The sequence below is a fragment of the Orussus abietinus genome, unplaced genomic scaffold (assembly GCF_000612105.2).
Source record: "Orussus abietinus isolate OABI.00-Male unplaced genomic scaffold, Oabi_2.0 scaffold47, whole genome shotgun sequence".
Classification (NCBI taxonomy): Eukaryota; Metazoa; Arthropoda; class Insecta; order Hymenoptera; family Orussidae; genus Orussus; species Orussus abietinus.
In genome coordinates, this window is record NW_019396019.1 from 416,394 (window position 1) to 528,549 (window position 112,156).

The 112,156-nt window shown below is 46.8% G+C and overlaps 11 protein-coding genes across 30 annotated transcripts; 6 read left to right on the plus strand and 5 right to left on the minus strand.

Moving 5' to 3' along the window:
* The first annotated feature begins 3,289 nt into the window (after positions 1–3,289).
* LOC105695304 (hepatocyte nuclear factor 4-gamma) lies at positions 3,290–39,070 on the plus strand. Of its 11 annotated transcripts, XM_012416756.2 has the most exons (9): positions 3,290–3,593; positions 3,719–4,376; positions 4,539–6,583; positions 32,502–32,703; positions 33,040–33,134; positions 33,220–33,356; positions 33,859–34,129; positions 35,619–35,771; positions 35,881–39,070. In XM_012416756.2, exons 3-9 carry the CDS (start codon positions 6,505–6,507, stop codon positions 36,387–36,389), a joined length of 1,446 nt encoding a protein of 481 aa, XP_012272179.1. In that variant the 5' UTR covers positions 3,290–3,593; positions 3,719–4,376; positions 4,539–6,504; the 3' UTR covers positions 36,390–39,070. The 11 variants fall into 11 exon arrangements, with proteins under 11 accessions (XP_012272179.1, XP_012272178.1, XP_012272180.1 ...); XM_012416755.2 differs by having other exon boundaries at positions 3,290–4,376; XM_012416757.2 differs by having other exon boundaries at positions 3,290–4,376; positions 6,009–6,583.
* Positions 39,071–39,146: 76 nt separating this feature from the next.
* LOC105695306 (DNA replication complex GINS protein PSF3) lies at positions 39,147–40,524 on the minus strand. Its single transcript, XM_012416766.2, has 5 exons — positions 40,442–40,524; positions 40,174–40,355; positions 39,906–40,050; positions 39,642–39,771; positions 39,147–39,558 (listed from the first exon to the last, which is right to left on the minus strand). The coding sequence occupies exons 2-5, from the start codon at positions 40,277–40,279 to the stop codon at positions 39,322–39,324; spliced, it is 618 nt and encodes a 205-aa protein (XP_012272189.1). The 5' UTR covers positions 40,280–40,355; positions 40,442–40,524; the 3' UTR covers positions 39,147–39,321.
* A 78-nt stretch (positions 40,525–40,602) lies between these two features.
* LOC105695407 (zinc finger protein 665) lies at positions 40,603–44,406 on the plus strand. 3 transcript variants are annotated; one of them, XM_012416944.1, is made up of 6 exons: positions 40,603–41,183; positions 41,280–41,746; positions 41,829–42,003; positions 42,148–42,883; positions 42,971–43,829; positions 43,897–44,406. In XM_012416944.1, the coding sequence occupies exons 1-6, from the start codon at positions 41,003–41,005 to the stop codon at positions 44,329–44,331; spliced, it is 2,853 nt and encodes a 950-aa protein (XP_012272367.1). In that variant the 5' UTR covers positions 40,603–41,002; the 3' UTR covers positions 44,332–44,406. The 3 variants fall into 3 exon arrangements, with proteins under 3 accessions (XP_012272367.1, XP_012272366.1, XP_012272365.1); XM_012416943.1 differs by having other exon boundaries at positions 40,603–40,841; positions 41,022–41,183; positions 41,829–42,883; XM_012416942.1 differs by having other exon boundaries at positions 41,829–42,883.
* Positions 44,407–44,564: 158 nt separating this feature from the next.
* Positions 44,565–47,088, plus strand: LOC105695355 (intraflagellar transport protein 74 homolog). Its single transcript, XM_012416863.1, has 2 exons — positions 44,565–45,472; positions 45,552–47,088. Exons 1-2 carry the CDS (start codon positions 45,030–45,032, stop codon positions 47,071–47,073), a joined length of 1,965 nt encoding a protein of 654 aa, XP_012272286.1. The 5' UTR covers positions 44,565–45,029; the 3' UTR covers positions 47,074–47,088.
* Positions 47,050–50,829, minus strand: LOC105695354 (leucine-rich PPR motif-containing protein, mitochondrial). 2 transcript variants are annotated; one of them, XM_012416862.2, is made up of 4 exons: positions 50,744–50,825; positions 47,742–50,483; positions 47,512–47,665; positions 47,050–47,343 (listed from the first exon to the last, which is right to left on the minus strand). In XM_012416862.2, exons 2-4 carry the CDS (start codon positions 50,457–50,459, stop codon positions 47,147–47,149), a joined length of 3,069 nt encoding a protein of 1,022 aa, XP_012272285.1. In that variant the 5' UTR covers positions 50,460–50,483; positions 50,744–50,825; the 3' UTR covers positions 47,050–47,146. The 2 variants fall into 2 exon arrangements, with proteins under 2 accessions (XP_012272285.1, XP_012272284.1); XM_012416861.2 differs by having other exon boundaries at positions 47,742–50,829.
* A 500-nt stretch (positions 50,830–51,329) lies between these two features.
* On the plus strand, positions 51,330–70,538 carry LOC105695345 (serine/threonine-protein phosphatase 2A 56 kDa regulatory subunit epsilon isoform). The gene is made up of 10 exons (XM_012416844.2): positions 51,330–51,970; positions 52,088–52,559; positions 65,885–66,081; positions 66,765–66,959; positions 67,066–67,196; positions 67,693–67,810; positions 67,894–68,169; positions 68,466–68,695; positions 68,825–68,970; positions 70,466–70,538. The coding sequence occupies exons 2-9, from the start codon at positions 52,421–52,423 to the stop codon at positions 68,964–68,966; spliced, it is 1,428 nt and encodes a 475-aa protein (XP_012272267.1). The 5' UTR covers positions 51,330–51,970; positions 52,088–52,420; the 3' UTR covers positions 68,967–68,970; positions 70,466–70,538.
* A 626-nt stretch (positions 70,539–71,164) lies between these two features.
* On the minus strand, positions 71,165–74,305 carry LOC105695201 (solute carrier family 25 member 45). The gene is made up of 3 exons (XM_012416554.1): positions 74,186–74,305; positions 73,851–74,103; positions 71,165–73,461 (listed from the first exon to the last, which is right to left on the minus strand). The coding sequence occupies exons 1-3, from the start codon at positions 74,303–74,305 to the stop codon at positions 73,088–73,090; spliced, it is 747 nt and encodes a 248-aa protein (XP_012271977.1). The 3' UTR covers positions 71,165–73,087.
* A 511-nt stretch (positions 74,306–74,816) lies between these two features.
* LOC105695316 (tubulin polyglutamylase TTLL5) lies at positions 74,817–103,135 on the minus strand. 4 transcript variants are annotated; one of them, XM_012416785.1, is made up of 15 exons: positions 103,004–103,135; positions 93,159–93,332; positions 92,842–92,925; positions 92,564–92,687; positions 81,346–81,452; positions 80,996–81,209; positions 80,500–80,756; positions 80,216–80,415; positions 79,915–80,144; positions 79,630–79,825; positions 79,383–79,548; positions 79,131–79,271; positions 78,757–78,907; positions 78,503–78,669; positions 74,817–78,424 (listed from the first exon to the last, which is right to left on the minus strand). In XM_012416785.1, the coding sequence occupies exons 1-15, from the start codon at positions 103,120–103,122 to the stop codon at positions 78,205–78,207; spliced, it is 2,550 nt and encodes an 849-aa protein (XP_012272208.1). In that variant the 5' UTR covers positions 103,123–103,135; the 3' UTR covers positions 74,817–78,204. The 4 variants fall into 4 exon arrangements, with proteins under 4 accessions (XP_012272208.1, XP_012272209.1, XP_012272212.1 ...); XM_012416786.1 differs by having other exon boundaries at positions 78,205–78,424; positions 102,629–103,132; XM_012416789.1 differs by lacking the exon at positions 103,004–103,135 and adding an exon at positions 94,782–94,855 and having other exon boundaries at positions 78,205–78,424.
* Positions 87,426–92,250, plus strand: LOC105695317. Of its 2 annotated transcripts, none has more exons than XM_012416790.2 (2): positions 87,426–87,531; positions 89,658–92,250. In XM_012416790.2, exon 2 carries the CDS (start codon positions 89,675–89,677, stop codon positions 91,403–91,405), a length of 1,731 nt encoding a protein of 576 aa, XP_012272213.1. In that variant the 5' UTR covers positions 87,426–87,531; positions 89,658–89,674; the 3' UTR covers positions 91,406–92,250. The 2 variants fall into 2 exon arrangements, with proteins under 2 accessions (XP_012272213.1, XP_012272214.1); XM_012416791.1 differs by lacking the exon at positions 87,426–87,531 and adding an exon at positions 88,877–89,081.
* LOC105695318 lies at positions 93,341–94,671 on the plus strand. 2 transcript variants are annotated; one of them, XM_012416794.1, is made up of 3 exons: positions 93,341–94,060; positions 94,204–94,369; positions 94,551–94,671. In XM_012416794.1, the coding sequence occupies exons 1-3, from the start codon at positions 93,719–93,721 to the stop codon at positions 94,580–94,582; spliced, it is 540 nt and encodes a 179-aa protein (XP_012272217.1). In that variant the 5' UTR covers positions 93,341–93,718; the 3' UTR covers positions 94,583–94,671. The 2 variants fall into 2 exon arrangements, with proteins under 2 accessions (XP_012272217.1, XP_012272216.1); XM_012416793.1 differs by having other exon boundaries at positions 94,204–94,577.
* An 850-nt stretch (positions 103,136–103,985) lies between the features above and the next one.
* On the minus strand, positions 103,986–106,645 carry LOC105695385 (molybdopterin synthase catalytic subunit). 2 transcript variants are annotated; one of them, XM_023434790.1, is made up of 8 exons: positions 106,518–106,645; positions 106,251–106,397; positions 105,888–106,191; positions 105,324–105,555; positions 105,164–105,249; positions 104,842–105,089; positions 104,709–104,768; positions 103,986–104,277 (listed from the first exon to the last, which is right to left on the minus strand). In XM_023434790.1, exons 2-8 carry the CDS (start codon positions 106,389–106,391, stop codon positions 104,209–104,211), a joined length of 1,140 nt encoding a protein of 379 aa, XP_023290558.1. In that variant the 5' UTR covers positions 106,392–106,397; positions 106,518–106,645; the 3' UTR covers positions 103,986–104,208. The 2 variants fall into 2 exon arrangements, with proteins under 2 accessions (XP_023290558.1, XP_012272327.1); XM_012416904.1 differs by having other exon boundaries at positions 106,251–106,402; positions 106,518–106,624.
* Between the last annotated feature and the right edge of the window lie 5,511 nt (positions 106,646–112,156).

Below are 112,156 nucleotides of genomic sequence, written 5' to 3' on the forward strand. Positions count from 1 at the left end.
ACGCGATTTCGCGCCCGAACAATAGGCCGGCGTCCCCTAATGCCGAAAAAGTCCGACGGAGACTTTATCGGCATCCGGCCTTATAGGAGCCGTCGACTAAGGGCATCACGATTCGTATCTGAGATTTCTCTTAAGAATCGCGAGGGAGAGAGAGCCGGCGCTCGCGATAAAACCTCCTCGGGCCCGACGGCGCGCCGGACCCCGTTGGGCCCCGCGAGGTTTTCAAAGAACGTCCCGGGGGAGAGGGAGCGCGGCTGCTCTGAAAAAAAAAGGGGGGGCCCATTCGTAAAGTCCAGTCAACTCATAAATCCGTACAGATTCTATCTGCGTGCCGTGGGAGTGCGGGGAGGGTAAGGCTCGCCGAGACTCGCCAGGGCCGGCGACTCGGTGGACGCGCAGGTTGCGTGTGGGTGGTCCCCTAAGGCATAGGTAGATCGCGGCGACGTCACGCGCTTTACCCCGATCTCCTTCCCTGCCTCTCTTTCCGTCTCGGTTTCTCGGTCTGAGCGCGCATGCGCCACCGCGACCGATTATCCCTCGCACGATGTCCCGGCCGATGAAATCGGGCCGCGATTCCTTCCCCGGATGCGGATTTTTTCGACCCTTCTAGCGATCGGTTCGCTGGGGGGTAGCTGGGTGGTATCGGCTCGGCGGGGCGTTTTTAAGGACCGCGGATAGGGCGCCGGACTCGCAGCCGATATTAAATATAGCTCCGACGACGTTGGCATGGTCTTGTTTCGTCATTTGCTCCGGAGTTTGCGGTAAAACCTGCTTTCGGCCGTTTCTTGCGATCGTCTCGATTCGATTTCGACGGCCCCTTCCATGGCATAATCGCGATGAATCACGTCGTATTTTTGCACCGCTCGCGTCGTGCTCCATTTTTCCAGCCGATGCCAATCGGACTTTTGTAATGCAAACGGCGACGAAGGGACCGGAGATCAATTCGGAATGCGTCGAAGCTAATAACCCATTACCCGCCACTCGTAGGAATAATTGATAAATAAAACGTTCGTTCGTTATTTCCCCCTTGCGCTGATTAATGGAGCACGCCCTTCGAGTGGCGGCGGAAAGGGTCGCAAAGGACGGCAAAGATTACAAAGGGCCATAAATTCCCGTCGTTTGATAAAACGTCAATCCGGACTGATGAATCGCGGGCCCGATAATGCCGAAGAATGGGCAATATCTAAAATTCGTTAGAAACTTTCAAAACGTCCCTTGTAAAACTTCCCACTGGGGGAAGAGACGCGACGTTATCTCGTTACGCGACCCTCGTTTGCGACCGTATCCGATTTTACAAACTGCCGCGGAATCGATTCCAATGAAACTTGCCGTATAAATCAAACTTCTCGTCCCGAAACGGCATCGCGCATCTACGCAACTCTTAGATAAAGTTCAAGAGGAGAGTCGTGACTTTTTGACGGCAGGACCGTGACGGAATTTAATGCGCGGTCATTCGATAAGTAAAATCTCCTGGTTGGCGATCCAAGAATATTAGCTTTAATAACCCATATTCCTATTAATATGCAGGTACGAACCCTCAGAAATGAGAAAAATGGTGCAATAATTTCATACCCTCGACGACACCGTTTGGAACCAATCGGAACCTCTCGTTCGCTCCGTCGCACCAATTTAAATTCACATTTCTCTGAAGAAAATCATTGAAGAAATTACCGACAAGTACCTAGGAATTTCTCATCGTTCCTGACGTCACTAACCGCGTTTAGAACTCTAGCGATAGCGACGGAGTAATTCGCCTGGTTGGACTACCTTCACTACCGCCATCTAGCCTTCGGAGTGGAAACCTTCCTCGTCGATATACCAACCGAAGCGAGTTCCTCGAGGCTCCACATCGATAATCGATAATACCTACGTAGGATGACAAAACCCTCACGAGTCTTCGAGAAAATCGCACATGGAAACGAATGGAGCCACCGTGACGGAGGTCCTCGGTGGCCTCGATGTTATAATTTCATATTTATCCCATTATATCCGTAAGTACTTCGTTATACAACGCAACGGTTTCGAGTCGGTTTTCCAGTTCGGTTACTTTTGCGTGGCAGTGAACCGTAATTAAATAAACGACCGCGCAGTATATCACTACGTTCGTTCAATTAGGCGACAGCTAATCCACGATTTCACATGCAAAACGCTAAAGAGGTTGCGTATACGAGTTGTTACCTTCCTTAACGAGTCGCGGGGAAGCGTAAAAATGGTTATTTATTAATTCAAGGCAGTCTTCTTGGAGTTTTTGCTATACTTGAACCGCGGGGTCCACACCAAGATGACGGATGTGCGAGTGCCGAGGCGTGTGCGCGCGCACAAGGTTGTGTGGCAGCGAGCTGAAATTACGTTCGGCATGCAACCACCGAATGGTCGTACATGATTTACAGCTTAGATCGATATCGATCGGTTCGAGCTCGTTCAACCGAAGTTCCTAGATATGATTCAAAGTATTGTAGTTGAACGATAAACGGTAAAAACCAATCCCCGAGGTTCCCATGCGCCTGCGCGCGAGGAACGTACCACTATCGGCAGCTTGGTCATCGGCCTGGTATTCTTCATCGGTTTCGAGAGCCAATAATCTCATTGAATTACGTCTAACGGGTTGGATGTCCCTCTTCAATTGACTCGTCGGAACTACATTGATCGAAGCGAGATGCGCGATTCGCAGACACAACAATTCTGGACGAGTCAATCGAAGCGCGCTTTACTCGCTTCGAGTCGTTCGACGTTGCGCGAACCCGTCGGCCGGAATTGTGCCGAGGGGATTTTCCACCCCCGATAGGAGTTTAAAGCTCCTCGTTCCCCGTTTTTACAGCAAGCGAAGTACTTGAGAGAGAACTCGGAGTCCCCGAATACGCTCCTCGCGACTTCCGGTTCGAGATCCACCGCGATTCGCGATATCTCGACGCTGGCGAATCTGTCCAAAACGTGGCGCAATCAGGCGGCGACGAGCGCGAGTCGGCTCGAGGGCGTGCGGCGAGCGTCGGGCGTCCCCACGCTCGGGGCGTCGCGCCGCTCGTATCTGCCGCGCGCCAAGTTGAAACAAGGAACTATCGGCCCACCAGTAGAGCGGACGCTTTCCTCCGGCGCGGACTTTGAGCGCGACGGGCGCGCGTCGAGCCTGCGAGGAAATCCGGAGGATCCGGAGCGTCTGGTCGCGTCTTCCGGCAGGGAATTACTCACCCTGACTTGGCTGGGGGCGGTGCACGTCGCGCGGCCTCCGCGGTCGACCCAGGAAAAGTGCGCTATTAGAGTGGCGCGCGGTCGCGGTTCGGGGCGCCGCAAGTGGCGCCATCGGGCGGCGGGCGCGCGAACCCGATAGCCGCCTAGACCCGCGGAACTCGCGAGGACGTTGATCCTAATCGCGCCTCCTCGCAAGCAGGGTTGAGTAAGTGAAATACCCTAGCTAATTTACGTAGCTTCTTACAGTAAATTACTAGGTGTTTTACTTAACGCATTTAACCCTTTACGTAAATTACACGAACCTGGGACTTTGTTTCCACGGCTCCCGTTCCCGATACGCTTGAAGTTCAAAACTTCCCGTGGAACGTCTGGAAAGCCGGGACGTCGAGGCCTAGGTCATTTCAATGGTTCGCTCCTACTTACGCTTATTCTTTATTCTTCTTCTCTGACTAAAATGTTTATTCACAAGTGATGTATACTGTGATCGCTTTGAAAAAGTGAGGTTACGGTCCCGCCATCTTTGTCCCGGAAGTTTTAGGTGTTTTACTTCGGTTTTACGTAAAAGAAAAAGCTTACTTAAGAGAAGGATTTTCGGGGAAAAAAAACTCGAGTCTCGCGTCACTGCCCAACCCTGCTCGCAAGCTCGCTCGGACGCGAATCGGAACCGGGCCAATTTCGGAACGGCTTGCCGCAAGATTAGACCGCTCGGCGGGGATGTCAGTACTCGTCGGAGCCGTCGAGTGCCTCGTCGCATCTCGCCGTGCGCGGCCGTCGGAGTAATGCGCCTCCTCGCGCGGACTTTTCCGCCTTTTTGGCCGCCGACTCGCGCGACTCGCGCGACTCGCGCGCGCCCCGATAAACCAGCGCCGAAGTCAATTGCGCGTAAGAGTAGCTCCGCCGAGATAAGGTTATAGCGCGTCTATGTCGACTCGGTGTGGACGTTTTTTCCACCGCGAATCTCCGGCGCTCGCCGCGCCGGGCCCCAGTGCAAGCCGGGTTTATTTAAGACTCTTACGTCGCGGTTATGCCCGCCACTGTTCGCCGTCGATATCGCAAAGTCATCCTAACTCGTGTGCCGACGCAAGGACGACGCGCGAAAGCGCGATATTCGGGCGAATCGCGCTTCCGGACTCGAACGGGATTTTGGGCCTCCAAAATGACCGGTTGGAGCAACCTGCTACTCGTTTAAGGTAATACGAAAGGGTCATTCTATATATACTTATATAACGTAAGAAATATTTATAAAACTTTCTTAAACAATTGTTCATTAATTTAAAAAACGGTTTCACATGATTCGGTGCACCGTGTTTGGAGAAAGGTTTTATAAATATTTTGACGTTTTGTATATATAGAATATCCCTTTCGTATCACCTTAAGGGCGGCTCTTGAGTTAACGAAAACTACGTATACCCTGTACACTAAAACCAGGTTCCAAAAAATGATCTTCGCAAACGTCAACCGTAAGTTTGAAGCAGGGTGAAAAGCGCGGTTCTTGTCGCGAGAAAAATTTCCCGACATTCCCCGGGTCGTGAATAACGTTGACGGGTTTCCGTCTACCCCAGAAGGCGAATTCCGAATCGACCGCCAATCTCGAAGAAAAGTTATAATTGAGAATTCGAACTGCTGACCGAAACCGAGATTAACGCATTCTGGATATGAAAATTTGCAATCCGGTGGCAAAGTCCACGCCATGCGAGACGGCGATGCCGTCACCCAAATCCGAATCGTTTCCCGATTTCAGGATTTGGTACCGTTGAGGGTACTCCATGCGATCGATAGCTCTCATAATTTTCCATTGGGATTCGCGAGAGGTTTCCAAAATGCCGAAGGGTACCCGGGACATTAATTTGAGGATTTTGCAATTTGAAACACCTTCGGAGCTGGCCGAAATCGGTGGCTTCGGTCATTACGCACCCGTTACCGGGCAGAACTGCCCGAGGGTCCTAATCTCCCGATTACCTAATATTTAACGAATACACGGATAAAAAAATGGCCATAACTCTTTCCGGATTAAACGCGCCGGGAGAAATGATTAATCGGGACAAATGATGTTCTCGGGAATACGTAACTAGGGACCTCGTCGTTTTGACCGAGGAGCAAGGAGTTCGGCAATGAACCTACCTATGAATAAATGAGTCCAGGTTTGGCTCGAATTGGCAGATCCAAGGCGAGTCGGGGAAGAATTGAGTTTCTCTTCGCGAGTTCAATTAATGCGCGATAAATATCCGGCTGCGATTATCGATATTTTCTGGGAGGGGGAGTAAAATACCGATCCCAGGTCTGCGAGAAGCTGCGCGCTATCTCGATACGGTCAAGGCTGAGAGTTTTCGAAATGTCTGAAACGACTGCCCACTCGGGGGTCATGAGGATTAGAATATAAATATTTTGCCGAGCCGACATCGGGTTAGATTGGTTTCTTCCTTTCCTTTTGCTTGCGAAACCACTCTTCCGTCGTAATTGACCGATATGCGACCGCCATTTCACTACCAATAGTGCACAACACCGTTACGCGTTGCACCTAGTGATTCGAAAAAAAAAAACACCGGAAATAAAGGAAATATAATTATCTCCACGTTGATCCGAGTCGTGGCGCCACATCCCGATCCTTCTCCGATTTACCGTCTCTTTTTATTTTCCTTTCCCTCGTACGTAAACTAGCCGTACGTTTCCAAGTACGAACGGGAACGATACGAACTTCTGGCAGGAGGACTCGTTTCGTAACTTTTTGCCCAAAACCGCAGGGGGACTATTTTTTTTCTCAGACTTTCCGATGCGATACCCGATAAAACGGCCGATACGGGTAATCGAACATCAATCTCCAGATAAAATCCTCGTTGATCACTTTCCCCGTGAACCGTGAAGTGTTCCCGTCGAACGAAGAGTCGAGGAGAGGACCTCGTAAACCACGCTGCATTCCCAAATGAGACATAAAAAGCAAAGTGATGGCCTCCTAATTCCCCTCCATCGGCTCTCTCTCCCCACCCCCCGTGTCGTCCATTTATAGATATCGCCGTCGGGCTTTCTAATCTTTTTGAAAAGATTGTGTGTGACAGCTACTGATAGCGGAAAATGGCCGCCTCAGTATCGGCAACACCTTGGAACGGGGCTTTGCTCGTAATAAATCGTCTATCATCTCGTTGAAAAGGGCACTTTTCGAGAGCGGAAGTTATCGCGAGCCGCGTGTCACGCACCTGTACGTAGATGCCGCCTATCGGCTCGTATCGCCACCTAGAGACCAGAAAAATTTTGTGTCTCTTGCCTGTGTGTGCCCTCGGGGCTCCCAGCTGATAGTGCACGGGAGGAATCTCCGACCTTGGCATGGAGAACCGGAACATCCAGGATTTGGTGGCTGGGAAGGACGTCATCGTCAGGGGGGTCCACTCCGCCTCGACCGAGGGTGAGTTCCCAGTTACTCGACAATTTTTATCACCCTTAAAATTAATTGAACTCGTAAAGTAACGGTGATACAAATCAATAAACTTTGTTTCTTAAATACCGGAGGCATTTACACCTGCAGAGTAGCTTCCTAGAGTCCGTTCCGAGGAGAGAATTATTTTTCGTTAACGCCAAATTCTGCAATCACTGGACCGTTTCTTGATATGGAGGAAAATTAAAGTGGTTTACCGTCGAGATTATATAATTAAAATCGATGCGCGTTTTTCCTTAATATCCCGACCAAAAATCGGCGCTGATAAAATATCCAACGATAACCCGGAGTCTTGGAGGGAGGATCCAAGATGGCGGCGCCACATGTACCGGTGTTACCTTAAGCAAGGTGTTACCGGCACTGGAAAATAATTGTTACGCACGTGGAGTCTGACTAGGACGGGATGGCAGCTTCATCCAAGGATGAGACACCTCAGATGGAATCGATCCCTTCCCGTTATCTCGTTTGAAAAATGCATTTAGGGTGAATCAGCGGATCCGTAAATATGGCAACCAAAATAATAAGGGAAGATTCAGGAGGAGAGGAAAAAATCTGGAAGAGATTACGACACGTAATAGACCTATGGCTAGAAGGGTCTAATCGTTTGTCATAACAGTAGGGTTAAACGCGATATGAGTACAAGCATAAAAACACGAAAGTGCGAGATTTTACAACTCCGGTTTCGTAGATTACACGAAGAGTCACCCAATGCTCCTAATCGTCCTTTCTTATTGTATTTCGGTATTTCCTTTCCGATAACGAAATCGTCCCTATCCATGGGTTCGGAACTAATTATCTTCCTGGATATCTTCTGAACAGGAGGGATTTTTGGCCACGTCACTAGTCAATATTTCTCTCGAGATATACTCGAAACAATGTCAATTTCATCTCTGAGGCAACCAGAAAATCAACATTCGGGGAACCTCGTAATATACTGTTATCGCATCTATAATCACTGGTTTCATTTTAAACTCAAGCTTGTTAAAAAAAAAAATTTTTGGAAAATTCGTCCGTGAAATAATTGATAACTTACGGATATATTTTCTGTCATGAACGCTCTTTTGGTTGTCTTTGACCGAAGGCATTGGAATGCAAAGCTCGGGAGCCTTTCTTTGGAAAACCGATCGCTCCCGCTCGTTTCTCATGCAAATGGGCCTTATTATATTTTCTGGAAACAGAAACGAGACTCAACGAGCAATGTCGCGCGTAATCAATTTCCCTCCATTCATGCCTGCACCTCTCTTTTTGTGCGGCTGCCATTATCGTACAGGTGAGAATTGGAGCCGAGTGTGTCTTTTCACAAACGCGGCGAACAGCATCGGCTTGTTTGGCGAGGGGAAACGCTACACTGTGTCATTAAATGGCTTTCAGAATAAAAAAAAAAGTACGTGCGTCCCGCTTTGGACCGTAGATCGTTCTGTCACTGCCGTTTGCAGGACAAATGTTTGTCGGCCAATTAACTGCTTTATGCAAAGAAAAATTACTAAACGCCCAGCCTTAACTATTGAGTGGACGCGAATTGCGCCACCGTTGATAACGGAAGAGAATTCCCATAATTAATAATCGGCATGCGAGCCGTTGGTAAATAATTTCCGATAATTTCCGGAACCACTGCCGCGTTTCTTTTATCCTGGTTCACCTAGAAAATGGCGGAACTCTGGACACTCCGGAGTTATTCCAATCACGGAACATGTCGGAAGGACGGGCAACGTTAATGAATATTTTACTATCTTACGCATCCGAATACCGTGCGTGTGCCAGTGCGCATTTCTGAGTGTAAGGTGAATAATGCGAACGTCTTTCGTATCATAAAGTTCCGAATGAATGAGCAATTGTTAGGTCCATTACCACCTTGCAACGTACTCGTCGTTAGATTCGAGTGTAACGGCGTGCAATGATGCCCTTGAAACGGTACTAAAAAACATTATTCGAAAGTATTATACGATGTAGAAAAATCAGCACTTCCGCGGAGATTGAAACGCGCAATTCCGATAACGATACGAGAACGTTTAAGATGAAATTTAGTCGCGTTTGATTGACTGCCGATAAGAGGGCAATTACGGGATTTACTTGATGGGTACCGTAGGGACTTTATCACTGGGTTCGCACACGCCTTGTGGTCGTCGCGACGCCGGGCGTTCCTCCAAAGCCGTCTTCTTTGGATTTCGCAGAATGCGCCTTTCTCGTTTGAATAGCGCTAGAGGTCCTGTCTTTTGCATACTCACGGGCGTGATTTATTGCGCCGACATAAAATGAAACTTCCCGCGATAAGTCGCGAGCCGATCCGCGATTCATCGTTCATCCTTCTGATGAACGTGCTTCATTGAAATCGATCGATGATTGACGATCGGTAAATGACTGCACGGGGTCGCCCGGTACCGCAAGTGAAGAGCTTTACAACGCGATTTCCACATCCCTTCGGGAGAGAAAAGTCCACGATGACAGGACATCACCCCGCAATTTACACTCCGTCAAACGTTCGAGACGAGACGGTGATAACGCGTGATAACGCGCTACCCGACTTCCCGCGCAATAATGTACAACGATTGCACCCTCGGAAATTCGACATTGTTTAAACTTAATTAAATTAATAATTAGTACAAGCATATCTGTTTCCGATACTCCGCGCCAGGTGCTCGGAACTTATTTTGGCAGAACGATTGTCTGGTTTTTTAATCGATTAGTGATAATCGGTAGATAACCGCGCGAGGCCACCTGACCGCGCAAATAAAAATGTCTGCGGCTCGATTTTCAAGCCGCTTGCAAGTGGGAGATTAGAAGGCTTTAGAAGACTCTTTTTTTTATTGAAGATAACATATTTTCGCCACGTAAAAAAAATGAAGAATCGGTGGAGAAAGGGAATTGCCGTGAACCGATCCGGATGGCTGATTCCGGTCGACCCCGCGACTTCTTTCGGGTAATGGACGTGTAATTATTTAAAATGGACACTAAGTAGACGTTCCGCGGTCGCATAGATTTCTCATTGGCCTGCTCTCATCTCGTCGTTGGATTTCTTTTTGAGGTCAGTTGACAAGACCGAGTAAAAGCGACGCTTACTATTACAGCACCGCTTGCTTACAGGGCACGCATGAAAGTAGGAGGAAGTGCATCGACGGAGAGGCTTCGGGAGCAAAGTAACGAGACATGATTCATGTTGATTATACCGCTAACGAGGCGACTAAAGTTTCAACACATTGTATAATCTGAAAAGCGAATGGCACCCTAGAATATAATTTTTTTTTTTATCAACTCCACGAACGTTTGAAAATATCGGTTTCCCCGTTCTCGAGGGGAAGCGTGAATTAAAAGTTCCCCCTTTCCATTAAATTACATTAGACGCGGAATTTTACTCGCACGTACGCTAATTGAAGTATAAATATTGCATCTGCATATAATGGTAATTAAATTGTATGGCCAATTTCCAATACCCATACGAGTCTCGTTAAGAGGACGAACCGGCTGCGTTAAACCCTCGCGGGATGCTAATATTATATGCGTATAATACATAATGGGGAATATTTCATATTTTTTCCCCGTTAACAGTTAATTCTTCTCCGAGAGGATCAGCTGTAAATCAAGGAAATCTCGATGTTACAAGCGCTCCTAGCCAGAGGCCGCGCATTACCGCATGATATACCGCGGAAAAACGAAAAGGTCCTCCGCGTAAAGCGACATACCGTTATATGCGTAATTTGCTCCGCAAGTGATGCATTACGCGAGCGAGAGACTCGCTCGTGGATCGCTCGCGAATCGCTCTCTTTCGGCGCTTTCGGTAATTCCGCCGAACACGTTTCGAGCGCATGACAAATCGAAGGTTGCACCGTGTGCATGTAGGATATGCCGTGAGTTATAATAAACTTGTAAGTCCCGAAGAGGTCACCCGATAACCCTTTCGGAGCACTCGACATCCCGGATAGGCGGCCGTTCACCAGTATTCGTTGGTCAGCGATTAACAATTACGAAGAGGTGCCGAGTTGAGCGGGTGTCAACTCCACTTTTTAATAAAAACTAAGCCCAGTCGGAATCCGTAATTTCTAGTTATTAATTCGTTGGTCAGCGATTAAAAATTACGGAGAGATGCCGAGTTAAGCGGGTCAACTCCACTTTTTAATAAAAACTAAGCGAGCTCATTGGGAATCTGTAATTTCTAATTATTAATTCGCTGGTCAGCGATTAAAAATTACGGAGAGATGCCGAGTTAAGCGGGTGTCAACTCCACTTTTTAATAAAAACCGAGCGAGCCCACTCGGAATCCGAAATTTCTAATTGATAATCCGCGAGAACGCGTCCGGCCGCGGATGAAAAATTGATGGAAACGGTGTTTCGCGAAATTGGGCTGACGTAACTTGATTCGCTCGATCATCATCTGAGGCGATGGCAACGTATATATGCATTCCTTGTATCTGCCTCTGTATGTACAATGCGTACTTCGATGTTACGTGTACAGAGAAAGAGCCCGACATCCGTCGCGCGGGCGCAAATCGTGCGAAAAATGTGAATTATGCATCGGGAATTCCTACGCAGCCGACGTATCCATATCGTTCTCCCATGATTAAGGATAATGATGTCGCCGTAAGTAGCGCCGGGTTCACGGAGGCTGGCAAAAAATGCGACATCGATCCGAAAATAATCTCAAGGCGATTAATGAGGACGCTCGGTTTGCTGCGCACTCGATTGCCGATAGCTGACCACTATTGCACTTTTGCGTTAATTTTATAGATTTCATTTTAGCTACGGTTTTCTTGCACCGAATCGTGGAAACTTACCGAGAGTGAACGTGTCTCGTTGCTTGTCTTTAACTCGCTCTACGTGCCCATAATTTTCATAGATATCGGCCATTTCGTTGCAGGAATCTCGCCTGCTTAGGCACTCCGGTAATCGATTAAAAACATAGAAATCGTTTATGTATATTCGTACAACATTTCGGGGCCATTCCACGTCGAGTGAGTAAGTCTTTTGATACCGAGAAACGGGTTTTGATTAAACGTTTAGTGGGAATTTATTAGGAATCGGGCGAATGGATTAAATGTCGATCTTAAGTGCAGATTATTAACGATACCGGAAGATTATGTAGATTGCAGAAACATTCTGGATAAGCAACTGTTGTACTTATCGTTTGTCAAAACGTTTATCATTTGGCGGGTTAGATAAAAGTGCGCTTATGTTAGTGAAAATTTAATTAATGGCAGATATCTTACAAGGATAATTGCGAAACTTTTCCAGAAAAACCCGGACAGAGGAGGCAATTAATTTATGCAATTATTGTATTTTCTTTGCCAAACCTGTAGAATATTTCTACATTTCCCAAGACGATCCCCATCCATACAGCGGTAGTTAAGATTAAGATTGTTTGCACCTAGGAAAATAAACAATATAAATTCAAGCAAAGTAATCGGCCGGTGTATCGGAAATCCTTATCGGTGTGTACCCAAGGTTTTGGGGGGTAACGGTGATAAATGAATTTTCGAATCCGTCGGGTCCCGAAAGCTGACTAATGCGTAAGTTCTCGTATCTAAACTCTATTTACCGATCGTACGTTCACTGCCGTGCTTAAGTACCGTAATATATAAATGCAAGTATCGCACCGAGACCGAAGAGAAGCGTCATGGGGAAATGTCAAATAAACGCGATAATGATAGGCATTTAGCCCAAGTCATCCGGGACTTTCGCAATTCCCAGCATTTAGAGGAGCTTAAATCAAATGTTCAACTGACCTATCACAACGGTTTTTATTCCTGCCTAGAAGCATAAAAATCGGCGACTAATTGTCGGCTACTGTTTCCATGCACCTCGACACGCATCCACCGCGACCTGTACTTAGAGGAGACGGAAAGAAGCTCGTTTCCCCGAATTGTCTCACGGAAAATGGCAAAACACCACTTTGACGACAAGAAACGGAGACGCCTTATATAATTCTGCCGAGAGACTAACGACTTTATTTATTCCACGAGGTAGAAATCCCGCGTCTACTCAGGTCTCTCAAATATCGACTCATTTTCACAAGAGTTTCGTTAAAAAAAGTGTCTACAAAAAAAATTGCATCGGACCAATATTTACAATAAAAGATGACGAGAAAATATTAAGCTATTCTGCCGAGTCGACGGCATCGAGTGACGCAACGACCTGGTATTATTATTTGGCTAGGAAGAACACCTTCCCAAGGCGTTATTCACCGTGTGTGCACCAAGGCAATCTACTTAACCTCAAACATTCGTTACCTGACGGAATATTCACGTTTCATTTGCAACTTTATGAAAAAGCGTCGTTAAAAGCGGTCGGCCCGAGGAGCGCGCCCGCTTATTACGTTATTTTTCTCCGCGTATCGCGCCGGTAATCGCCCCGCTGATTCTTCGTTGATAATTTATGCCAATAAACTTTTTCCCAATCGCCGGATCTGGAGGGGCCTATCTCATTCTCGGATTCTATCAGCGATTATGCCATTACCCGAAATAAGAACCACATCGAGTATCTAGATCCGATAGAGGCGTTGAAATCCTTCGCTTTACATAATTTTGCCATTTATAATGCAGGCACACTAATCTGTATTTTCAGCGGTAAAACGGCTAAAAATACTATATCTATCCGATATAGACCTAGTGGGTGCGAAATTGAATTATTTAGCCGCGGTTATGGACGTAATCGCTGACTGATAATTTTTAACGCACCTTTTACTCATTCCGGAGGTGGGGATTAATAGTTGGTGGAAAAACAAAGTACCTCTTACATAGTGTATACGTGCATGTTTAAAGATGAGACCTCTCCTAGGAAATAGCCGATCGTAAAGAGTCGATAGCACCTTAGTATATTATACCGGAGTATTTCTAACGTCCTCGGCCATTGTTCTTTGTATTCAAATTTTGTTGATTCGGGCTCTTCGTATCCTCGAATCGAGGCGGTATCGAATTGCGCTAAACGCCTCGTGAAATCTCACCTACGGATGAATTAATGGCATAATGAATTTTCCAAGCTAGGCAAATAATTTAACGGATAATGTGAAAAAGAAGTTATTCTCGTTCTGGGTCTCAATAAGTCGCAGCAATTTATTGCTTGATTAAATCATTTGAAAATGATATTAGTTACGAGTATGTCTAGAGATATAAAATTAAATTACCCCGCAATTGATTTAGATATTCGTCGATCGGACTCGTTCGTTATCACTGGTTCCGAAAAAATCCTACGAGATGCTTACATCTCATTACGAGGCCTGATCTCTCCGTAATCGAATAAACGCGAGTGGTCGCTCTTCGCCTTGCACCAACCCTGTTTCATAAGGCGCGTGTAAGCATTTTATAAATGCGAATTGAATCATTTAGCTCGTTTATTTCTAACGAGCACATTCCAGGGTCATCCCAGTCCCAGTGATAACACGGGTTTTCTTGCTCTAATAAATGCACGTGACTTGAAATGTCGCCGTTGTCTCGTCCAGCTCCTACCGGGTCCTCGCTCAACGACCCAAACCAACTTCTCCTCCCTTCGAACGTTCAAAAAATCTATTAAAAAAATCATTAAAAAATATTCCAAGTATCATAAATCTGCCTGACACGAAACCCTGAAATTTCCCGTGATCTCCTTAACTTCCTAAATCTTCAATCCTGGAATATAAAGAAAAAAAGTTTAATAAAAAAATCCAACCTCATTGCGATTAGTCCAGTACGAACCCTACCGAGTCATCCTAACCGTAATCTTCGAGCTTTCCCTTTTATAAATCGTTGAGGTAGCCAGGGTTTACGAGGCAGCAGCCCCTTCTCCAGATTTTCGTTTTCCCTAGCCAAGTCCTGATAGGGGCGGTCTCGAGTACAGTAGAAGGAGACTAGATTATCGGTTTAGTTTCCCCCCTCTTCCTCTGTATCCTCCTCCTCTGGAGCGCCTCCCCCTTTTCGGTCTTTCAAAACTGAAACTTCCCAAGGCGCCTGGCTTAGTGTCCACCGTGTCGAGTGTAGTGTCCACGGAGTTAACGCGCACCGAGCGTCGTCCACAGAACTCCCCGCCGATTTCCCGATACGAGAACCTCCAGTCTTGATCGGTTTACCGTCGAAGAGCTCGGTTCTACTCGCTTCCACTCGCTTCCACTCGCTCCTACTCGCTCCTACTCGCTCCTACTCGCTTCTACTAGCTTCTACTCGATTTTGAGGCGCAAATGACCAAGCTGTGACACCGACGCTTTTTCGCGGACACCCGCCGCCTGATAACCCCCTTTTACTCGTTATCATTTGTCACCATGCGATTCGACGAGCAGTTCTTCACGGTTCTTGGTGAGTCCGACATTTTTCTCACACATTTTTAAACCATCTCCTGGTTAGATCTTTTCGTTTCGTGGGACGGTCTCGTGGAAGGAAAATTTCAGGTCAGATAAGACCGATTTTTAGTTCGGGGGAGATAGGTCTCCGCTGCTCAAATCTGTTATCGATGGCCACCCGTGGGGTGTGTGAGAGTATGACAGACTAAAAAAAAAAGTGTACGATATTAGCCGGAGAAAATTGTTTTTTTTTAGGTGAAGAGGTCTGTCAGAGTAGCTTACCATTTTGGGAGCAAATTGTCAACCCTCGGCGAGCGATAGCGAGACAAGCGCGTTTATTGCTTCTTTATTCGCGCTTCGAAATGGCCGATCGCGTGCTATGAGATTCTGCCCCATTCGCGAGGGCGTACCGAGTAATGGACCCCATTTGTTCCCAATTATTGTCGACGATCATGCGCTCTTCGACGAGCGCAGCTTCGCGATTCCCAGCGAGTGGGGAGTACTCGAAGGTAATTGACGCCTTCCTAGATCTGTATTCTAAAGAAATACTTTAATTACATCGATTACCTGCAACCGATTCGACATCGGATCATTGATTAATTTTTTTAATTTGTCACTGGCATCGCGGAGCCGTTTACTTTGGCATGTCATTTCGATGCGTGTTGCAGATCTTGACGTTATTTAATGGATAATGGGTGGAATGAAACGTACTTCGATACACGGTGAATTTGTGACATTTTGCAATGCGTAGGAATGAAAAGTTTGATCAATCGGACTCCTTTATTGCGCCGGCCGATGGCGTTTAATTGAAATTATTGTTTTCCCCGCTGTATATGCATATGTGCCGTGTCGGGGGTCTAATGTCAAGAGGGCGCGAGGACAGCAGAAACGCGAAGGCCAGATCATCTGGTCTTACAGCATTAGAACTTCGAACTGTTTATTGTCGCTAAGAAAAAGCGTAAGTCGGAATTGATAATATTGATATTGCAAAGTTCTTTCCCGGGAGTACAACAAATTAACATCGTAAAATCCTGAACGCGACCCTCCTTCGGAAGGTCGTTGTCATAATAAAACGTGGAGAAGATTATCTTATCGAGCCAAAGACTTTCCTGCGCTGAACTGCAATTCTCTTTAAATACACGGGTAATTTTGCGGAAGATGTTATTGGAAAACTGTTCGCTATCCGATACGCATAACTCGAAATATTCCGCCTGCACGTGTCTTATGCACTGCATTTATTGAGAGAAAAAAAATATCGATTAAGCGGAACGCATTTGCCTCGGTGGAAAAATAGCTGCGAGTAGTAAACATCGCATTCCGCCGACGAATTATCTCCACGATTCGTTGAAATAATTATTAAAAGAAATAGTGATTTTTACCACGAAAAATCCGCGCCTGCCAGGTGAGCTCGTCGAAGTGCTGAAAATTTAGACCTGCAGTATGCACGGCTCCGATAGACCTGATAAATAATTCATGAAACCCGGTATTGCACTATCTTGGAAAATGGACACATTTAGAAAAAATGATACCTTCGTCAAAAGTGTCACGTGCACTCGAATCCGTGGGAGCCTTGGCACACATATGACGCGGGCCAATAGCTTCTCTGAAAATTCAAAAAAAAATATATTAAGCTGCTCTGGACTATTTACATATTTATTGGGACCTACTCCGACGAAACCGCCATTCTTCCTGGACAATGGTCAAACCATCGCGTCGAATCGCGTCGAGTCACCATAACTCAGCTGATTCACATCCTCGTAGAATTTGATTAATCGCACGCATAAGGTTATAAAGGTAATACCGCAATGTTGCATTCGGCTTCGCAGAAACATGACGGCTCACCGATGCCGGCACGCACCTGAAAAAAGGCGATATTTTCCATGGCTGCGATAGATTTGATTGACGCGTTTCAATTGGTCCCCGACTCATCCGGAATATTATCGCAAAGTATAAACAACGGGGATGCACATGTACCGAGAGTAACCTCAGACCCATTTAACGGGCCGAGATGCACGACGCGTCCATGCACATGTAACATGATCTCAATGGCACTGGATGTCCAGCAGATAGTGCCTCGGAAAAATTAGTCGAAATGCATTAATCAGGAATACAGGCCGACATGGATCTTGATGGATCGACGGATGAGATTAATAATCTACTGTTAACCCCTCCGTAATCGTCGTGTCAATTTCGATACGGCCGTTGAACAATTTTTGCTCCGATTTTTCGTATCCTATTTCTGTATTCAACTTATCGCCGATTATGCAACGAGCTTCTAGGCCGTGGAGAAATAACGAATGCGTTAATGTTATTAACGAGTTAGGTTGGCATGGTTAAGTAAAATGGGGGATAAAATCGAGGCGAGTCAGAAAACGGGCTGTCTGGGTAAATGTTATTAGAATGAATCAGTGCCCTGTACCGCATCGTGTACGATGATTAACTGAGAGGCGTATCGTCGAACGTGATATAGTTAAAAATAATTCACGTCCATCCAACCACGAGCCGACTCACTGATATTTGGCATCTTTTCCTGAAAGTCCCGTTTAATCGCGACTTCCTTGTCTGCGATGACGAGGAACTTCTTGAGACTGCGTGCCTTCCCGAACTCATGGGAAATTCGAACAAAATTTCTTCGATATAAAAAAAATTATTCACGTTAATTAAGTTGAATCGGCTGTTAAATCGATGCGGCAGTTTCTGCGATTGTCGGCGGCGAAAGGCGGCTGCCAATATCCTCGGTGAAATTTGCCGATTACGTCGGTACAGTTGTCTGGCGATTTAGCATAAATTGAACCGAAGGCCTCTGCATTTAGCCTTGACTCTAAAGCATAAAGGGATTAAAATCCAAATCCGATCAAACTGGACTCAGCTGGACAGCACTGACCTCGACAGCTCCTCGAGACGCTCCGAAATGGCGCTCTAAGATGTACTTTCTCGAGATAAAAGAAATTAACCGCCAGCCGATACACGCAATTTCTCGCAATTATCTGGTAAAACGTAATTATAATTACCCCCCAGAAGAAAAAATGATTCCCAGGGAAAAAGAAAGGCAGAGCACGTCCAAGTCAGCTCGTGGACACGTGAAGCTTAAATATCAGTGTAACTCTTCTAATCTAAGAACTTATCGAGACCGATAGACGATGAACGAGAATTCTTGAAAATTTTCGGCCGACCGGATGCGGTCGAAATAATCTCTACCAGAATTCTTGGATTTTTTCTTCCTCTTATTAGTATCCAATTAAACAATATTAATCCACCGGGCAGTCTCTTGATAATTCTTGGCAACATTTTTTCTGGTCACGTTAACGAGAAGACTCGTAACTTGATCCTCGATTTGGCTAGGTCTTATGCCATGACTCCGGCAGACATATGGAACTGATAAGGACTAACATTAATATCCAATTAAAATTAAATCCGGGACGGGGACCTGCCCGAAAGATGACTCTGTAGATGATTGACGGAGAACTTAACGCACATCCGTAATGGGGAAGAAATTCAGTCCGACCATGAGAGGAGATTACGAAGTGATATCGACTTCGCTTCCTCCTCTTATCAGCGCCCATTACCAAAAATGTTCCGTGCAATCGCGGTACCGAATCCGCGACTGTACGCGTGTATGCACACGGGTCATCTTCCGATGCGTGCAATTGATGTACCCGTCGTTCGAACGCGTGTTCATACGCTTCTTGCCGAACAATGTTGCAGTAAATCTCGGTGCATCAAGTCGCTGGAGACAATCACCTGCCTCTTCGAACCTTATTCGACTTTCTCCTTTCTCGTTACCGGAGGCATATTTCCCTGTAAGTCCATTTCACGAAATTCGCAAGTCTGAAGATTCTCCCAAATCACGAGGTCGTACTTCTTGTTTAATTTTAGTGATTTATTTCTTTTTTGGATAATAGAAGTGGGGAACGGCGGCCATGTTGCCTCTTACCTGGATTTGTTGGGGACTCTCCTTTACGGCCCGTGGCAACATTTCGGGCTAGATAACGATTATTGAAAACATCCCTTGACAACACGACCGAATGCATGAATCATTTGCGCTTGTCTCATTGTCTGTCAGCAGGAATAAGAGTATTCGTGCTCCGCTGTTTATCGCAAAACTGACTCATTGGCCAGCTACCGCTTTGTTATGCATCGTACTTCCACCACGCGTCAATACTCGTTGTTCGGACCAAACTCAGAATTGAGTCGAGCCTTTGTTAAGATCGCTCGTAATCACCGGTAATGAGGCTGTAATTAACGAGAGTCGCATGTCCACCGAGTACCTGGTAAGAAAAAAAAAAGGAAACGATACAATGGATCCGCGGCTTTCTTTACTCATGGCGAATTAATCCAAACTGTCACTAAACCGGTCATGAAAGTTCTAAAAAAATGTTTTATTTAAGAAATAATTTTTTCCCATCGATTGGGGATTATAGAAATACGTTCATCTAGAAATGTCTTCTTCGAATACTTCTGCAAGGCCACTCGATGGCCACTCATCATAGCCATAAGTATGAACAGACAATTCTAGTTGAACGTAAGAAGCACGCGCGGAGTCATCATTTATGTAGGCCTCCATTTTTATTACCTCTGCGGTAAGAAATGGAAAGTGTCGAGATGCGTTTTCCCATCCGAGCCTCTCGGGAACTCTCTTTGAACAACGAAAACAAAAGTCGAGCCTCGGTGTAGTAACTGCGTTATTAGTCGGAGAGTAAATAATTTGGGGACGAGATACGAGGATAGTCGACCTCCTCGGTCACGGTATCTCCGGCTAATGATGAAATTTCTGATGAAATTTCTCCGCTGTGACCAGTAAAAAGTCGAAAATCAACGTACCGCTCGGGGTGCAATTTATACAAAATTTATTTCACGAGTTATCGGCGTTACCCGTTAATAATCGGAAAATGCACTTCAAAGGTAGCAGGTGGCGTATCGTATGGTTCGCTATTTTTATCATTTAACAAGGAATAAATAAAAGTCCCTTTTAAGTGCATCGAAAAATCGCGTTGACATCGAAAATTGACGTCCACCGAGAAATTGCGACTCCCTCGATTAATTTCTCCCCGTGGACGGATACCTCCTCTTAAGGCAGCGCGACGGTCAAAAACCGGTCCTTTTGAGGCACTTTGAGAGCAAAAAGGAAGATCGCTTCCTGATTGGCTCAAAGCCAACATCACCGCGAGCAGTTTTCCCAGATGCGAAAATTACCGGAGTTAAACCTCGGAATTACAAAATTGCGATCCGAAGGTAACATTCCCCGTAAGGCGCAGGTCAGGTCTGGCCTCGACGAGTTTCTGGAGGATCGGCTCGCGGATATTATTCGGAGACCTTTCTTTTTTTTTTACATAACATTAACGTCGCCAGAATTTTCAACGAGTCAAAGAGGAGAGAAAAATTCGATACAATTACCGCGTGCGATTGAAACGCAACATTTCAGTTTACACGGAGGGTCTCGGCTCGGCTCGGGGAACAAGTTCCGCGACTCACTTTCCATTCATGGTTGCTTTCGATTTGCGGACTGCTTGGATCAAAATCAGATTAAATAAAAGGCGGAAAAGTATTCCGTATCGGAAGCGAAGCGGTGAGCATGCGCTCTCCGAGTGTACAGATACCGGCAATGCTGCGGCCTTTCGTATAAACGCATACGCGGTTGCCGTTCCTCTTGTCTCCGTTAAAAATCCGAAAATTATTAAAAATTGTGGGTACCCTTTGCACGTATAATTTAAAAAAAATATATAACGCGGGAAAGGATGGAAAATAGATAATGTAAAGAAATATTAAAAATATGTATGTAAGGGTCTCACACCTTGCAGCCATCGATTGGCGCGACGAGACGACCCTTTCTTGCCAAAACGGAAGAACGTAATCTAATGGAATGGCCAGCTTAGCTGCGCTTCTCCATTTTGGCAATTGACTTGCACGTTGTTTCAAAACGTCAATCAGCGGTTGCCAGTTCTTGGCCGAGCTAATTTCAGAGAAGCCGCCGCGAAATCGAAGGCTATAGCGATCGATCTGGCACTTCATCGATTCGATTGACATATCGCTTGACAAGTCGAAGAGGAAATCGCGAAATATAAAAACCGCGTCAAGGAGTATGGGAGAAAAAAAATGCAATTTATTATGATCGCGACTGCCGACTGGCGTAACGAAACACCTATCTGCTTTCTGCTGAAATAAACATCGGAGAACGACATACGTGGCTTCGCTATTTCATTCCGGTATTTGATATTACTCCGCCAAATTTTCAGTCGAAGAACTTTTTTTTTAGCGGAACAAATTTTTGCACTCAGCACTATTTCGCTCTTTTGAAATCCGGATTAAGAGCGCTCGACGAGTCGCACTCGTGCCAGACATAAAACTGCACGATGAAGTGGTACGGAAAACAGGTACTTGAATTATCGATCCATATCGCTAATCTCTGCCTTGAGGTTTGTGTATTTTCCCCGCAAATAGGTAGGTCTACTCGATGCGGTTTACGATACTCTGGGATTTATCTTACGACCCCTTAAATCCCGAAAATGTTCATATCATAGAGCGCTCTTTACATAGGCCCAATTATCGTTCTTTGCGCCATTTTAAACGTAAAAAAATATATATCTGTCTTAAAATCCGATTTTGAAGAGCGGTACATTTTTACGTCTGGGATAGTATTTTTTTTTCGGGCCATCTCTGACGTTTCTACAATTTCTAAATGGCCAAGAGAGGGAGAAAGGGACAGAGAGACGCGTCCACATGACGCGCGACAATAACTATTAATTGCCGCGCCTGTACCCGGCTGGTATCCTCTGAAACTCTAGATTGCCAGGTCCCCACTACTGACACGGGCTGAGTTTCATTCTGCCGCAAAATGTGTGTGCGTTTACAGCTGTTTCTCAGTCGTCACCGGACCGTCGTGTCGTCCGGTAAAGGTCAATTTGCATACGAAATGGCGGCTCGCCGAAAAAATTAGGGGAATTCGCGATTCGAGCTGGGCACGATGCGCGTCGAGTGGGCCTTTCGCGTGGTACCACGACCTCTCGAAAATTTCGCCAAATTCGAAAATACTGCCTAAGACCGGGAAGATCTCGCCTCGAAATTTCTCGACGTTGTCGAGACCGGACATCCGCGAATTCGCGACAAGTGCGTCCCGAGGTGCCGCGGTGAAGTGAGCGGAGTCTCCTGTGGGACTCGATTTTCATTTTTGACTTCCAGCCCTTGCGAAGGGGCGTCTTTTCAGCTGGCGGGGGAGCTTTTCACCGAGGAAAATTCGCCAGGAAAGATGGGTCTCGCAGGTACGATCGTCGTCGGAGTCCTCCGATCGCGAGTGCACGAAGCGACCCCACGAGTGCGCTAAATTTTATTTAATTTTTTATCAAACCTAGGTCAGAGCATTTCGGGCACTTTGGAAAAATCAACCTCATCCGAAATTGTGCCGAATTTTGAGGAAACGAAAAAAAAAAAAAACGCCGAACCGCGGATTCGATCCCGGGTCGGATTGTTTTATAGCGACTGCGCGGAGTGCAATGAAGTGCGCCCAAGTGCGGCTAATTGCTCGTCTCGAGGCATTCCAATGACAAGAGAGTCCACCCTCGTGACACGTTCCGCGTACTCTCGGTTTTATTTTAAAACCCGCGATACACCCGGGTCTCGGAAAATTTGGCAACCGGTCGCTGAGATTCCCGAGAGCGTCCTTGCTTTCGGGCATTCTTTTTAGACGCTGCCCTCGACGGAAGAGTGGTTTATCCTCGTGACGTCAGCAGATGACGAGCGGCTTATCAAAAAAGAAAGTCGCGAAGAAAAGATGGCACGGCGAGACCGGTAGACTAGATCGAGCTCCGGATCTCTCGGAAAGTGCACCGTAACGCGTCCGATTTCCTCAAAATTCGTTCGCAATCCTCGCCTCTTCGACGACGTGCATTTTCCGCGGTTTTGCACCTACCTTGCAATTTTTTATAAACCGCCGTTTACGTAATCGTCGTCAGATCGAGCGAAAAAACTGCCGTTCGATTTGAATACGCGCCTCGTCGCCTTAATCCGTCCGGTAAAATATTTACTCCGGGCATTCGCGACGTTTGCCTCGAAGACGCTAATGCGTTTCAGAAATGTCCATAACTTCGTTTAAAAATCCGTCTTCCGATGTTGCATTTTCTTCGATGTCCGACTGCGTTAGGATTTAACGATGTGCCATATGATGGTCCAGGCTTTCCACACCTGCGAGGTGTTAGCCCAAACCCAGAGGAGGCATTACCGAGAGCGACCGCCTCGAAAGTCTATTCCTCCGATGGGCACCGTAATTAGGCCCCGCGTCCTTGTCAGTGTCGTCACGCGAAAGTATTTGATTATGGTAATCCTCCGCTAACAGCCAAAGCAAATGGAATGCCACTCCGCGCTTAGGAGCTCGCCTGAAAAGCTTCAATGTCAGCCATCGAGTCCCACGCGAATACAGGAAGGGGCATAAATAATACATAATTCCCTCGCTCTCTTACGTACTCGTGGAAGCACCTGTAACTCGGTTACGCGCGACCACTCGAGATTTACGGGCGAGCTCCGCAAAATTTGGCACGACGCGTCGACTCGTTTGGCACTTGGTCCAAGCTGAAGAAAAAAAACCGTGACCAAATCCTGTCCCTTCGGATTAAATTTCCATCCCTGACTTAGCGCTTCAAAAAATGGCCTATCTTTCTCAGCCGTTTTTTCCGGGTATTTTTCTTTCGACGAAACGCTGGTATAAAATATGAAAATCTCGCGTCGGGGGCTCGGGTTGAGTCGGAATTTCATAAGTGCATGGAAATATCGATGTACCGCGTTTCGTAATGATTAAGTATGCCGTTTATTAATATGCAGTAGAGGAGTGGATTTGCAAGGAGACCTCCCGGGCCGCGCGTAGTCCTGCGATCGCAACGCCCATTTTGCAGGATTGGCTGTGAGCCTGTGATACCTTGGCGAACCCCACGCCCGTTCGTGCCTCTATGAAATGCTACCGATATCCCTCCACTTGTTTTATCCACCAATAAGTGGCTCTCACTTTGTTATTGACTGCCAATGAGTCTCCTAGACGTGGCAGCTGGACTCTCGTGCACGCGTCGTCGGGTGCCACCCCGTCTTACACAATATCCTTTCGAGGCCTGTCCACCGAGATATGCCGTGCCATTTTTCCTCCATGTATAATTCATAGTGCGTACTTTCTACTCTAAGGATCTCATTTGATGCAAAGTCGGCCAGGTCGTCCTTGCAATTATTGGGCTCGCGACTCGACTTCCTGCGAGGCTAGGACGCGCGACGTATCTAGAAAAAAAAAAACCTATGATGGATATTTCGCAAATATTTTTTACGTCTGGTACTGATTTTTTCCTCGGGTGAATTCCCAGTCGCCCTAGAGTCGCGATTCGTCTTTTATACGAAGGAGCCAGTTTCGCAAATCGGGTAACTAGTAAACGCGGATTCCCAGCTAATTGCGAAGTTGAAACGTTCCCTTCCAGCCGCAATCACGATTAGCCGCGAGTCGTGCTCGGAATCATGCACCATTATCCATTATCCAGCAATTCGACGCTCGGACGTCCCGGGGGCAAAAACGGCTTGATCTGATTAGGTTTGACTCGAATCGATCACTTTTTTCGAATCTTTTTTAATTCATGCGCGATAATTTATTTATTGCGTTGCACTCGCTCCCTGCTGCTCCCGATCGGTCGATTACTCGGGTCGGGCATTTTCCTTCGCGTGCCCGAGTTTTGCAACTCCTCAAGGATGGAAAACTACGCGACCTCTCGATCGAATCCGATTTCTGCGAGCCAGCCGTTTCCGGCGGTGGCCAATCGTAATCGCGTTAAAAACGCAGCCGCGACTTGTTTCGCAAAAACGCGTAATCGAGAAACCCGATGGCGGTGGCTCTTGTTTCCCTCGTTTCGCGATCCTTTACAGTGGAAAACACCTCGCGGTAAAACCGATACCGGCTCGTAGCCGATACTAGCACAAGAGATCGAGCCGAAGATCAATTTTCTCCCGATATCGATAACTTTTTAATAATACCCACCCGCGGTATTCCGCGTTACGTGGAAACCGAGAAACGGTTGCACGTCGGGTAAAAATAAATGAAAAATTAATTTTCATCCGATGTTTTTCTTCGGGCACTATTTTTACGATGCAAATGTAGTCAGTGTTAGCGATCGTCCACGAGACCGTGGAACTGTTTTTCCACGTCACACCGATCTCTGACGTCTCCTCGACTTCCCTTACACCGGTTTCCGTGCAAACGATTCCGCGGAATCCTCCGTTCCCGGTTATTCCGCAGAAATGTCCGCCTCCTCCGATTGGCCGATTGCTTTCGAGGCAGCAAAAAAGACAATACCGAAAAAAAAAAAAACCCGATTTGTCACGGGGAAGGAAAGAATCGCGTGATTTACGGGAAGCTGCCGCCTCCCGATCGCGCGAGGATTTTCGCGAAACGCTCCAATTTGCATGTTTCCAACTGTACAAAATGTCGATAATAAATTGAGCGTTAATAATAAATCTGCCGAATGGGCGAACCCTCGCGATTCGTCCACTCGCGACAAATCATAATTCCGCCGTAAAAAATCTGCGCTATTTGTCCCCTGCGGATAAATAATGTCTGCCGTGTGCTCAGTGCACTTTGCGTATCTATGAAAAATTCAGCCGGCATTTTTTTTCATTGGAAAATCTCGCAATTTTCCCGACCGCGGATCCTTCTCTCCCGAACTTTTCGAGACCGACTTGTAACGCGATAATACCTGTACATTAAGTTCATCTACGAGTGTCGTTTATACACCTTGTCCGAATGGAACTTTCAACACGTTACACGAATTTATTACGATTTTCTTTAACGATTGCGAGAACGAGGACACGCGCGGTTTCCTTTTTTTCCCCCTTCGCGGCTCGACGGAGCCGCAATTAAATATCGATGGTGCGCATGTAGACAAAAACGCAAAACGCGGAGTCTTGACCCCCTGACCCGGACGATGCGTCGAGGCGCAAAGAAACGGACACGAGAAGACGCGCGACAAGTCTGACTATAGTGAGACAATGTGACGTCGGCCTCGTTGCGAAAGAATTCTTCCCTTCGCCGAAACCTACGATTCTAATTCGCCGATAATTAGGCCAGATTCCGTGCGATCGGGTAATTAGTCGTTAAATCAGGCCCGAACGCGATACGAGCTATTTGCTCGGTACTCGTTGCTCATTGCTTTTTCGCGGCGAGCCTCGATAGGCGATAAACGGATGCGCTGTAAATCTCGAAAGGACATGGAAAAAGACGCGCAAGGCCAGCGGGTCGCATTAGGTCAATTTCGAAAAAATGTAATAAACCATCGGGAACGAGTTTAATATTTCCCGAGACGTATTCCCAATAATATCCCGCGTAATCCCGCGGCGGATAGTCCGCACATCGTTCGCGTCCTACTTCGAGCCGTGAAACGACGATTCCCACGATGCGTTTAACGGACACTTCCAGGTACGACGAAAAACGAAGTACACGAGATGTCGGTAATAATACTTATGTACCAATCGCAGGGAATAATTAGAGCGGCCTGAAAGTGGAGTACGTTAAATCGATCCGCGATTAATTACCGGGAAAGTCGGCGAGAGGTGAAAAAAAAACCTCTCTGCGAGAGGAGTCGTTTCTCGAGCTGCGGAGTTTGAGCAAGTTTGACCGAATTTGGTGAAAATGGACCTAAGAAACCCGAGGCACTTTGAGCGAGAGGGTATTCATTAAAAAAATCATGGAGTTTAGCGTTGGAAATCATGTGGAAGTCAGCTGGAAATCACCGAACACTGTCACAATCGATGAGCTATTCCCTCGAAAATCAATGATAACGATTTCCTTTTTAAAGGGCCGATTTCCATTAATTTCATATAATAGACAACAATGCGACTCGGTAACAAGTGACGTTCACATGATTTCGAGCGTTAAAATCAATGATTACCTGAGTTAATGCCCCATCGGTCACAATTTTAAGGCCGAACGTCCCTTCTTACCGAGTTGCATTGTTTATCGTATGAAATTAAAGGCAATCGGCTCTCAAAGAAGGAAATCGGTGAAAACGATTTCCAAGTGAACAGCCCCTCGGCTTCTGGAGCTCGGGCGCCACTTTCGAAGCCGTCTCGTCGGAGGACGAGCGCACGAGATAGGAAAGACGGCCTTGAGTCCGTATACAAGAGGAATAGGAACGGCCTTTAGAATTTCGGGCATGAGGGCAAAGAGGGACGCCCTGGGCTCCGAAAGGCCCCCAGCTAAATTCGGCATATACGACTATTAATATCGACCGCGGCAGCCGCGATTGGAAATCGCATTGAGTAACCCCCGCCGGCCGAGTCGGTTCTCGGCGGTTTTGTAACGCGCCGTTGTCACTCTTTAACGGCAAGAAAAATATGGCGGCTTGACTGGACCTTGACTCTGAGTAATATTATGTCTCCATACATTTGCACGCTCATTAAGCGATAATACAAGGTACTTAGAGGCGATACGTGGAAACGCGACGGATGGGCTCGTTCAAGGATTCCCTTCGGAGAGACATCGGGCCTGGAGGAAGGATCTTTCTCAAGAAATATTTATAAATCGCCTTCGCCAGAAACAAAAGAAAAATCTAATTCCAATTTTGATCGGCGAATCGACAACACGTGTCTCCGAAAGCGGCCAAAGATTTCGCTCATCTTATCGCTCGCCGGGTAAGGGTTATTCGATTAAACGAGTCGGAGGAAGGTGCCTTGTTGAGGAAAAAAATAATAATAAAACTAAAAGATTAGTCCCGAATATTCCCTTTTTTTTTTTAATCGTTGCATTGCGTAATTGTCATCGCGAATGTTGACGTGGGGTACATCTGGGTCAACAACTTGGCACGAAGTGTCGTTACTATTTCTGCGTCACGACGATCGTCCCTCGTAGCCCAAAATCATATTTCTTCCGATCGTCCCCGTCTACGATGTTTCCTCGTTTCGCGAAATATTAAAAATCTCGATTTTTTCCCGCGGACGTTATGGAATGTGGGAGATCGAAGGGACAAGGAGGAAGTAGGAAGATCTCGGGATCGGTGGACGACGCAGTTTCGGGACGCATCGAAACGCATTGAGGATATTTTCGTGTCCCTTGCGATTTCGATGGCTCGTTACGTCGCGGGATCTGCGTGAATCCACGGAGCGATTTTGCTGACGCGCTATGACACGCGAAACCGCACGTCGTGACGCAATCGTACAGGCGAATCCACAATCTTCCTCGGGGCACAATTTCGATTATTACCGGTACGTTCGAATTCGCCGGGACGTATATTTCGCCGAAGCCCCGTGCATACGAAGGTTTACGTAACCGCCTATGAATCCGGACTCCTTCGGGCTCTCTTACGTCTGGCCAAGCAGGACCGGACAGCCTTGTTCGTGTTCTTTTTCGGCCCGTCGTTTTAGACCGCGACGGAAAATTTTCGGCACGGGCCATCCTACGAATGCGTTAATATCCTCCGCGTCCGGCCAAGCCTCGAAGCTCGAGAGTGCCGAAGAGTTCCTTCTTTTTCCTTTTCCCTCTTTTTCTGCTCCTGAAAAAATTGCACATATATGCATATCCGCGTATAGGTCCCCGTCGACGTGTTCGATTTGTTTTTCGCGTCTGGCGAGCCAGGGAAGAGGGGTGAGGCTTGCACTTTGCGGATGCAACACCGATTACGAGAAATTCTGGTTGCGCAATCCGAGACCGATAGCGGACGGCACATCGGGGATTTTTTCTTTGCACCGGGGAAAATTGACCGAGGACGTATCTGGGACGGAGGGACGTATGAAAATAAATCCGTAATCGATGCAATGAATTTTTTTTTCGCTCGGAAGGCGTAGTCAAATAGGAAGGGAAGGCAACTTTCCGGAAGTGGACGCGGGTCTTTGACTTTGGGTTGCGGTAGGTCCTGCGGTATTTCGCGGCAGGGTCCAACAATGCGCGCAACGACGTTGCGGGCAAACGGGATGCAACATGGACGCGGTATCATTGTTGACGGGCAAAGTCCGAAAGCGATGCATCACCGAGACACCGTCCAGCCGTTCTACCGGGGCGATAGAACTTTGCCTCTCTTTCTCGCCGACTTTTTCCTCCCGTTCGCCGCCAAGATCGGCGAGCAACGGTTCGCTCGTATCGTTTATCGGAGGTTAGACCGGGTTTAGGAAACAATTTCTCCAGGGCGGCTGGAGATGGAAACGAGCCCCCTTATCGACCTCCCGGTCGGGCCTGAGACCCCTTGACATCTTTGCGCAATTTCCCATACGTAAGAGTGACACTTCCAACCGTAATTGGCACCTCGGGGCGCGGTGCCAATGGTAACGATTAAACGGCGATTTGATTTTTCCCTCGCATCCAGGCGACTTTTTAAATAAAATCGATCCCTGTCGCGAGGTTAATTGCCGAGTACCCGCGGTTATGGCAATTCGAATGCCGGGTTTTCGCTCGCAGGCTTACGTAAGACGCGGGCCCCTGTTAGGGATGATTGATCCATCTCCGAGATAACTATCGGACTGATAACCGCGCAGTCAGGCGAGGAGAACGGGCACATATCGGAATTATCCAATACACGCGTAACGTAGGTTACGTTCGACCACTATCTCCGGGTGAATTTACCGGGAGGTGACTCGATCGGATCTCTCAATAAGTCCGTAATTACCGAGAGGATTGCGCAAGAGATCCGACACCCTTCACGTCCGTCGAACGTGCATGCCGATTCGCTTCTTCGTCTGGGATACGAAACTTCGACACCCACAGGGATCCTAAAAACGTCGTCGACCGACGAATCGCGGGGAAGATGAAGTCCCTCGACAGTTTGGAGAGCCGTAAACTAAAAATAACGGACGATTTCGAACGTGGAACCGTCCACCGAGATGGGCTTACGCGGCGGCCATCTTGAAAAACCCGGCGATCCCGTTCTCCAAAACAAATTTCAATCTTCCTTATCGAGCTGCACGTTAATTTCTCTTTCTCTCCCTCTCTCTCGCTCCTTCGAGTACTGGACGTGAGATTATAAAAAAACGTGACAATTGCGAGCCGATGATAGTGGTTAAAAGAGAGGCTTTCGAGGTCGAGCCTATCGAAACCTCCTTGAGAGGCTCGAAGCCCTTGCGCGTGGTAATTCGAATCTAGAGACCCGTCGAACATTTAACGCGTCTCGTAAGGAAACGGAGAGAGGGGACTCTCGTCTGAAGTCGGAATCGACAGGCTGACTTTCGCGAAAAGCGCTATTTCCGAGCTATCGATCGAGGCCGGCCGGCTGCAAAAATTGGCGGGGTTGGACAATGGACCGAAGAAGCGCATCCATGGACGGATGCTCGAACGAGTGACCCAGTTTCCTCGTTAACGTCGGATTTGTAACCGATTCGCGAGACGGGAGATTCCCTCGGGTAGAATCTACGACGTTGCGGAGGAACGCACTCGGAAGTGCATCTGGTGCATCAGCCTCCGGGCATGCGCGACATTCCGGCATATCTCTTCTTCACCTGTAAATCGTTACAAACAGTCCGCCGACATGTCGCTCGAAAATGTACCTTTACCCCAACCGGGGTGAACGGTGCACCCCAAATTGCGGCGGAGCTTAAAAATGAGCGAAAAACGGGCGAAGGAAATAATTTCCGTCATTACCCGAGATCGTAACGCACCTTACGAGCGCGGCCTGTTATTCCCTTTTCCCGTCATTAAAAGCGACTTTCTTGAGAAACAGGTATGCGTGCTGCGTTTACGTCGAAACGAGACGGGCTCGTTAGTATGTCCAGTTTCCATGGCTCGTGGCTTACGATAGGCCTCGACTTATCGAACTCGACGTCGTCCTCGTTGTGTAATTCGGGGTCTGTCTACTCGCTCCTGGAAAAATCCCATTCCGGAGAGGAAACTATCGAGACTCGTTTGTGTATGGGTATCTCAATCGAGAACGTCCCTCCGTCCGTACGTGATCTTTGGGGAAGTGTGAGAGACCGTCTTCCGATAACGTTATCGCGACCCTCTGACTCTTACCGCGGCCGACGGGAGGAGATCTTTCGGAAAAGAAACCCACCCGAGAAATTAAACGACTCCTCTCTACGCCTATCGCGAATAAGGCCCCTTCTACAATCAGTCCTGAAACGACTCGTTGTTTGTCGCATTCGTTTACCGATGGATTAGCCCGTCGTTCCTGCCGCATCGAGGATGCACCGGAGTTTGAATGCACTTCTAGGAAATCCTACCCTGTTGTCCTGCAATAAATGTATAGTAATTCACTTTTAGGACATGAAATTTATAATTCTACTACAAGCTTATGTACCAAAAGTGCACGAATATTATGAATATTTTTAACAGTGTAGTCATCGGCTTCGGACAAACGATATCGATTTACGATACGTCGTCCATCCGGATGATGCCTGGAAGAAAAATTGAAAAATTTGTTCGATTTTCTCTCATTAAAAAATAATGGTCGATTTTAATTATCATTTTGATTATGCGATACCATTTAATGGCACAGGTAATTAGACGGGTCAAGAGACGCTGATATTATTTAAAATGACGATACTGGAGGATCCTTTTTAAATGCGAAAAAATAAGGAAGTTTTTCGGAATGGTATTTTTTTTTTTGCTATGCGGAATCGCAAAACACAGTTGTCCGCAACGTGGAACAATAATCTTTCTCGTGCGGAAAAAGTAGGAGTAAATCGCATCTAATTCTACGCGATTTGACGTAATGCACGAAATAATTGTACGATTTGCGACGGAAGGCGTGTTGAAAGTTAATAAGCGACTGCCACCCATTCGTTCTGCCTCCCCTCGCGCGGTTTATTAGTCGCGACTTCCTTAGCATTTTAGCCGATTGCGAATGAGAGATTGATATAATCTCCGCGGAATATGAGGCAGATTCAGGAAAAAAAAAATAATCATACAAAAAAGCCCGGCAACCTCCATCGATCCGTCCTAACCGTCCTTTTGTGCAAATGACAAGCCTAAGGAGCATCGACTCGACGTGCTAAATTATTAACATTTAACCCTTGCTTTAACCGCAGAAACGATCAAATTGCCCTCCTAGAGTCGCGTTTGCAATTGAGTTTTGAAAGGTTCAACGCGACGGAGTCATTTACCCATTGTATGCAAATTAATAGAAATCTTGGGGGCATTTTTACCTCGGTCGACTTTTAGAATACCAAGCCGTGCATAAAATAAATTCGAAGCGAGCTCATTTGTGTCTACCCGTCTATGCCCCGAAGATTATTTTTTACTCCACATTTTTTCCCTGACAAGATCATTAAGAAATAAAAAAACCACCCGGTTCGAGTTTGGGCACTAATTAGCGTTGGCTTTAAACTCAAGGGACGACAAAAACGGGCGAACGCAGCCTTTACCCATAGAAATCCTAATTTTCTCCATTAGACCGTAATGACAGCTTACGCGTCCCACGTCATACGATAGCCTTGCTCCTTAACAGTCTAGGGAGCAAGGTCGATGAATGGAAGTGGATTTTCATTTCCGGCTACTTTCAAATGCAGACTCGAGCACGGAGCTCCGTCTCGAGCCTCGGCGGGTCAGGGGTCACCGGCATCTTTTTGTTTTTTTGCTGCCCTAGAATCCGCGGTGTTTGCATATTGTAAAATCGACCGCGGCGTTTATTGCAGAGCCTAGAACGAGTTCGACTTTCTAAGGCCTCTCGGCACGTATCGACGGCCAGGGGAATATTTTTCATGGGTTTTCCTTGGTTGCAGATGCCGACCTGAGCATCGGGGCCGGCGGGGCGGGCGGGTCCGTCCTGGGCCTGCCTGGGTCAGGGGTCACCGGAGTCTTGTCGCAACATTGCGCGATCTGCGGCGACAGGGCTACCGGGAAGCATTACGGAGCTGCCTCCTGCGACGGATGCAAGGGGTTCTTCAGGCGGTCCGTCAGGAAAAATCACCTGTACACCTGCAGGTGAGTGCACCTATCGATCTCCCAAACGACGGTCCAATCTCGGACCGGCGCGACGCCTTTCGACGGGGCTCGTCGTCCAAAAAACCGCATCGGTTACCATAATGCATGTATCGAGCGGGAACGCGGTAATGGAGAGCACAGAAGGAACGGGAAGATCCCATTCCCATCGAGCGTTTCTTTTCTTTTCCGAGCGGTCGCCGCATACGTAACTGCAGGAAATGATTACCCCCCAAAGGAGGAACGGAAACGGAGAAGAAAGTTTCTCCTCGACCGGGCGCGAGTTGGAACATTATTCCTACGGAAAATAATTTTTTCATCTCGTTCGATCGACGACAGGTTCAGTCGAAACTGCGTGGTGGACAAGGACAAGAGGAACCAGTGTCGCTACTGCAGACTGAGGAAGTGCTTCAAGGCCGGCATGAAGAAGGAAGGTGAGCCGAGTCTCCATTTTTTAATCCGGAGGTCGCGAGATTTTCGGAGTCGTCTGAAAAGTCCTTTTTCGGCGTTTCTCCCCAGCCGTGCAGAACGAGAGGGATCGCATCAGCTGCAGGAGGCCCAGCTACGAGGAGCAGGCCAATAACGGCGGAGGTCTGTCGGTGGTTTCCCTGTTGCAGGCCGAAATGCTCAGCAGGCAGGTCGGGGCTGCCTTAGAGGTCAGTTTAATTTAGCCTTGGCGCTGAATATTTATTATTTGAGCCCTGGGCCCCGAGGAAACGTATAATTTAATCGGAATTACCGCCGCCGCCGACCGACTCCGCGTCGGCTCTTCGGGTATGGATTTCACGCTTAACGTTTGCTACAAAATTTAATGGTACTCGCGATCGGGAAACGTCGATTAAGGGAGGGTGATGGTGGCATCCGTAGAGTCCATCGTTCGTGAAACTTTTCTCCAAATTGGGTATACCGAATCGTTTCAGACTGTCCAACATGAATATAGAGACCACAAGGAAGGTCTTGACTGATGAAATTTCGAGTTTTATGAAAAATTAAAAAAATATCTATAAACGAATTGTTGAAAATTTTCAATGACGACGATTGATATCTCAGATGCCACTTTCGCATCCCCTTAACGAACGTATCGGGCTGCTGAGGAAGAGGTTCCTTTCTTCGTCGTTGGAGTCGATGGGTCGTTGGAGTAATGACGGTTTTTAACAGCTAGGAAGTCCGAACGGCGACACCGACCTCAGTACCAAGCAGATAGCCAACATCAACGACGTCTGCGACAGCATGAAGCAGCAACTGTTGATTCTGGTCGAGTGGGCCAAATATATTCCGGCTTTCAGCGAGCTGACGTTGGACGACCAGGTGGCCTTATTAAGGGCGCACGCCGGCGAGCACTTGCTGCTCGGCGTGGCAAGGCGCAGTATGCACATTAAGGACGTCCTTCTGCTGGGCAACAACTGCATCATCACGAAAAATTGTCCCGGTAGGTGAAGCTCGGAGGAAGCTCCCTTCTACGTGCTCTCTCGGATCTGGTCCCCTACGTGCTGAGCGCGGCATGCGACGCTCTCGGCCGGAATCGATGCACCCAAACGAGAAGCGGAGATTCGTGCAAAAGTGGGCATAAGGAGCCGTGCAAACATCGCGACTAAATCTTCCCGGTGGAAATTGAAGGCGAAAAGCCCCTTGCATCGCTTTTTTCAAGACTCGGTGCATCCGTGATACGCGTCGAGCCGCGACCGAGGTTCGGGTCGAGACTTTAAACGGCCAGCGGGGACCTTCCCTTTTCATTACTTTTTTATTTTTTTTTTTAACGAACAACAGGGGGAAACGTAGAGGCGCGACATGCTCACGTTTGTACACGATCGATGGTATGTCTTAAAGATTTTTGTTCACCTGGGAAACTGGGTTTTAGGTGGAAGGGAACTGGGACAGGTTGAGGGTGCGGCCTCGGCAATTTGGATGCCCTCCAAGTAACATTTTTGGGAAAGACGTACCCCCTTACCTTGTATGCAATTTGCTTCCATATTTTATTCTTAAATTTTCGGAGACCACCTCGTCTTCCGCCGTTCCAAATCCCGCGACTGATATCGCGCGGCCGAGAAACGTGAAACGCGAAGCAAGTTGCGTGCAAGGCTCGATTTTCCCTACCCGGCAGGTGCACGTCAGAAAATCGTGTTTACGGAAACGCGTTCGTAATTAATTGGCTCTGAACTGTACGCAAGCAGACGTCAGTCAGTGGGACTGTCAAACGCGTCGTCGGGCGCGACGAGGAACGCCCATTCGTTGTTGGGAATGCCGATGCGGTTGTCCGGAGCAAAGGTTTCGCACCTTTGCACCGAGCGTGTCTTTATTGCGTACTTTCATTACCCTTAGCTCGCGGAAGGTCCTTATTCCCCATCGATCGAAGGTAATTTCTGAACGATTCGAGCGTCGGATCGATCTAAAGTCCGCAATCTCCCTCCTAAGTATTTGCCCGACTCGGAAGTCGCGCGAAACGGCTCTACGCGAATGCATCGATACCACTTTTTCTCGTAAATAACAAATCGCAAGAAGCCCAGGGTCGTTTCGCGTCGCTCTTCGAGGCAGGAAAGTAGAAGCAAACCAGTGAAAATGCAATGAATACCCCGCTCCTAATAATTATTCAGATTCAAGCAGGCCTCTTTTTCGAGCGCTTGCAAGCTCGAATTGCAAATTCTCGACAAGTGAAGAATTAATTTGGCGGCGGTGCTTCGAATACGACGCTTTTACTTTTTATATTTTTTTTTTTTTCCGGGAAGAGACTTGAATCTGGACGATTGACATATTTGCACGATCCTGGGGTGTAGCTAGTTGACTGAGTCCGGGTTTTTATGTGTTTTGTGTCGGTCGTACTTGCATGCCTGGTGGTTTGGTTTTACGAAGATCATCTCGTAACTCCCAGCACCGGACTCAGTCGCGCTCGTAATCAGGGACGGTATAACCGTGTTTGTCAGTGATATCGTTGTCCGCAGAGGGCCGCAACCAGGACCTCGACATCAGCAGGGTGGGCGTCCGGGTGATGGACGAGCTAGTGAAGCCGCTGAACGAGGTGCAGATCGACGACACGGAGTTCGCGTGTCTCAAGGCCATCGTCTTCTTCGACCCGAGTAGGTGGAAAGTCCCCCGATAGGGAAAACTTCTCCCGGGTTAAATATTCCCTTCACCTTTCGCGGTTAAAGTTACGGATAAGAACGCCCTCCTCGACTTGGTTCGCAGACGCGAAAGGCCTGAGCGAGCCGTCGAGGATCAAGCACCTGCGCTACCAGATCCAGATCAACCTGGAGGACTACATCAGCGACCGCCAGTACGACAGCCGAGGTCGCTTCGGGGAGATCCTGCTGACCCTGCCGGCCCTGCAGTCCATCTCCTGGCAGATGATCGAGCAAATCCAGTTCGTCCGGCTCTTCGGGGTCGCCCACATAGACAACCTGCTCCAGGAGATGCTGCTGGGCGGCGCGACGACCGAGGTGAACGGCTCGGCCACCTCGATCCCGATCTCCAACGCGCCCGGAAGCTACGTCAGCAGCAACGAGAGCCCCAGCAGCCCGCTCACCCCCGCCAATGCGGGTCCCCTGAGCCCCCAGGACCACATGCTGGGCGCCGGGAGCCCCGTCATGATCCTGAGGGACCTCACGCCCATCACCGCCCAGGAGAGCTCGGTCTCCGTCACCGGGTTCAGGCTCTTCAAGCAGGAGCCCAGCCTGGAGACCGAGCCCACCTTCTGACTAGAAGACGAATTGCCTGTTCCCATGGCGGAACTCGACTGCTGATCGCCGAGTTCCGCCCGTCCGGAGGACCTACCTTCCAGGGAACAAGTAATTCGTCCTGCCTGCGCGTTTTCCCTCGATACGCGGCTCTTCCCCGCGGAAGGACAGAGAGGAATCTAAACGAACCGTAGAATTTCTCGAGTCTCCGTTGCGTAAAAGGAAAAAAAAAAAGAAACAGAGACGAACGAGAATTCATCTGTCCGTTTGATGTTAACCCATTAGCGTGATCGATGCCTCTGGCTTGCCCAAAATTAAAATCTTCCAAGGACGGGCGTTTAATATCGCGCCCGTAATAGCGATACGTCAATATGAAAAACGCGAGCTCGAGTCGTTGGGCAAGAGCCTGAAAAATGACGGAGACTCTTTCGTTTGCTCCGTTCGCGTAATCGACGGTTTGGAAAGGAATCTACCTCTCGGAAAGCCTAGATTTGATGTCGGGGCCACGACCGGTAGCCCCGAAGAAGGCCCCGGAAGGCAAGAGCGAGTTTTGGCAATCAAAGTCCAATTTGGGGAGTCCCGAATTGAACGAGCCCTGGGCCCACCGGAATCTAATCTCAACGCTAATGCGACGGTCGTTACCCGGCAATTATTTCATAATTTCCTGCCCCCTAATTAAGATGTCGCGTGACGATAAGATTGCGCAACTATTACGTTAACGGGTACGAATTTTCGTCGAGCAGGAATCGATCCTCGCTTCATTTCTGGAAAAAATCGTTCGACGTAGGCACGGAAAAGAACCTTTTCGCGAAAATTCGGACACACTGATAAAAATCTATGGAAATTTACATACATTTTTTACACCCTTCGTAACTTAAGTTTCACGTAGGAAAACGTTAAATGGAAGAATTACAAATTGGAAAATGGATAAATACCCCTCACATTGTATATTCATCGTATTGGTGCATTTTTACTCCAATTGAATGCAACATTATGTTATAATTTTCTATAATTTAACTCAAATACCGAATGTAATATTACAGAGACAATGTAATTTTACAGCAAATCAACGTGGCATCAAAATAACTAGTGATTGAGTATGTAAATTCTCATGGGCATTTTTATCAGTGCACGCGGAACGCTCGAACGTCGGCTCAACCGCGATGACAATAATTAGAAGTAACGTTAAGTAATGCGCCGTTAGCACGTAAGGAGCACTAAGTTTTTAATTGTACATACGAAACCGTGAATTCGCCATCAATTGAACAACAATAGCCGTTCACGAAGGTTCTCCTTTCCGTCGATGAAATTCACAGGCATGAGTCGTATCCAGATAACGTGTAGAATTATTTATTGATACGCGGAAGAAAATCACATTTTCGGGACTACCATACGGCGATGTTACGTGTTTTATTTCTTTCTTTATATATTCGTATGTGCATAGATAAACATATTTAAGGTACACCACATTCCGAGATGAGCGACGTCGAATGTACTGTATATATACATATACATATACATATACATATACATATTATTTGATAGCAAAAAGCGCACGCTTAAGATGGATGCGTTTTTTGATATCGTACGCCATTGCAATGCAATTTAATTACGTAGCACCGAGATAAGGGGTGCTTTGCACATCGGACGGGAAATGCTGTCCGTTGCCGTTAGTACGTAAATCTTAGCGAGATGACTTTAACGTAACTTTACGTGACCGGATACTAAGCAATAGTACGAGAGTAACGAGTCCTTTGTCAATTAAACAAACATGATATTAAGACGTGCAATTTCCCGGAGATGGTTGCGAGGTGCAGCGCTGCAGCAGGAACGAAGGAATATACCATGATTAAAATATACCGTTAAGGATAATTAAATTTTAAATATTCGACAAGAATTTGCGAGCTGTACGGTGGGCTTTGTGATCTCTCCGGGATGTAACTGATAGTTTTGCTCAATTCTTGAGAAAGGGATGTACACTGTCAAAAGGTACGAACCTTTACTTCCGAAAGTGCCTCGACGTATGTTTTTATGTCTAGCGCATTACTTTTTCCGATACCGGCGAGGATTTCTTCTAAAGTGAAGTACATTAAATTGTGCCAACTGTAGAAACAGTGAATATCGAGACACAAATACAAGAAAGGTGCCGAGAATCGAAATGCATCGCGCGAGAAAATGCGGACGTAAGCTACCATCGTAATAATCGTCCAATTAAGTATTGAATATTTTACCGCATAGACGCTATCCATAACCTTTCGACTTTCAGTAGGGTATATCGAGTAAGCATAAATTTTGTATTTTTTTATGAGAAGATTTTATAAACTTACGCCGTCGACGTAAGACTCAAAGGCTTGTACATAAAACAGCTTTACTTTTACGCGATATATTGCATCGGAGAGGGAAAGTTTTATCTGGACAGACGTCCTGAGCTCGTTTGGTAAATTAGTAATTTTTATTGCGTTTCAGTAATTTATCTTAACATTATTATTTAGTCGTGGGTTGTGAACTAGACGTTACCGTTGCCTGTTGTCTGACTTTCTTTTGTCTTCTTTTATTTTATTTTTTATTTTTTTTTTAATGAAAACGTTGTTGACAGTTCCAATATGACTGACTTTGTGAAAAAGTCGTAAAGCATTTTCAACTCGTTATTTAATAATTATTACTTACTCGTTTGTATGTTTAATAAAGGGATATGTGATTAAGTGGATGGATTGATTTTACGCTAAATGAATAAGGAGAGCACATTCTAAAATTGAAAACTAAATCCAAAACAAGATGATACTTATGTAGAAAAATTTATTTAATAACCATTTCTAAAACTGTAATCAATATTTGAATGTTAACTTCCTTCGGGTAATATTATATTAACGGGGAGTGGAATTTTATTTAGATCACCTTATTAATAGTTTACCAATTGAGTGAAAAAATATATGGAGAATCGCTTGAAATTAATTCAACTTTTGCTGTTAGAACTAATACCACCACGTTTACGTTTCTTATGTATTACTACCATTTCCGCCGTCTTTATATTACCCCCTCCCTTTTCCAACCATTCTATCAATTGCATCCTTGCTTTTCTTCCAGTGAGAAATAAATTCCGTTCGAGTATTGGCATCCGATTTCCAATAGTAAGATCTGTACCTGGATTTTGTGCCCAGTCCATAATATGCCGAAATCTTGCCTTGAATGTCTAAGCATATGAAACACATTTAACTTATAAAAAGCTAACTTGAAGAAAAAACTTCAAAGACAGAAATAAAGATCGGCTCATACATGAAGTAGTATATCCGCTATCTTCTCGCTTTCTGTGTGATTGCATTTAGCTAATTGAATGCCAACTTCATAATAATACAAATTCCATTTTGATAATTCAACCGCACATGCATCTGCTTTCAATATTTCTCTAAAATAAGTAATTCTATAAAATAAAGCTTGCCAATAAATACATACTTTATAAATCCCTAATATTTATTATGTTGAAATATCAATCATTAAGTATTTAATGAAAATAAAATGCAGCAAATGTACGATATAAACCTATGTGCTTCCTTATACATTTTTGGAATGTCTATAGTTACTGTGGGTGGTTGTTTAGCATTCAAAGAAAGTGCTAACCACAAAGGCAGTTCCAGTTTAGTTCCTGCCTTTAAATCTGTATGGTCGGACGATTCGTCCAAAAAACCTGCGAATTAAATCTAAGCTTGTAATCTCTTGCCTCGAAGTCAAGTGACAATTAAAATTAACGAAAGTTGGAACGTAATGTAAATTGTTTGGAGTAGAAGAGGTTAGAACGCCATAAACTTACCTAGACGCGGCAGGTCTTGTTCAATCTTACACGTTAAACGCTCTTGCGAAGCTAAAATATCAGTCAGTGAAAAATAGTCTGGATAGTAACTTGCAGTCATAGCCATTTTGCGGAAGAAATGAACAAACTACATAAATGACTGAAAACTATTTTCCTTCTACTTGACATGTATCTGTATGCACCTGTATATACCAAGCAGGGTCGGTCAGTAAAATACCCTAGGTAATTTCCTCAGTTTTTACGGTAAATTACCAATAAATAAAATTACCTATAAATTATTCAATCCCCTAGAAATAGCGCCGTTCCGTGAACTAGCTGAGAAGTCAAATCTAATTAAGATTAACTTTTTCCTTCCGATATTTATAAAAGTAAATGACGCTGTAATCATATTTTATGCGCCCGGCAGAAACAGATATGAGAATCATAAAGTCCAATTTTTAAGTAATTTACATCGCGTACAAAACTCGTAACGTAAAATATCTAGTATTTACTGTAAACAACTACCTAAATTATCTAGGGAATTTTACTTATTCTATTCTAGTCCTACCTTTCTCTTAAGAAGTGAACTTCTAGCAAAGAATCACGAAGAATTCAGATGTTTTTAATCACGTCTGAGTTCGCAGACTTTACATGATTTAATTAAATTATTGGATTGCTATAACAATAAGGTAAATAATTTAAAAAATGATACTAGAACAATGATCTATTCAACAAAGAATATATAAATTATAAACATCCCCGGATGTAAAATAAAAATTCACTGTTAGCAAAGGAACTAAATCTAAAAAATAATTAAATTATAAAATCGTTTAATTATAAAAATAACAAGATGAACATAATAATTGAAGATTCTCGAGGAAACTTGATATCCATCTCTGTTGAAGAGACAGACACATTCAGTGAACTTAACAGACGTATGCAAAAAGAATATGGATTAAAAATGGACTTTAGTAATTTACAAGGGGAAGACAATATCGATTTAGATGAAAACATTCTTACTTCTCTAATGAGTGAGTTTGCAATCTTTTTTAAATAATTGCTTATAAATGATTAACAGGAATCAAATCAGTAATTTCAATGGTTTATGTTTACAATAATAATTTCAGGAAGCCAAAGGTTTGTTGTTGTCGGCGACAATACTGGTATTGAAACCGAAGGGACTATTGCAGAAAATCAATGGGAGGAAAAATATAAACCCATAGTAAAAGAAGAGATAATTATTTATACAGAAGAATTAGAAGAAAAAAGTACCGGTATCTTTCACAAACCAAATCCATTATTGAAAGAATACCCATTATCATTAGACCAAGTACCAAAAATTGAAGAAAATGTAGAGGTTCATCAGCAAAATGAAGGCATTGAAACTCAGAAGGATCAAATTAAGTCGAGTAATAATTATCTATATAATGGAACTCAAAGTGCGGCGAAAGTAGTTCTAGAAATAAAGAACGATGTGGCTTCCCCACTTTGTAGACTCTGTTCACGTAGAAGCGACAAAATGGTATATATTTTTGGATCAACCGACCTGGAAAAGAATATAGCTGAGAAAATAGATATCTGCTTGCCTATTATGGTACGTATTATTCATTGTAGTAAACCTAGTATTCGTATAAAGTTAATTCCAACCCTTAATGTATCTAACATTACATATTTAGGTAAACAAAACGGATACATTGCCAAAGCAAGTTTGTTATTCCTGCTTGGAGAAGTTAGAGATGTGTCACGAATTTCACAAAACCGTTTTAGCATCCGAATTAAATTTTTTCAAAATGAGCTCGGATCCACAATACTCTAAAGCTGAACGGAAATTTTGTTTGCTATACAAGCAAAGTACGAAAAACGTTTCTTCCAAAGTTTTCAAAAGGCATCCAAATGAACAAGAAAATAATTCAACAGAAAATGAAAACGATTCTGAACAAGTATCGAATAAGTCTCTGAATAATCAGTCAATTAAAAAAAAATATCTATTTTCAGAAGTAAATAAGTCAACATTGACCGAGTCTTCAAATGCAGGCTCACTAAAACCAGAGAATACAGCTATAATTGTATCATCGTTCTTAACAGATCCATTAATTTCATCAGACAGTAAGAAAATTGAAGACTCTATATTACCAGGAATAGAACCTTGTAACGATTCAGAAACAAAATCGAAAACATCTCTTGAAAACAAATTTGAGCATACCCATGAACTTTCTCGTGAGATGTACTGTGGAAAAGAAGATGATAAATATGCACTTTATCCTTATGTAAATTTAGGTGAGCATGCATATAAAAAGTTAAGTCGATTTTCATTAGCAGACTGTAAGTTAAAGACTGTAACGTGTCGCGTTTGCGGCGCAAGTTTTCGCACTGTTAGAAAGTGCTATGAACATTCACAAGTTCATATAACCGAAGGTTATTATCCCTGCAGTATATGTGATAAAACATTTAACACGAAGGAAGAGTATAACGAGCACAGTGTTCAGCACACCGAAGGCAAAAAATATGAAAGGAGATTAGCCACCTATGTTTGCGGTGAATGTGGAAAAAAATTTGTCACCGAAGGAAGACTTCGGTTTCATACTACGTTTCATGAACCAAACGCTACCCCTCGCTATTGTGACAAATGCAACAAGTTTATGGTTTCAGAATCATCTCTTTACCATCATCTTCTTAGAGTACATTTACAGTACAAGGAGTTCTGTTGTGACATTTGCGGTCAACAGTTTAGGTATTTTTTAAAGTAGATAATAAAAATATTTCAATTTATTAATCCCCTATCATCATTTATTAAGTCACATAAATCTCTCTTTTATAGAGCTCAAACACAACTGGAATCTCATCAGAGAAAGCACAAAGATGAGCGACCCTTTGAGTGTATGGTATGCAAAAAGCGTTTTTATTCCAATGAAATTCTGCAGCGTCACAAGAAATTGCATCTGCCGGATAAGCCCTACCAATGTGATCAATGTGGAAAAAGATTTGACCGAATGAATACCCTAACAAAGCACTTATTAAGACATCAGGTGGAAGCAGGTCGATCAATGTTATGTAACGTTTGCACTGGTTGCCACGAAGTTTTAAGCGAAGAGTCACAGATAACAACGCATAGCTTAACTTGTGAAGCCATTAGAAACTCGAATAAACAAACTGTTGAGGAAAAAACTTTGAGGGCTATGTACAGATGCGAATTTTGTGAACGATCTTACACCGAAGTTAGGTTCATGAAGATACACCGATCTCACCACAGTGGACCATTGCCTTACATCTGTATAATATGTGATATTGCTTTCGCAACTTACAATCAAATTACTGCACACAAATCTGCCCATAAAAGATCACCAAAAGATATCAATGCCAAGGAAAACGTGATCGTACCAAAGTACTTCTCCTGTGAGCACTGTGACAAACATTTCCTACATTATACCAGCATGAATGTTCACAGAAAGGTTTGCGAAACAGGCAAGGTTTGGAGGTGTCGATACTGTGGATCTACCTTCAGGAATGCAAAAGAATTGACGAAGCACAAGTCCGGCCTGGACAATGGCGAAACCTGGAACTGTCAAGAATGTAATATTACTTTCAAATCTATTTGTGCTTACGAGATCCACATGGAGGTTCACGATGAAACAATTATTGGCCTCACTTGCCCATATTGTGGGAAAAAATTTATTCAGGTAAAAATCTGAGATATGAAATATTTAAAATATCTCCAATGTTCAATAGTTCTTATCTTATTTTTAGAGAACACATTTGACCATTCACTTAAGGAGTCATACAGGGGAGCGCCCATACGCTTGTGACTACTGTGAAAAAAAATATAAGATCAAAGCTGAAAGGGACAATCATCACAGGACTCACACTGGAGAGCGACCTTTCAAGTGTATTTTTTGCGAGAAAAGTTTTACCCATTCAGCCAGACTGAGAGAACACGTCAAATTTCACTCAGGTGTTCGACCCTACAAATGCACTCTCTGTGACCGAGCTTTCAAAAAAGCCAACGCAAGAACCGTGCACATGACCATTCACACTGGGGAGAAACCATATCGGTGTGATATTTGTGAAACGTTCTTTAGAAGAATCGGTGATATGCGAAAGCACAAGAGAACGCAGCATGGAATTGAAGAACGTTCAAACGCTATCAATACAACCAGTGACAATTTAAAACTAACAGCATGATGTAATTTTGTTACTTGACTTTTATAAATATTGTTAATAATTCTAAATATTATTAAATTAAATAAAATATTGTAACTAGACCATTATGAGACTCTGGATGTTCCTTTCAACCTTGCAAGCTTGAAAAATATTGAAGAAGAAAAATATTTCTATACATACAGTTATTTGATTTTTTTAGTTTATTTTTTTTAAACCTAATATTTCTTTAAATTGTACAAATATTCCCAGGACGACACAAATTGCTGGTATGGCCATATCCTTTTCCCTAAAAATCGATGCGAAACCGAATGTGTTAATATGCATTATTGATAACTACGATTGAAACAGTGGTTTTAAATTACAGATTCAAGATGCTGTAATTAATTCTCCAGACGAACAAGAGACAAATCGCAGTTCTTCTTTGAAGTCTCAGAAGACTTCAAGGTCTCGGAATGGGATTTTGTTCATTTCTTCCCGTTCTGTGTTGAGATTTAATATTAAAAATTACGTAGAATAATTCTGATCTGCAGTCGAGCAGCTCAAGCAAAATTAATGTCACTAGATTTCCCCTTCGACCACGTGACCATGTTACCTTTTCGATTACCATGGCAACAAGACGATACTACCTGTATGATTACGGTACGGTGTTATTTGTGCAAGAAACAGTAGAATTGCAATCATTTCCACGTTTCTAATAATAAAGTACGGGCATTTTCTTGATGGATTCGAATCGGCCTATGACCGGTAAATCCAACGAGAGACCGGTAACTCGATGGGGCAGGGATCAAGATGAGTCCGGAGGGCCCCAAAATCGAACTCGCAGACCTTCGACTGGCGTCGAAAGGCCACAAAGTAAGTTGGAGAGACCAACCTCACGTCGAGGAACCAAAAACGAGATTAACGAATACGGCGATGGCATGCACTCGGCAGCGCCGAGCCAAAATTCGGTACCAAGGCCACCGTCTGCATCGATTTTCTCCAGTAGATCTCTCACTGCAAATTCTCGAGCAAACCTCATGAGTTCTGGCACAGGATTAGGTAGACTTAACACAGGTTTATCTACTACCAGTCAAATGAATGTTAACATTTTGGATCGACCGATCACACAGCAAGGCATTGCTGGCATTCGACCCGGTACAAACAGAGGACTACCGATGAACAGGTAATGATCTATTGTCCTTACCCAGTGACGTGATTTTAAAAAAATCATTTTTTGTTCACAATTGACTAATACCTTGCAGGCAAGTTCAAGACAAGAGATACTACGAAGGTCTCGTGCAACTCAAAATTAGAGAGCTCACACAGGAGATAGCTAGCATTAGTCGAGAGATCGATAGCCAAAGTAGAGACAGATTGACGCTTATGCACTATGACAAAAGAGCCAAAGACCTGGCTGCTGAACTAAGCGACCTACAAGGACAGCTGGCAGATTACAACATCGTTGTGGATAAGATGTCAATGGACATCGACAAGGAAGTCGTCGAACGAGACACTAGAGAATTGAGACAACTGAATGATCGCACATCATCGGAGATCGAAAGAATGTTTGAGCATCGTCAACAAAAGGAGCAGGAATTACGTAACTTAGAAAAGAGCATCGAGTTGGAAAGAAGAAATACCGAGAGGATCGTCGAAAGTATGGAACAAGGTATCAGGGACAAATACGATGGTTTAATTAAAGAAAAGACTAGGCTACAGGGTGCAGTCGATAAGATACAACAGGAACTTGATGAATTATCTAAGCAGAAGTCCACAATGGAGGAGCAGATAGCTCTCTCTCAGGTGAAACAAGAGGCAGTGAAACTACACGTTAAGATTCTGGAGACTGAGGAAAAGGTCGAGAAATTAAGAGCAGAAGAGAGAAATAAACTGACGCCGGAGGAAGAGAGAGAACACTTGCTGTCAAAGGTGAAACAAGATAACACTGACATAGCCGCAGCCGAACGGCAGATAGCCGATGCAAAGAAACGCACCGTGGAGTTGGAACAGGAATTGGAACAGCTGGAAACGGAGTTGGAGGAAAGCCAATCGGAGAAACAAATTAAGTACAAAGAGCTGCGTAAAAGAGAGGAGGTTATGGAACAGTTCATGTCCACCTTTGAGCGCACGAAGAAAGAAGAATTGGAAAAATTGGAAAAATTGGAAGCAACTGTCGTTGAAAGACTTGAAGCAATCTCCAATAATATAGACGGTGAAGCCTACCTGACATTAGGAGAGGAGACGGCGCTTCTGAATCTTCAACCCACCCAGGAATATCAGGTCCTGAGTGCTGACCAAAACCTTGAGAGCCTTGGCAAAGAGCACGCCAGACTGCAACAGGTTCTAATTAAGATGGAATCCATGGAGAAGAGATTGAAAACCGAACTGATGAATCTTAACGAAAAAATCAAAAAACAGCAGAGCGAACTGGTTACTTTAGAAGATCTGGACGGGCTGAAAGCACGGTACGAAATGAAGCGAGAGAAGCTACTCGCTGAAAAGGAGGAACTGAGGGCCTCGGAACCATCATGCATAAAAAAACTCAAAGCTGTCGAAGAAGAACATATGGTGATCAAGGAACGTCTAAATAAGAACGAAACTTATCGCCAGATCAGTTCTTTAGAGGGGAAGCTGGAAAAATTAAAACAGGATAATAAATCTATGGAAGAATTCATCGGTGAGGAACGCAATCGAGCCAATTATGCTCCCTTGAAAGATCACACGTTCAATCTAGTTGCTCGATGCAATCACGTACTTATGGACATTATGAAGCCAGTGTATTAAAGCCCTGTAATCTAACATATAACAATATGACTTTACGCAGAGAAACTATAAAAACAATTTATTACAACAAAAATCATGTGTTTCTGTATTTTTGGGCAGTTAAGCTTATTCGCTCTATCATGTTGCTATTCACAAATGTCTCTGGTAATTCCATCTTATTCGATTGTAACAACTCAGCGAATTTTTGATAGAACGCCCTCGATGGCTTCAGGTTTTCTAAATACATCTGCTCCCAGAGATTAATAGCACTGGTAGTATCTGATTGCAAATCTGCAAAATAAATTGAGTCTTTAAACAAAATTGTCAGAATCATGATCGCGCATGTTACTATTGGACCCTGCACGTTATTACAGGGAAATTGGAGATCTAAGACATACATGTTTCAACTTAACAGTTTTGATAAATTATTCCATTCAGTTGATTAAATACATTACTCACTATATTCCGAGAGAAGTTCTTCGTACAGTATCATTCTGTTTGTTAGCGGGTAATCCTTGGTTATCGTTAAAAACGTATTCAAAACTTTTAACTTTTCGTCTCTTCGGAATAGTGTTATGTTATGTCTTAATTTTTCAAAGCGTACAGGACGAATCTACAGTGAAACAAGTTAGGTGAGTTACAATAGACCATAATTTACTTTTTCCTAAATTTAAAATAACTTTGAATACCTTTATTAAATCACGTAGCTCCTGGTGCTTATTCAGCAAAGCTAATCCTATCATTAATTTCAATTGAACTATTTCAAAATCGTAAACGGTTTTTATTAAATTTAACACTCTCGTCAATAAAATCTGAGCCTGCTCATGCTGTGACTGAAGCAATGTTATTATGAGTCTTTGAGCTAATGCCATATTGCGATGCTCCTTGACAGAATTTTCGAATAAATCCACAGCAGCTGACAAATTCTCTTCCAATATATATGCCTTTAATAATTGACTTTGTAATTTATTTTTATCATGATGATAGCCGTTTTCAATGAGAAGGTTTATCATTTTATCCACCTTTTTACTGTCGACATGCATACACATAGTCTTTAAGAGAGCCATCACAGCATGTTGCAACCCATCGTTTGAGTGTGACATGCAACGATTCTGCTCAACAATTTCAAAAGCTTCAGCGACTTTGTTACCTTTAATTAATTTAATTGCACAGTTTATGATCTTATAACCACTCAATTTAAATTCACTGCAATTCTGAAGTTCTTTTATCGAGCTAACTGCCTTCTCGATCATGTTGTTATTCAAACAAAAATTTATGTAAGCTGCCTTCATCCCTAAGGACCATGAATGTTTTTCAGCTTCCAATTCTTTCAAAAGATTCTCTACCTTTTCCACATTATCACGATTGCAATATTTCAGGAACAGCTTCCTTAACACTCCTCGCGTGTTCATATTTTTACTCTTTAGTTCTATTAGATGACATTCCAAATCCTCAATTGACATTGTCTCTTGAACATTTTTTGGTTCCTGTTGGTAATCAGTGTTTTCAAGAGCAAGATCAGGTTCCTGTATCGAATCTATTAATGAATCGAGGTTCAACTTTTGATTATTGACTAAGATTTCCATTTCCTTCATTTTTGTGCAAACATTATTAGACAGAAATATTGAGTGCTCTTTAAAAGATTTCAGAAATTTCTTCAGCACATTTTCAAGATCATCAAAAGGTATTTTAGTGATCAGTTTGAGTATGAACTCTTCTGCTACAACTTTATTATTTCTCATCATCTTTATTAACTGTACATAACGATCCACATCCTCTGTCATGATATATCCTTTAATCATATAAGGCAAGATATACGCATGTGCAATTTTTATGTTATAACGGGTACAAACCTGTATAGCGTCTGTCAATCTACCGTTTTCAAGTAAAACTGCAAGCAATGGCGGAACCGATACAGCTGGTAAGACATTCTTAAGTTTTAATGCTTCCAAAATTACAAATGGATCTCTCGATCTCATGAAGTTGTAGACGTACATGTGCAAAGTGAGATAATCGAACCTAACTTCATTTTTAACCATATGTGACACTAATTCAAGTAATTCGTGCTCGCCATGCAAGCGCCCAACTCTCAGTAGCAGTGGCCAATAATAGTGAACTCTCACCTCCATGTAATCTTTCATATTTTCCAGCATGCATAATGCTAGATCTTTGTTACCTTCTTGTAATGAATACTTTAACATGTCGGATACTATTACATTATTATTTTGAGAAGTAGCTAACGATTTCACATACTTAACAATATCCTCAGTAGAATGTTGAACTCTACTTAATTGTTTTAACAAATAATCAATGTACCAACTTGTATTCTTGGACATTTCCTGAGAGAGGAAAAAGTCAATAATTTTGCATGCATCTTGAAAGTGATTAGAACAAATTAATGAGATAATCGTATTATTAATCACAGAATTTGTAAAATTTATGGGAAACTGAATGTATTTTAATAGCACATCGATATGCTTTCCGTGGTTGAAATGGCTCAACCATCCGATAATTTCCATGAGGTTTTCATTGTTCAATGTCTTGGCTCGTAAAATCTCTTCTAGTTTATCGATATCGCCTAGCTTTGCATATCCATATGACAAATTGACAAAAGTTTCAGGCGTGGGTTCTATCTCCAATGACTCCATATTTTTTATCACAGTGAGTGCACCCGTCATGTTACCGTTAGTGGCTTGGGCACGAACCATCAAGTTAAACGTATTTATATTCACAGGAAAATTCCTGTCCTTCATCATCAATATTACCGAAGAAACTGCATCTAAATTACCGGTTTTAGCAGCTATATTTAATAGCCCATGAAAAATATCTTGATTTGGAGCAATCGTCATGCTGTTTACAAACTCATTTGGATCAACCGAGGTAAGATTCTGAGCATAAATGTTTAACAACAATTCATAAGAGTTCAACGTCAATGGATTATCTATGTTTTTGACGATATCCCACATTTGACTCGTCAACTCTCTCTTCTTTTCGATACTGACATCGACTAACACATTACCGCAACATTGAAGAAAAAGTAGAGCTATCTCTTTGCTAAAAGAATCAGCACTTTTATAGGCATTGAATAAGTTTATGAAATGTTCATAAAATAGTACTCCTTTGGAAGCATCGCTGCACAGTGAAAGCAACATGGTTTCGGTAGGATTTATGACTCGGTCTTCATTATTCGGTGCGACCTTTAAGTCAGTTGAGTAACGTATCTTCGACGAAGTATCCAAATTTGATCGTTTCGGAAAAGGGTTGTGATAACCTCTATCGTTTGTCCAGTCGAAAAGTGTAAGGTTTAAGACGGACGTTACAGTGGACATCTTGTGTACACTTCGCGAGATTGAATACGCATTAACGAAATCTCGTACGAGTTTGCCATATCTAGGCATAAGTGCCATTCTTCGTCGTATTACCGGTACTTACTACAATCAATTACAATTACAAACATTCAGAGAACCGATCCATCTTACGCCACACCAATGCAGAGATGAGTTGGGAGACTGCTCATGGACTGGGTCACGCGATCGCGTTTTGTCAAGCCCTCGGTGAAGAATACAGGCGGCTCGTGCACTCGCCACCTGTACCCCCTAGTGGCGATCCAGCTCAGGAATCCTCTTCATCTCTACTCCCAACTCATCTCTACGATAACAAATATCCTTTAACGTCTTTTGACATCTTTTACCAACAAATCCAGCAAGCTCTGCGGCGATGAACTACCCATGATGATTTTAAAAAGAACGGCTCACGGCGGCTTCTTCAGGGCAATTGCCGGACCGCGATCCCTGACCGCAACCCGGCTCCCGGATTGGACGAAGTCGTCTTTGTCGGCCCGAGCCCGCTTGTATGTAAACAAATCTAACGATCGATTCTCATCGCCTTTTTTTTCCTATAACCCACTACCTCTCAACAATTTTCGATTTGCAAAGTGTGTACCTTTATTTCAAATATTACTAGACCGGAAGTACTAGTGATCTCGTTTTTTTATAGAGCAATGTCTACAGTTATTACGAGTGCTGCATACCACATGCACAAAAGGTTAAGCCCATTGTCCCTAGCAGCGTTGGCTCTGGTTAGGCCAGAACTATATATATACATAAGTACACGCCCAGCATGAAACGTGGATCAAGTTTCGAGAGGTCCACCAGAGAACGGCACGGACGGAGACGCGCAGTTCGCGTTCGCGGTTCCTCAACTGGGTCGTGCGGTAGCTCGGTCGGTGGCGCGCCCTACCTTCGTCGGGCGTCTCCGAGGTCGCTCGGGCATCTCCGGCCGATGATTGCCGAGCGCACATTACTATTTTCAGGCACAAGAAGGCACCTCTTGACGGGTTTTCGATAAGCGAAGGGCAGCGGTGCTCGCGAGTTTTTTCTTTTTTAATTTTGGACCCTACGCGACGGCAGATGCCGAAATTCTAGTGGCAGCGAGTGTGCGCGCGCGCGGTTATCGCGGACAATGCTGGAGCGCGTCTCGGCAGGTCTTGCCTGACGGTTGTGCGGTGCGAAGATGAAAGAAGCTCGTCGGGCCGAGCAGCTGATGGCGGCCGAGTGCTGTTGGAGCCCCCGTGTCTCGCGAGTCTCCCGTTGCCGCGTCCGCGTCGAGTGAGCGCACCCGAGACGACCGTGCGTGCACCCCCAGCCGGCCGGTGCCTCAACGAGCGGCCATCCGAGCCACCCTCGAGCCACGTTCCGGCCGACCCAGGCGGCTGCCTAACGGTGCTCGACTCGAAAGCGAGCGCCGAGCCTCCGCCGGCCACCGATCGTCGGCGCGACCCGACGCGCTAGCTAGGCCCGACCCGAGCAAAACCCGGGACGCCCGCCACCGCCCCGAGTCGGCCCCGAGTCCGACCTAGGTGTGCTGCTCCAGAGACCGCGGCGGCCCGGCTGCGCCCTGGACCCCCGGGAGCGTCCTGGTAAGCTCGATTTCCGTCTCTAGGTGCACGGCCCGTGGCCGAGCCCACGACTCGGCCGTCTCCCGACCGTTCCACCCGGCCCTCGAGGCTGACGCCGACCTTGGTGTTTCCGGGCAGCCCAGGTCGCCGACGCGGAACTGTTCGGACTCGGCGGTTCCGCCTCCTAGACCGCCATCGTCCTCCTAGAGCCTTCGGGTCCTGCAACGGAACAGTAGGTTATCGACTGGACTACTCCCGGTGGTTCCGTCGGTGCAGTGCCTCGTCCTTGTGAGTGCAGTGAGCTCCTCGTCGTCGCAGCCTCCCTCGGCTTCGCGGAATGCTGCCTCGTTCGAGTGGGCGCAGTCTCCTCTAGCCACGCCGACCGCTGCTACGACGCAGCCCAGGAACGAACGCAGTCCCACGGCTCCTGCGGCTCCCTCCAGCTCCCGAGGTGTCTCTGCCAGCTCCAACATGTCATCCGCGACCTTTGTCGACCGAATAGATCCGTTCGCCAAGCGATCCCTCAAAAAGAAGTCCAAAAAGTCGCAAGGTTCGTCTCGCTATCGCAGCTCGCAAGATGTGGAGCTCCAGCAGTTGCCGCAGCTCAAAGGTAAGATTCGCAGTAACGCTAGTTCGACGTAAGTTCGAATACGTAACCTTAGATCGGCTGCGTATTTTATGGGGAAAGGGAAAGAAACCTAATGAATATACGTACGTATTAGGATATCGGTTACCATAATACTCAAAATACTCCTTCCGATAGTGGAATACTTATCGTGCAACGATACCGGTTTTGATAGAAGTAATTGTGGTCATTTTGATATTCTAGTTTGTTTACGCTGTTTCAGGTAATCCCTGTCTTACGGAACGTCATTCGGTTTCCTTTTTGCATGCGTTAAACAAACTCTGTCAAATCTTGTCCCTGTGGATACAGAAGCATATAGGAACCTCTTACATAATTTGGTATAACAGCTATTTATGAAAGGAGTAGATCCATGTAATTTCAACGTGTGAGACATATAGCTTCGCTGTCATCTGGAGGCAAGCTCGTCCTATTTTTGGACCTTACACTTTGTATGCGACTTCCATTAATCTAGGGTTGACATTGTTGCATATCCTTTGATAAAACGGGGCCATGAGTTTATAAAAGGCAATTATACCCACGTATATATCCAGATGAGGACTTTTCTAACATTCGAAATATACATCCTGAAAATGGATTTCAGTGTCGACAGAAAATGTCACAGGGCTGTCGACACTTAAATTTACAAGTAGCACGGGGGCCTTCCGCTCTATATAAATAAGCTATTCTCAAACGTGTTTCCACTCGTCTACCCGCTCCACGTGAACTCAATAAATTTAAGTTCCCCGAGCATAACAACAACAACAATTATGAAGCCTCCAAACGCGTAATTAGCAATGTCAGCGCGCCGATAAGAAATCCGTTTCACGTAGGAAGTCGATATCTCGATTAACGCCAAGTGTTGCACAATTCTGACAGCCCTAGAGGTCTTTTTTTATTTCTACCGGAAGCGAAGGCACGTCGATGCACAATTGGCAATGTGTCCAATGCTGCCGTAAGCAACGACGACGGCTATCACGGCCGAAAAGCCAACGAGAAGCTAATTAATCGAAGATCGTACATCTCGTCCCCCGGTGGAAAATGTTAACGCGGCTCGTTAAATCGATCTGCACTCGGCAACTTTTTTTTTTGCAATGCATTTTCCCATCAGGCTGCCGCCGTTGTGTCGCGACCGTTCGATTTAATTGCAAAGCTCGTTACGTATACCTCTGGCATTACTTCGAAAGCTTGGATTATTCTTGCCCTTTATCAGCACGCGGTACGAATTTATTTCCGGGATGCGGAGGAATGCCAAATGCGGCTCTCGTTAGCCGTTAAAATTTCCGACAGATACGAAAGCTATTCGAATGAATTAATCCGAGTAAAGGCCCAGTAACGGCGAATATTCTTTGGGATTTTCACCTCTAGCATTCCTATCTCCTCTTTGCGACTTTAATTGACATAAAATAACGCCGTCACCAAAACGCACGGCGTCGGGAGAGGACGAGGCACTTGGAGAGACACGGGCTAGAAAGGATTTGAATAACAGATACACTCGCGTTCTGACATTTTCTTTCTTCTCTTTTTCTTCTCTTCCCTCCTCCCACTAGGCCGCGAAACGGGTAATGAATATTCGCGTGGAGTTTGCACCGATTCGGAGGGGGGGGGCATTAACGAATGCATTCGGTTTTTATGTACGTACGCAAGACGCGACAACAAAACGCTTATTGTTCCGCACATCGACGTCCAGGCTCCGAAAACTCCTGGAACGCGTGCATCTGCATTTTGCGCCTTATACCAATGGCGAGGTGAATATAATCGCCGAGGACCGGGAGATTCTAAATCTAATTCCACCTCGCGATGCCCGATCCCCCGTATACATCCATGCCAGGCGTTTAATCGATCGAGTCCCCGGGCCCTAATTGTCTAATTGAATTTCCCGAGTGCAGGAGAGGCGCGGGACTTTCAGGTAAATAATCGCTCCTTCCGAAATTCCTCGGGGGGATTTTCACGCGTGGCGACACGATTTCGGGAATCGAAAACCGGGGGCGCGGCGGGAATTTCTCAAATTCCAATTTCCGGTAATAAGATACGTGAATCCGACGGCCTCGAAATTGCCGGGAGCGGGCGCGCCACGTGGTCGGCAAACGTCACTTTAACGGCCCCCAGGCAGCGACCCCGATATCGACCTGGATATCGGATTTCACGATTTCTTCTTAATTTTCTCCCTTCCTCGTTCCGACTTATTGGGGGAGATGGAGGGGAAATAAAATAAAGGAAATATTGAAAGCGGTAAGACCGGCGGGCGCATCCATGGAGCTGATACACCGAGAACGACATTTTTTTTCAGCCAAAGAAATATTTCTTTGGTTTGATATTTGTTCTCTCGGATCTTTTTTTGTACTTTCTTTCGTGTTTATCCCAAATAGGGCAGTCACGAGAACATGCTGGAGGATTTGTGCCACGCTTGCGCGGTAAAAACTTCCGGGAACTTTTAGAGAGAGAAGGGACCTCCTCCTGACAACCCCACTCCTACCTATGTCCTCTCCATTTCTATAAGTTCTATGAGCGTATCGATGGACGATGGGCGATAAGGGCCCGCGAGATAACGCGAGCTCGGGTCAGTCGGCAACCGCGACCCGGCCGCGAATTAAAGTTCGACTCGCGTATATTATCGACCGAGCCGGTCCAAGAAGCTTCGTCGAGTCCTCGATCAACGGCGCTCCGGCGATCCGCGATAAGCAGGAAGGATGATCTCCCCGACACGTGTAGATCGGAGCGGATGATAAATCACGCGGGCACTCCATGATCGATGGGGAAAGTAGGCAAATTACGGGACACCCGACCGGGGGGTCCTGCAGGTGCGAAGGAAACGAGGACCTGTCCTTGCGATACCGTATCTCTCCTCGCCAATTTTTGCCCCTCGCTGAAAAATCGGATTTTCATTTTTTCCGCTCTCACAATCATCAATAAATCGTCGTAATTCCGAAGAAATATTGCATCCAATTTATTCGATCTTCTTTGATTTACATTTTCTTTAAGTCGAATATTAATATAATTATTCTTTGGTTCAATGAAATTTTTTTTTCGCGAAGTAGGGGGGAGATGTCTATTTTTTTTCTAGTCTTCTCTCACCGCGGCCGCGCGGGTCGTTCAGGATTCGGCTCCGAGGAGGATGCTCGAAAATAACCACGTGACCCATTAAGTGGCATCACGTTCCCCGGCCACTTACGCGATCGACGTGTCCTTGCCGACGAGTCGTTCACCTCGATCGAGAGGACCACGCGGGGGTACACGCTGGCGTAACGTACGCGCTCGGCTTATATAAACACGTGCGTACCCTGGCGCACGCGTGCCCGCTCGCCCGCGGCTCCGATTCGCGGTAATCGGGCGCGTAATCGGACGCGTAATCGCCCAAACTCCGATTAGCCGGTAACGAGCGTCTCGGACGAGTCGATGAGCGAGGGGGTGGCGTTATCGATCGAAGGGATGACTCGAATGGGAGAGATCGCGGATATTTTTGGAACCCTCGAATAAAGGTTCTCGTTTATAACGTTCGCGCTACGCCGAGGTGGAAATTATTTACGAGGACCCCTTCGGGGACCTTCCTCGCCCCCGTGGAGGCCGCCGTTTCCTTTTCCCCGCGCGATGCCTTATCGAATCTCCGCGGAAACTCGTTACCGGAGAGGGCCGCGCGCCCTTTCGGAACTTCATCGATCGAGAAAGTTCCTTCCTTCCTTTACCTCGTACTTTTCCTCCCCGGTCGGAAGGAGGAATTGCGTTTTATCTCCCCGGCGAGATTCCCTTGCACCGCGTTACCGGTCGTCGGCGGTCCTTCCCTCGGCTTTAAATCTTTCCGCCGGCCCGGGGCACCTTTGACCGACGTCCGCGGGACGTTAATTATGGAGGAGGTCGACGCGCCGCGCACCCCCGACGCCATCGACCACCGGCACGCGTGGGTTTCGCCTCCCTGAATCTCGAGCGACGTCCTCGACGTCCTCGACGTCTACACCGGACCGCCGTTATCGATTCCCCGTAGATGGATTCGAGCGCGGCCTTCTCCTCGATTCTCGATTCGCGGACTTACGGGGGCGGCCGCCATCTTGGCCGCGGGGCGGTCACGTGACCGCGGCCATTTTGAACGGTTTCGCGCCGCCCGGGTAGCCTCCCTCGGTCGCCCCCGCCAAGGGGGTCGACGACCTCTCGGCGAGTCGCCGTCCGATCGACGGCTCGGTCACTGTCAAGATCGCGTCGGCCCCGGACCGTATGTATCGGATCTCTTGCTCGAAAATTTTCTAGAAGCCCCCGGAGAAAAGAAACGTCGGTCGACCCGAAGGAATATGCGTGAAAAATTTTCATTGAACCGAAGAAATATTTTGTTAATTCGAGGAATAATTATTTCACTCGAATACCCTCGGATGAACGAGATGCGACGTTTAATCGGAATTGGGACAATTTATTTCAATTAAATAATTATTAGTTCTCTTCTTACACCGCGATGCGAGGTTTAGGTGCATATGGTCCAAGGGTCCCGATCGGAAGGTCGCGCGGCCCTCGTTTCCTTCCGGAGGCGAGAAAAAGAGACGGGTCGCGACGCCGTTCGAGGCGATGGGAATTTGGACCGTTTCACGGTCCCGGGATGAGGCGACCCGCCGCCGATCGAAGCCACGGTCGAGAAAAGGTCGAGCGCGGCTTTGCCCCAGTCCGCGCCCCTTTCTTCCTTCCTCCTTGACCCCGATCGGGCCGCCTTGATATTGAACTCGATATCGGGCGAAAGCGGACTCGGCGAGCGGGCAATTAGTCCCCGAGCTAGCTCCGCTCGCTGCCGACTGGGCGACCTTCCCCGCCTCTCGACGTTTACGCGAAATCGCCGAGCGACCGGCACCGCCGGCGCGACGCCTCGAGGTCGAGGTCGCGACCCGACGCGCGGCAGTCATTGCCGAGGTCGGCCCGGACGGCGCACGCGGATCGCGCGTTGACTTTGCCGATTCCCTCGGAGCACCTCCGGTTCGATCCGTGAAATTTGTGGGGTTAATGTTCGATTTTTAATTTTTTTTTTTTTTTTTTCAATTGAAATTCAAACACTCGGCGCGACGCGCAAGCGGGAGGGTAGAGGGAGAATATGGAGGTGTTTGTTTCTTTTCCGTTTCCTATTTCGATTTTATCTCGTGGCAAGAGTTTCTGGAGGGCTTCCACCGATGTACTCGATACTCTTCATTTCGATCGCGTGGATCATTGAGTTCGCGCGAAGGATGCGCATAAAAGTGCCGACCCTCCGGAGGGCAAGGACCGATAAGGTCGGTAAGGTCGTAACCCGCAGATTTACGAGCCGACGTAGGGAGGATTGCGTCACCGTGACGTCACGGGCGATTACGCCCGAGTTGACGTTCAACCTCCGAGGACTCGACTCGGCGACCCCTTCGATTGCGTACAGAAATACCGTTCTTACGTTTCTCGACGGGAGAGATACGGTTCTTATTTTACTTTTTCTTTTTTTTTTCTTTTTTTTTCCCCTCGACTTTTCGTTTTCATTCCCTCCTCGCGGAGGAAACGGCGTTTCTCGCGGAAATCGCCGGGATACCCATTCGCTCGTTAAACCTCTTACGGCGGCTTTTTAAAGGGAACGTAAGAGGGATCTGGGTGAGGGCGGAGATAGAGAAACGCGGGCGGAGTCGATCCTTGACCCGCGGAAGGGCTCCCCATTCTTTTTCCCTTACTTTCCAACTAGTCGATATAATTCGAGATTTCGGGAGGACGTCGAAACGAGGAGTCCCGAGTGTCCCGTCGCCCTGGGAGGGTGAGGTTGGGTCGTCGATCGGTCGCGGGGAAAGAGAGTCAGTTTCGCGGCGCTTTGTTCGTCGAGCCTAAATATAACCTTGGAGGTTAACCGCCCTCGCGGCGGCCGCCGCCCGGATGGGTGACCCGGGGAAAAATAACGGAAGGGACGAGGGAAGGCGAACCGGAAATTCAACTTCGGCCGTCCGTCCAATTTCCAAATTGCTCGACTCGTCGACGAGGGGTCGGGGACGCCCCCTTCGGAAAATTAGGGCCGATGTCGAGGCAGACCCGGAAACGCCGACGAGCCCCGTACGTACGCAGAGACTTACGCGGGTTCCCCGATGACGTCATACGTTGGGTAACCTCCCCCTCTACCGCTCTTCCCCCTCTCCGGGCCACCTCCGCGGGATGCATAAAGCCGGCGGAGCGATGCGGGTCCCGCCATTCCCTCGCTGTCCCTCGAGGTGCGCCCGACTCGCCGCCTCTTGCTCCGCTTCGCGCCGTGAAAGCGAGAGAGAAAGAGAGCGGCGAGTCAGGTGCAACCGAGGCGGATGGATTCCGCGTTCCGTTCATCGGGCTTCCATCGATTGCCTCTCTTCCTCCTAGGCGGAATCCGCCTCCTCCGCTCTATTATTAAGCGACGCCGATAAGGCAGCGCTCTTCTCCTTTGTGGCGGTCGCGGCGAAATGATGAGGGGAGAAAAAAGGAAGGAGATCGGCGGATCGTCGTTGCCTCCGTCTTCGGGCCGGGACGTATCGATGTATCCTCCGGGTTCGTCGTACGCCGACGGGGCTAGATGGGTTAATTGGATCGAGTAAATCGGAATAACCGGTGCGAACCAAGGAGCAGTTGGACGGGGACGATCAGCTGGTGGAACCCGGAGATCCCGGGAACCCGTTTCGGCGCGCCCGGGTACTTGGCACCGGACCGTGGCGTTTTCCATCCTACGGCGTTACGCGTGGTTCGGTATCGATTACCCGGGACCTTCGACGAATTCTTGCGGTTATTATTTATATACGCGTATATATGTGTTTTTTTTTCTCAGCTCGTTTCATCCGTTTCGTACCTTCGCGTTTGACGGGGATTCGGGGGCGTCGCGGGCAATCGAGCGGCGGGGCCGTTCGGGCACCTGGTGACCCCCGGGTCGCCCTCGGGCGGCGTAAAGCAGAGGAGAGCAGAGCAGAGAGACGCGGTTGCCGCCGGTGGGAGTATTGATCCGGAATGCCGACGACCGACCGCCTAGAATGCTCTCTCCTTCGTTCTCGCGCTCTCGTTTCACGCCGCTAACGAAAATCCCTAACCGCGATCCCGAGCCTAGGGGCCGCCTTCCTCGGGAGCCCTTTCCTCTCCTTATCTGGAGCATCGATCCTCCTCCGACCTCGTTATCGACGGTATCGACTGTCCGGCAAACGCGGATAAGCCCGAGATCGACCTCCAGGTCTCGATCGTTCGCCTCGTAGCCGTCCCTGGTGGAGGGAGATACCTCAATTTACGCGGTTATTTATTTTAATTTCTTTTTTTTTTTAAGGCATTTGAAATAAACACGTATTTCTAAAGGTTCTATATCCTAGCTTTTAATTCCAATATTTTTCCTTTCGGCCCGACGGAATTTATTTGCGCGATTTTTATTCCCGCTTAACGAATCCACGTGGAACGGATACTCCGCGGTGGGACGCCTGTAATTAGTAAATCTCGAAAACGTGAAACGAAATTTCTCGCCTTGCTCTTTGACACCGATAAGGAGGTTCCCCAGTGCTCTCGCGAGGCGTTGCGAGATCGGATTCAAGGGTCTCGTTCGAGAGCGCCGAGGTGGGCGCGGTCTCGCGAAGTCGGAGGTTCGAGCGAGAATGAGAGGCGGGCGAGGCGACGCGATGCGTTCCGACGCCCGGCGGCGCCGGTCGCGTGCGTGCGCGCCGCCCGGCGCGGCACGCGTGAAAGTATCGCCCTTTATGAATGGAATTATAAATACTAGACGGGCGCCGATAGTGCGTGCCTCGAGGACGCGGGGGCGCCGTCGCCTCCGAGCTCCTTCCCGCCGATGCCACTTATTTTTAAACGCGAGCTCCGCGACAATTGGACCTCCTCCGCGCGAGCCATCGTCGAAATGTAGTACTTTTTTTACCGACTCGTCTCCTAGAACGAAGCTTTAACCGCCCCATCGAAGGGAATTCCCTCGAATTTACGGGAAACCTCCTTCGGGATCGCGACAACGGCGGCGACGTCTTCTCGGATTAGCCGGCTCTCAGGCGAGCTCTCTTCTTCGCGGAGGGATAAATACCCCCGTTGTTGGGTGGACAAATAGAATCCGGGCAATTACTCGGCAAATAGTCGCACGGTCCTCCTAACGTCCGGAAGGTGCTCCCGCCCGTCACCTACTGGCTCGAACTCGACCTCGACTCGTAAACGTTGGATCGGGTCCTTTTATTTATTTTACCTCCCTTCGCGTGACGTTCCCCCGTCCCTCGTTTGCCTTGATTTTTCCCTGAAATTTTCAAATCGTCGCTCAGGAGTTATAGCGGTCCCCCGAATTCGACGGGGCTGAAGAGCGAAGGGGTCGACGCGAAAGGGGTGCCCGAAACCGGAGGGTGCGACCTCGCGAGGGGTAAGGGCGGAGTCGGTCTGCTCGGCTCAAGAGGGGCGACATTGAACCCCCGCCGGAAGTGGGGCAAACCGTGTCTTGTGCACCCTCGGCGGGTACACGTATACCGGGGTGCGTAAACGCGTACCCGCGCCGAGCACCGAGGGGTGCAGGCTTTTTATTTCAAAGGTACGGCCGCCACTTCCGACCCTCCGGGAGGGGTGGTTAACCTCCTCCCCCGGGACCGACCCCCCGACGAGTGCATAAGATATCGCGGGGGCGGCGGGGGCGGCGAAGGAGGCACCGAGGAGAAGAGAAGCAAAGTTCGCCACCTGGTGAATCGATACGCCCGGAGGGGAGGGTGGCGCGAGAGAGGCCGAGGGAGGGCGGCGAAGGAGACGCGAGAGAGACGGAGCCCTCGGGACCCCCTCGGACGAGGGTGGACCGCGGGCCGCCCTTTGCCTCCACCTTGCCTTCATATGAATGAAAGCGTTGTGCCCTCCGACCCTGCTGCACCCTTGCCGGGTTGCACCCCGCCGAAGTGGGAGAGGTTGCAAAACTTGCATCGAGAAGGAAAAAAATCCATCCAACCGGAGAGAAATTTCTTTGAATGGTCCCACGGAAATATTTGGATAATTCCAAGGGTAATTATTTCACTAAAATAAATTGCCATAATTTCCAATAAACGTTGCGTGCAATTTATCCGAGTTTATTTGAGATAAATTATTATTCCTCGAATTGACAGGATGCGTCTTTGGTTCAGTGACAATTTTGCTTTAGGGTTGCAGCAGAGTTCTCCCTCTCTGAAATTCGACCCTTTTTTTTGTCGCGCAAATTTAATTTCTTATATATATATATTTTTTTTTTTATTCAAGTCATACAGAGACAACGTCCTTTCATGTCGAGGAGCGTAGACGCAACGCGTTCTCAAAACGCGTCCCTGAATGCGGCGGGGAGCCCTCTAAACGACCGCTTCGTGCGCGTCCACGTTACATCGAAGGACAAAACGAATCTCGACTCGTTACGTCACGACGACGACGACAAACGTCCGCGAACGGCACCCAACACGAGGGCGGATTTCCCTGTAGATGTGCACTCGCATACGGCGAGGACTTTGCGAAGCCCGATACCGGGCCCGGCATCAACGATGTCGAGGCAGTTGTGCCAATTTCCTTTCATTGAAAGTACTCTCCTCCCCCCCCCCTCTCTCTCTCCCTCTCTCTCTTTCGCTCTCTCCGTCCGACGGATTCTCGGGCGCTGCGACGCGGACGTGTACGTGCTTTCTCGTTACGTAAAAACGTCCACGGAAGAGACGGACGTTGACGCGCCGGTAGGAAGCGTTTTTCAAACTTTCCGCGATAGTCCAGAAAATGCGAGTCGATTTACGCGCGAGAGCAAACGGGCGGATACGCGCGTTGGGTGGTTCCACGCGGACCAATGCCGAAAATGAATTTTCTTCTTATACCCTTATGACCTGGACAGTGGTCAGCTTCGACGATCCTCGCGATCGGGACCCTCCGTCCTCGTTTCCGAGGACAGTGGAAGCGGCGGGGTAATTACTCCGGTAACTTCCGCGGATAATGAGGATTTAACGCGCAACACCGCGAGCGCCAGGGGATATCCCCGCAACGAGCGTCGGAGGGGCGAGAGGGCTCCGTCCCCGGGGAGGGTTAATTAACAAAATTCTAACTTAAATCCGAATAACATAATCCAATTAGAGCCCGCCGAGTGGAATTTCTTCCCCCGGAGTGTATCTCGCTCCCCTGGCCGCTCTCACAATTAGAGCCCCGACAGAGGGCACTGCAGTTATTCCCGGTACTCGTTACTCCGCGTGCACGCAAGGGCCTGTTTAATCCGTTAATTAATCCCCCCCCCCCCTTTCCCCGTTACGCTCTCCAGCTGGCTTTCTTCCTTCTCGTAAATCGAACCCGCGGACGTAACGAAGGGTCGTCCACTCGCTCTAGTGTCCCGGACGCCCCGGAGACCCGTCGATATTCACGACCCACTTCTCGCCGTGGGTGATGCGCGACGTACGCGGAGAGGCGGCATCGCGAAACTTTGAGAGGGCGCCGACTCGTCGGTCGGCAAAGTTGGTCGCGTCGGTACCGGGGCGCGGGGGACCCCGGGCGGCGATCACGCGATTCGCTCGAAAATAGCCGCGCGAGAAGAGGGGAATGCTCCGAGACGCGATAAGTCGGTCGGGAGGGAAGCTCCCCCTCCCCTGAGGGAACGACCGACACGCGACTTTCGGCCGGCGCGGAACGCCCGGAACGTTGTGGTCCGGTCCCCGCCGACTGACGTAACCTCCCGCGGCATCGGCCCAACGGGGGCGGAATCACCCCGAGCGCGTCCACGCGGAAAACTGACCCCAGCGGCGCTTTACCCGATTCCACTCGTACGACCCCCGTGCCCGGGGCGACGACGGGGACCCGGGAAACCCGACGAAAGGATAACCTCTTGACCGTTTCGGGGAAGACGCGACGCGACGCTTGATCGGGTCTCCGCAGGCGCGATCCACGCTTTGCGCCGCGCCGCGCTAATGCGGCGTGACGTAACCTGACGCAACGCCGACCACGTGACCGAGCACGTGGTCCGCGACGCCAGCGCTCGACGGAGGACGGAGGAACCGGCTGGACGTTTTATGACAAGTATTGCCGTTCCGTCGAGGCTCGTCGGAAAGAGGGGAAGGGATGCGGCGAGTATTTGAAGGAAACGCTGCAGCGTTTCGACGCGACCGTATTTACTTCTCCACCCGAGTCCAATATCGTGCGATCGCCTCTCGCGCCCCTTTGCAGGTTATGCTCGCCGTGTGCGCCGCGAAGCGTTTACTAATCGCTTCCTTTGCGTGAGATACGGCACGCGACTTTGCGTACGGCGATTGCGACTGCGAAATGTTCGTAATCATAGGACGGGGAGTCATGCACCGCGCCGATCGATTCCAGTCGGTTTTCTTTTATCTTTTAATGGGGTAGTCGGCTATTTTTGAGTTGGGGGTAATTCCGGGCCCGACGTCCCTAAACGGAATTTCTTCCGGGTTATCGCGCCCGTTAATCGTAATCGCGCCTATTCGCGGACGTTCCGCGGCGGCGTCGTCGACCTCGCCGTTCGTTACGTGCCGCGGAAAGTTAACTGACGTAACTCGACCACGTGTCGGCCGAGATGCTCTCGAAGCGCGCTCGAGGATGTGGTACGCGCCTCGCTAAACGGCTTACCATTCACACTTATTGTCCACACTCAAGCTCTTTCACGCCCCACGAGCCGCATCCAGCACGCGACTTTCAACTTTTACCGAGTACAGGGCCGATATTGTCCAGGAACGGTACGACCCCGTTCCGACGTCCGTCTTCGGCCACTCCATGCCGGGGATTCCTCCAAAACGTTCCGAGAATTATTTTCCATCACTTTTTTCTAATACACATTTGCATATGTATTTTTTTACATCCTCCTTGTCAGTCTTGCAGCCTTAATTTTGGGGCTCCTTGACCTCGAGAAGGGGAAGAAGCATCCCTCTTTGGGAAAACTGAAAATTGAATCGCGACCGATTTTAGAGCCTTGCCATTTCCACCTCAGGGAAAATGACGGATTAAGGCAAGGGTTTAATTTCTCTTCGATGAATACAGCGCCTATGCGAGGAACGAGATGAAAATCGAGGGAGGATCTCGAGACGGTTTCGAGACCTTCTTTCGTTATCGCTTTTCCCCTGTTAATTTTTATCGCCTCGGTTCTCGACGCAGGACGAGCTTCGGCTCGATCGCGGGGTGTAAGGGCTTTTCATTTTCCCCGGGACACCGGTGCTTTTGTACCTCCGAACGGAGGTAGGCATCCCGGGCGACTCGGTCCCAATTATTTTCAATCCCGCGAAGCCCCTCCGGGGGAGATTTATGAATTTGGCCCGTCCCGTCGCCATTGTCGGCGCTACCAGCGAATTCTCGACGCTCTGTCAAGATACCGTTGACGATCCGCGAATCGCGCCGATAATTCTCCCTTTTTTTTTTCTACATTCCATTGGCCTGCCGAAAATGGACCCGTTCAATTTTATTATGCGACAATTTTGGATCTCTAATTGCCTTTGGAGTAATTCCGTCGTGGTCCCTGGTGATGGATAATTTATTGATTGCGATTTATAATGTCGACTTAATTGTCCTGGGAATTGCGCGGCGAGTGTAGAGATGCGGATCGACTAAGTACCGCAATGTACGTACGGCTGGTCAATAATTTAGCGGCGAACCGCACTATATTCGCGATTCCGCGAACCGCGGGATATTTTTAATGCTTTATCGGCCACTTTTCACCCACGATTCTTCGCGGGGGGCAAGGTCGATAATGCCAGGGTGAGAAGGAATCGCGGACGGACCCTCGACTCCGTCCGACGACACGTGGGAGACCTCGACGTAACGTGCATTTTTATTTCCCTTTCTTGCCCACGTATATGAAAAGTTTATTTCAATGGTAGAAACGCGATTCCCCTGGGGCTCCTTCGTGCGAGCGTTTTCTCTCGGTTGCGCGTTTTCGGCTCTCCTTATAAATATTAATAAAATCTTCCCCCGTGACGTTGCACCATCCGGTGCAACGATCATTGCGATATTCATCCTGCAATCGCGCCGAGGGAAATAGTTCTTACCCACCGCCGATTGTTGCATGGACGATCACGAGAACGAAGATTCTTCGCTGAATCGCCGTTTTTTAATTCAATCTCTTATCTCGAGATTAATTCCCGGCATCCGCGCGGCGGAGGCGCTTTTTCGTAGCTGATCTACTTTGTGTCCGGACCGTGTAACATAAGACTAAACGACGTTACGGACCCAAAATAACCGAATCGCCCTGCTGACCCCGCTACCAGGAGTAGCGAACTTTGTAGCCGGAATTGACTAATTAACCTAATAGACGATTGATTATCATCGATGAAATTCAGGGTAAAAAAAAATGTCGCGCGGATAGTTCAAAAAATTGCATCGTTCTCGACGATGGTAATCATCGATTCGGGGATCTCATTTCCTGGTTTTTCTCGCCTGTGCAGATGTCACGCCATCGGAGCAGGAGGAGCTGTTCATCAGGAAGCTGCGGCAGTGCTGCGTGACTTTCGACTTCATGGACCCTGTAGCTGATCTTAAGTGCAAGGAAATCAAACGCAGCACCCTCAATGAATTGGTCGATCACATCACAGTGGGCCGAGGGGTGCTCACCGAACCCGTATATGCCGAGATCATTAAGATGGTAGGACTGCTGGCCACCGTTCGGCGATCCTAATTTTTCATTTTTTTCCTAATATTGCAGGGAGTCCGGGAAGTCTCGACCACGAAGTAGTACAAGGAGATACAACGCCATGTCGTCCCCACTTTATGGGTTTCGCTTTGCGTACCTTGATTGCAAAATATTAAAAACATTTTGGGTAATTTACAACGGTAGGAAATGCTTTGCTCGCGTAGGATCGAAGTTTCCTCATCGTCCGCAAGTGGCGCTCGGATCGTTGGATCCAGGAAAATCTGAGCTCCTGGGTCCCGATTTTGGGTTTACTTTCTGTGGAACCGAACATCGGCGTTATGGCTCCTTGAAGTACTTCCTGGTGTCGACGAAAAAGCGGGAGAAGCCTCAGGGGCCGTCATCGATCGCCTCGTTTTTACTTATCCGTGGATTATTTGTCGCTCGCTCGATGCTTCGTTCGTTAGCCAACGTCACGAGGGAAGGTGGGGATTTAACGAGACTTTTTTTTTTCTGTTTAAGAAAGCTCACGTCCCGCCAGCCTTAATTAATAGGGTTAACGGGGCAAACGGGGAACCGTTTCTGTAAAAAGGGACGATCGATGCGACCCGAAGGTTACACGTGTAACGGAGACACACGGACTAATAGTAAAGGTTAAGGCAGGTGGATCGATTAAACGGGAATATACTCCTTTTCAGATTTCGGCGAACCTATTTCGCACGTTGCCGCCCAGCGAAAATCCGGACTTCGACCCCGAGGAGGACGACCCGACCCTGGAGGCGAGCTGGCCCCACCTTCAGTTGGTTTACGAGTTCTTTCTACGCTTTCTCGAGTCCTCGGACTTCCAGCCTGCCATCGGTAAAAAGGTTATTGACCAAAAATTCGTTTTACAGGTACGTACCACCGTGGTTATTGTTTTTTTTTTTTTTTTTTTTTGTTAAAGCCAAACGTCCGAGCGCGACCGGTATTGATATGTGCACCGTCTCTTTCTCGTTGCAGTTGTTGGACTTGTTCGATTCGGAAGACCCTAGAGAAAGAGACTTCCTGAAAACCGTTTTACATCGTATCTACGGAAAGTTCCTCGGCCTTCGAGCCTTCATACGCAAACAGATCAACAACATCTTCCTTAGGTAGCTATATAATTACGTCCGTTTAGGGCCCGAGGTAATTACCCATAAAAGGGTGATCCTCTCCGATTTTCGTGTAACTTTGATATATTGACGGGGTGGAGTTCCGGGGGAGAAAGGGGAAGAAGGAAGACGTCCTCTCCTGAGGGGTGTCCTGGGTGTCCTTGTTTCTCCCTGAATCCGGGTCCTGAAGTGGACATCCGTCGGTGCCATTCGCGATGCGGAAGTTCGTCACCATGAAATCAATGGGACGTTCACGTTCGAGTTAATTGGTCGGGGCAACGGATGGTGCAGGAGTTTGGGAACTGCAAACTTCCGTAGCGTGCCGCTTTGCATGGATTTCCACGAGCCAGACGGCACCTAAGTGTTCGGTTTTGGAGTGTCACGGGGTGTCTTCCTCTTCCTCCGAGGTCTCCGTCGAAGATTCCGCGACGTACATCCTGAATTTGATACTCTAATTCCCAAAGTTTTGGTACTTACGACCACTTTATCGCCACAGGTTCGTGTATGAGACGGAACACTTCAACGGGGTTGGCGAACTCTTGGAGATATTGGGCAGCATTATCAACGGGTTCGCTCTGCCCCTTAAGGTCGAACACAAGCAATTCTTGGTCAAGGTACGCTGGGTGAAGTCTTCCGTATTTTACTATTTGGCGGTTACGCCCAGCGAGTCCTGCACGTCGAATTTCTTAATCGGCAGGTGCTGCTCCCGCTCCACAAAGTAAAGTGCTTGTCGCTATACCACGCGCAGCTCGCTTATTGCGTGGTGCAATTTCTGGAGAAGGACAATACTCTGACGGAGGCAGTTATAAAGGGCCTCCTTAAGTACTGGCCTAAGACTTGTAGCCAGAAGGAGGTTATGTTCCTTGGGGAAATCGAGGAGATACTGGATGTCGTAGAACCTAACCAATTTGTTAAAATACAGGAACCCGTGTTCAGGCAACTCGCGCGTTGCGTGTCGTCACCCCACTTCCAGGTAATTCGTACTTTCCTAATCGTTCGTTAAGTCGCACGGATTATAAATTCATCCCTCCCTCAATTTACGCGGTATAATTCTAACACAATTGATGTATTTCTAAAACTTAGATCCACTGGCATATATTTCCAATATATTTCCTTTCGTCCCGACAGAGTTTATTTACGCGATTTTCATTCGTGGAAAGCGAATCCACGTGGAACGGATACTCCGCGTAAATTGAGGGACGAGGGTGACGTTAAAATAAATAAATCGTTCCTGCAACTAACCGAGGTCGTGCGTTTCTCTTTCCAAAGGTCGCAGAAAGAGCGTTGTTCTTCTGGAACAACGAGTACGTAATGTCGCTGGTGGAGGAGAACAACCACGTAATAATGGGGATCATGTTCCCCGCCCTGTACAGAATCAGCAAAGAGCACTGGAACGCCACGATCATAGCCCTTGTCTATAACGTTTTAAAGACCTTCATGGAGATGAACAGCAAGCTTTTCGACGAGCTCACCGCGAGCTACAAGTCCGAGAGGCAAAAGTAAGTGGCCCGACTGGAGAATACCGTGAAATGTACGCGCGCGGTAATTTTTTTAATAGGAGGGCCCGACCCGGGGAAAGCTCGCCGAGGAATTTAACGACGATTTGACGGGGTCCTTTGTGCTTTTAGAGAAAAGAAGAAGGAGAAGGAAAGGGACGAACTGTGGAAGAGACTGAACGAGCTGGAGCTAGAGCGACGTGGGGCTCTCACAGCCGCCTCTAATACTCCAGTTCCTGCCATTACAGCACCCCCGACACGAGCCCGCCCCTGAGCTGGTAAATATGGCACCGACTGCCGATTTCACGGCAACGAGTAGAACACACACGGTAGAACCTTTCTATTTGGAACAGCTCTTGTTCGCAGGCTGATCTCGTTTTAACGCGCGAGTTTGGGAAGGCCCGGTTCCCGTGGCTTGTGTGTTCCTTTCGAGATACCGGGGTGTACTCGTGATTTCATCGAATCAGGGTCCGGGCGTAACAATTGACATCCATTGAAACTAGAGCGATTGCCCGAGAGAGAGGTCCCTTTCGATTTAAATCCGACGATTGTATCCCGCGGTGGTAATAACGCGATAACGACATTAGCGAATATCAAAGGAGGAATTTCGCTTCTTGTTGTACGGTCGTATGTACGAGAGAGGAAATCACGCTGTTCTTTGTGTTCGGCTTGTCGAGGGGCACGCACGAGGAATGCAAAATTCGCTGTCACTCTTCTTCTTCTTCCCCCCCCCCCCCATTGCTAACGCTTAGGGTTTCAGTACGTTTTAGCGCGCATACGATATCTGCTTGATTCGTTGTTTTCGGTCCAATTGTTATTAAATCAAAGATCGATCGTGTTTCCCTGGAGGAAGAACCGAGATTGCGTTCGGCATGTGGAACTTTGGAGAACGTGGAGAGCGACAGTTTTTCTCGGGTATTTTACGGTTCACCTCTTTTCTTTTGTAACTTCATAGAAATTTTCTATAGTGTACATATCAATGGGGATCTTATGTTTTGTATGATTAACTTAGAAGGTAGGTGCATTTCGTAGATAAAAAAAAAACATTGAATGTCTTCACGCCCTTAACGCGTTGCACCGAATAAACGACGTAGCAAAAAAAAAAAAGAAAAATGATCGTTGCTCTGAATTTTGTTTCCTTTTTTTTTAATCGTCCTTAGCAGTCATCCCTTCCGATGACTATTAATCAAGATACGCAAAACTGTGTTTGTTAAGAATCGTAGCGGTACCAGATTCGTAGGATTACCAGACGAGGACAGTATCAGGACGAACGGCATAAACTGTCTGGAGAACGTAGAGCATTCACGATATTAAGGAACGCATGTTTATATGTATATGTATGTAAGGACATTATTCCTACGAATTGAAACACGAGAAATCCACTTGGCATATTTCTGTGATTACGATAGCAAACAAACTGTTAAACATTTTCTATGTACATTCAACAGTCTCATAAATGTATTCCTTTATGTATAAGTATTCAAATTTTAATAAAGTTAATTGTATTTGAATGTGGACTTGTCTTGGTGAAAACGGCCTGCCAATCGTAAAACCGTGACCGAAAAGCACTAGTACTTACGCGCGCTTACCTACAAGAAAGAAGCATTGTTCCAAATAGAGGTTCGTTTGAGAAGCTTATTGAAGGAGAAAAGAGAGGAAAGAAAAAATTAGAAAGATCAGATTCACGTAATAAAAAGAAAATGAGCTCTCTCGGCTGCTCTCAACAGACTCTCCCTGCAACTTTATCACGTTATGATCTCTCTTCTGTTGCAGGTGGAACGACGTTACCACCAAGCTGCCCACTTGTTAGTCCTTAGTTTACGTCGATTGTCCATACACTACAAGGCAAAAAAAAGCAAATTATCGTTGTTAGCGAGAACAAAGGTGTCCCACGCGATGGCACTCTTGACGTAATGTAACAATTCCTTTCGTTAGTCGCGCCCGAAAGGCCGAGCCGAGGAGAGGAGAGAACTATCGGAGGGAGCGGTAATAAATCCATTTCTCGATCCTCGCGAGGCCGCGGCGACCGATCGGCGACGTCGAAGATTTCTTTTTTTCTTTTTTTTTTTTTAACGAGTCTTCGTTGTGTATATTAATTTTTCTCTCCCCCCGTTTCTGTTACTTTCTTTTTTCCTTCCCTCTTCTTCTGTTTTTAACCCCTTCGACGGCAACTATTTAAGTTGTACGGTGTACTCAGTGTCAGCACATAATACGAGGATGTCAGACCCTTCTTTTAAGGGGATACGAAAGTGTTATCTAAAGTCAATAGTTTATGAAACTTTTCTCCGAAATAGGTGTGCCGAATCGTTTCAAACCTTGCAACGTGAATATAGACGCTATAAAGAAGGTTTCTACCCCCGTGAAATTCAATTCTTTTTTTTTAATGTTAAAAGTACCTATAAACAAATTTTTAAAAAATTGAAATTTAGTGAGTTTCAGGACCTCCCTTGTAGCCTCCGTATTTATATTGCAAGGTTTGAATCGATTCGGTACACCCGGTTTGGAGAAAAGTTTCACGAACGAGAACTCTGACGCCACTTTCGCATCACCTTAATTAACCCTTTACCGACCGGGGAATTTGGAAGTAAATGGTGATCGCGGGCATCGCAAAACCGATTGATAGGCCTCCGGTCGGTAAAGTGTTAAGGTTCGCCGTGTCCCGTGGGAGAGGACGATCAAGGGTTGGGAACGCGCGAAGACGATCGAAGGACTATCGAGAACCTCTCTCGGATTTGTATCCTCTGGTTTCTTTCTCCCTCCCACTCCTCGAGTCGTCTCTTCCTCTTCTTGCACCGGGAGCCGAATGTCGGGGGGGACCGGAAGTAGCGGGGCGACCACCCCCCGGAAGCTCGCCTCGCTCTGATCGTCGTCCCCGACAACCAGCAGGGGCGTTGTTTGAAATGTATCATATATTCGTATTGATGATAACGATAACTATAACAAAACATAATAAATTAGGTAAAGTATATATATATATATATAAAATATATATAATACAGTATATTATAAAGATATATAGTAATACCGATGATACGACGGAAGTCACGTACACTGAGAGAAAGAGAGAGAGAGAAAGAGCGAGCGAGCGAGAGAGAGAGAAAGAGAAATATATATATACACGGATACGGAACACCCGCACACGTGCGACACCCTGAACACACGTTAACATGTACACGAGAATTCGCGGTATATATATATATAAATAAATATATATAATAAAAATGTGAAAAGAGAAAGGAGAAGCGCACGTAACCGTGCACCGACTCATGTGCTACCGAATACTAATATTGCGCTGACTGCATGCCCGGGCTCTCGAGGAGCGACCTTTTTTCAAGGACGAGCGACGAACCGTAGGGATATGCCAGCACCGCATAAAGTAACATTAACGATTAATAAATATCGAGAGAGAAAAAAAGAAACCATTGAGAGTGAGAAAGAGAGCGCGAGCCAGCGGGAGAGAAAGGGAGAGAGAGAAAGGGGAACGTAAGGAAATATATGTTGTTTTTTAAATAAAAGGAGAGAAAAAAGAAAATACCGAGAAATAAAAGATACGCGAGGGGCGAGTATACAATAAAGAAACTTTAATTGTACCAAAATATCCATGGTTGCTTATAAATATAAATAAATAGTAGAGATACAGTGCATAAGATTTATTCGGAGCTGTGCTCCCACCAACCACCGTAAAACAGTGTTACGTGGGATCGTTTTTAAGGTTTTCTTACCATTGCATAATTATGCCGGAATAAATAGACGATGTTAAGGATAATTAACGCCGAGGTGACGGTCGCCTCGCGAGGGTCGGGGACGATCGTTTCCCCTCGGTAATCGTCGTCGTAAACATGTCGATCGCTTTGTAATCACTTCTTTCCCGTTTTCGTGGTGCTCCCCTCGTTTGTACGCTTTTCGGTCGCTTCTAAGGAGGCGCTGCGTCGGAGTCGTTAAATCGTAGAGGGCGAATTGCATGCGAATCGCCGATCTGTTAGTGCCACTCCTCGAAGAGTCAGAAAGGAGAAATTTCTGCCGTGTAAATGAGTATTTATCGAGCGAGCATCCAATTTCACTCACGACTGTCGCCCGCGTACACACACCCACACGTACACTCCCCAATATATGCCACTCGTTTACGTATATATACATATTATATATATAAATACATCAGCCACGAGTAGCGAACCGAGAAGATTGTTTTACACTACTATAATATATTTTTACTGTTTACCATTAGGTTGTATCACTCGTGACGATTAATTCTCCGTTCGCAGAGCTCCCTGTACAAAGAACTAATAAACAGTGGAATCCAAGGATGTGGTCGGGATAAAAATGGGGGAGGTTGGGTAGTCCGACGGAAATTTTATGGAAAAAAAAAAATATGATGTAGCCCTGGAGGAGAGGCCATCAAAGTGGCAGAGCGAATAAATGGTCCAGTCCCCACGTTATGGTCTCGTATCCGTAGAAAGTCGCCGCGTTTACGGGAAAGGATCTCACGATGATGACGGAGGAGCCCCTGAAGAGGCAGGTCATCCCTCCGGCTCGGCACATTTTCCAGTAACAGTCCATCATGCCTTTGTAGGACGGATTTTTGAAGTCGTCCGCCTGCAGCCGCGACTTTATGTTGTCGAGCGGAACCACTGGTATCCAGGAAATCGCTCCTGTACGAAGAACGACGCCGAAGCGTTTCGTCGAAACTGGAAAATAATATAAGACTTCGTTTCTCACCTGCGCAGCCACCTGCCAGGAGGACCTCAAGAGTTCCTGGTTTCCAGTCCATCACGCTACGGATGTAATGGCGCATGTGCTGGTACGAGAACACGTAAATGCCGCACCCCACGACGTCCCTGTACTCGAGGGTCGTAATTGCAACCGTGTTAAAGGAGTCCCGGATTTTCCTAAAATTAATCTAGGGAATTAGGTGTCGACGGACCTGTACAGCATCGGCACGATCCCCACGTAGAGGCCGCGAAATCCATGCCGGAAGTACACGTTCCTCAGGGTCAGAAACGCGCTGGGCCTTCCGAAGTACCTTCGGCGAAAGCAGTTTTCCTCCTTATGGTTTTAAGGAATTTACACCTGGATATCTCGTGATTAGAAGAAGGAACCGCGGGTTACCTGTGCGACCCTCGGACTCGCCTCTTGGAGAGCGCCTCGGCGGAGAAAATACCTTTCCCCACTTGCATCCTTATTTTGACGACCTCGCTGGGGCACGAGGCGAATACCTGCACGAGTCCACCCAGACAACCCGCGGTCAACGTGTCCCAGTGGTAGCCTTTGCTCGTAGGGAAGATCTGCACGTCGCCGTTCCCTCGCAGCTTTTGCAGGAACCTCAGGCTACTCGCGTAGACGCCGAAGAAGATCGAGTTCATCAAGCCCGAGGTCAACAATGGGAACAGCATTCCTCGGTACAGGCCAGAAATCTGCGATTCGCGTAAGTTACTTATTATTTCGTCGTAAACGCGATTTAGGAAAGTAATAATTTTCGGCCACTCGTCGACGTACCCCGTCCTTCTTGAAGACGCCGATGGCGACCGCCATGCTGGAGAAATTGTCGTTGCGGAGCACAATTTGTTGGTAAATCTTGACAGTGTCCAGGGGGTGCCCGACCAGTAAACCAGCCATACCTTGAGGAGATTCGTTGTAAAACCATTTTATTCAATAAGGGCCAGCGAATTGGTTTAAATAATCCTCTTAGCTTTTCACTTTACCACCTCCCCATCCGGCGAAGAAGTCGAAAAGTGTTTCCATGAGATTTCATCCCTCCTTGGTTTTAGCGGTTGGGCTTTGCTATTAAATGACTGTGACGGTGTCTTTGCGGTCCAATCGACGAATCAAACTTTTTGGAATTAGAAATATTGGACGGAATGACAGCACGTCGCGAAGCCCATGGCTTGAGAGACGTTCAGATCGCACGTCTGCAGAGAAAACCTATTTACACGCGGGCAAAACGTGTCCGCGCAAATATGCCATACCCAAGCCCTCTAATTGAAATAGGATTAAAAGTCTCAAGGAAACTAACGTTAAGCTACGACCTCTTTAAGGCTGCAAGGCAGCAAATCAGTGCAAAATTGCATTACGTGGGCATAGATTTGCGCCCTGGTACCTGGACGAGAATTGAAATAAGAAATTCTCGTTCGAATTTACTCGTTTCCATTTTTATTTCGAATCCGTTACGATACAATGGGAAAAATATGCTTTGACATTAGGCGCGCGCGCTCCTTAATGCTTAACCTAATTTAAATCGGTAAAATTACAAGAGATTGTAGGAAAACCCGGACGTCGTAACAACCGCTGGTAAATTCTGACTCGGATTTAAATAATGAAAATAATGAAAACGAGTCGAATTTGCCGCCGGTCGTTGCTCGTCCGCGTTCTCGACTTTGGAAGAGATTCTCTACACTTAACTCGATTATCTTAAGTACGGTTAGACCGGATCGTAAATTTGCTGATTGCCTCTGTCGAGTCGTTGACAACGGGATTATGCTGTCCGCGTAATGACCTTTTTTTTTCCCTTTTATTACATTAGTAGATGCATAAGCTGACTAGCAAGTTTTACAGATCACAGGTGGAAGGGTGCGCTGCACATCCTGTACGTCTTCGTTACTCGTAAGAACATGCCGCGGAGGTATCGACTTTCAATAATTTATTTAAACGTAAGTTCTCTTCCCTGCTTGAGATACTGTACACAGTCGGATATAAGTACGACGCGTTGCGCGAGAGCACTGAGATTTTTTATCTCTTCCCAGCTAGAACCACCGATACGATGTTGTCTCATTATTTAACGCAATGCCTTTTTTTAAGCAGGGACGGATACGACGTTGAAATTGCTTTTAATCCGATCACGTGAGTAATATTAATTCTTTACATTATTATCACTTTGAAATAACACGAACGTCTGCATAAAGGAAAGCTGTTTAACCTCCTGTCATTCGTGGTTGAGAATTCATGGATTGAACGTGTCATGTTTTACAACTGGAGTTGACATTATTCAGTCACGTGGGTTGTTCTAGTCGCTTAACAATTTATGCGATAAAAGGCAGTCTGGGACGTGATTCGCAATTATTTCAACCGAGCGTGTAAAATTATTTGACACGATTACGAACACACAATCGAAGAGCGAAACGGATAACGAACATGCATTACCTTTTTTTTTTTCCATAAATAATCCGTTAAATAGAATCACATTGTCATTTCAATTGCTATTAATTAGAAACGAGGATGCCTAAGTTACAAACACTGACAAGTTTCGAATTTTTCCATAAGCCAAGCTAGTGGAATTATTGCACCCTATCGCAATTGACGCGACAATGTTCCTAAAATTAATATACAATCTAATAATTGCGAGCTGTCAATTATGACAGAAAGAAAAGTACCACCCCCGTCGTATGGTTCGACCGAGGATGATCAGTGCAAAATATAAGTACACAAGTAACAACAATAATCGAATGAAAACGTAGTAATATATATACACGTTATTCTAATAAATAAAAACGCAAGTAGACGGATGTCTTTAGACACGTTCGTTGCAAAATTACGATAATTCCATGTAATCGCGATTTCCCTGCGGCTTCCCTATGTTAGATAAGGCTAAATTAGTGTACAATTGTTGCGCTCGCCTTTCGCTTTCGGATAAGCCCGTGTCAAAGTCCTCAGTGCACTCTGAAACGTCGTCGCAGCTTTTTAAAATTTAATAAAATAATTCTGCCGGCCGACATTCGACGCATTTTAAAACGATCGCCGACAGACCTGAAAGAATTGACACGCGCTTATCTTTTCGCCGGTTAACGTTAATCTCGTAGTTGTGCCATGAAATGTTAAAACATTATACTATAAGCATACGCGCGATTAAAAATGCATCACAAGTAACCGTTTCATAGCTGCCTGAATCAGTTTAAACAATTTTTAGAGCTCTTGACGATCGGGAGTCAAAATACATGCTTGCATCACAATGTGCAAATCGGGGGGTAAACAAGCGTAAATGGCTCGGGTGTTTGCGACGTACTGGTTGCTGAAAAAGCGGCGAAGCCAAGCATCGCTAGGGATAAAAAAAGTAAGAAAAAGTCCTAGTTACCGCATCAAATGTAGACGGAATTCCATGGATGGATGTGGATATGCGGAATTGAGTCAGCATATTCCGATTTAGATAAATAACTCCCTGTACATCGAATGCAGCGTTACGCCCTAGTTCGCTTACTCTAGTTGCACCTCCGTAGCCCAATGAACGATTGCACACGAATATCATTCGATTAAGTGAAAATTTACACTATTAAGTTCACTTGCGATTCGGAGAGTGCACCGAATTGTCGCCGGCACACCGGCGGTGGAGTATTGTACTTTGAAACGTTATTTACATGCACAAGAACGCAACTCGGTAATACCTAGACTGTGCAGTACTAGTCTTATGCAGGAACTCAATAAATATGTATATAAGTATAAATTACTTTTATAACGAAAATAATACCCGGCGCTATAACGTCAGCCGGTTTACTAGACACCTCCGGAAATAATAATTCGGTTTAGACGGACCTTATGCAAATAGATCGAACGGTTTGCAATAACATTTACAGAATGGTTTAGTCAAAGTATTCATATAGCTCGTTACCTCTGCCATGACTAGAAGCGAAACAAGGCAGTTTATGGTAGCGTTCCTTTAACGTTAGCAAAATGTAAATAAAGAAGAAAATTAATAAACGGAAGAAAACATTGTAAATAGGAACCTCGTCTATCGAAATATATTAGAATCTCAGTATCGTTGTGATAATAGCGACGACGAGCGTATCACTACTGCACCTATTTACAGTGCGAGATCTTTAATCCTGTAGGCCTGCGTAAGTGCGTTAATTAACTAGATTACGCTATAAGCTGTATCCAAAATATTTCTCGTAACGATATAAGCTTCACGGACATCCATTGCAAGATTTCACGGATCGGCATACAGACGCCATTTTGCGGAAAAAGCGATTCGATAGCATTCCAAAGACTCGGTCGAGCCAGTTATAATTATTTAAATATCGCAAGAGGATCGGAAAATGTGAAGTCGGAACACGAATCGAGCTACGAACTCTTCGTTGACTGAGAACACTGAAAATGCATAATTCTAGCGCAAATCACTGCGATTCTATTGGCGAGTAAGGCTCGAAAGAAGCGCAGAAGCGTCACCGATCACTCAGAGTGTCCTTGGAAAATTGTCTTACTCCATTTTCCAGGGTTTCCATAAGGTTCCCTAGACGACCCTGAATCGGAGATTCTAGACTAGTTCATGAAAATTCATGTCGGCCTTGCGTTCAACGCACAATTATCAGGGCGAGTATTGACTTCCTTCTGGAGCCCTGACGGAAGGTCAACGCACTTACTTTGTAAGTCGTTAACTCGTCTTTCCTACGATTAACCGACTGCATTAACGATTGCGATTCTAATTGCAGGGACTTCAGGGAAGTGCAATTAGAAGCGCAATCGTTAATGCACTCGGTGAAGAAAAGCGGTCCAAGAGGAGATACGCTCGCGATTAAACAACCGTGGAGTTACGTGCGCGGTGCTTTGTTTGGCCTACTGTTGGACTGATTGCACTTGCATTGCTCGGTCATTGTTGCATTCGAGTGCACCCTTGACGTGATGTGCGGAAGAGAACCCAGAAGATTGGGTCCTCGAAGGCTGCCGGCAAATCCGCTTCTGCCCAAGAAGCTGTGGGCGCAGTTGTACAGCCTCGTCTGCAGAATCAGGACGTCGTCGAGGTCCTCCTCGCTGGAGCATAAATAATTAACCAAATTTATTATTGAATTTTCCCTGAACTCGGAGCAGGGATTTTTCAAGATGGCTTACCTTGCGTATGCAAGGAATTTTTGGAAGAGTCTATTAGGGACTGTCCGCGGTCGGTCGACGGTGTCCGCGTAAAGGTCCGTTTCTCTGTTATACAGATGTAAGAAGTCCGACAACTGCTTAGCAGTTATTGCAGCCCGATCTTTGTCGCCCAATTTGCTGCTAGGTAACTGCAAAGACCATGGACATTTATTCTTCGCCGCTCTCGAGTATTTAAAATTCCTCACGAGCGGAATTAATCAACCCTACCGACTTACGGTAAATAAAAAGGGGGTTCGCAAGTTACTGGACGATTGTTGGAGGAACTTCGTAACGAGCTCGCAGCAGGCTGGATCGGCATTCGGCTGCGATATCTTCCGCAATATATATCCTAAATATAAGCCAAATGCTTTCCTCGCTTCCCCTGGACTGGAATAAGAAATATCAATTCACGTTCTTCGTAGGTTTACGTTCGCCCGAGGCAGTCGTTTCCATCGCGTGGCATTTCCGCTTCTTATGCAAAATCGAGCGCCGCTCGTATTGTAATGACAGGGAGCAAAAAACAAATGTTTACGCGATATTCCCTCGAAAGAATTCGTTTCTATTAATAATAATAGGATGTTTCTTGACCGGTTGCACCCGATGCACCAACCTGAGCTTGTTTCCTTCTTGCATCATTTGCATTACTTGAACCTTATACTTGTGCGTATCTACATCCATATTTTCCTTACTGTCGCCGCGGTCCAGACTCTGTTTATGACCTTTCACTAGAGCTCTTTCGTACCTTTCGTACCTACGGGGAAAAAGTCCTGGAATTTAATTCTTTCGTCGATTCCATCTTCGCAATTGGAAGAGCATGTATCTCGAATTTTTTTTACTACATTTTTTGCCGAATTTCCCTTACCTTGACAATCTGTCCAGGGTTACTTCGGGTATGATAAACCCCGTCGTACGATTGGCAGCTGGAAACAGCTGTTCGTGCAGCATGAGATTGTGATTGGAATTGATCTGCTGCGGTACTCTTCCAGGACCCAAAGGATCCGAAGCGACAGGAATCCCTGTTACAGGGTCTGTCGAAAAAACAACCGCATCGTTACGGGCGATAGTCCTAGTGAGTTCACCTTCTTAAACAAATGCACCTTGGTACCGACCTAAATACTGAGAGTATATCTCCCAGGACCTAGGACTGGGAAATATGCGAACGAATCCTCCTCTGCGCTCAAACTGAGCTTTCGCCGAGGAAACTATTCTTTGTTGCTCCGAATTGAGCGTCGACTTTGTCATGTTACTTTTGCTCGCTGGCTTTTTCTTCTGGCTCAAAGTCTCCGCCGAATGAACTCTCCTATACTGAATCGCAAAGACGCTTAATATTTTCATTTTAAATTATAATAGTTCACTCACTGGTCATACAATTCATCCTCGTCGTTGAAACTTACACTGATCATTTTTTTAGCTGGATTAACAACGGTCCTGTTTTGGTGGGTGCTCTGAGGCCGCAGAATTGGGTCGATCGCGGGAATCCCCACGAGAGTGAGCAAATCCGTCATCAATGCCGACTTCAATCTGACATCCAACGGTGAATCACAACCCAATGAGGGAGTAAGATTGACTTCCAGTAGCCAAGGCTTCAAGGTATCGTCGATGAGAATATCGAAACCGAATAATTCTGAAAAGCAAGACCTGGATACTCGTCTCCTTCTTAATAACACCTGCGACTCACGTTTTACAAGTAGTTACCGAAACACGTATCCGGATGCTTAACAAATTGCTTAACGCCGCTAACAATGCCACCTGCGGTGGCGAGAATAGATTTAATAATAATATCTTCTATGCGTTGCATGAGCTGCTCCGTATCCTGACCAATCGACCTCAAGTGCCTCAACAATGCCGACAAGGTCCACTTGTGTCCAACGTCCTCCGCATCGGGATCTTCGCTCCTGGATTAGTAAGCAGTTAATTTTAACGTACCGTTCCAATTAAATATAAGAGGTAATTAATTTTACCAATGGTAATGATCTCACTTGACGTAGTCAACGTGGAACTTGTTGATGCTGTAGTTGCAGAGGTGCATACAGGGGTTCCAGATGTACTGGTTCCCTCCCTCGTACTTTACGGTGGCAAATCGTACCAGACCTTCCTCGTACAAGTATATAAGAAGCGGATCGTAATTAGTAACTGCAACGTAAAGGCGCAAGTCGCATTTGTGGCCATCGACCAGCAGAGGATTGTTTATGTACTGGGCAACGATCACCGACTCGTCGGTCAGGATTTTTTCCGGCTGTAACAGAAGAGGGAGAATTATTTTCTTTTGCTCCGGAAAACCTTCGTACATCGAGCTTACTTCGCGATCGGACGTTTCGCGTCCTTTGCAGAGACCGATAATCGAGCCGCGAGGAAGCTGTCGAGAGCTTTCGTTAACGTTTCTTCCGTTTCTTTTTCTTTACCGTAAACGCGTACCCGTCCATGCACACCGGCCGCGAACTTAATCAAATCATACCTAAAAAATGTAATGCTCACATTGTTAACAATGTAAATACCGCGGCCGCGGGAGCTTGCTTTTGGTTTGACTATCCACGGTCCGCGATACCTGAAATGTGCAGTCAGCAATTCTCTCGACTCGCCGGGCAGGAGGAACGTTTGCGGAATAAAGTCCAAATTTCGCACGCCCTTACTTCTCTGCATGGCTTCGATATTTTTGTACAGGCGGTCCTTGCGAGTTATCTCGTACGACCTGAAAGAAAGGGCAAAGTAGAGCCAATATCTTGGGAGGAAAAAGAGCTATCCACTTTCAGAGTAAAAATAGGAAAATTAGTATCATATTTTGATATGATAGAATTTAAATACGCCCTCCGTGCGACTGAATTTACCTTGGAAAATGATTCACTTTCTGGTGGGCATTTAGACTGCGGAGAACGTCGGGTTTGGGATGGTTTCCCATCCAGAGGAGGTTGAAATCCGTTTCGTTCATTGGGACCTGCGACAACGAAAAGAGACCGTGGGTTTTTGTTGAGTACAATTTTGGCACGATGGGAAAATCGAGAGTGATAATTACGAGTTACACGCTTTAACGTTCTCGCTGCATTAGCACCGTGTCTTCGGAGACCTTGTCGATGCTTTTTAAAGGAAGCAGAATATTTACGGACAAAGACCACCAATGGAGCGCAATCGTTCGCACCTCGGGACTGCCATCTCATCATCGCGAGGGTCAGACACGGTGGATTTTTTGTTTTGGCTAACCGTTCGAAGAAAAAGGAGAAAAGAAATATATTCCGTAGCTGACAAGCTGCCACGCATCGTGCGGGACGTTACGATGCCAATTGTCACACCCCACGGCCATTGTTCATCTCGAGGTCCTTCTCCGCGAGTGCGCGAGTAATTGCATCCTTGCTCCTCAAGGATTAAAAAATGCAGGAAGCAAAGGAAAGCAGTCCAGCCGAAAGAATTCTTTAATTTCTCCAATTTTTCCGCGGCATTCGATCATTTTATCAACCGCGATCGTCAAGGCTTTCCTCGAAACTTCGACGACGTATTCTTAAGGTACTTCAAGGTGCATGCGTACAATGCGTACTTCCTGGCTCGCCCACGCATAAGGTCTCACGTCCGAAAGTCACTTCCGTCCATCGTGAACAATCGTTCCGATCGATTGGTAGCCAGTGATCAAGGATTCAGAAATTGATAGCCGTGAGAAATAAAAATCGTGCTAATTAAGGAGGAAGGGAAATGGCGCCGAAGAGAAGATATAGGTATTCGGTTCGACAATGGGTGCGGTGTATAAATGATTTGTATCCTCCTTGCTCGGGTATCTCAGCTCGAGGACTTTTATCGAGCGAAGCACGATCGCTTATGGTAATGACAGTCCTCGTTGGGATGCTAGGATATATCGATGCAGTTAATAAAATCGGTACGCAGGAGGAAAGGAAACGTCATCGACTTAGTAATCTCCGCGCATTTCAATTTATCCATCCAGCGTCTGGAATCGTAATCTCCTCTTACGGGCGAGATGTTTCCAGAATACTTTTTCATCTCGATCGCGAAGAATCGTGCGTGGTTCAACTTGAAATACTTAGGCACAGGGGGTGTTTACGTTGCATATTTTTATGCGACATGCTCCGTCGACGATGCACCGGATACTTCTGCTCAACCTTTATCCATCATAATCGGGTATACGACGATTATGCGACATTCATGCGAGGCTGGGACGTTTTTATTCGTGCGCAGACCGATCATTTTCTTTCTTTTGCAATCACGAGTCAATGTCGTTCACTGACAATGACAGGGCCTTCGCAACTTTGATGGAATTTCAAATCACTGGACACGGTTTTCGAATTACGTGGATCGGGTCGATGGAATAAAAAACCAAGTTTTTATCGTTAGCCCAAGGGTCGCTGGCGAAGAAATGTCGCATTTAAATATTTTTTTCTTTTAATTAGAATTTCAGGTCAATTTTTAATAAGTGCCCCAGATGCATTTGCGCAGCAGTCACTCGGGAATACTCACGACCTGCGGCAATGCACAAATGCAACGCTCACGTGCAACTCTTTTGCGCACTTAGCGCCCTGCAGGGTATGAATCATGAAAATTGTAAATTTTTAATACGGCAATAAATAGCCGCAAAAGGAGCCACTGGGATTTTTTCCCGACCTTGATGGCCCTCTCCATTAATTACGAAGACCCTCGTCGCGAAGCACTTAATTATGTTAATTAATGGTTGAAACGTTTCGGATTTACGATACTACCAGCAAAGGTGTGTCGTTGAACCTGGACGTAGACAATTATATAATGTACAACGCAATCCAATTTCAGCCCGAGAGCGTGAATATTTGAAATAAAACGATAGGAAATATTTCTGGTTAGACACAGCTTTTGCATCTTGTTAACCCGAAGATTCGAGATCGTAATCCAAGCAAGACGGACGGTCTCCACGTGCAAGATCTCGCGATCGTTAACAAAGTAGATCGTATCAATTGACACCAATGATAATCTATCCTATTAGGATTTTATCGACTCGTTTAGAAGCTCCTTAACAAATAATCTACGCGAAATCTAAAGGACCGACTCGAACGTCGTGTTATCGGTTTTTCTCAAGCTCCGTATATTTAAACAAAATCCGAAAGATTAGAATCTTATTTTTCATCTCTGGAGAATCTGTTTAATGCGAGGTTGCGTAAAGGTCGATAAATTACAATTATGAGCGTGGAGAAATCTAGAAATTTCGTAAAAGGGCGAAGAAAACTGCCATTCGAAAGTCCCTCGCGACTAGTTGGAGACTTTTATATAAACCTCCGGCCCAACGGATGGACCTTAATCTTTGCCTTACGAAGGATTTCCGATTTCTTGCCACACTGGTCAGAAAGAAAGGGACCAGCTGCTCCGAACAGCAGTTTCCCGCCTACGTGACCGTGAACACGAGGATATCGTTGACGTTTCATTTATCGAAGAGGTCGTTTCATTAATTCCGATAGAATCGATCGCTCGCCATTCACCTCGATAAATCGGCCCTGCACTTCCGATTAATTTCCCTCGCAAATCTATTTCATTTTATAGAACGCGGGGAAGTAGGAGGGCGGTTTGAGTTCCTGCGATCGTTTCTGTCGGCTCTAAGTACGATGGGCCCTTTAATTATTTCTCTCTTTAATTTCAGGAGTACCAAGGAATGGCTTCAATGATCATTCGAGACCTTAAGGAAGCGTCGCGTCTTTCACGGGCACGAGACCGCAACCGAGAAGAGGAAATCTAGGTTAAGGATGCGAATCTCGTTACCGCAAATCGCAGCAGCCCTTTGCAAGTGCATCGGCATTGCGGCAGTGCATCAAAGGATGCTGCATGGAAGGGAAATGTATTGTCACGTGGAAAGTGGAGTAGAAATACGAGCCGTAGGTTCGATATCATTTTCGTGCCATTTCATAAAATCTAGATTATAATTATAGGAAGAGGGGAGCTTATTAAAGGCGAAGCGAGAATAAAAGGAAGCGCTGAAAGCAAAAGAAAAATAGACGGTCTCGTTAAATCTATCTTCGTTCCGATGAATCAGGATAACGAGTATCGAAGAGCTCACCTGCCCAGTTATTGTAATTGCAATCACGGGTATCAAGGATATATCACGGGATAGTAAAATTAAAGAGCACGTACTGATCAATTATTGCTAGTTCTTCCAGCTACGATTACCGAGATAATCGAGATGGAATTAATCTTTTCCTTTAACACTCGCTGTCTAGCGGGAAGAAATTTCTTAAACATGAGTGACTAGCATTTAAAAATTAATTAGTTTTATTATTAATTTCCGAGAGGAATCCCGCCCCAATGACTCGGTATGCAAGTTTGCAACATTTGACGCGCATTCCAGTCTTGAATACGAGAAGAGAAAATCCAGGTCAAGAGCGTTAATTATATCTGCAAATTACAGTCGGCCCTTCGTGACGTTTATTTGTACGTCAATGGTGAATCACGGAGGTGGAGAAAAGAAAAATCCGGAACGCTGTAAATTACCCGCCTCAATCTCTGACGATAACCTGCCCTAATAACGACACGGATTGTCGTACTTAGACAAGGACTAGACTTCGTCCAGGAAACGTTATCCTCGGACGTCACTGTAGGGAAGAAAACTCAATTGCGATGCCGCGAGCAATAGTAATAAAATTAAAGGCATCTCGTTAAAGGAACTTGCATTTTAAAACCACTATTACTCTAAACTGAATCCTCGCCACGGCATCGGAGAAAAAGATTACGTTTCGATAAAAAAAAAGTCATTGGCGCTTTGACGTAATTCCCTCATATGGAGAAAACTTACGCGGGAAGATCGCTCTGAAACAGCGTTTAAGTGACTATAAGAGGAAAACGGAGAGCAACTGAAAATTCTTCGAAAAACCGAGGATCGTTCCGGCCGGAGCGCAACGCCTTAGAGCGAGGAATGCGCAATGAAATCGGCCGAGCGCACCTCGGGGAATAATAAATAAATAAATAGCGCGATGTCGCCGCAAAGAGAAGGACTGTCGGTTACGAGCAACGCGGAAACTATCCTTACGAGCGAGAATAGGTGCGCGTGGCCATGGTACACATAGCTGGCTGACCAGTTCGGGATCCGTTGGCTTTTTAGTCACGGACCTTAATGGCCGTCGGTGACCCTCGGGTCCCCCCTCCGAGGTTTACTCTTGGCCACGAATGGCCATCGCGGTCTTGCATAAAATTATTCGTCGTCGACGTAAGAGTCGGTGCGATACCGATCTCGCGTTCGAAAATGAATAATGGAAGAAATTGGGTCCGAGGAAAAAATAAAATACGTCTCCCGGGTCCATTTCGCCATTCCTCTAAAGTGGAGAAAGCGCGACCGGATGGAACTCCCGCCGACTTTCCGACGCACGGGAGCATCTCGGGAAAAAATGCTTCCTTTCAAAGTTCTCCGTCATCGTCTGAAGTGCAACTTTTGTTGGAGACGTTTTTTCGTCCAAGCAACGGTCGAGTCGGAAAGTGCCCGCGAGGGGGGAAAATCGCCCTTCGTCGGCACGGAAGTGCCGACAAAGGTCCTTGCGGGGATCGCGCAAGTGGTACAGCGGGTGACGTACATCGCGACCCGCGAACGAGCCTAATGCTCGTGAAATTGCGATAGTAAACCCGTCACCGGGGTCTCCCTCGCGGAGTTGCGTCCATTAAGACGGTAATTAACCGCGACGATTCGCGAGGTGTGAAGTCGCCTCGTCCTACCCGGCGCTTGTGCAACAGTGGAGATATCCGTAACAACGCAAAAGGCAAAATACGGATACGCAAATGAACGGCCTTTAAGAATCTAAATGGTTGAATAACTTTTCATGCCCCGGGTAACGACGTCGCCCTCGGGGATATCCGCGGATACAAAATACGAGCCTCTCAAATCCCGCGTCGATTAAGCGTTATCGATCTCGCGTTATTAAGGTGATACGAAAGATTCATTCTGATGTGTCTTTGATTCTAGTCAGGGATAAATATATATATATTTTTTTAATTAAATTTCACGAGCATCGCGTTCTTCCTTAGGTCTCCATAATCACGTGCTGAGGTTTCAAATGATTCGGTGCGCCCAGTTTGGAGAAAAGTTTTATAGATACTTTGACGTTTTAGATGTCACGCAGAATCACCCTTTCATATCACCTCAAAGTCACGAGATTTATCCTCGGGTGACGACTCGTCTAGGAATCCCCTCCGTTCGTATCTCGGACAGAATCGTTGACATTCGGTGACACCATCGGCCTGTAGCTCCGAGTGACGTCGGGCGTTCTTTGCGGCCAACGGGCGCGATCTAAAATTCTATTAGACCAATTAGAGGAAGCGCGGAGACTCGCGAAGCCGAGCGGAATAAGAGAGAATCGGCGCCCGACGTACGCGAGGTACATATTTCATTACCCATCAAGGATAACACGAGTGACTCTCGGAGAAGGCGACGGGGACGCGGAAGGGTTCGGGACTCTAAACCGCGATCTCCGCAGGGTTTGGGACGCAAACACGCCATTCCTCGAACCCATCCTTTTTCCTCTTCTCTCTCTCCGCGACTCCGTCCCCGATCCGTGAAATATCCCTCGTCATTGGAAAAAGAGAAGAAAAAAATCGAGTCACTTTCCGATGGACTCGTATTTGCAAACCTGCCTAGAAAACTAGGGAGGTATTGTACGTCGTAATATACGTAGAAAAGCACGTATATGTGCCCATAATTATGAAAGTGGTCTAAGTCATATATTTTTTGTTTCGAAATTACATTGAATTAATTTCGTTTGAAATAATATGGCGTGAAATAACTGATACTTATTTTTTTTTTAATTTTGACTTAGACCACTTTCATCATTATGGGCACATATACCATTACGTGACGTATCCAACCCTGGCGGGGAGTTTTGGGGGACGAAAATCACGGCCGGCACGTAGACTCGCGTCAACGTGGGAAGCTCGCCGCCGCCAGCGCCGTGGTGGGCACGAGCCGAGGTCGCGGGCCAAACGGCGCGAGAGACGTTTACGATTTCGATGCGGCGCGGCAGTCTAGCACGAGCAGTTGCTCAGGAGACACCCGTAGGGGACTTGCTTGTTTCAAGGTAGGCCGCCTCGGCGCGCGCAATCTAACCACGCCGCGCGCTAATCCACTCGACGATCATCGCACCCTTGCTTTCTAGTTTTCATTTCGTAACGTCCGAAGATCCGTGTCGAGGCAATGATACGACCGGTAAAGAACCGACGAAGAGACTTCTCGCCTTGAAAGATCCATGCACCATCGATCGCGCACTAAATGGGTATTGGAAACGGTTTTCGGACGACTCTTGCGCTTCGTTTTCGGGCCAAAATGGCGGAATGGGCTGAGGGGTTCGCGCCTAGGCGGGCTAAATTTGTAGTACCTCGACGAGGGGTTTATGTAACGAGTCGTGCTTGCACTTGCATCTGCAAGACAAAATTGGAAAATGTCGGTGGGTTTAGGGACGTACTCGCGACTCGTTTCAGAGGGGTTTCGACCGTAACGGTATAGGGATGACGAGCCATCCCCATTGTTGGAATCCTCGCTGGAAGTTCACTTCTTGGAAAGCCTCGGTGGTTGTAAAGAGCTTCTACGCTTCGCTATGGTCTTATTAAGGGGTTTAGTTTCGTTTGCATTCAAAATTCGCGCCTCTTGCGATATACCTCTCTTCGCGGTTGGAATGTTTTTAAAAAGCGTCGAAGCGAAAAAAGGCCGCGTTGTTGACTTAAAGTTTTTCCCTCGCAAACCCTTTAGTATGGTCAGGTTTTTGGGGGTAAACGCGTCGGAAGGCGAAAAAATGCGGCGCGACGAGTCGTTCGGTTTCATTACTTCCTGGTCACTTTTTTCACGCCGGGTTATTCGGATTCACATGGGTAAGGTCTAAAATCGAAAGTGCCGGTCGAGCGTTACAAGGTTAACGGTTCTCCTAGTGTTCCTCGGTTTTTTAATCGGCTGTAAACCCGCCGATTATCTGTGAGCAAACGCGCGCGTATTTAATTTCTGATTTATACGTTTTGAGGGACATTACGAAGCTACGAAGAGAAAAGAAACGATTTAAATTCAGCGCGACTGCAATTGGCAATATGGCTGTCTATTCCAAGGTCACCAATTTTCCCGCAGTCTCGATCCTCGCCGCCATCTTGGAGAACTTTTGGCGCGCTGGATTTAAACCACGTTACGTAAAGGACCGTTGAAACGTACGGTTATATCTTCCGAATAAACATTTCAAATCGTATCGATAAAAAATGTATTTATGTTTCATTTTTTCCGCATTTGTTTCCACGAGCTTTCCTCTTGCGAAGCTTTACATTACGCATCTTCGATATCAACAGCTATCGCAACCGAGTGGCGCAACTGGTTGTTTTCCCAATCCGTGATATAAATCTTTTGTTCGATTTTTCAAATCCGTCGGCGCGGTTGTCAACAAAATTGGATCGTCTGGGAAAAGTCTGTAGGATTTTTGAAATCTAGCATGAGCCTCCTAGAGTTCTTGCGGAGATAGTGAAAATCTATTGCCGCCGAGAGTCGTTTAAAAAAGGAAGGCTCCTCGGCTCGAAATCGCCTGTCAGCCCAGCGCGTAACTTGTCAAGTTATTAAGTGAAACTTTATGCAGATACCTTCCTGGGCTTTTGCGCCGTGAGTATTTAGACGGGAAAGTTGTTTGCACACGTGACTCAATTATCATAGAGGTGTAGATGCGTTTGAAGTACACAGTCCGTGTCCCGTACGCGAAGGGGTGTTAGGTTATGTTGGTTTTACGAGGCAGACACCGCATAGGAAATCCTAGGCTTTAACCTTTATTTAATTACTCCACGCCGTTTTGCCGGCCGGAGTGTTGTCGTTACGAGACGAGTTTCGCAACGGCGGTTAGGGGTTAGCAGGATGAATTCTGAATGGAAAATTATGGCGACGCTCTCGATTGGAAAGGTCCAACGTGAATACTTTATTAATTACCAGGTTGGGCAACTTAACCCATGGAATGTTTTACTTGTTTATAAGGTAGCTGGAAAGTGGGACGTACCACTTACGTTGCCTAGATTAACCGTCATTAAATAGAATGATTAATGGAGATGTTATCTCGATCGATAGAAATGCGGTTCACCTAGGGTTGCGAATCGTAATAAATCGGTGACCAAATTATTGGCTCCACGTAAAGGTGCACGATGTTTTTATTAAACGGTACTTAAAAATGAGTTGCTTTATGAATTACAGTGAATGAACAAGAGAAGATGCCTGGCCACCGTCAGCCTAACTCCTTGGAGGAGCTTAGTTTGGGACGTGTGTGCCAACAACTCGACGGGATGTGCCGACGCCTGCAACTGCTTTCTCAAGAATCATCGGCAGCTCAAGTCCTAGCATTTGCAAAACAACACATCAGGCCATATTATGTTAATTCTCTACCGGCTCGGTTACGCTGTCAAGTCATCGAAGAAACGTCAAAGATGCTTTATGGACCATCTACGGATGGATCTACTCTGATCTCAGGCCCGGCTCCGTTATATCTGCTAGCGCTACTTCTCGGCCACGACATAAAACAGTTAAGAGTGAACTTGTGTTGCTACTATGGATGTAGTCATCAGACGTCGCTTTTAAAACTTTTGGCTACGGAAGGCGTGGGTTTGGAATCTTTGGAGCTAGCTCGATCCGCTTTACTAAGATTGGACTGTAAACTGTTACGATCGGCACTGATGAGTACGAAAAATTTAGTAAGTCTAACGCTCCGTAACATAGCCAGTGACGCCGTTCTACAAGTGGTGGGAAGGGCTTGTCCGAAGCTGGTCGTTTTGGATGTAGCGTGTTCACGCCAAGTAACGGATGTGGGATTAAAACAACTCTTACTCCAGGTAGAACTCAGAGACAAAGCACCCCACGTGGTAATGCAAGAGCCTACGAGTTGGTCGAGACTGAAAAGGTTAATTTCAAAGATTAAAGTTTTGAATTCAAAGACTAAAAAGAAAGACAAGCAAATGGGAGTATTTCTCGAATATTACGAGAGCCGAAACTTCCTTTGCGACACGCTCAAAGTACTTAATATAGCAAATACAAGTGTAACTAGCATCGGAGTACTGCTAGCTTTATCGCATGTCCCCAAGCTAGAATCTCTGGCGGAATACAATCACATGGGAAGAGTCGTAGAAATTATGAACAGAGGAGTCGTCGACTTAAAGACTCCTTTCAGCTTGACTCAGGCAAGAAGCTGCAGAACCACTACGGCTCGACTACAACTCTTGGCTCAAGCATGTCCACGAATAGAGAAACTGCACATCTCGGAGCCGCTGCATCCACCGGAAGCTCTCAGATTATTTCCTTACGTCACTTCTCTAAGTGTGAACGCGATTCCACCTCAAAGGGAATGGTTCGATGGATTCTATGATTACCTTCGTACAAATGGCCAGAACTTGCAGGAGCTTAATTTGAAAGTGAAGCAAACCGAGAATCCCGTGCAAATGGACCTGAAGGAAATCTTTAGAAACTGTCCTAACCTCCGAACACTGACCAACGATGAAGCTAACATATTTTGGTCAGAGGGGCCTGACCCACCGCTGTTAAAACAACTGAAAAAAGTCCAGTTAGGGAAAATCGTCAATGCCACGACCATCATAAAAGTTCTCTCCCTTGCACCCGAGCTGACGGTTCTCCATGTGCATAGTTGCTTCGATCTGACGGACGTCCACTTGGAAAAATTGTTAGGATCAAAAAGTATTCATAAGGACAAGAGTGAAGTCGGTCTTGTACAAAATTTAACGTGCTTCTACATATACGTGGCCAGCAAAGTATCTGCACCCACCGTGTTGAATATGTTCAAAGGCTGCAAAAAGCTCAGAAGGATCGGTAATCTCGCCAACTGGGGCTTGGACTGTGACGGAGTGCGAACGTTAAGGACTACCCTGGCACAAGCCAACCTTGACGTGGACTTGTGTCCCGGGTCTCACTGGTTTTGGAGCAATTGTATCCAATGACGTATCCGCGATGCTGCGGCTCGATCACGATTGGCTTTTCGTAAATTTATCAGTATTAAAAAAAGCGTTTACTAGTAACGTCCGTTAAGTTACGTAAGTTGAATGTCTGTGACTCAATGATAAGGAGAATATAAAAATAGGATTACGTGTTTGTTACGCTTAGCCGTATATTGTAAAGCGAAACGTTTTTCACATACGAGGGTAATTTCGAGTGCTCGAGATAGAGGAGTAAGGATCGATTGCAGAGAGTACCGTAAACGGATCTCATTAACGGTACTTGGATACAATTTTTAACCGATCACCCTGCTGCCGAAATTATGATATCGTTACTTAATCCGTGGATTGGATAAACCGTGTCTTTTAATTTCCGTCGTTAAGTGTAATTTATCCTTAACTTTTTTTTGTGTTCAAATTAGGCTAAAAAAAAAGTGAAGCTCGGATCGCATAGAAATGCAGATGTATCATTAATGTCAAACACACAAGGCGAGCTATAAATGAAACCAGGAAATCGACTGTCGAGCAGAAACAATAAACCGACAATTACCCTTCTACATAAATCTGACTCCACGGTAAATGGATTCGATAAAAGATAGTCGAACGGAAAATCTATTAGCGTCTTGGAGATTCCTTTGACCGTTGCAGCGTGCTTAATGTTTATAAATAATCCGACCAGATGGATGGTGAACTTCCAGTTGCCGCATCCTATTACGCGAGTAAATTGTCATTCACTGTTACGAGACCTAACGCTTCCAAGACTGTTCATCACTTTGCTCAAACAGGGAAAAACCCATGTTTCTTTTTTTTCCTAATAAAAACCCGTCACGACGAACGGCGTATAAAAATGATGTGTACTACGACAAGTGTTTAAGCGTCAATTCAACCCGACCTAACCATCCCGCAAGGAGTAATTAATTCTTTTACGCCCGCAACGATGCATAATTCCGAATCCAGGAATTAATTTTGCCGTCGTTATTACCTCGCTAAATCAGGCCGATTATTTTCTTATCTTTCACACGAATAGATTCGCATAAAAAATGTCGCATTATTGCGGAGTCGCGTCATTGGTCAACATTTGACAGTCGTATACGAAACTGTCAATATCGCGGGCGAATGATGTCGATCGGATGACCCCGATAATCGGGTCCTAGGTTTACTCACTTCGGCGAATCCGTGGGACTGGAGGAGCAGATTGATAAGCTTGGTGTCGGTTTGAAAGATCTTGTACGTCATGTGCAACTGTTTGGCCGGGGGTTGTTCCGGAGGGGTGGCGAGCGCCGAGCACCTGAAAGAAAGATACCAAAGCGCAATAAAGCCATCGATCTTCGGGTGTTATTTCGGAAGTGCTAGCAAGGAAAATCATCGAAGCCAAATTCGACACGAAAGCTGGAATATAAACCGGACAGTTGGCGTCGAAGTTATAGACTACTCGTACTCACTTGAAACGCAAGACCGACGTTTTGCTGCCACTTGGTCCATTTAACAGCCACTCGTTCTTCGGCGGACTTTTATCTTTCGTTGCGCTGCAAAAGAGGAGCGCACGTCACGGTCGGGGGTATTTACGGTGGCGCAAAGGTAAATATAGAAGTGCCGGTACGATGATCGATTCTACCGGTAATGGTTAAACGGAGGAGAGCGGCGAGAGTTCGTCGGCCCGCGGGGAACGGTCCCCGATATAACTTTTCGAGCTCGCTTTGCGAGCAAAAAGAAATATCCGGTACCGGCAGGCACGACGGTAGGCATCGCCTCCAATTACCTGTCTGTTTTTTTCGAAGCGTGGGGCTTGTGTACGAACGGCTCCAACGTCTCCTCGCTACTGTTGGACAACTGGGACATGCCGGAAAGGCTGGAAGACGACATCAGTTCCTTTGGCCGTTTGCCTTCTAATTTCCCCATGGTGTCGCTCTTCCTCTGGGTTAACATAGTGCACCTGCGACAAGGAAAGAAATTCCACGTGATGCCTCCAATTACCAAACATAGGATATTATGTACGAAGCAGAAAGATCAAGGTGATCCTAAACCCTTCCGCTCTGTCCGCAGATCGAGTTCCCCCAGCTGCGATCCAGGGTATCGATATCCGGAGCGAGTTCAAGGCCACCTCCAATCGAGCTCGACGACTCCGGATCTCTCGCGAGGGTTTCGCTCTTGTCAACGGAGACGTCGCAGTTCGGCATGTCACGCGTCTTGAGAGAAAATTATCCGTAGCCCTTCCGAAGACCCGGTGCCTACCCTGGCGCGCAAATCCGCAATTTGGCCTCGCCGAGTCGAAGATGCCATGAGAGGACCGGGAAGCGACCGTCGACCCGACCAGGGAGCATGGGCCCTCGAGGTAACGAAAAGCCCGAGCAAGGTGCCAGACGGAGTCCCAGGATCAGGGTCCGGGGATCGAAATCGAGCCCGAAAGGGTCAAGGGCGAGTCCCGGGATTGCGGCAAAACGCGCCAAGCTGGACCTCGAGGTCCGCGACCACGACGACGCGAACTTCTCCGGTTCAAATCGGTCGACCCGTCGATCTCGGTTCCACATCACGAGTCTGCCCACCGAGATCCTCGTCGAGATCCTCTCCTACCTGTCCCTCGGGGACCTCTACGCCCTGCGCCAAGTCTCGACCTTCTTCGAGCGCCTCGTTAGCGATCCCGCCGTTTGGAGAGCCTACGAGGTAACGCGACGAGCCTCTTCGCCTTTGGAAATCCACTTATTCCATCGGGTTATTTTTACCCGGGCATCCTGGCGGACCGAAGACTCCCCGGAAATGCCTTCCAGAGGAGTTCCTACGGATCTACGGAAGACTATCCCTTGCAGGTCGTCGACAACGAGATGAACACCTCGGACGTCATCGACGAGCTGAAGAGGATGCCGTTCCTGAGGAAGTTCAGCATCGCCGCAAGGTCCGACAGCGACGACATCCTCAGGCAGCTCTCCCTGACGAACAGGAACCTCGAGGAGCTCCACGTATCCAACTGCACCGGTACATGCCCAACGAGGCTAGAAATCCGAAGTCGATCGTTCCGCCCCACTTCCGCCGTTCCGTTAGGTTACGTTATTTATTTCCGGGTCCTCGAGGCCAGAGATTTTCTACGATAAATCGATAACCGCGATTACCGATCCTAAAGTTGGGACTCCTTAGACCAGCCTATGCCAGGTTTTAGGTGCACCAAGTATCGGCTGCGACCCCCTGTAATGTACCATGCAGGCTCAACGTCCAAGCTGTACCTGCGCTCGCTGTACCTGATTCGGATCCTGGAGCGGTGCGGACGTCTTCACACCGTCAACATCCTGGGGACGCGGTTTCGCGGCGTCAAGTTCTACCGACTGCTGGCCGACATGGGTCTGAGGCTGAGGGCGGCCACGGCACCTGCCACGGGGACGCAGTTCCTCACCTTCGCCAGCCACGCCAGGCACATCCGGGACCAGGATCGACGGCTGATGAGGTCGATGTGCACGGGACCGAGGAACTGGGCGCTTCTCCACTACTCCCTCCTCGACCGGAGGCGCATGGCCTTCGTCAGCTACTTCTACAACGAGTTCGTCGAGGTCGACTCCAAGTTCCCCGTCTGATCCGTCCCGTTGGTCTCCTTTCCGTCCTGTTAGATCGTTTCGTGGCGTTCTTATCAATAGAAATCGTGGGCGTAAACCGATACCGAGGAAGTGTACGAGTTCAATTGAATTTTTTCTCCCTTCAATTTCGAAGTGCCAGCCTCGGACCGAACCTCGCGTTTAAATGCCACACCCTTCGGGTGAGAAATTCGCCCTACGGTGGGTACTCGAAATAATTACCCTGGTGCGTGATCCACCCGGTTAAAGTCTTCCTTGCTTCGCGTCGAGGTAAAAGGAAGAGAGAGAAAAAAAATAACATACTTGCGGGAGAGCTTAAATTACCGGCACTTACGCTCCGTAGCTTTCCCATGTTTCGCATCGTCCTAAATCTCGACCGCGGGGGTGAGGCACTTGCCACCCTTTTCCTATGTTCCTTTCGACCGGAGCTTTCGAAATCCGGGGGTAAAAATGCGCTTTCTTTCTATTCTCAACCGCGGCGAGTACTCTTCACTCGGTGAGGAGGTCTCGCGTTAAGTCACGGCACGGTACCGAGGAGATGTAAATGAAAATCCCGCCCGTGTCCGAGCCAATCCGTTAACGTCGATCCTGCAGGAAATGAGATCTACCCGGCTGACAAGGTGCCACGAATTTCGTGCTTTATATTCTTAGTCTACTACCTCCTACCATCCGCCCCGTAATCTCACGAACGAGGAAGCACTCCTTTGCCGATCGAGAGCGATAAAAAGGCGGCGGGGAACGATCCGATCGGCGCGGAAGTAGGGCTCGCGTGATTCCGTTGCGGTAATGCCGCACGGCGAAAAGAAAAGCGAGATCGACCTAAAAATTCATGAGAAATAGAAGACTCTCCCGAGAAAATTCCAAGTTTCGATTCGCCTTCCAATGTATCCGTGTATATGTTACCGTGAATGACCGAAATTGGAGAATGTCGACTTTCACCGGTGAATGTCAACATTTACCGGTGTAAGTCAGAAATAAGGGTATTTAGCAAATATTTCGGATACACACTAAGCGACTATGTGAATGTTGACATTCACCGGTGAAAGTCGACATTCTTCAGATTTCGGTGTTTCACTGTAACATATACATTTTTTAACAGCTGATAGAGGAGTCTTTAAAGCTAGTTATTGCTAGGCGACGCTTTCTTTATTTTCACGTTTCTCCGGGATAGGAGACAGTGATGTAACGACACGTGCCCGGGGCTAGGACTGCATGCGACTTATTATTACGAAAACGGTTACATGTAAACGGCCGAGGATTGCGTAAAACGTGCACGCGTGCACGCAGCCTTTTGCGAGGTGCGACTCGGGGGAAAATTGGGTTTGGTCGCTGCCGTTAATGGCAAAAGGGACCCCAATTCTGCTCCTGGCCAAAGAGGACGACGGCTTCGTTAAAGCCTTGGCCCTGTCTTTTATAGCAGGCCTGGGGAACGTTGTCGCATTCTTCGGCATTCTTCGGCATTCTTCCCGGCCGATGGATCGTAAGGCGCCATTGTTCCCGAGAAAGAATGGCCCTCGAAGGATGACAAAAGGAATCGCGCGATGAGCGGTGGAAATGGATTTCCCAACGAGGACGGGATTTTCTTTTTTTTCCCCAAGTACACTTGCGATCGATGTCGGCACGTTTGTTTTAGACAGGGTTAAAACATTGATTCGAGCCGATATAGCTCGCCGGATGGGAAGTCGATCGGTCAGGATTTAATTCACGACAGGAGGAAACCTCGATTGGACTTTCCGGCAGGCGAATACAGGCGTTACGTCCTAGCAACAATCGCCGGAACTTTAAAGGGGTCCTTACTTCCGGGTTTGATTTCGAATGCAGCCGGAGTTACGGGCGGATAAAAAAGGCGGCAATTACAATGGCCCCCAAGTGGGTCGGTGCCGTGCAACGAGTACTTCCAGTACTTCCACCGGAGCGGAGGGAGCATGATCGCGTTCACGGACCAGACGACGTTAATGGCACCCGAATGTAATACCTCTGATCTCGGCGAATAGGAGAGGAGATAAAAAGATAACAAAAGAGCGCCTTTGTTTCAAGTCGCAAGATTGCTCGCCTTTCAGGGCTGAATGCGCAAAACCGGAAGAGCGGTTTCGGCCCTCGGGAACTATTCAACGGGGAAATCGGGAGCGATTACTCGAGGACTCGTTTAAATTGCGCGATATATAATAAACGTTGCATAATCAAGACTTTTAAGCGGATCGCAAGAAAGTGGCCGCGCTGGCTACTCCACCTCGACTTCCCTGGTTTCGTGTTTTCTAGGCGGGGCATAATTTCCGAAACGTTCAGCGGGACGTTAAATCTCGAAACGGGAATTTCTCGGGAAGTAACGAGGCATGCGGGGATATTTATACCCACTGAATAAAACCTGCTTACTAAATATGTACCTAAGTGAGGCTCTCCGCCAAGGAGTACGACTCGCACGGCATTGCCTTTTAAGGCCATTATGCGCGCATTTACATAGGCGCGAGACTTAAGCGTAGGAAACCGAGGGATCGATGTTCCTAACATCGGCCGGGTCGTAAAAAGCATTGCGCGGGGCATTACGATACAATTTTTTCTCTTCTACCTCGGAGGGTCCCGCCTCGCATATAGCGACGATTTCCACCGGCGATAATACATCCTCCGGAGCCATTTCGCGTTCTTTTTTCCCCTCCTTCCTTTCCTCGCGGTTGAATAATTCCCCCCCAGTGGGTGGGATCAATCGGCATTTGCATGGAAAAGATTTCTATATTTTTTTTTCTATTTTTTTTTTCTTGTACGGCTGGGAGGAAAACTCGACCCGACGACGCCACGAAGTACTGCAACCAGCGAGTGCAAGGTTGTCGAAACGATGCGATCCGAATGTAAGGGTAAAAATTGGGAAAGAGATACTGATTATGGACGGGTGGCCGGGATCGATTTCTGGAAAAGGAAGGAAGGTTCGCGGGGGGCCTCGCCCAGAAAGAGATGCTCGCGAACCCGCGAGTCTATCGGTTATCTATGCAAATTAGCGGCTCCCGATCGCGTGGCACGACATGCGGCGATATAGACGTCTTCGCCATTCACGAGAGGCCGACAACAGGTATTTCCGATCCGCCGCCTCCTCTCGTGAATATAAAGTATTCTAATCGGTGGGCGCCATTTACGGACCTTATGGGGTGGTTCCGGAACGGCTGAACGGTACTTTCGGCGGTTCCTCGGCATACGCCAGGGATTTCGGCTCTTTGATCTCGCCGAGCGTTAAAAGACCCTTGTCTATCCGGGGAAAAAAAAAAGAAAAATAGAACGGCTCCGTAAATCACAAAATGAACGCGACGGCCTGATTAGCTGCAAACGCGTTTTCCCCGTCTTTGGATAAAAACGTCCTCGGTTTCCGCGGTGTGACCCAAAAACAAGGGCGATTCCGCGAACTCTACGCTGGCTAGAGCCACCGGCTTAACGAGCGCTCGTAATCCCAGGTTAAACGCGGAAAAATCGTCCACTTTCTATTTCCGGGAAAGGAGGAAGAAGCTCCGCTAGCGTTGCACCAGTTTCGCGGCGTTCCGGGGGCTTGGACATCGGGGATGCGCGACTTTCATCAGCGGCCTCCAGGGCGCGACGTGGCTTCGACGCGACCCTCTTTAACGCTAGGTTTACGGGACCCGTCAATTTGACGGAGTTCAAACTTCGAAAAGAAATACCGAAAAAACCATAGCATCAATTTTAACCATTTCTGTATCGTAAATTAATCATTTCATCCGAAGAATTTGTACACGCAATTATTTTTTCCCTAAGCCTTCTAATTATTAAAATCTGTATGTGGTATACCTATCTCTACGAAGCCCGTCAAATTGACGGACTAGCTAATTTCATAAACAATCCATATATATTTGCTTCGTTGCAGGGAGTGTAAGGCGAAGATGAGAGTGAAAGTTTGCATCGAAAGTGGAGAAATAGAACGATCTTCGGATAGTGAAGAGGAAAACTTCTTAAAAATGTGTCGTAACAAGAAAAGCATTTTCTTTCTAGTTCCGACTCCGAGGATGAGAGGACGAGCATTCCAATCATTTCCGTGATAATTTTTAAAAAAGGACTTTTTACTTATTAATCATTTATTTAAACGTAAAGCCTAGTGTCGTTTAATACAGGCTTAATTTGAATAAATCGATTTTTTAAAGAAAATCCGTGTTTTCGTTTACCCGTCAATTTGACGGGTGCTCGTAGAAACAGGTATATAAAAAACGCCCGTAAACCTAGTGTTAATGAAAATAATCCCGCGGAAAGTGAACGCACCTGCCGAGAAGTAAAACAAGACTAGCGAAAACGACGATTGAACATAAGATATTAAAATGAAAATTGAATCAATGGGACGTTGCTTCGGCGCGTTACGGGACCGCGTAGATTCTTCAAGGGTTCGGAGAAGGCTCCTTGAAACTAAGAAATGCGTTCGGTAGATCGGCTAATGGGTTTATTATTATTAATCGCGAAGGTTGATCGACCCGCAGCGAGTGCGTTCGGAATAGAAGCGATCGATTTCAGATTCGACGCGTCAGGAAACGCGAGGGCATCGATCGGTCCCGAGGCGCCTCGTGCTCACGAGCGATATGCAAATTGCATTTACCGAATCGCCTTAAAGGTGCCCCGAGGACAGACCTCGTGATCGCGCTGTCGCATGTGCCCGATGCCATGTGCATAATTCCCCGATCAATGTCGAACGTCGGGGCGACGCCTGCACCCTTACTCGGACGCCTCGACGACGACCCCCCGAGGCGTTTATCGAGTCCCAATCGAGGAATCATATTTCGCACGCGATGTCTCTCAAACGCGAGGGCGAGTCTGCCGGGACTATTCCTCGGGTACAGGGTCAAGATACTCGGCGTGCGATCGTTACGTCTTCTTCGAGATGGAATCGTTCCTCCTGGTACCCGGGCATTCCGCGGGATAATTATGCAAATCCGAGTATGCACGCCGTTTACCAGGACCTTTCGGGGGTGGGGAAATTTTTAGCGAGCCCGATAGTTTGCTGAAATAAAATACGTCGTCTTCCAGGCCACGGAGTCATCGGCGAGAATAAAACCTGGGGGATGACTCGGTTATCCGGGAGGCGTAACGAGACTAAAAAAGAGAAAAAGGAGGGCCGAGAGTTACCGCATATTTCAGTAGCAAGGTGAAGGCTCGGCGTTAACGAGATCGGACCGTCCAAATCCCACTTACTCGTACCGAGGGATTAAATAATGGCACCTCCGGTAATCTGGCACGGGGTGGGCTGTTTCATACATCACTCCCGGAGTTGGAACTCGGGGCGACGAAACGCGATCTAAAAATACGGTGGACCGAGCGGAGCCGCGGGAAAATAAATTCCCCGGGTTGGTACACACGGGACGGACAAATAATTAGTGATAAACAATTTCCTGGCAGCGAGGAGAGGGCCCGGAAGAAATATGTACCGCGTCCAATCCGCGATCCGCGAAATCGACGGGCGAGATTCGGTACCGATGGCTACTTAAGGTGAAGTGAAACATCCTTCAAATCAGTCGATTCGAGTACAACACTTTTTTGTTAAGGGTATTAGACCAAACCGTCCGAAACTTTGACACGTCACTCCTGATCATCTAAGAATTGTCCTGACACATTGAAAATTTGGATTTTTCAAAAACATTTTTTAACTCAGTCCAGACCAGAACCAAAATGGCGTCGAGCTCTCATATTTCGATCAATATACAATTATCGAAGGCTCCGATATGAGAATCGAAAGGGTCAGGAGAATTTTACGACAATTTAGAACTCTCTGGCAATCGATAAACTCGCATTTGAACGGGATAAAGGCAAAAAAAGTGTAGTATGCGCTTCTTTGCTAAAACGATGGGAATACGAGGTCTCGGAGTGAAAATTTAATTGACCTGGAAATCACAGATGGCGCAGGGGGTCCCTCCGCAGTGAATTAGGGCCCCAGAAAGCACGAATCCAGAGGATTTCTGGAGTTTTACTACGACTTCTTTATAACTATTGTACGAAAACGACAGGTGGAGTATGCCATTTGGCATAATACCCAATATAATTCGGTACAGCTGTCAATATAGAGACGAACGTCGGCAACGTAGGCATTTAGAAAAATCTTTATCGACGTCGATCAAGTTCCTCGACGTGTTTCACGTCACCTTAAGGGCGGTTTTTCCTCGAGAGCTGGAGTTCCTCTTCTTAAACTTTTCTCCTAGTTTCCCTTTAACGTTCCATCGGATGGCTCGGTATCGATCGACCGGGAGATAATCGCCGCGATCGAGGCCTCGAACACGGGAGGGCCCCCTCGAATGCGCCGATCGCTGCACGTACGGCCTTCGAGAAGCGACTCCCGCAACGTGTCAAGGGCGAGTAACGAGGATTCCGCGGAAATCCGCGATTTGCGATATCCCGTATATCGTAGCACGACCGCCGGAGTTAATTGAAACCCCCGTGGAAGTCTTCCCATCGGCGGGAATCGCCTTCTCCGAGGTGGCCGTCGAGGGTACGTACGCGGTAAATTCCACGCGCCTCTGCCTCTGTACATTCGTCGCGTACGCTCTACGTGCGCATTCGGGGTACCGATTCACCGAGCGATACGATTGTTCGGTGCGCACCTTATCCACTTACAGAAACCACGGCATAAAGTATGCGGTTACGCGCGTACGTTCTTCCTCGGACCAATGGTCGATAATCGAGAATCGTCAATTGCCCGGGAACTCGTTACCCGTGATTTTTTTCTCGATGCTATGCCTCGAAGTATTCAAAATTAGAAGGATTATTTCCCCCGGATTAAATTACCCGTTAAGATTCCCGCTATCACGGGCTCGGAGAGGTTTCGACCAGTTTTCTCTTTTCCTAATTGCTCCGCCGCGCGTGAACTCAGAAATCGGATACAACCGCGGCCCGAAAGCGATTGCGGTTTGCGCAACGCGAGCAATTAGCGGCGTTATTGCCCGCCTAAGGAATAATCGTTCCTTTGACGAAACTGGGCCGCATCGCCCGGTTCCCGAGAATTGTCAATAAATTACCGAGTTGACAATAACGATCGTTGCGAGGAGCCTTTCGAAATTTTGCGCGGAGGTTGTCGCTCCTTTTTTTTTTTTCTTTTCCTTTTCGGCCATTTCATAATACTATCGTTTAATAATATTCGCCGGGAATACGGGCGGCTTGCAAATCTCAAGGAGAACGAAGCCAGGAATTTCATGGTTTTTCGTCCCGTTGGCCAATGTTGACGTTCCGAAAAACCATACATTTCGCTGGCCATTTCCGTCAAGGAACGTGGAACGACTTTCTCGTTAATAATTAAAATCCGAAACGTTCTTTGATACGTGGCTCATGAATCCGTGCTTAAAAACGTCCCTCGGTTTAGCGGCTATTTTAAAATGCCCACTCCGGTGAGAGCGGAACTCCTAACGACAGCCGAGGAAAATAGAAACACACGGCGAGCGGATTCGTAAAGGTGACACCGACCGATTTTGACGATAGCCGAGTCACGTCATCCCGTATATACGCGGGATAAAAAAAAAACTTGAAATACTCCAGAACACCCGAAATAAGCGTTATACCTGTCTCGAGTAAACACTCGTATGAAATAATTGCGCGTCTTCTCGTTAACAAAATTCGTCCCCTTCTAGGCACTAAACGGTGTTCTAAATAAATGCTAGAGAATAAGAAAAGAATGAATGCCTTCCGGGAGTGATAAAGTCGGTGTTACCTGGGATTCAAGGTAGACCCGGTGAGAGGACGGATCCGCAGGGTCCGCAGCGGAGCATCGAGCGGGGCGAGCGCGGAAGGCCAAGAGTGGAGGCGCCGGGCAGCTGTCAAAAGTCAGCCGAATTCTGCCGCGCGAAACCTCCTGCGAGAGGTCCCGGATTCGTGCGACCCTCTTCCAAGGGCGTGGAAAGTTATTGCGACGCGCGCGAGCGATAGGCGCGTCGAAATAGTCGGCCACCCCAGGCGGGGGTTGGGGAAAAAAAAAAGGGCGATCGGTTGACAGCGGCAGACGACGTCGCGCGGCCGCGTGTCAGCGGCGGGGCGTCGCGCCGGGGCGCGAGATTCGTAAATCCTTGAGGAGGGAAATAAAGCTCACCGGGTTTCGGCTCGCTCGGGACCGCGGTCGGGGGTTTCTCTCAGTTTCCGCGAGACGAGGCCATGCTCCCGACGGATCCACTGGTTATTAATCGGGATCGCGACTAGCCACACGGCCATACCCCTCGGCGGCGCGTCGCCAACTGGCGGCGCGCTCGCGCCTCTGGCGGCCGCGCGGCGAACCACTCGGCGCCCGGCCCGGTACAGTCCGCGCGAAAAGTCGAACGAGGACCCGCGAGTTTTTTCGCCCACATTCGCCCCTCCGACGGTTCGATTTTTTTTTTTTTCACTCGCCCGAGGGACGGCAAGGAGCTCCTCCGCGACCGACCCTCAGGCGCGGGGATGCAGGCCGGGGCAAACCTGCACCCCTGGGAGCCTTTTTGTTCGGCCTACTCCAAATGTTAGGTCAATATCAACGCATCGGAGCCCGGCGCAATAATTAGCATTTATACCGCGCTTTGCCCCGATAATGCTAACGAGGTCTCCCTGAGCGCCGCCTCGATATAACAAGAGCTATTATAAAGGCGCAAGGAAAATCACGGGAGCTCAGGAGACCAAATTGATTTCCGAAATTTCCTTTTTTTGGGCTTCGACAATTTAGGTCTACCGGTTGGATGGGTCGTTTGACCTTGTATGACACTTTTTTGGCTCGAGTGAGGGGCAAGGTGGAAGGTGGTAATTGATTTTCACTCACGCGACGTTCTCTCTATGGATCACCCCTGCGGACAGGTGTTCCTCGATTCGCGTTCGCTTCCACGGGAATGGTGGACTATGCGGATTTTGAACAGTCAGCAAATGTATTGATTTAGCAGCCACGTCAAACTCTGCAGACTGGATATGCCAGTGGATGGTTAAGAACGCCTTTCATACTTTTTTTTTTCACGCTGTTGATCTGTAAACGAGGCGGAGTTTTTTAACGCGTTCGATTTCTCACCTCTTTCGAGTGATCTCCACGATTTAAATAAAATATAAAATTGCCAAGATTCGGGATAAGAAATTGTTTTATTCGGCTGGAACGTTATCGAATACTTCGTAGATGCGATAACGAGGGTGACGACAACCCTGATTGACAGTCATCGACGGAATTTGTGCTCGCATTTCTGCGCACCAAGCGCGACGATGCCCTTGGCACTGCGCCATGTTTGATGACTTATTGTCAAGAGAATATCGGATCATCGACGAGCGGCTCGATCAAGTTCCTCTCCATCAGATCTTCTTAAAATACCTGCACTCTAAGTCGTACATCTTCGAGTCGAGTTCGGCAGACGGGCACTTCTGCAAAAGAAATCCATAGAAGGAAAAAAGGACATAGGAAACATCGCGATGGTATACATTTAATTGCTACGGCACGCGGTTAATCCGAACGGTAAACACAACTGTTGAACAGTGACCTCCTTGCTTTGAAAATGATTGATCGGCACAAGATGGAACCAATTGTGATATCGATCTACTATTGTGGGGCAAAGAATTATTCGCTAGCTTATTAACTTCCGATGAACGATTGCTCCACTTCGAGCCTAGTATTCTACTTCGAAAATTGTATGCTCGCTAGTCGTGGCAACTCGTAATAAAATGGTTAACCCGATATCATCATCAAAACAGACCTTCGAGATATATTTGTTGAATTAATTTAGGTGTGATCTACGAGATACTCTCTTGTATCGATCAATAAAGCACTAGGTTTATTTTTAATTGAACGTGCTTACCCTTTTTCTAATTGGTTCCTGAGAATCTTCAACGCTGTCATCGTCGTTATCTACTTTCCTCTGGAACGATAAAAACGCATATAGTAAATATAAAAAGATGCAATACAGGAATAAAATATTAAATATTACCCACCCAAAAGTCACTGTATTCAGGAGAAATGCTCTCCAAATATAACAGTCTATCTTCAATTTGTTTAAGTCTCTCGTAGACACTGCGTGGTACAGGCCTGTTTAAACCTAGGTTTTTCTCGGCATGTGAGAGTCTTTCATCTAGCGCAGGAGGATAAACATCGGAAGACTGCTGAGACGTTTCACAAGTTGATTTGTATAAACTTAGTGGATCGACTGTTTGTGGACCCCATGAATTCAATACTCTGTGTACTAAGAACAATTAAATAACTAGCTTTACGCAGCTATAGAGTAATGGTTAAAACATTAAATTATTAAATAGATACCTTTGACATGACTTTTCGAATCCTTGTGTCGAATGAGTACAGCATCCACTCTTGCACACGATTCTTCTTTCTCTTCATTCCTATCGCTACATAAGAACGAAAAGAATGTAGTTGTAACGGTACACATGTTGCTTCTTTTTTTTTGGTCGAAAAAACAAACCTGCGGCAGCAGAATTCCTGAACGTTTGCAACATTCACTTGCTCTCGTTTTCTTGCAATGAATGCTTGTATCCTACGATTCAGTTCCTCAGAATCTGCTTGAATTTGAACAAGGCTAGTGTCAAGCTTTGCTGTTATTGATTCATCCCCGGATTTAGTATCATTGATAGTATTACGATTTTTGCAAATGGTCGAGCTTCTCACAGTTCCTTTTTCATCTTTTGCAGCATCATCTACGAATTTTCAAACGATTCAGAAAATGTAAGGAAATGAAGAGAAATCTAAAATCTTCCTTAACGTAGAACAATCGATAAGGTTGGTTATTGCTTTCAAAATATTTATATTTAAAATAGTATAACAGGCATCATACTACAGAAGAAAAATCAGTAACGATGTTATAAAATTTGAAGTATACAAAAATACTCTTTGTTCAACAGAGTATATATAATACAGATTCTTGGTAAAATACTGAATCAGTGAATGCTTATAAAATAAACGAGCTTCAATGACCTGCACTTATAATAATCCTACCGCTGATAAACGCCGATAATATTTAATTATTTACTGGTAGACCAGACGCATTCCTTATTCTCTTTCCATTGCGGTTCTTCGTTGTCGTATACTTCCTTTTTCCATATAGGAACAGATGCTTTCAACGTGTCAATTGCAAATTGAACAGCCTGAAGAGATTCCGTTCTATGTGGGGATGAAATAGCTATGACGACACTAGCTTCTGAAATTGGAACATCACCGATGCGATGATATATAACAATATATTCGACGTTCCACTTCGATCGAATCATTAAGCAAATATTTTGCATCTCTTTTAGTGCCATTGGTTCGTAAGCTTCATACTCCAGCTTAACGACCTAAGCAATAAGAAATCCATTACAAACTGATTTTGTATCGTTAAAAAAATGATGCTTACCTTCTTATTTTCAAAATTATCACGCGTAATACCAATAAAGGAAGATATCGCTCCACAGTTTGGGGAGACTGCCAAATTTATAATATTTCCAGCATTCAGCTTCTCTTTTTGCAATTTAACGATATTTTTATTGATATCCATCTTAACCTATACTAACACAAAGATTACAATTTACCTACTTCTAAAATACGTGAAAAACAGAAAGCGTTCGTAAGACATTGCGAGATATAACTTATGTAATTTACATCAGAAAAATTCAAAACAAACCTCCACTGAGTGGCGGAATCACAGCGATCTCGTCCGTAGTTTTGAGGTTAAGAACAGCGTCTGGCGGCACGAATACTTCATTAACCGCCAAAATCAACGTATCGCGAATACTTTCCAAATGAAATTGCCGAAACACTCTATCCGCAAGATCTTGATACGATAAATTCTGAGGTACTAAAATATCCGACTCCTTAACACCGGCAAGCTCACGAGCTTTCGCAAAGAACAAGATTTTCACTCTGCTCTCTGATACTTCGGCACTCATCTCTCGTCAACAGTCTCCAAAGACAGTGCGACAAATTCTGAAAGTACCCCGACATTATCAAGCCGGGAGCAAGAACCGTGAAATTCCTCAAGCCACGTTACATAAGCTGCTGTCAGATGACAAATCGCGAAGCATCTACTTTCGGTCAAGTTGACGTCGCTAACGTTCGACGTATTTTTATCACTCAAACAATGGATAAAACCGGAAAAAATCACGGATTCCCCAAAAATTCGTTCCTTTATGAATGTTGAAAATATATCCGATATGTTTTTACATTTCCTGGATATTATTTAAACGTTGCATCGAATCACGTAGTAATGACGAAACACCTGTTAGATGGCGGCTCGTTCAAAGCGTCGGAGTGCGCGTGCGGTAATCAGGTCAGGGGAGGAATGAGGTCAACGAGGGGAGGCAGCGCACCGAGCGTTCCTACGTCATCACTCGAAAAAAACTGCAAGTTACAGCAAAATTTCAGATATTAGAGAATCCCCTTCATCCGTTAAAAGTGGATTACAAATATTTCACCGATCGAAACGGGGATTTTCAGGAGGACGGGTAGAGGCGCGTCGATACCGAACAGTCGCCAACATGACTTTCCTCGCAACGAAATAGGAATGGATTTCTGCGGCTACTCGGGTGGATATAGCGCGGGTGGATGCAAGGAAAACTTGGCTGCAGGATAAAGCCGTACAGTGTGGAGCAATAACCACCCACACGTCATAAGTATCCAATAGATATACATAAAACATTTTCATTTTACATAATACTTGGAAGAGTAAGTATTAAAACCGCCTACACCTAGAAAAATGCATCGAACCAAAGAAATGTTGCATCAAATTTGTTCGAATTAATTTCAATGAAATAATTCTTTTAACTAATAAAATATTTCTTTGGTTCAATGATATTTTTTTCCCAGTGTACGTATGCGTGAAACGCCACAGGGGTCTTAACGCCAAGTTTGGACTTGTTCAATTTTATGTTATCGATAATTTTCTAACTCTATTCTTCCCTCGACATGGACGGACCCGTTACGGCGATTACTTGCAGCTCTGGCGGCACGTTGCAGCAGCTACGAGCAGCAACAACAGCGGCGAGTCGCGGGGGCGGCGCGAGATGTCGCTTCCGTTCCGTGTGTCAACTCGGGAGAGGAGAAGAGAGGCGAAGGCGAGCAGCGGCCTTGGATAAGCATTGAAATGTATGCACGACGTGCTCGCAAGCAACACAATGCGCTCACGCTTAAGTATAGATGGATAGCCCGGTAACCCGGAGTCTAGGAAAGAATGCACGCGATCACCGTGGGGCAAGGACGCCGTTCTCCGGAGGGACTCGCCCCTTCGTCGATTGCGCAACGTCTCGCGGCGCATTCAGGAATCCTCTCAAATTTGCCCCTGAATGGCTGACTAATTGACCGGCTGGGGTGAGCTCAAAGACCCGCAGGCCAAGCTCCGGGCGTGTACAGGAAAACGTCCATTGTCGTCGAAAATTCATCGTGCGGCAAACACGTCGAGGAAGTGTTTTATGAAGGCACTGCTCCAGAAAAGAGCGACGAGTGGAGGATGCGCGACGTCGCAAGGGAATACCCGTCGACGCGAAGGATTGATACCGTGGATTACGCGTTAAGGCCTTTTATGTATATTTAGCTACTATGTACCCCCGTCTAGGATAGCTTTTTATGTAATCGACTATTTCCAACGATACAACACGACGGATACCACTTTTTGCGGTGGTTTTTCTTTTCCCTGTTACGTGATCCCATCTAGGTGGGATTTAGCCCCCAATGTTGATTCTACGGGGGCTCTCGCCCCCGCAATCCCGCACTTCCTTTGCCTTAGGCAACGAACCGGTCCCGGATGAGTACCTTGTACCTATAAGCTCTCTTCTTCCATACCCGTGACGCAACGAGGAAAAAATTTCCCTCGAGTATCGTTACCTAAGACTCTGGACGATTCGAAAGGTTGAAAATCCTCTCGAGTTGCCGATAGTGATTAATGCTATTACGTGTAATCTTAAACGAATCGTCCGCGTTGCATGGCAACGTTGAAAAGAACGGTTCGGCACCCGTTGATGTCACTTTTTCTTTGACATCCCGAGCACGTTCCCGCTGCACGTGTTTCTCATACGAGCTGCCAATGCAGCGCGGATAAAGCCAAATGCATTTGTCACCAGAGTTCGCAAGCATAACCGGATCGGCGAGTCCGAATGAAAGCGAATCGGAAAACAGGGGCAAAGTCCCTCGACGATGATTTCGTGATCCTCCGCGATAAGACCGTTAAGGTGATATGAAAGGGTCATTCAAGGAAACGTCAGTCCGTGATTAAGGAAGCTCTAAGGAAGCACGTGGTGCTCGTGAAATTTAATTTTTTATAAAAAATGTTTTATTGGGCCCAGACTAGAACCAAAAGTACATTTTTTTTTTTCTCAGGGTAGAATAACCCTTCCATGTCATCTTAACGAGTTTATTGGAAACACTAGGGGAATTGCTTCGGACGGTTACTTTCGACCTGGCCATGGGTCACTTAGCGCTTGTCGTATGACCAAAGGTTGCGTACGAGCTCACGCACCGAGGAAAACGGTCCGTGGAGTTGGACATCGATTCCCTCGAAAACGAAAGTGACGGAATTTTTCCCTCGGCCCGACAACCGGCCAGGAACAGCGGAACTTTCTTAGAAAAAGTCCCCGTATGCTGGCGTTCATTTTTCTTCCATTTAAACGCCACACCTTTCCGTTCCACGGGTTAAACGAACTTCGGAAAGTATAGAGACCGTTTCCCCTCGGCTCGGTAAAGCAATAGTGTCACGAGTCGCGAAGCAATGCCCGCTTTTAGTGCTAGATGTACATACTCGCACGTCCGCGAGGGTGCCGCGTGTACTCAGGTGAGTCTACACCTGGGCCGGTGAATCAGCCGATCGTCTAAGCGACCGAACGCCAAACCCGATGCACTCTAAAAAAGGTTAAAAAGGTCAAAAAATAACTCTGCGATACCTCGTCCCTCCAAACACGATGCACCCCCCCATAACAGTATTCCAAAGACCCATTGCCAAATGCCCGATAATTATAATCTAAATATCAACCATTAAATATTTTCTCTAACCTCCACCCAGCTTGAAACTCCAGGAAAGGCTTATCTCCTCTTCCAGATAAGTTGTACAGAATATATAGAATTTTTTATACGACAAATAGTACAGAAAATATCGAATTTTTTATACGATAAATAGTACAGAAAATATCGAATTTTTTTATTCGTCCGTAGTTTACGATCCAGGATACCGTAGCGAGGGGTTAAATCAGGTTCCACGAGAATTCGGGAGATCCAGGATCCCGGGGAACGCACTCGTCGCAGCCATCGACGTCGCCTCGAGGATGGGTCGCGTGCGCGTCGCGACGCCCAACGGCATTGCGACATGCGGCGACCCGAAAATAGCGACTCTCGCTTCGCCCCCTCTCGTTAATATCATATCGGCTCGGATCAGGACGACCGTCGTTATCTCGAGGCTTAGTCGTCTCGGACGGTTCCCGAGAATTAGTCAGGAAACGGTACCCTCGGATGACTTTCCCCCATTGTCTCCTAATTGGCCGCGCGTCATCGCCGAGCCATCGCCGAAGCGTCCGGACGCTATCTCCGTATTGATACAAAATTATCGCCAGTTTTTACTCCTAACGCTCCCGATAACGCGGGTATCTGGCGCGGAAAACATCGACGGATGCCCGATACCGTAACGTCCCTAGAACATACCGCGTAACCAACGACTCGTCCTCGTTAGGGAGGCGTCCCCTCCTGCGCGCACCCCACACCTAGGTTATAAGCCTAAACCGTGAACTTAGCTCTCGTTCGGGACGAAATGGGTTAACGAGGCGCTCCGCCGCGAAACGGGGCCCCTGAACATTTTTTTTTCTCTTTCTAAGAATTCTCAAAAATCACTCGAAAGTGCGGCTCGTTAGCGCGGCCTTAAAGAGAGTGACCGAGAATTCGAGTTTTCAGGAATTTCCGGAAAATCGGCTCGATTTTATCGGCACTTTTCCTCGCTCGGAATCTGCACCATGAAGTGGTACGCCGGTGGTCGGTTCCACGGGAAGTGACTGCGAAGATCGATTCTCCACCTCGATCGCAGCGTCGGATGCGACGCGTGGGCGTCGCCGATCGGCCTTCGTCGTACAATTGAAAATCAGACGCGGTTCGCGCTTACTCGGGTGATGTCGGAGGCAGATCGGCGCGCGCGAGGTACCGCGAGGTCCACCACTCGACGACCCAGCTCCGAGGGCGTCGCGACGCGCCGTCGACGCGGCTGGGCGCATCCGTGGGCGCGCTTTCCGACATACCCCACATGCGCGCGGTATCGATACATTCCAGTCGACTTATACTTACGTAACGAGCGACCACCACTACGGGCGCCCTATAAACTCGGCGTTTATTCAACGCCGCGACGGCGGGGCCGTTTGATTCGCGGCGCCCTTGTGTGCACTTGCGCGGTGGAGCGTTAAAAATAAATCCAATTAACGATCGGAAAAATCGGCTCCCCGCGGCCACTCCGCTGGTCTTAGAGTGGCTCGGGGATTTTTGTGGAGCTTTTCCCACCACGGCGGACAATCTCGGATTGCGTTATCTCGGTCGTGAGGGAGGACGCGACGTACCGGTATCGGCGTTTGGGAGAATAAAAAAAAATCTGCACGCAGGGAGTTGGGAAATCGTGGGATTACGTCAAAAGGCGCATCGTCGGGGTCCTGGAGAGGTCGGCCGAGCGGTCCGGTCGACGAAACGCAAAAACGTGCGAGATAAGATTAATTCCCGGCGGTTGCGCCTCCGAGCGGATGTCGAGCGATGCCGAACAATGCCGAGCATTGCCGAGCGAGGCGGGCACGTGGTTCGGTGGTCCTGCGGACGATCGGTCGGCGCGGGGCGCGCGACGGGGAAGAAGCCGAGAGACCGGCGCATTTTACATTCATTTTCGGATTAACGAAATATCGGCCCTGTTCTGTGCCAAATCGCGCCGAATTCCCGGGATGTTGTGCGTAAATATTTTTAACGGAAAGAAAATAAAACTTTATGATCAATATTTCTTAAGAATATTTATTACCCTTTAACTTGAACTTTGAGGTGCATCGAAGAGAATCGTTACTTGAACGAAGAAACCTAAAGTATATAACTAAGAAAAATTAACGTTCTCATAAATTGTCGATATTCTCGGTAACTTATGATACGTTTCACGGTTACCTTCTCCGATTCCGTGTTACCGAGAATTTTTAAACTCTACAGAGACCGTCGCAACGAGGCGGAACGATTTCCCGACTCGCGAAAAACGAGCGACGAGTCTCCGGAATTCGTTCCGGAGGAGTCCGTGACGTATCGTCCGCGGTCTAGGTCGAGGCGCAGGCGTCT

What these genes read in the sequence shown, in the direction of transcription:
- LOC105695354 (XM_012416861.2), bottom strand. Translation starts at nt 50,459, where the DNA reads ATGGCACTTATGCCTAGATATGGCAAACTCGTACGAGATTTCGTTAAT. An exon ending in AGCTACGTGATTTAATAAAG is followed by an intron (nt 47,666 to 47,741) that starts GTATTCAAAGTT and finishes GTTTCACTGTAG; the next exon opens with ATTCGTCCTGTACGCTTTGA. An exon ending in AGAACTTCTCTCGGAATATA is followed by an intron (nt 47,344 to 47,511) that starts GTGAGTAATGTA and finishes TTTATTTTGCAG; the next exon opens with ATTTGCAATCAGATACTACC.
- LOC105695407 (XM_012416942.1), top strand. Translation starts at nt 41,003, where the DNA reads ATGAACATAATAATTGAAGATTCTCGAGGAAACTTGATATCCATCTCT. An exon ending in CATTCTTACTTCTCTAATGA is followed by an intron (nt 41,184 to 41,279) that starts GTGAGTTTGCAA and finishes TAATAATTTCAG; the next exon opens with GAAGCCAAAGGTTTGTTGTT. An exon ending in ATATCTGCTTGCCTATTATG is followed by an intron (nt 41,747 to 41,828) that starts GTACGTATTATT and finishes TTACATATTTAG; the next exon opens with GTAAACAAAACGGATACATT.
- LOC105695317 (XM_012416790.2), top strand. Translation starts at nt 89,675, where the DNA reads ATGCCTGGCCACCGTCAGCCTAACTCCTTGGAGGAGCTTAGTTTGGGA.
- LOC105695355 (XM_012416863.1), top strand. Translation starts at nt 45,030, where the DNA reads ATGGATTCGAATCGGCCTATGACCGGTAAATCCAACGAGAGACCGGTA. An exon ending in AGAGGACTACCGATGAACAG is followed by an intron (nt 45,473 to 45,551) that starts GTAATGATCTAT and finishes AATACCTTGCAG; the next exon opens with GCAAGTTCAAGACAAGAGAT.
- LOC105695201 (XM_012416554.1), bottom strand. Translation starts at nt 74,305, where the DNA reads ATGGCTGGTTTACTGGTCGGGCACCCCCTGGACACTGTCAAGATTTAC. An exon ending in GCGTCTTCAAGAAGGACGGG is followed by an intron (nt 74,104 to 74,185) that starts GTACGTCGACGA and finishes CGCGAATCGCAG; the next exon opens with ATTTCTGGCCTGTACCGAGG. An exon ending in AAGGATGCAAGTGGGGAAAG is followed by an intron (nt 73,462 to 73,850) that starts GTATTTTCTCCG and finishes CATCCGTAGCGT; the next exon opens with GATGGACTGGAAACCAGGAA.
- LOC105695306 (XM_012416766.2), bottom strand. Translation starts at nt 40,279, where the DNA reads ATGGCTATGACTGCAAGTTACTATCCAGACTATTTTTCACTGACTGAT. An exon ending in ATGTATAAGGAAGCACATAG is followed by an intron (nt 39,772 to 39,905) that starts GTTTATATCGTA and finishes TACTTATTTTAG; the next exon opens with AGAAATATTGAAAGCAGATG. An exon ending in TAGCGGATATACTACTTCAT is followed by an intron (nt 39,559 to 39,641) that starts GTATGAGCCGAT and finishes TCATATGCTTAG; the next exon opens with ACATTCAAGGCAAGATTTCG.
- LOC105695385 (XM_023434790.1), bottom strand. Translation starts at nt 106,391, where the DNA reads ATGGATATCAATAAAAATATCGTTAAATTGCAAAAAGAGAAGCTGAAT. An exon ending in GGAATGCGTCTGGTCTACCA is followed by an intron (nt 105,556 to 105,887) that starts GTAAATAATTAA and finishes GAAAATTCGTAG; the next exon opens with ATGATGCTGCAAAAGATGAA. An exon ending in CAGGAATTCTGCTGCCGCAG is followed by an intron (nt 105,250 to 105,323) that starts GTTTGTTTTTTC and finishes GTTCTTATGTAG; the next exon opens with CGATAGGAATGAAGAGAAAG.
- LOC105695304 (XM_012416755.2), top strand. Translation starts at nt 6,505, where the DNA reads ATGGAGAACCGGAACATCCAGGATTTGGTGGCTGGGAAGGACGTCATC. An exon ending in AATCACCTGTACACCTGCAG is followed by an intron (nt 32,704 to 33,039) that starts GTGAGTGCACCT and finishes GATCGACGACAG; the next exon opens with GTTCAGTCGAAACTGCGTGG. An exon ending in AGGTCGGGGCTGCCTTAGAG is followed by an intron (nt 33,357 to 33,858) that starts GTCAGTTTAATT and finishes GGTTTTTAACAG; the next exon opens with CTAGGAAGTCCGAACGGCGA.
- LOC105695345 (XM_012416844.2), top strand. Translation starts at nt 52,421, where the DNA reads ATGTCATCCGCGACCTTTGTCGACCGAATAGATCCGTTCGCCAAGCGA. An exon ending in ATGCCGAGATCATTAAGATG is followed by an intron (nt 66,082 to 66,764) that starts GTAGGACTGCTG and finishes ACTCCTTTTCAG; the next exon opens with ATTTCGGCGAACCTATTTCG. An exon ending in ACAAGCAATTCTTGGTCAAG is followed by an intron (nt 67,811 to 67,893) that starts GTACGCTGGGTG and finishes CTTAATCGGCAG; the next exon opens with GTGCTGCTCCCGCTCCACAA.
- LOC105695318 (XM_012416793.1), top strand. Translation starts at nt 93,719, where the DNA reads ATGGGCCCTCGAGGTAACGAAAAGCCCGAGCAAGGTGCCAGACGGAGT. An exon ending in CCGTTTGGAGAGCCTACGAG is followed by an intron (nt 94,061 to 94,203) that starts GTAACGCGACGA and finishes TATCCCTTGCAG; the next exon opens with GTCGTCGACAACGAGATGAA.
- LOC105695316 (XM_012416785.1), bottom strand. Translation starts at nt 103,122, where the DNA reads ATGGCCGTGTGGCTAGTCGCGATCCCGATTAATAACCAGTGGATCCGT. An exon ending in AAAGTGAATCATTTTCCAAG is followed by an intron (nt 81,210 to 81,345) that starts GTAAATTCAGTC and finishes CCTTTCTTTCAG; the next exon opens with GTCGTACGAGATAACTCGCA. An exon ending in AAATTCCTTGCATACGCAAG is followed by an intron (nt 78,425 to 78,502) that starts GTAAGCCATCTT and finishes TTTATGCTCCAG; the next exon opens with CGAGGAGGACCTCGACGACG.